General features: G+C 42.8%; 6 protein-coding genes across 21 annotated transcripts; 3 read left to right on the top strand and 3 right to left on the bottom strand.

Annotated features, from left to right (window-relative positions):
- Positions 1–581: 581 nt before the first annotated feature.
- Positions 582–36,621, bottom strand: ldb3a (LIM domain binding 3a). Of its 7 annotated transcripts, none has more exons than XM_058064783.1 (15): positions 36,505–36,621; positions 32,110–32,322; positions 21,855–22,006; positions 14,795–14,864; positions 11,712–11,734; positions 9,792–9,980; positions 7,565–7,728; positions 7,436–7,475; positions 6,517–6,606; positions 4,541–4,716; positions 4,100–4,469; positions 3,846–4,026; positions 1,516–1,636; positions 1,322–1,437; positions 582–1,209 (listed from the first exon to the last, which is right to left on the bottom strand). In XM_058064783.1, exons 2-15 carry the CDS (start codon positions 32,203–32,205, stop codon positions 1,120–1,122), a joined length of 1,878 nt encoding a protein of 625 aa, XP_057920766.1. In that variant the 5' UTR covers positions 32,206–32,322; positions 36,505–36,621; the 3' UTR covers positions 582–1,119. The 7 variants fall into 7 exon arrangements, with proteins under 7 accessions (XP_057920766.1, XP_057920768.1, XP_057920767.1 ...); XM_058064785.1 differs by lacking the exon at positions 6,517–6,606 and adding an exon at positions 4,966–5,022; XM_058064784.1 differs by lacking the exon at positions 36,505–36,621 and adding an exon at positions 36,191–36,339.
- A 182-nt stretch (positions 36,622–36,803) lies between these two features.
- Positions 36,804–54,165, bottom strand: LOC131104598 (melanopsin-A-like). 4 transcript variants are annotated; one of them, XM_058051955.1, is made up of 13 exons: positions 54,015–54,165; positions 53,354–53,411; positions 51,464–51,650; positions 44,621–44,763; positions 43,406–43,539; positions 41,694–41,897; positions 41,442–41,613; positions 40,166–40,342; positions 39,965–40,072; positions 38,150–38,339; positions 37,907–38,071; positions 37,766–37,825; positions 36,804–37,699 (listed from the first exon to the last, which is right to left on the bottom strand). In XM_058051955.1, exons 3-13 carry the CDS (start codon positions 51,608–51,610, stop codon positions 37,535–37,537), a joined length of 1,665 nt encoding a protein of 554 aa, XP_057907938.1. In that variant the 5' UTR covers positions 51,611–51,650; positions 53,354–53,411; positions 54,015–54,165; the 3' UTR covers positions 36,804–37,534. The 4 variants fall into 4 exon arrangements, with proteins under 4 accessions (XP_057907938.1, XP_057907920.1, XP_057907931.1 ...); XM_058051937.1 differs by having other exon boundaries at positions 36,804–37,825; XM_058051948.1 differs by having other exon boundaries at positions 36,804–37,825; positions 54,011–54,159.
- Positions 46,457–64,827, top strand: prorsd1 (prolyl-tRNA synthetase domain containing 1). Its single transcript, XM_058051989.1, has 5 exons — positions 46,457–46,581; positions 57,857–58,073; positions 62,645–62,770; positions 62,862–62,951; positions 64,168–64,827. The coding sequence occupies exons 2-5, from the start codon at positions 57,993–57,995 to the stop codon at positions 64,378–64,380; spliced, it is 510 nt and encodes a 169-aa protein (XP_057907972.1). The 5' UTR covers positions 46,457–46,581; positions 57,857–57,992; the 3' UTR covers positions 64,381–64,827.
- Positions 64,828–65,477: 650 nt separating this feature from the next.
- Positions 65,478–93,188, top strand: LOC131104557 (inactive ubiquitin carboxyl-terminal hydrolase 54-like). 6 transcript variants are annotated; one of them, XM_058051876.1, is made up of 22 exons: positions 65,478–66,226; positions 76,099–76,631; positions 79,636–79,728; positions 79,800–79,934; positions 80,006–80,119; positions 80,197–80,279; positions 81,444–81,546; positions 81,614–81,760; positions 81,840–81,989; positions 85,382–85,550; positions 85,757–85,951; positions 86,062–86,196; positions 86,342–86,969; positions 87,455–87,555; positions 88,155–88,319; positions 88,522–88,641; positions 88,909–89,086; positions 89,244–89,968; positions 90,051–90,151; positions 90,225–90,332; positions 91,294–91,447; positions 91,568–93,186. In XM_058051876.1, exons 2-22 carry the CDS (start codon positions 76,458–76,460, stop codon positions 92,047–92,049), a joined length of 4,260 nt encoding a protein of 1,419 aa, XP_057907859.1. In that variant the 5' UTR covers positions 65,478–66,226; positions 76,099–76,457; the 3' UTR covers positions 92,050–93,186. The 6 variants fall into 6 exon arrangements, with proteins under 6 accessions (XP_057907859.1, XP_057907852.1, XP_057907870.1 ...); XM_058051869.1 differs by lacking the exon at positions 65,478–66,226 and adding an exon at positions 68,569–68,735; XM_058051887.1 differs by lacking the exon at positions 65,478–66,226 and adding an exon at positions 68,569–68,735 and having other exon boundaries at positions 91,557–91,779.
- On the bottom strand, positions 92,636–107,396 carry LOC131104587 (multimerin-2-like). 2 transcript variants are annotated; one of them, XM_058051915.1, is made up of 12 exons: positions 107,176–107,396; positions 106,848–107,081; positions 104,455–104,577; positions 104,220–104,326; positions 101,638–101,724; positions 100,039–100,953; positions 97,596–97,999; positions 95,971–96,171; positions 95,395–95,856; positions 94,961–95,324; positions 94,513–94,896; positions 92,638–94,450 (listed from the first exon to the last, which is right to left on the bottom strand). In XM_058051915.1, the coding sequence occupies exons 2-12, from the start codon at positions 107,033–107,035 to the stop codon at positions 94,062–94,064; spliced, it is 3,624 nt and encodes a 1,207-aa protein (XP_057907898.1). In that variant the 5' UTR covers positions 107,036–107,081; positions 107,176–107,396; the 3' UTR covers positions 92,638–94,061. The 2 variants fall into 2 exon arrangements, with proteins under 2 accessions (XP_057907905.1, XP_057907898.1); XM_058051922.1 differs by lacking the exon at positions 101,638–101,724 and having other exon boundaries at positions 92,636–94,450; positions 106,848–107,396.
- A 2,500-nt stretch (positions 107,397–109,896) lies between these two features.
- cbr1 (carbonyl reductase 1) lies at positions 109,897–114,216 on the top strand. The gene is made up of 7 exons (XM_058051976.1): positions 109,897–110,012; positions 110,384–110,498; positions 110,599–110,768; positions 111,659–111,766; positions 111,847–112,055; positions 113,838–113,891; positions 113,958–114,216. The coding sequence occupies exons 2-7, from the start codon at positions 110,386–110,388 to the stop codon at positions 114,129–114,131; spliced, it is 828 nt and encodes a 275-aa protein (XP_057907959.1). The 5' UTR covers positions 109,897–110,012; positions 110,384–110,385; the 3' UTR covers positions 114,132–114,216.
- The last annotated feature ends 630 nt before the right edge of the window (positions 114,217–114,846 follow it).

The raw sequence follows: 114,846 nt of genomic DNA, 5'->3' as shown, positions 1-114,846 counted from the left end.
GGGGCATTCAAAGCCTATTTTGGAGCGTCTGTGCTTAAGTTCAGGTGTCCCACAAAGGCTGGACACATAAGCAAAAATATGATACAAGAATATAAAAATTAGAGTCATAATATAATATTCATTTAAATAGAATAATATTTTTATTACTATTTATTGTTTTTTAATTAGTTAATTTTTATATTTATTTCAATAATAAAGAGCTTAATGTTTTATATGTATTTTTTATAATTCATTATTAATCATATTAAATTATTTTTTGTATAATGTGTGTATATTATGTTAAAGTCTAGAAACATGGGCAAATAAGCATATATAATGATGCAGTCATTGATGAAAAAATCATCTAAATAATATAAAGTATTATTTCATGGATTCATTAAAATATATTTCTATTTATTGTTTTAAAAATTGAAAATCATTTAATTTTAATAATGATTTAGTATAAAGTATAAAATGTATATTAATTACATTAACAAGTGACAATTATACATATTTTTTTACATTCAATAAACACTCTAAAATCAATAATTTTTTTTATTAATTTAAAGATATATATATATATATATGTATATATACATATATAATATATATATATATTAGATACCGTAATTATTTAGTGTTTTTCATGTTTTTAGTTTTTATTTTAAATAATTGTGTGTTGAATATAAAATTGTTTTAAATGAATTAATTCAATGACACTTTGAAAAATAATAATAATGTTTGTAGAATATAAATAAATTAATTATACATAAATAAATAAATAATAAAAATAATAATAATGTATGTAGATTATAAATAAATTATTTATACATAAATACATTATGATAATAATAATAATAAATATAATAATAATAATGTATGTAGAGCATGTTATCCATCCAGCCTTGAGGGGCAGTCCGTGGTTAGTTCAGGTGTGTGTAAAAAGGTTGGGATATTTTCTCCAGTCACCCGTGAGTTGCTTTTCGCAGCCTGAAGTGTTCCACGTTGTCGGCTTTCAGGTCAGACTGAGCAGAAAAACAAAGTTTGTGGTGTCTCAAAGCAAAACGTTGTGTGTGTGTGTGGTTTTTTTTTTTGCACACGCGTGTAACAGTGAAGAGCAGCAGCGTGCTTGTCGCCAGGTTACACGTTGATGGCGTGAGCGTGCTTCTTGCACAGAGGTTTGTCTTTCTTGGAGTAGAAAGGTTGACCCTCCAAGTTGACGTGACAAACCTGCCGGAGACGCAAACGAGAAGTCATCACTTGACGCTTTTCTCACCGCATGATTGGTCATCAAGCAAAAGGTCGCCCCAATCCCCCCCACCCCCCGCGGGGTCTCACTCACCGCGCACACGAAGCAGGTGTCATGCCAGGTGTGACCCAGAGCCTCGATGAACTTATCTCCAGCTTCCACCGGGAAGTCACAGCCGTGACACTTGGTGCTGAACAGCGCCACGTAATCTGAGAGACCACACCTCCGTTAACAACCTTGGCTTCGCCGTGGCGATGGAGATGGTGATGGCGATGGCGGCAGCCCACCTTTCTCGCAGTACGGCTCTCCGTCCTCCATGTGGAAGAGGCTGTTTCCGAAGGCTTTTCCGCAGGCTGCGCACACGAAGCAGGTTGTGTGCCACGTCTGCCTCAGAGCGTGCATCACTTCCTGGAACACGACAACAAAGCCGGTAGTGCATACTTCATGTACTCTATATAGGGCCGCACGGTGGTCGAGTGGTTAGCGCGCAGAGCTCACAGCTAGGAGACCCCGAGATTAATCCCACCCTCTGCCATCTCTGTGTGTGACTTTTTTCCGGGGACTCCGGTTTCCTCCCACATTCCAAAAACATGCTAGGTTAATTAGAGACTCCAAATTGTCCATAGGTATGAATGTGAGTGTGAATGGTTGTTTGTCTATATGTGCCCTGTGATTGGCTGGCCACCAGTCCGGGGTGTACCCCGCCTCTTGCCCGAAGACAGCTGGGATAGGCTCCAGCACCCCCACGACCCTCATGAGGATAAGCAGTAGAAAATGAATGAATGAATGAATGAGTTCTCCTCCTATTTTGTGTGGAAGTGGTAACTTTTTGGCTTCTTATTTTGTCTTTCCCCACCCTCGGCCATCTCTGTTTGGAGTTTGTTCTCCCCGTGTGTGGCTTTTTTCCAGGTACTCCGGTTTCCATCCACATTCCAAAAACATGCTAGGTTAATTAGCAACTCCAAATTGTCCATAGGTATGAATGTGAGTGTGAATGGTTGTTTGTCTATATGTGCCCTGTGATTGGCTGGCTGGCCACCAGTCCAGGGTGTGCCCCGCCTTTTGCTCGAAGACACCTGGGATAGGCTCCAGCACCCCCGCAACCCTCGTGAGGATAAGCGGTAGAAAATGAATAAATGAATGAGTTCTCCTCCTATTTTGTGTGGAAGTGGTAACTTTTTGGTTTCTTTATTTGTCTTTCCCCACCCTCGGCCATCTCTGTGTGAGGTTGCATGTTCTCCCCGTGCATGCGTGGGTTTTCTCCGGGTACTCCGGTTTCCTCCCACATTCCAAAAACATGCTAGGTTAATTGGCGACTCCAAATTGTCCATAGGTATGAATGTGAGTGTGAATGGTTGTTTGTCTATATGTGCCCTGTGATTGGCTGGCTGGCCACTAGTCCAGGGTGTACCCCACCTCTTGCCCGAAGACAGCTGGGATTGGTTCCAGCGACCCTCGTGAGGATAAGCGGTAGAAAATGAATACATTGATGAGTTCTCCTCCTATTTTGTGTGGAAGTGGTAACTTTTTGGCTTCTTATTTTGTCTTTCCCCACCCTCGGCCATCTCTGTGTGGAGTTTGCATGTTCTCCCCGTGCATGCGTGGGTTTTCTCCAGGTACTCCGGTTTCCTCCCACAAAAACATGCTAGGTTAATTAGCGACTCCAAATTGTCCATAGGTATGAATGTGAGTGTGAATGGTTGTTTGTCTATATGTGCCCTATGATTGGCTGGCCACCAGTCCAGAGTGGACCCCGCCTCTCGTCCAAAGACCGCCCTCATGAGGATAAGCGATAAAAAATGAATGAATGTACTCTTACTCTATATACTTTTACTCTATCCTGTATTTCATATGCAGTATTTCATATATGGCTGGCATAAATACAACCACATGTAAACATGCACACGCTCAGCATCACATGCTCCGATGCGATTGCTCCTCTGCAGTTACATTACAAGAATCATAAAATCATTTTAAATATAATTCATACAATAAATATAATTAATATAATTAATAAAATACTTAATATAATAAAATATATTATTTTAAATAAAAGTTAAAAATTATTTTAAACATTTTAAATATAATTAATAAAATAAGTATAATTAATAAAATAAATAATAAAATAATTTTAAATATATATATTAGATACAGTATTTATTTTGTGTTTTCATTGTTTTTCATTCATTCATTCATTCATTCATTTTCTACCGCTTTTCCTCACGAGGGTCGCGGGGGGTGCTGGAGCCTATCCCAGCTGTCTTCGGGCGTGAGGCGGGGTACACCCTGGACTGGTGGCCAGCCAATCACAGGGCACATATAGACAAACAACCATTCACACTCACATTCATACCTATGGACAATTTGGAGTCGCTAATTAACCTAGCATGTTTTTGGAATGTGGGAGGAAACCGGAGTACCCGGAGAAAACCCACGTATGCACAGGGAGAACATGCAAACTCCACACAGAGATGGCCGAGGGTGGAATTGAACCCTGGTCTCCTAGCTGTGAGGTCTGTGCGCTAACCACTAGACCGCCATGCCGCCCTTTTTATAGTTTTTCATTTATTAAAAGTTGATTTAAAGTATGATTTTTCATGGATTTTCCCGGCCTTACCCCCATGATCTTGGTGCTGCAGCGTGCACAGGTGGGGGCGAAGAACTCCTCGTAGCATTTCTCGCAGTAAACGTTGTTCTGCTCCTCCACGAAGCTGACGTCAGCCAGCGACATGTTGCAGTAGTGACAGTTGAACTCCTCGGGGTGCCACGAGCGGCCCAGCGCCACCAGGAAGGGACCCCTGAAGAAGAGGATTTATAAATAAATAAAACATTTCATTATAACCGATAATTGAGAAGGGGGGCGGGGCTTACCGGATGATGCTGTTGCAGGCGCCGCAGAGTGGCGTGCGGCTGCTGGCAGCAAACCTCTCCGCCCTTTGGGCCACGCCTCTGGCCACAGGCGGGAAGGGAGCGGGGCTGGGATTGAAAGGAGCGGGGCTGGGAGTGACGGGGGCGGGGCTGGGGGCAGCAGGGGAAGGGTTGGGGATGTACGGCGGCGGAGGAGGCGCGGCCTGAGGCAGCGGCGGCGCCTTGACGACGGTGGTGGTGGTGGTGGTCTTGCCGGGGTCAAACTTATCTGCAAAGGAGGTGTCGGTCACCCAGGGGGGTCGGTTGGAGGCGGCGCCGGGACCGGGCTGAGGCGGGGCGGCGGGGTGAGGTCGCGGCTGGGGCGGAACCTGAGCTGGAGGTGGAAGCCACAGTTTGGTGTTGGTCATGTGACGACAGCGAATCACGTGACCGAGCCGAGCTCACCTGGCTGGGAGGGGTAGATGCAGGCGGTGCTGATCACCTTGGGCGGGGCCGAGCCGACGGGTATCTGGATGGAGCTCTGCTGGGTGGGCGGGGCCTGCTGGGCGGGGGGTTGCTGGTACGGCTGAGGGGGCGGGGCCTGCTGAGCAGGAGGCATGGCGGGGGGCTGACCGAACTGGCTGCAGAGGAAATAGGAAAAACGATGCGTTCAAGTACCAACGTACAATAACGGCGATGAAGAGCATGATAGTTCCTGTGCTGGAATGATGATGAAGATGAGATGAGCAAGCATCTAAAGTCACTTTCATCTTCTCCGCTTCTCCAAGAACGGTTAGTGGGAGTTAGCCACAGAAGAGCAAACGGTCAAGAAGCTGAATTAAAGACCAGGCCGGGGGCGTGGCCTCTGGGGGGGGGGGCGTAGGGGGTACCTGGAGATGGCAGCCGTGTGCTGGACGCTCACAGCGGCGGCAGACTGGCGCTTCATGCTGCAGGTGTGGAGACACAAGAGCAAACATCACCGCTCTCATCTCCGTTCGCGTGTGGCCCCTTCAGGAGGGGGGGGACGGGGGGACTCCATCACGACCCTCGACAAGAAGCAAGACCGCTACATGGCGGCGTTTGAATGGAACGCATCAACGCTTGCCCTTCGAAAGGACCCAGAAGGTCATCATCGGAACCACCACTTGGTGACATCCAAACAAACTGAAGAAGCCTGATACAACACAACGATGACCAAACATCCACTTTCAGCTTGTTTTCCCCTCAAACTTTACTCTCCCAGCAGCACTTGAATGCAACACATTCGAGCAACCAGAAATTTGTTTACATTTTTACATACAAATCTTTTTTTTGTTTTATAATACATATGATGCATTAACGACGGCACGGCGGTCGAGTGGTTAGCGCGCAGACCTCACAGCTAGGAGACCAGGGTTCGATTCCACCCTCGGCCATCTCTGTGTGGAGTTTGCATGTACTCCCCGTGCATGCGTGGGTTTTTTCCCGGGTACTCCGGTTTCCTCCCACATTCCAAAAACATGCTAGGTTAATTAGCCACTCCAAATTGTCCATAGGTATGAATGTGAGTGTGAATGGTTGTTTGTCTATATGTGCCCTGTGATTGGCTGGCCACCAGTCCAGGGTGTACCCCGCCTCTTGCCCGAAGACAGCTGGGATAGGCTCCAGCACCCCCCGCGACCCTCGTGAGGATAAGCGGTAGAAAATGAATAAATGAATGAGTTCTCCTCCTATTTTGTGTGGAAGTGGTAACTTTTTGGCTTCTTATTTTGTCTTTCCCCACCCTTGGCCATCTCTGTGTGGAGTTTACATGTTCTCCCCGTGCATGCGTGGGTTTTTTTCCGAGTACTCCGGTTTCCTCCCACATTCCAAAAAACAATCTAGGTTAATTGGCGACTCCAAATTGTCTATAGGTATGAATGTGAGTGTGAATGGTTGTTTGTCTATATGTGCCCTGTGATTGGCTGGCTGGCCACCAGTCCAGGGTGTACCCCGCCTCTTGCCCGAAGACAGCTGGGATAGGCTCCAGCACCCCCGCGACCCTCGTGAGGATAAGCGGTAGAAAATGAATAAATGAATGAGTTCTCCTCCTATTTTGTGTGGAAGTGGTAACTTTTTGGCTTCTTATTTTGTCTTTCCCCACCCTCGGCCATCTCTGTGTGGAGTTTACATGTTCTCCCCGTGCATGCGTGGGTTTTTTTCCGAGTACTCCGGTTTCCTCCCACATTCCAAAAAACAATCTAGGTTAATTAGCGACTCCAAATTGTCCATAGGTATGAATGTGAGTGTGAATGGTTGTTTGTCTATATGTGCCCTGTGATTGGCTGGCTGGCCACCAGTCCAGGGTGTACCCCGCCCTCATCACATGGTTTGTCTGGTATGGGCCTAGTATCACTCCCCGAAATCCGGACCTGATACCAGACAAACCATGTGATAACTTATAAATACAGTGGCAAGGTTACCTGTGAAGGTCATGCGTTAAGTAGGCGTGTTCCAGAGGCCATATGGCAGCAGGGGCGGGGCCAACAGATGTTGGAGCATGCTCAGTAGGGCTACAGTGTAAGAATGTTAGCACAAATATGTTAGTGCACGTGTACACACACACACACACACACACACAAACACACACAAAGATGAGTGTAAGGTCATGAAAAGTATGTTACTGTGTCACGCAACAACCCAAACGCTACTGTTGCTCGGCAACAGAACAACCGCAACCTCTAAAAGCTCGACATCGATTCATGGACCCTGACCATGGTACTGCGCGGCGCATAATGGAGGATGATTAAATAAGTGCTGGGGCACCAGAGAGCTTCATCCATCAGGACCCAGACAGGCGGGAGAGTTAAGAGGCCTCCTCCTCCTCCTCCTACTCCTCCTCCTCCTTGTCCTCCTGATGTATGAAGCGCATGGACGCAGATTCAATTTGGGCTGAAAGCAGAGGAACCTTCTGGAAGGATGACGATAATTAGATGACTTCATCAGTGTGGTCCACTATGAGATTCTTCCTATTGAGGGCGTGGCAGCAGGGTTTCCATGGTTACCATATAATGTATAAAATACTGGCTGCATCATACCTTTACACATACAAACAATATCTTGATTATTATGCGAGTACGAGTCTACTGTATCTGACACCTGTTGTGTCATTAGATTCCAATGAAGAGATCCTCATTGTCTTCATTATCTGTCCTAGCGCGACATCTTGTGGTCAATTGTGGTCACTACAGCAGGATGATGCTGTATAATGCATTGAACAACCATTTAAGTGTTCAGCAGATAATGTTTGAAGCAGGCTGGTGGAGGTGAGGAGGGGCGGGGCTTGCTGTGCAGGTGAAGAGCTGGTGGGGAGGGGGTGGGGAGGGTGTCCACGCATCCTACCTGCTCCTCCTAACCTCCTCCTCCTTCTCCTCCTCTGTGACTGTGGGTACACAAACACAATTAAGGACATGAGGACGTCTTGCTAACGAGTATTTAGTTTTATGTTGAAGTGCTTTTGGTTTGACTTACAGGAGTCGGTTCCCGTCATGTGGGCCAGGACTTGGAAGGACTTGGACTGCACGTTGGCACTGCGGCGACCCCATTCGCCCTCGTCTTGGTCATTCTGTGCACTCTGGACGGCCTGGTAGACCGGGGAGGCGCTGTCTACAAGGCGGTCTTTGGACAGCGGTGGACTGCAACCACACATACGGGGCGCCCCCGCCACCCCACACACCCAAACCCCAAGCAAGTCAACCTGGGGGAGCTTGGCGGGTGCATTGAGGGACAAAACGCTTCATTTTGAACTCTTAACGGACTTATAAATATAAATATTGAGCAAAAATAAGGGATTTTTGAGTGGGATTTTGCATGACGAGGAGAAAAATATGAAATAATAAAACAACACACACACAGAAGCATGACAACTTTCCACGCAGAAGGAGAAAAAGGAGCTCAGAACATTTGTAGGAAGGCAGAGAGTCAGAGGGCGAGCAAGCGTTCACGTGGCGGAAGTCGACGTTCGATGTTTTCATGCCTCACAAACCAACTCGTTAGTCCCGTTGCTCAATATAAAACTCAATGTGCCGTTTGACCTTTCACCTCCGACAGTCATCACAACCACAAGGACCCGATGCTCACAACACAACCGTCAACAAAAGCTTCCTGCTGTCCTGCCAAACAACTTCTTCGCCTGACCGGGCGAAGCGACAACACAAGAGGGTGGAGCAACTACTCCGAAGAGTCAGGAGATAAAAGACGGCTGTGGGTAGCCATGGCAACGAGGCTAAACTGTGTGAAAGGGTATTCTTAATAACGTTTGTACTTTTCCTCTCTGCTTTGTTGGAAGAAGACTAAAACCAATATTAAATGTCAATGCCAGGGGTGTCCAAACTGTGGCCCTGGGCCACCAAATACGGCCCACTGCTTTTTTTTTTTTTTTTTTTTTACCGGCTCTTCAAATAAACTAAAGAAATATAAATAACATATAACATTAAACAAATGATATGATAAAAATGATTTAAAAAAAAAAAAATAATAATAAAAAAAAACAAAATATTTTTTTACCGGTTCTTCAAATAAAATAAAATAAAAAATAACATTAAATAAATATGATAAAAATGATGAAATAAAATAATAATAAGAATAATAATTAAAAAAAAACAAAATATTTTTTTTACCGGCTCTTCAAATAAAAAAAAGTATAACATTAAATAAATGATATGATAAAAATGATAAAATAATAATAATAATTAAAAAACAAAATATTTTTTACCGACTCTTCAAATAAAATAAAACAAAAAATAACATTAAATAAATGATATGATAAAAATGATAAAATAAAATAGTAATAATAATAATTAAAAAGACAAAATATTTTTTACCAGCTCTTCAAATAAAATAAAAAATAACATTAAATAAATGATATGATAAAAATGATAAAATAAAATAATAGTAATAATAATAATTAAAAAGACAAAATATTTTTTACCAGCTCTTCAAATAAAATTAAAAAATATATAACATTAAATAAATGATATGATAAAAATGATAAAATAATAATAACAAAAAATTTATATATATATTTTACTATATTAGGAAAGCAGGAAGTGAACAAATTACAGTTACTGATTGTAAAAGTACCAGATGGAGGGGTAGGATTTAATAAGCTTTGCTTCTTCCGACTCCTTTTGGACATGTGGAACTGTGAACTGATTATGGGATGCATTCAATTGTAATCTGATGCATGTTCAAATGAAATAAAACCATTCTCCTTCGCATGGCGATGGCTTTCTTTTTCTTTGACGCACTGAGCTAACGAAGCTCAAAAAGCGAACTAATAAGTGACGTTGCCTTTGCTACTGGCCTGAAGCATCGTGAGCGAGGATGTGCTAGCTAGTCACTAGCCGGCTAGATGCTTAGAGAGGTCTCGATGATGTCCCATGACTTGCATTCTTAGCTGCCTCTTTTAGCTGTTTTTATATCTTTAGAACACACAAAAAAGAGTGGATGAGATTTAGTGGATTTAGTTGATTCATGGGAGCGTGTTCCTCTCATCACGGACCGCCGTGGACCCCCTGGAACTTGTTAGCATGTTGAGCCAAACGGCTCCTACACCCTTTGATTTGGGAACAGGTTTGGACACCCCTTCTCAAAGTCAAAATGTACTGCTGATGCACCACGACCTCTGTGCTGATGCACAGAAAGAGGAGGAAAAGAGGAGGAAAAAGGAGGAAGGTGGGGGAGGCGGCGCTCTCACCCAGCTTCATGGCCCTTGGTCATGGTCTGTCCCGCGATGGCGTCCATGATGGCGTCCTGCGAGTACATGCTGATGGGCGTGTTGTACTGGGCGTGGATGATGGTGGCCTTGCCTCCCGGGCCCTTCACCTCAATGTGCTTGTGGGTGGAGACGGACGTGTCCTTCATCACGCTGGCGTTGAAGCTGGCGCTGTTGGCGCCGTGATGGGGGGGGGGGGGGGGGGGGAGGTTAGGAGGGATGTGTTAAAAGACAAAATCTTTGAATGGAGTCATGTGGGCGTGGCCAGCTGTGATACAATAATTACATGTGGGCACGTCCCTTTAAGAGATTATTGGGCACCAGCTTGTCATCACCAGTATGCGGGAATCAGCAGCAAAGATCAACACGCCGCCGCTAATCAAACGTCAAAGTGTGACCTTCGCTGTCACTCCACACGTGGGACACGTCAACGTCAAAGAAAGGACGCAAGCAGAGACAATCGACACAAGCAGCCGTCGCAGCCGTCAGTCACGCATCAACACAAACCCACACAACAATCCCAATGCTTTAAAAGATGCAGGTCATCTCTCATGGGAATCGAACCTAAAATCAATTCATCACACCATACATGGAAATGAAAGTGGATAATCATGCAAGCGTGTCTGTGTCTGTCTCCGTACGTCGGTTTCAGCACCTTCTGACGTACGGAGTGAGCCCTCTTGTTGTCCGTTATACAATCTCTTTTCTCGGAGGGAGGGTGGAGGCGGGGCTGCTAGCATACACACGCAGAGTGTAGCCTCAGCAGGAGCGATGCAAGGTGACGTAGTATAACAATATGAATGGATTAAAATATGTATATATTATGTAATATATATATATATATTCATTGTGTTTTTCTTCAAATCAAGTAAATCATTTATTTTTTAAATAAATAAATATATAGAGCAAAAAAACATATTTCTATATAACTCTATTGCATATAATAAAATAAAAAATAATAAAATATTCCTATAAAATAATAATAATATAAAAAATAAAACATTAAACCCTTTTATTAAAATGTTTTTAATTAAAATACTAAATATAGTAATATAGTTATCTTAAATTCAACTTAATATAAAATACAAAATAAATAACTTTAAAATTAATATTATAGTTAATATATTTTTTATTATTTAATATTATTATTATTAATGTGATTAATTATTAATATTATTAATATATTAATATTATATGAATTAATGAATGTTAAAAATGTAATATAAAATACAAAATAAGTTTTATTATACATATTAAATATAACTTTTTGGAATGTGGGAGGAAGCCAAAGTCCCCGGAGAAAACCCATGCATGCACAGGGTGTATAATAATAATAATAATAATAATAATAATAATAATAATAATAATAATAATAATAATAATAATAATAATAATAATAAATGTTTTGTTATTTTTTATTTTTGTTAAACAAAATATATTTAATTAAAAAATAGTTTAATGAAAATAAAAAAAAACAAAATAAGTTACATTATGAAATTCAACATTTGAAATATAATATGAACGTAATATGTATTAATATGAATGAAGTCCATTTTGGATGCATGTGATTGCATATGGGGCCGCAAGTGAGGAAATTGGGAAGATCTGGGTTCGATTCCACCCTCGGCCATCTCTGTGTGGAGTTTGCATGTTCTCCCCGTGCATGCGTGGGTTTTCTCCGGGTACTCCGGTTTCCTCCCACATTCCAAAAACATGCTAGGTTAACTCTGATTGTAGGTTTTACATGAGGGCCACCCAGGATGACCCTGTTGGCCGTGCAACATGCTCCCACCCTCTCACCACCGTGCTTCAAATGGGTGTTACCATGACAACACACACCCAAGAATGTCTTTAAAGGACCAAACACACACTTGAGAACGCACTCAGCAGGGCGATACTAACTTGGGAGGCGCGGGGGTGAAAACCTTGTTTGCGTCACGGAGAGAAGACGAAGGCGGCCGGCGAGAAGGAGGAGGATGATAGAGAAAAAGAAGAACATTAGTGGTTGATGGGTACTTTCAGTTTGCACGAGGAGGAGCGCTCCAGCGTCAGCAGAAAGGAAGGAGAGGTGGTCCGGCTGAGGGGAGGAGGCGTGGCATCACCAGGATGCCGCCATCCCGGTTGTCACATGACTTTCCAACAACAAAGGTGTTGTTGTAAAAGCTGTAAAAGGACCACACGGTGTCGCCCTCTTGTGTCAGCGTGTGCGTAGCGACTCTCTGGGCGGCTAGCCTTCTTATTATTCTGTTAGCACGTTAGCTCTCACAGAACAACAACAGCGGCATCCGACAACATGGAGGAGCGCGTGGGTCACAGGAAGCGTGAAACTTTGGTATATACATGGGTATACACAAGATGATATACTGGGAAGTATTTCAACCCAGCTGAAAAACAGTATTATTCATTTATTTAGTATTTATTCACTTTTGCTGATGTTTTTTTTTTTTAAATGTTCCAAATATTTCAATTTTCTTCAGAAATTTGCTTCTCGTAATATTAGGATTTTATTTCAGAAATTATTATGTAATTATATAATTTATTATATATATATATAAATATTTATATATATTTTATATTTATATTTTTTAATATATTTTTAATATAATTTTAAATATATTTTTAATATTTCAGACTTTATTGCCATAATATAATAATATAATAATATAATAACCTTGTTCCCCCAAGCTAATTTTACAAAAATCACAATAATATTACCACTTTAAAAAAATGTTTACAATTTTTGTAAACAATCAATGCTACTAAAATTTGATTATTATATTACAAGTATATTCTTATAAAAACTGCAACTTTATTCTCAGAAAATTACAGCTGTTTCATATTTCGTATTTATTTTTAATTCCCAACAATATCAACTATCTTCTTGGACATAATAATAATAATAATAATAATAATAATAATAATAATGACCATTAAAATGATGGTATTTTTATTATATTCTCCTATTATTCTTGTCCTTTTTTCTCTTAATATTTTGACTTCATGCCCCTAATAATAATAATAATAATATACTATAATATTACCACTTATGCCGTTAAAATGATGGTATTTTTATTATATTCTCCTATTATTCTTGTAATAATAATAATAATAATAATAATAATAATAATATACTATAATATACTATAATATTACCACTTATGCCGCTAAAATGATGGTAGTTTTATTAATAATAATAATAATAATAATAATAATATACTATAATATTACCACTTATGCCGCTAAAATGATGGTATTTTTATTATATTCTCCTATTATTCTTGTCCTTTTTTCTCTTAATATTTTGACTTCATGCCCCTAATAATAATAATAATAATAATAATAATAATATACTATAATATACTATAATATTACCACTTATGCCGTTAAAATGATGGTATTTTTATTATATTTTCCTATTATTCCTGTAATAATAATAATAATAATAATATACTATAATATACTATAATATTACCACTTATGCCGCTAAAATGATGGTAGTTTTATTAATAATAATAATAATAATAATAATAATATACTATAATATTACCACTTATGCCGCTAAAATGATGGTATTTTTATTATATTCTCCTATTATTCTTGTCCTTTTTTCTCTTAATATTTTGACTTCATGCCCCTAATAATAATAATAATAATAATAATAATAATATACTATAATATACTATAATATTACCACTTATGCCGTTAAAATGATGGTATTTTTATTATATTTTCCTATTATTCCTGTAATAATAATAATAATATACTATAATATACTATAATATTACCACTTATGCCGCTAAAATGATGGTATTTTTATTATTATTAATAATAATAATAATAATAATACTAATAATAATAATATATTATAATATACTATAATATTACCACTTATGCCGCTAAAATGATGGTATTTTTATTATATTCTCCTATTATTCTTGTCCTTTTTTCTCTTGATATTTTGACTTTATGCCCCTAAAATCACAACTGTTTTTTTTTCCATTTAGTTTCCAACAATTTCAACTGTCCCCTTCTATGTGTTTTTCTGGTAATTAGACTTTATTCCCAGAATATTTATTCTCATGACATTAGAACTTTTATGCAACATAATCCACCCCAAATTCCAACTTTATTAATTTTTTATTTTATTTTTTAAAAATATTATGACTTATACTACTAAAACTATTCCGGTTTGTTGTCCTTCTACATTTTTTCCTTGATGACGTAATATTTTGCCTTCATTCTCCTCACATGATAACCTTTCACTTTTTGATTGTCTTGCTGAGGGCTGAGGGCCACATTTTGGACACCCGTGCTGTAAAGGCAAGCCAGGTCATCATACGGGGGTCACGCCGTCTCCCTCGCATCGCTCATGTTTTTCCGCTTGCTCGCCACTAACCATCTATGACATCACCACCACAGACCTCCAAGCTCTTATTGGAGGATGTTCCACAGCGCCCGTTTCTCCTTCTACGGGGGTACGGGGGGGGGTCAAGGACACACGGGTATTGGTTGCGGGGCTGTGACAACGTGGCGGGAGCACGTCAGACGACGCAAAGCGTGCCTCCTGCTTGGCTACGTACCACGGCGGCAGGCCCGCCTGAATGGCCGCCATCTCCCTCAGAGTCTCCTCTGAGTACAGGCCGAGGGGGGAGTTATACTGCTTCCTGCCAGCGGGGCTGACGGCGGCCTCCGCGGGCCCGGAGGAGGAAGCGCCGCAGGCCGGGAGGCGCCCGTTGACCTGCGGCGTCGTGCGGGGGGAGGGGAGGAGACGGGGAGGGGAGGGGGTCAGCATATGTCAATCAGGGATGAATCATGAAGGTGACTACAACTTATTATAAACATTATGTATTATATATTGTGTTTAACTGCTCATGTGACCACTAGATGGCAGCAGCAGGTTGTGTGCATTGAGAAGACAGCCTGCTTCTGGAGGGGGGGGGGAGCAAAAGAATATTTAAGTGTGTCAAGATGATGGGAGAGCTCACCTGCTGGTGAGGGATCATGGGAATGGCGGCGTCGATTCTCGGTGTCGGCATGACAACAGGACGCTTGGACCTGAAAGGACAAAAGAAGACGTGGGTGTCAGCAACAGCAACAGTATGGCTTCCTGAAGTGCAATCAATCCCATATTCCGACACACCGCTGACGTTTTAATAGCTTCCGGTCCGTTCGGCGGCGTCGGCGTAACGCAACCTGAAGTCAGGCTTTCAAAATAAACGGAGCACACTAGTGAAATTCGATGACTATGAGGGCATACGGCGTGAAAACCTAGCCCAGATGATTGACATGATGGAGTCTCTTGGGGCGGAAGGGTTGCTGGTTCAAAAATGATGGTAGGGAGATCACAATTTCCCATATTTTCCCTCATTTTCTGGAAATCTGTCATAATGTTTTCTTATGTTTTTTTTATTTTTCTTTACTTCATTACATCTGTAAAATGATTTTATTAATCCTTGCAGATCAATAAAGTATCTGGCTATCGTCTTTCCCATTATTTTTGAAAATATTTTCTCTTAATTTATCTCTTCATTTAACATTCTTTTTCTGAAAAATGGACCTCATTCTTTAATTATTATTTACCCTTATGTATTCATTATTATTATTATATTTTATTAGAATTTCCTTCAAGATCAGTGAAGTATTTTATTTTGCCTTATGTTTTTATTTTTAGTTATTTAATTACATAACTTAAAAAAAATTATTTGGTTCAGGATCAATAAAGTTACTATCGATCTTGATTCCCTCTTTTTCTCCTATATTGTTAAAAAAATATATTTTTTTAAATTCTAAAAATAATTTTTTTTTTAGGATTATTTTCCATCCATTCATTTTCTACGGCTTTTCCTCACAAGGGTTGCGGGAGGTGCTGGAGCCTATCCCAGCTGTCTTCGGGCGAGAGGCGGCAAGCCAATCACAGGGCACATATAGACAAACAACCATTCACACTCACATTCATACCTATGGACAATTTGGAGTCGCTAATTAACCTAGCATGTTTTTGGAATGTGGGAGGAAACCGGAGTACCCGGAGAAAACCCACACATGCACAGGGAGAACATGCAAACTCCACACAGAGATGGCCGAGGGTGGAATCAAACCCTGGTCTCATAGCTGTGAGGTCTGCGTGCTAACCACTCGACCACCGTGCCTTAAGTATTCGTTATTTATTATTATTATATTTTATTAGAATTTCCTTCAGGATCAGTGAAGTATTGTTATTTTCCCTTAAGTTATTTAATTACATAACTTTTTTTAAAAAAAATATTTGGTTCGGGATCAATAAAGTTACTATCTAGATATTGATCTTGATTCCCTGTTTTTCTCCTATATTTTCTAAAAGCCACCGACATTTTTTTTAGGATTATTTTCCCTCATTAGTTGTTTTCATTGTATTTTTCTCTTTGTTTTTTTATTATATTTTATTTATTTTAATTTAATTTAATTGTAATTAATTAATTTTATTTTATTTTAATTTTATTTAATTGTATTTTATTTATTTTTTATTTATTTTTTATTTATATCTTTCTGGATCTAGTATTTTTTTCTATTTTCACTTTTTTCCATGATTTTGTAATAATTATTTTCTTTTGCTTATTTCCTGATCTGTTTACAATTTGAATTGGAATAAAGTATGTATGTATGTGCCCTGATGTTGCTAGGTAAGTTAGCAATAGTGTCAGGGGAGCGGATGAGCGCCGTGTAGCAGACGACATGGCAACGCTCAATAGAATCAGAAATCAAACCCGCTGACCGTGACGGTTACGCGTGGATGCTGAGCACCAGAAGACAACGGAGGTCAAACATCGGCAACCTTTGCCGCCTCTGACTTCCACATTGAACACGCCACACTTCTCATCGGAGGAGGAGAAAATACATTGTCTTCCTCAGCGCAGCGTCTTATCTTCATCACCTGGAGCGTTTGCGGTTATGAGACGGCGCTCTGAGCTCAGAGCGCCAACATTCATTTCCCTCGCTCAAACTTATCAGATCTCATCTGTCAAACGCCTTCAGGCGAGCGGGCGGCTGCTTCCACGTCAGCGCTGCTGCTGCCATCTTAAATAAATCTTTTAAATAAATGCAATGGAGTGTCTTTTACGTTAGAGCAGGGGGGCATTTTTTTTTATTGACCTTCCGGATATTGAATAAAATGAATAACGTTAGCTTCATTGGTGACTCCAAAGGCCCATGGGTATGAATTTGAGTGTGAATGGTTGTTTGTCAGCATACACCCGTGACCCTAGTGAGCACAAGCGGCAGAGAAAATGGATGGAAAATGAATATCATTAACTAGAAAAGCATTTGCAGATATATGCGCCATATTGTCATTTACACCATAAATGTTACTCTTACATTCATCAGATCCATGTATTTACATTACTTGACCATGGAAAAGGGTTTGAATGACTTAAACAACGCGAACAATGCAAACATTAGCATCGTGTGCTACTATGCTAACACCTAGCATAATAGTGCTTTGCGTTTCTATAAGTGCCTACCTCTGAAAATGTTAGTATAATTATGTTAGTAGCACTTTAACATGCTACCGTTGAGTGTCTGCTTAAGCATTACTTAAGCAAGCGAACATTAGCATGCTAACACCTAGCATAATAGTATCTACCTGTGAGAATGTCTCAAAATGCTACCATTGTCGTTAACAAAGTGTTAGCATGTGTTTACCCATGAAAATGCTAGTATGCTAACATTGCTCACATGCTGATGTTAGCATGCTAACACCTAGGATAATAGTGTCTACCTGTGAAAATGTCTCAAAATGCTACTGTTGTTGTTAACATACTAACACCAAGTGTTAGCATGTGTTTACCCATGAAAATGCTAGTATGCTAACATTGCTCACATGCTGATGTTAGCATGCTAACACCGAACATAATAGTGTCTACCAGTGAGAATGTCTCAAAATGCTACTGTTGTTGTTAACATGCTAACATGTGTTTACCCATGAAAATGCCAGTATGCTAACATTGCTCACATGCTGATGTTAGCATGCTAACACCGAACATAATAGTGTCTACCTGTGAGAATGTCTCAAAATGCTACTGTTGTTGTTAACATGCTAACATGTGTTTACCCATGAAAATGCCAGTATGCTAACATTGCTCACATGCTGATGTTAGCATACTAACACTTATTAGCTTTAGGGACAATCATTTTTTTCTCCTTTCATATTAAAAAGTTTCAAGTAGGAAGTGTTGAGTTGTGTTGTCATGGGCTAATATTTACATTTGTTTGATGATCTGAAACACTGAAGTGTGGAAAAACATGCAAAAAAAAAGAAATCGGGAATGTTTTCCTGTCTACATGACATTATAAAACACAGTGAAAATGGGCACATTTCAGATCGTTGCAAATGGTGATTAATCCTGATTAATGTGAACTGATTATGTGATGCACTCAATTGTAATCTGATGCATGTTCAAATTAAATAAAACCATTACCATATATAACATGTTATTAATGTGGGTTAAGATCATTTGACAGTCCAAATGATGAGATATTACACTGATTTGCTAAGACAGCATAGCATTCATTCATTCATTTTCCTAGCTTATCCTCACGAGGGTCGCGGGGGACAATTTGGAGTGGCTAATTAACCTAGCATGTTTTTGGAATGTGGGAGGAAATCAGAGTACCCGGAGAAAACCCACACATGCACGGGGAGAACATGCAAACTCCACACAGAGATGGCCGAGGGTGGGGAAAGACAAAATAAGAAGCCAAAAAGTTACCACTTCCACACAAAATAGGAGGAGAACTCATTCATTTTCTACCGCTTATCTTCACGAGGGTCGCGGGGGGTACTGGAGCCTATCCCAGCCGTCTTCGGGCGAGAGGCGGGGTACACCCTGGACTGGTGGCCAGCCAATCACAGGGCACATATAGACAAACAACTATTCACACTCACATTCATACCTATGGCCAATTTGGAGTCGCCAATTAACCTAGCATGTTTTTGGAATGTGGGAAGGAACCGGAGTACCCGGAAAAAAACCCACGCATGCACGGGGAGAACATGCAAACTCCACACAGAGATGGCCGAGGGTGGGGAAAGACAAAATAAGAAGCCAAAAAGTTACCACTTCCACACAAAATAGGAGGAGAACTCATTCATTTTCTACCGCTTATCCTCACGAGGGTCGCGGGGGGTACTGGAGCCTATCCCAGCCGTCTTCGGGCGAGAGGCGGGGTACACCCTGGACTGGTGGCCAGCCAATCACAGGGCACATATAGACAAACAACTATTCACACTCACATTCATACCTATGGCCAATTTGGAGTCGCCAATTAACCTAGCATGTTTTTGGAATGTGGGAAGGAACTGGAGTACCCGGAAAAAAACCCACGCATGCACGGGGAGAACATGCAAACTCCACACAGAGATGGCCGAGGGTGGGGAAAGACAAAATAAGAAGCCAAAAAGTTACCACTTCCACACAAAATAGGAGGAGAACTCATTCATTTATTAATTTTCACACACAGAGATGGCTGAGGTTGGGATTGAACCTGGGTCTCCTAGCTGTGAAGTCTGCGCGCTAACCACGTCGACCGCCGTGCAGCCGACAGCATAGCATAAATTGTATTTTGCATACATTGACCTACATTGAATGGCTTCATTGTACAAAAGGTATCTTCAACGTAACTGTATGCAGTGGAGAAAAGGTTTGGACATCCCTGCTTCAGAGGATGTTACATGATTAAAAATGACTGTGTCAGTCCTCCAAGCCCCCCCCCCCCCACACACACACACACCATGGCAGCTTCAAGAACGTGGTGACCTGACTGTCACTCCTTTCCTCCCCTGAGTCGTCAGGAGAACATCAGGGACAGAAACAGCCAGCTAACCTTCACTTGTACCTCCGCAGCTTCAATATCTGCAGGTCATGTGACACATCTTTTCCCCCTGGGCGGCTCGGCTTGGGGAGCGCATGGGGACGTCCGGACGCGAGTCAACAATATCTTCATATCTGCTGAGAATCTTTGAGGAACATTATTATTATTATTATTATTGATATTATCCCATGCGTTATTACTTTTGTCTGCCTCTACGACCCTGAAAGCCTACGTTCCCGAAGAGGAAGACAAAGACAATAAAGGAACGGAATTAGAGCGTCTTGTTCACAGAGAAAGAAGACACTTGTGAGAACATGACAAGAGCATAAATAAATGTCCTCATGGGATGAGAAGAAAAAAAATGACTGATTGTGTTTTGATTGGCTGGCCAGGCGTTCATTCATCCATCATGTACTGACTATGTAAAAGTGAAAATCCGGCAACATGCTTTCGTTCAGTGGTGGACAAACTATGGCACGCGGGCCATATGCGGCCCGCTAAGCGTTTGAATCCGGCCCGCCAGTTGCTTCTAAAGTATTTCAACCTTGAACATACAAGCTGGCAACATGACTTTCAAGTATTCAGGGATGTTCACATAGTCAGTTGAGATGGCTCGGGCATCCCTGGTGAGGTGTTCCGGGCATGCCCAGTCGGGAAAAGGCAGACCTTGGACATGCTGGAGGGATTATGTCTCACAGCTGGCCTGGTAACGCCTTGGTGTCCTCCCGGTGGAGCTGGAGGAGGTGGCCGGGGACCGGGAAGTCTGGGCTTCCCTACTGAGACAGCTGCCCCCGTGACCCGGACCCGGATAAGCGGAGGAAAATGGATGGATGGATATTTTGTTATTTAATGGGGTCTGATGTTTAAAGTGCTCCTGAAAAAACAACTTTGTTAACTGAATGCGACCCGGCTGCAGTTTTTCCGGGTACTCCGGTTTCCTCCCACATTCCAAAAACATGCTAGGTTAATTAGCGACTCCAAATTGTCCATAGGTATGAATGTGAGTGTGAATGGTTGTTTGTCTATATGTGCCCTGTGATTGGCTGTGATTGAGAAAGAAGGAAGGATGGAAGGAAGGAAGGAAGGAAGAAGAAAGAAAGAATGAAAGAAAGAAAGAATGAAAGGATGAAAGGAAAGAAGGAAGGAAGAATGAAAGGATGAAAGGGAAAGAAGGATGAAAGGAAAGAAGGAAGGAAGGAAGAAAGAAAGAAAGAAAGAAAGAAAGAAAGAAAGAAAGAAAGAAAGAAAAGAAAGAAAGAAAGAAAGAAAGGAAGGAAGGAAGGAAGGAAGGAAGGGAAGAAAGGAAGGAAGGAAGGAAGGAAGGAAGGAAGGGACAAAGGGAGGGGGGGGTTTTGCAGGAAGGAAGGTTGAAGGAAGGTAGGAAGGAAGGAAGGAAGGTTTGAAGGAAGGAAGGAAGGAAGGTTTGAAGGAAGGAAGGAAGGAAGGAAGGAAGGAAGGAAGGAAGGAAGGAATGAAGGACGGAAGGAAGGAAGGGAGGAAGGGACAAAGAAGGGAGGAAGGGACAAAGGGAGGGAGGGAGGTTTGAAGGAAGGTTTGAAGGAAGATTTGAAGGAAGGAAGGAAGGAAGGAAGGGACAAAGGAGGAAGGAAGGTTTGAAGGAAGGTAGGAAGGTAGGAAGGAAGGTAGGAAGGAAGGTAGGAAGGAAGGTAGGAAGGGTAGGAAGGTAGGAAGGAAGGTAGGAAGGTAGGAAGGAAGGAAGGAAGAAGAAAGAAAGAAAGAAAGAAAGAAAGAAAGAAAGAAAGAAAGAAAGAAAGAAAGAAAGAAAGAAGAAAGAAAGAAAGAAAGAAAGAAAGAAAGAAAGAAAGAAAGAAAGAAAGAAGGAAGGAAGGAAGGAAGGAAGGAAGGAAGGAAGGAAGGAAGGAAGGAAGGAAGGAAGGAAGGAAGGAAGGAAGGAAGGAAGGAAGGAAGGAAGGAAGGAAGGAAGGAAGGAAGGAAGGAAGGAAGGAAGGAAGGAAGGAAGGAAGGAAGGAAGGAAGGAAGGAAGGAAGGAAGGAAGGAAGGAAGGAATGAATGAGGCCCATACCGATGTTGCCCACTACTAAGGCTGCTTTGTAAGTGCACATCACTGCACACTCAACATTCTCAGTGTATCTGAGTACTGACAGTGTACTGCACTCAAAAGACCAAGTGTAAAGTACACAAGTGCACCAACCGTGTCAGCCATCTTTGAGCACTTACTTAGACATGGTGAGCGCCAGGTTGTAGTTGGCCATCTTGATCTTGTTCTGGGCTTCCAAGTGCGTCATACCCTCTGTGCTGACGCCGTCGATGGCCACGATGACGTCGCCCTGGACCAGGTTGGCATGCGCCGCCTTGCTGCCCGGCGTGATCTGAACAAAGCAGCACACGTAACAACTTTAACACAAAAGCGGAAGTCATTGTCCACCGGTTCGTCTGGACCTCCCCATAGTGGTGGGACGGGACTCAAAAGTGGGTGGGTCGCAGGACAGGAAGTCCAAAATTCCATTCAGATATACTTATAATAATATTGACAGTTACTATGGTACCCATTATGTCATTGTATGGTCATATCACCTTGTACTTCGGTATGTGTAAAAAAAAAAAACTTAAACTATATTAGGAAAGCAGGAAGTGAACAAATGTAACAGTTACTGATTGTAAAAGTACCAGATGGAGGGGTAGGATTTAATAAGAGACTTTTTCCTGATCTTACAGGACAGTGAGCACATACAGTATTTCTCTTTATTTTTTTGTATTTTTATTTATTTATTTATGTATTTTGTGCTATATATATATCAGTATATTGACAGTTACTTTGGTACCCATTATGTCATTGTATGGTCATATCACCTTGTACTGCGATAAAACAAAAAATAAAAAAATCTAAATCTAATAAATAAAATAATAATAAAAAACAAACCAAAAAAACGTATTATTCGTATATTAGGAAAGCAGGAAGTGAACAAATGTAACAGTTACTGATTGTAAAAGTACCAGATGGAGGGGTAGGATTTAATAAGCTTTGCTTCTTCCTACTCCGTTTGGACATGTGGAACTGTGAACTGATTATGGGATGCATTCAATCGTAATCTGATGCATGTTCAAATGAAATAAAACCATTACCATTACCATAATACTTATATTATAATTCTCATGTCTGACTTCCAATAAAATACCTGAATTTGTGATATTTAATTTCAATATATGCATTATTTGTATGCATGCAGTTATCATGTTCTTCCTCATTTTCCTTGTCAAAATTCCTGAAAGTTTTTCCACTTCTCTGACCTATAAATGTAGTTAGAATGTTGTATTATTGTGTTAGGACAGTTTTTTTTCTAACACTGTGACATCACAGTGAGCCTGACTTCTTTATACGGGCGTGACCGGGTACAAGCTGTACAAGCCGAGTGCTACCAATCATTAGCAGAGTGGGCGTGCCCGGAGGCGGGCCATGTGTGGAAATGAAAACTGACTGTTGTGGAAATCCAAAGAAATACGACTCGAATAGACGCAGATTCTGGAAGATCTGGAAAGTTGGTTGTGTAAAAATGGTTGTGTGTTAATATTGATGGGTGTCAGAGGTGGAAAATGGGACTTATGGGACAAATTGAGTTGGTTTCGTATGATTTGGTTGATGATGGACCCTATGGACCATATTAATACACCACATGATCTCAATTACATGTTTATTAGCATGCTAATGTAGTCACGGGTATATCATTTTGAGCGTATTTCTATTATGAATTGTGTTTGGTTTTCATGAATAGGAGCCATCACCTTACTTATTCTATGACAGGACCACAGGGGAGGTTTCCCGCATTTGCGCGCCTAGCCATCGTCCTGGTGTGAGTACGCACTCAACAGTAGAATAAAAACTAGTGAAGTCATGTGATGGTGGGCTCATCAGGGGGAGTCACTGTGGCGCCGCCCTCAGAAGCCCACACAGCTGTCGACACACACACACACACACACACCCCGCTAACCCCTGCTGCTCTTTTTACCCCCCAAAAATCCCTTTGTCATCACTCCTGCATCACGCTTCTATTTGCGGCCGTTGCTCTGACCCCCGACCTTTCCACCTGGAGGAGTGTGGACGAGGGGGAACGACACGCTTTTTAAAACTGGAAAATCACTTTAACCAGTCAAGACAGTGACAACGCTTGTATGTGAGGATGTGGAAACACTGCAGGGAAACACAAGACGTGTGCAGTATGCACGTGTGTACACACACACACACACACGGTGGTATCGGTTAAACTGCGCTCTGACACCCGGCAACAGTTCTGATCTGGCTCTTGACTGGCTGACATTTGTAGTGAGTTTAATGTGAGTGAAATGATGCCGCAGACAGGCTGGTCTCTGCTGATCTAACTGATCCGGATCCGGTTGGACTGAGCTAAAACTGGTTTCCACTCAACCAGGGATCTTTCAGGTTGTCAAAAATTTGTGGAGGTTCCAAAAAAAAACAAAAACAGATGGGTACAGTAACCCCTCCCTTGGGGTAGCAAGCACAGCGGTACACTTACAATGACTGGAGTTCCACAAGGTTCTGTGCTAAAACCACTAAGAGTTTTCCATACAGTGCATAAAAAGACACATTGCAGCAATCCCTCGCCACCGCTTCATATTTCGAGGCTTCACTTCCGCTTCAAAAATATATCTGTTAATAAACGCTTGTTGTTTTGTCAATGAATAAGGCCTGTTATCAGTCAAAAATATGCATATTAAAGTGAATTTGTATATATCTTTTGCCTCGATTAAGCATTTTTGAGTATAAAAATGACTGCATGAACAAAAATACATACGTATATAAGGCATTTAGAAGATGCATTCAAAGACATCTTGATAATTTAGCATTGTACACTAGTCACTAGGTGCCAGTAATTTGATCGAAAAAACAAAAACAAAACATGCTAGGTTAATTTATTCATTAATTTTCTACTGCTTTTTCCTCACGAGGGTCGCGGGGGGTGCTGGAGCCTATCCCAGCTGTCTTCGGGCGAGAGGCGGGGTACACCCTGGGCTGGTGGCCAGCCAATCACAGGGCACATATAGACAAACAACCATTCACACTCACATTCACAATTTGGAGTTGCTAATTAACCTAGCATGTTTTTGGAATGTGGGACGAAACCGGAGTACCGGGAGAAAACCCACACATGCACGGGGAGAACATGCAAACCCCACACAGAGATGGCCGAGAGTGGGGAAAGACAAAATAAGAAGCCAAAAAGTTACCACTTCCACACAAAATAGGAGGAAAACTCATTCATTTTTTACCGCGGTCGCGGGGGGTGCTGCAGCCTATCCCAGCTGTCTTCGGGCGAAAGGCGGGGTACACCCTGGACTGGTGGACAATTTGGAGTGGCTAATTAACCTAGCATGTTTGTGGAATGTGGGAGGAAACCGGAGTACCCGGAGAAAACCCACGCATGCACGGGGAGAACATGCAAACCCCACACAGAGATGGCCGAGAGTGGGGAAAGACAAAATAAGAAGCCAAAAAGTTACCACTTCCACACAAAATAGGAGGAAAACAAAAACAAAACATGCTAGGTTAATTTATTCATTAATTTTCTACTGCTTTTTCCTCACGAGGGTCGCGGGGGGTGCTGCAGCCTATCCCAGCTGTCTTCGGGCGAAAGGCGGGGTACACCCTGGACTGGTGGCCAGCCAATCACAGGGCACATATAGACAAACAACCATTCACACTCACATTCATACCTATGGACAATTTGGAGTGGCTAATTAATCTAGCATGTTTTTGGAATGTGGGAGGAAACCGGAGTACCCGGAGAAAACCCACACATGCACGGGGAGAACATGCAAACTTCACACAGAGATAGCCAAGGGTGGAATTGAACCCTGGTCTCCTAGCTGTGAGGTCTGCACACTAACCACTCGACCACCGTGCCGCCCTGCTAGGTTAATTGTCCACAGGTATGAATGTGAGTGTGAATGGTTGTTTGTCTATATGTGCTCTGTGATTGGCTGACTCCCCCAAAAAGTACCCCTTTCCTTTAAACCCAACTCGAGTGAAAGCTTTTGATGGTTTAGCAAAAGCTCAGACAATCCTGAGTTGTTTCATGGTCAGGTCCTGTCGACTTAAAAATATCAAGGTAGAGGTTAGCGCAGCCATCTTAAAGTAACTCCAGTGACCCTGCAGGCTCGTAACAGTAGACGCTAAGAGAAGGAGGCTACCGATAAGACGTGTGTGTGTGTGTTGGCTGACCTTCAGCAGCTAAAAACAGCCGTGCGCCTGTCAACAGTTGCAGTGTGAGAGAGGTTTTGCGCAGAGGAGGACTTACACTCCCATAACTTCAGGTTATGCCTTGAAGGATTCAAGCAGCGGGCGATGTAATGTCCTGTAGCACATCCTACATGTGCTGCTTTCACTGCTTTTTTAACGTCCGTTTAAAGCAGGGGTCTCAAACACGCGGCCCACGGGCCAAATGTGGCCCGCAGGACACTAGTTTGAGGCCCCCGCCTTGATATGAAAGTTTAATGTTAGTGCGGCCCGCGCAAGTTTGATATGGATGCTGTATGGTATCATGTACCTAGAAAAAATTATTATGTTTGATTAATGTTCATGTTAAAGGTTAAATAACTGTTAATAGTTATCCTCCCTATCCGTGTGGAAGTGGTAAGTTTGTGGCTATTTAAGTTTAAAGGAAATAACTTGAAGGCTACCGTTTAGGTCGCTAGCTCTCTAGTTTGCGAGTTAGCATGTGTCTCAAGACCCTGCGGTTGCGCAATATGTTGTAAATAAAAAGAGTATAAATGTGACTATAGTCGTGTTTTGTCATGTCTACAGGGCTCTAATAATGCTTTGTTCATTTTAATTTGAAAAAATAATTTGTCTACCCACCAACTATATGTGGTTTCTTAAGTTTTTATTATTTGCCGTCTTATTATTAGTAGTATATTTATTTATTATTGATTGATTGATTTTCTTTATTCTTGATTTGTTTATTTATTTTTCATCTTATTTTGTGTAGAAAAATAAAAATTAAGATATTTGAGAACAGTGGAATGTTTTATCAGCGCTTTTATTGTAGAAAATCGGAACCAAAGCACTGAAAAAGTTTGTACATTTTTCTGTTTTTAATAAATGCATTTTGGGTTTTTTTTTTTGGGAAAACCTGATGCGGCCCAGCCTTGCCCAGACCCTAGCTCCAGTGCCCCCCAGGTAAATTGAGTTTGAGACCCCTGGTTTTAAAGTCATATTGCCATTTTTGGCTTCCAAAAACACAAGTGAACTCATCGGAACGGGACGCGATGAAATATAAATATGGTAAAAAAAAAAAGAGTTGCTCAGCTTTTGTTTCACGCAGAGCTCATGAAAAGATGACTGAGATGTCAGGACCAGGGTGCAGCTCCCCGCATTCTAAGGGCGGGGGGTAGGCGGGGGTGGCTTTCTGAGCCAATGAGAGTCTGGCTTTTGGAGCAAAGCAGCTGAGAGATTTGGACTGGGGAGTCAGTTGGAGCCATTTATCCCAGTGATACTAACATGGATTTAAATACCACATTACTCTTACATAAAGATAAAAATACTTTACATACATACAGAGGAACCTTGGTTTTCGGCATTAATTCATGTCTAAAATATCACACACAATACATATTTATGGACAAAAATGCCAGCATGTACTGCATTGGATGCTTTCTTTGGGCACTCCGTTCGATATGGTTATAATTTAGCAAAAATATTTGACAAATCATACAAAACCTGTGGTGTAAAAAAAAAAAAAAGAGATTGAACTGTGCATTCGTCCCTCGTTTATCACGGTTAATTAGCTCCAGACTCCAGGCGATACAGGATTCATGGCTAATAAATGGAATATTTTCATACTCAGAGCACAGAAAACCTGTTTTCTGCAATTTTTTTACTTTTTTAAAAATAAAAAAAAAACTTTAAAAAATATTTTTTTATTTTAATAATAATAATAATATTTTTTGTATTTTTTTTAATTTTCAAAATTTTTTAAAGACATAATTAGAGCTCTGTAGACATAAATAACACCCCTATAGTCACCTTTACACTCCTGTTTTTAATTGTTTACAACACATTGCTCTCGGCTCTTACGCTGCAGGGGCTCAAGACGGACACAAGCTTGCAAGCTACCGAGTTAACCAGTTAGCTTCAAATTCATTTCTTAAACTTACCACTTCCACACACGAAGTGGTAAGTTTTCCACTCTATTCATGACTTCATGCAATGTCATAATGATTTGTGTCATTACTGCTGCCTGGTAACCACAGTACTACATATCATTTGTATTTCCATATGTTTGGACTAATAATAGACATACGTCTACCACAAAACCGCCATCTTTTATTCATGAATCACTGAAAAAACATGATATAGAGAGGGAGTAATAATCAAACCGTGATATTGTGAGGGACGACTGTACTGACGATAAAGTGACTCTAAAAAAAAGACCAGATGACGAGAGGCTGGAAATATTAGGAACACGTCTGGGAATGACGGGGTCCCCGATGCTGAAACTGGATCCAGATGACTGAGTCACCCTCATCAAGTTGTGTTACAGAACTTCAGCAGACATCAAACACCCCCGCCCCCGAACCCACCCCCGCCCCACCAGACATGCTTTCAAGGTGAAGACAACTTCTGCTCTTCAGTGATAAAATATTTTAAACATTATTTAGTTTATATTTCTGATCTGGTTCAGACAGACCAAACAAGAAACTTTGTCCACAACTTTGTCGTACAGTCCGTTCTAAATATAGTTTTTCCAAAAAGCAAGAAATCTATAGACTTTTTCTGGTCTTACAGGATAGTTTTGGAGACTAAGATGTGAGCACATACAGTATTGCTCTTTATTTTTTGTATTTTTTATGCATTTTGTGCTATATATATATCAGTATATTGACAGTTAATATGGTACCCATTATGTCATTGGATGGTCATATCATCTTGGACTTTGGTACGTGACAAAAAAAAAAAAAACTATATTAGGAAAGCAGGAAGTGAACAAATGTAACAGTTACTGATTGTAAAAGTACCAGATGGAGGGGTAGAATTTAATAAGCTTTGCTTCTTCCTACTCCTTTTGGACATACGGAACTATGAACTGATTATGTGATGCATTCAATTGTAATCTGATGCATGTTCAAATGAAATAAAACCATTACCATTACCATTAGCATTACCAAATAAGAGCTTCTTATGATAATTTTCCCTTCCATGGCGATGGCTTTCCTTTTCTTTGGCGCACTGACCTAACAAAGCTCAAAAAGCGAACTAATAAGTGATGTTGCCTTTGCTACTGGCCTCCCCAACACAGCCACAAATAGATGGCAGTCCTGCATCCAGATGTTATTTATTGAAAACAATCAAATGACAACTGCTGAGCTGCTGTACTTCTACGTAACACAACCACATGCCACCACAAGCACCAACAATAGCGATGGTAATAATAATAGCGGTAATAATAATAGCGGTAATAATAATAGCGCCCTCCAGTGTAGCTTATTACATGTTGAGTAGAACTTGTTAGAGGCTAATCTTCATCCATGTCAAATCATTCCGTCTGCTCTGCAGGATAATCCTGCTGTGTGCCAAAGCTGAGGAAACAATACACCACTGGCCCCCGGGGGGGGGGGGGGGGGGGGGGGATGATTGGAAGTTGGCATCCCTCACTCATCACCTGTATTGTGGCCTCATGGCACAGTCGGAAGGACCAGGCCAACAAAGCTGGGCTATGAACTGAGCATTAATACTTGCAGTACACAGTACAGTACAAAGTGGTGTCCATATGATGAATGTGTAACGTGGTGACATGCGAAGACCCATGCAAGCAGCTGGGACTTCCAAGATGGCGGTGTGAGTGATGATGTCACGCTTGCTACAGCTAAAGCTGGGATCCACGCTTTCATTGGCAGCTGTCGCCCCTCGTCATCTTCAAAATCCTACTCTGACACACTTTCAGCTCGTCAACTTGATTCTCATCTTCCCATCATGCAGCTTTTCGCTGCTGTGTCATGACGGGTCAAAGGTCACATATGACAGGCCTCCCAAAAAAAAACCCCAAAGCACTCTTCTCCTCATCTGTCTCCTCCACCTCAAACATCACTACACCTGTATAGACAACACTTTTACTCCACCTGTAGATACCCATCCATCCATCCATCCGCTTATCCAAGACCTGTGGCTACAACACCTGTATATACAACACCTTTACTCCACCCTTAGATACAACACCTTTACTCCACCTGTAGATACAACACCTGTATATACAACACCTTTACTCCACCTGTAGATACAACACCTGTATATACAACACCTTTACTCCACCCTTAGATACAACACCTGTATATACAACACCTTTACTCCACCTGTAGATACAACACCTGTATATACAACACCTTTACTCCACGTGTAGATGCAACACCTGTATATACAACACCTTTACTCCACCTGTAGATACAACACCTGTATATACAACACCTTTACTCCACCTGTAGATACAACACCTGTATATACAACACCTTTACTCCACGTGTAGATACAACACCTGTATATACAACACCTTTACTCCACCTGTAGATACAACACCTGTATATACAACACCTTTACTCCACCTGTAGATACACCTGTATATACATGACACCGTTACTCCACCTGTACATACAACACCTGTATATACAACACCTTTACTCCACCTGTAGATACAACACCTGTAGATACAACATCTGTATATACAACACCTTTACTCCACCTGTACATACAACACCTGTATATACAACACATTTACTCCACCTGTAGATACATCTTTACTCCACCGGTAGATACAACACCTGTATATACAACATCTTTACTCCACCTGTAGATACAACACCTTTACTCCACCTGTAGACACATCATCTTTACTCCACCTGTATATACAACACCTTTACTCCACCTGTAGATACAACATCTTTACTCCACCTCTAGATAGAACACCTTTACTCCACCTGTCGATAAAACACCTGTATATACAACACCTTTACTCCACCTGTAGATACATCTTTACTCCACCTCTAGATAGAACACCTTTACTCCACCTGTAGATAAAACACCTGTATATACAACACCTTTACTCCACCTGTAGATACAACATCTTTACTCCACCTCTAGATAGAACACCTTTACTCCACCTGTAGATAAAACACCTGTATATACAACACCTTTACTCCACCTGTAGATACAACATGTTTACTCCACCTATAGATAGAACACCTTTACTCCACCTGTAGATAAAACACCTGTATTTACAACACCTTTACTCCACTTATAGATACAACACTTGTATATACAACACATTTACTCCACCTGTAGATACAGCAGCTTTACTCCACCTGTAGATACAACACCTTTACTCCACCTGTAGATACAACACCTTTACTCCACCTGTAGATACAACACCTGCATATACAACACCTTTACTCCACCTGCATGTACTACACCTTCATGTGCTAGACCCGTACAACACTAGAAACAGTACAGTTGTATGTACTACACCTGTCCAACTGTATATACTCCAACTGCATGTATTCCACATATATGTAGTCCACCTGCACGTATTTCACATGTATGTATATACTCCAACTGCATGTATTTAACTTGTATGTACTCCACTTGTATGCACTCCACTTGTATGTACTCCAATTGCATGTACTCCAATTGAATGTACTCCAATTGCATGTACTCCACCTGCATGTACTCCAATTGCATGTACTCCACCTGCATGTACTCCACCTGCATGTACTCCACCTGCATGTACTCCACCTGTATGCACTCCAATTACATGTATTCCACCTGTAGCTACTCCAAATGCATGTATTCCACCTGTTTGTACTCCGCCTGCATGTATTCTGCCTGTACGTACTCCATTTGTATGTATTCCACCTGTATGTACTCCACCTGCATGTATTCCACTTGTATGTACTCCACCTGAGCAGACAGCGTGACCCCAGTGAGGACAAGCAGCAGATAGAAGGTTTGTCAGATGGACGGAGCATCCTGACACACAGCAGTAGTCTATTCGGAGACGACGTGAAACCGACACCGTTTCCACTTTTAGGTCCCGCGGCTCCACTTTCGCCCCGCCCATAAAAACACTGACAGCTGCCACGCCCCCAGCAGGACCGACTGGGCCCGATTGAGTTGCCCACCCCCCCCCGACCCCCTGCCCCAAATAGACTTCACATGCACTTTAGGCCTGAGGACAATGTCCAGTCAAAGAAAGTGAATGAAAGAGGAAGCTCATGCGCTTCCATGTTGGATTGAACATGAAACCCACTTCTCGCTTCGAGATGAGGAAGAACTTATGAGAAGATCCCAAGTGAAGGGTGGACATCAACGTTAGTAACTCATTGCTACACGCTCCTTTCATTGGGACACCACACATGAAGACGCCACCGAGCTCCTCCAAACAGCACAAGAAGAACCTGTTGATCATCTTACCCTGGAGATGGTCAGCGGCATGTTGAAGTCCTTCCCGCCCTGCAGCCGGAACCCCCAAGGTCCGGGTCCGGGAAGTGACACCGTGTACGTGCTCATCCTTGAAGATGCCCAAGATGTTTTCCTCTGAAGGTGGACCACGGCGTTTGGCTCAGTGATCGACTACAGAACGGCCGCGGTGGCGGGATGCTAGGGAGGGCCGGCGACCGGGAGCCTCTGAGAAGAAGATAAAGACACATAAAAGGTCAGAACCCATCCCAAAAGACAGACCTGCAGAACCTGAAGTGATGCCAGAAAACAGATGAAGACAAAAAGGCGAGAGGAACACGAGGAGGACTTGCCTGCTCGGACGAGCTAAGAGTGAAAGGCTAAGAATAGCCGCAGATAGCGGGGTGGCATTGTGGGGGGGTCGGGGAGAAGGGGGGGGGGTGACAAAAAAAAGAGGGGGGGTGGACTTATATGGCATGAAAGGAGACACCCGGTATGGCGCTCGCTCGCCGTGATTCACCAACGCTAATATAGACCCACATGAATCCCCCCCCCCAATCAGGGTGTCCCTCTGACCCAGTGAGGGGCGTGGCACGGATACGTCTCATTATCCCAGAGGTGATCAAATACAGAAAGCAGAAAGGTCACATGGCCCATTGGAGAGAGGTCAACAGTTTGATTCCCTCGCTGAATCACGCCGCTGTCAGGGCGGCTCCAATAAATACAGAGTTGATTGCAAACGCCGCAATCTCGCGCGACATATTTCCGAGCGCAACTTTGGCGGAATGTCATCACTAAACACTAATCCGCCCCCTCCCCAACTAAACATGTCAAACAGCGGCCTAAAACACCAAGGAGTTAGCCTAAAAACCTAAATCTCCTCTCTTACAGAGCGTGAATGGGCGCTAGCTGTGCTAGCTTACTCCAGCAGAGCATACTAGCGTGTGTTTACATCGTGTTGTGTTTTACCGCTTGTTAATGTAAGCGAGCGTTTTACGATGCTCGCTGATGTTGCACAGGTACTTTTATTCTTGCGCCCAGTTCGTCTGTAACGTTCAAAACAAGAGCGCTGTTTGCCACATCCTGTCTAAATGTGTAAACCAGGGGTGTCCAAAGTGCGGCCCGTGCCACATTTTAAAAATATAACAAGAAATCTATTTAAAAAAAAACACTGTGATGGCAAAAATGGAAAACTCTGCTGCAATATAAGGAGAACAAGTGGACATTTCATGAGAGTACATATAGACAAACAACCATTCACACTCACATTCATACCTATGGACAATTTGGAGTCGCTAATTAACCTAGCATGTTTTTGGAATGTGGGAGGAAATCGGAGTACCCGGAGAAAACCCACGCATGCACGGGGAGAACATGCAAACTCCACACAGAGTTTGGCCAAGGGTGGAATTGAACCCTGGTCTCCTAGCTGTGAGGTCTGCGTGCTAACCACTCGACCGACGTGCCGCTGAGTAACATCATATTATGAGGAAAAATAATTTTGAAAATTCATTTTAAAATTAGTGGCTCTACACTGGCAGACCCGCAAAACACATCACATTTTACCCATGCTGTAGAAAACATGCTAAAATGCTAAAGCTACTTACGATTGAGAAACGTACTAAAGTAACCTCTTTTCTACTATTCTACTATTCTCTACTTCCGGATCAGATTGGGGATCCGACACATATGGCTGTATTTTAAAAAGATACATTACCGTTTATTATCCTTTATCAACTCCTATAAAGTTAGCTTTGCAGCTAGCGCCACAACACCAGAAGTCCTTTTAACCACTGGGGTGTGTGACCAATCACAGCGAAGTGGGTGTGCCCGGAAGAGCGTCATGGGTAGATAAATTAAAACAGACTGTTTTCACAAGAAGCACAAAATCGAAAAAAAAAAAAAAAATCTAGAATAGGTGCAGATTCCGGAAGATCTAAATAGCTTTGTGTGCTGGTTATTGTGTATAACTGCTCTATAGGAGTCCACAGCTCAATACAAAAGGCCCAAAAAGGAGCATAGTAGGTCACCTGATATAGTTGTTGCTTTTGTGACGTATACACACGTTGTTGGGATCGGGCATTCTGGCTTAAGATTTGCCGCGTTCAACATGCCGCCACAGATACATTTCAGTAGAAACCCCAACATGGAAGTTAATGCCAAAAATGTGAGCAAACTCTGTCGTGCCGTTGTCACGTGATCTGTTAACGAGGGTAAAAGTCCCTTCTGGAAAACACTTTGGCAGGCGCGACAACGAGCATTTTAATGGGCTTTTATTTTGGCAGGCGATAACAACAGGTGGTCACGCACACACACACACACATACAAAAAAAAAGCTGAGTTGTCAACATGCCTCACAAATCAAAACATGTTCGCTTACGATATTTATTTGCCTTTCTTTTTAATTGTGACATTTATATTCTCCGTGCTGGATATTTAAGTCGGCGTCCATGTGTGTGACATGTCACTATCAGCGTCTAAGTTTAGAGACAGGAATGCTCCCACTGTGGTCTGGATGAGCGATATCCCTGGGATGTGAAGGGCCTGCTGGAAGTGAGATATTTCCTAAAAAGATCACATTGCTGCGGATGATTTTCCACGCTGATAGTACGATGTACGATGCGGCATCTTCGCTCTTAAAAAGGTCACGCCAGTAAATGACACAGTGGAAGAGAATAAATATAACTAGAAAATTCCCGCGGAAATTTTGATGGGCTTGCCACCTCTGCTGTGAACCTCGGGCCCGGTGCGCCAGCGGCTACCGTGCTAGCACCTAGCAAGACATCCTCAAGTACCGAAAATGTTGATGCAGTCCCATAGTGTCCCCACATCATGCCATGTGTCTATTTGCCTTTAGAAATGAGTAAATTAGCTAAAATGCTAACATGCTAACAGTCATCATGCTAGCACCTAGCAAGAGGGCCTCAAGTTTAGAAAGTGCCAAGGTTGTCCTATAACCTTCCTACATCATGCTATGTGTCTATTTGCCTTTAGAAATGAGTAAATTAGCTAAAATGCTAACATGCTAACAGTCGTCATGCTAGCACCTAGCAAAACAGCCTCATGTCCTGAAAAGTTTGTGGCAGTCCTACAGTGTCCCCACATCCCCAAATATAACTAGAAAATTCCCGCGGAAATTTTGATGGGCTTGCCACCTCTGCTGTGAACCTCGGGCCCGGTGCGCCAGCGGCTACCGTGCTAGCACCTAGCAAGACAGCCTCATGTCCTGAAAAGTTTGTGGCAGTCCTACAGTGTCCCCACATCATGCCATGTGTGTATTTTCCTTTAGACATGAGTAAATTAGCTTAAATGCTAACATGCTAGCAATTAGCATTTAGCCACAGGGAGAGTTAAGAAGTTTATCTCAAAAATTAGAGGTTAATCACGTTTCTACGTGGCCGTATGGCTGAGCTACAAGGCTGTGAAAAGTCTGTAAATTCTCCTTTTCCCTGGAATGCGGCTGTTCTAAAAATAGAAGAGGTGTATCTAATCTAGTGGCCCATTTTTGAACGTTTTGGTGAATAGCGTCGCCATGGTTACACAAAATGGTTCCAAAAAATAAATACCGCTGTAGTCCTGAGCGTCAGGATTCCGGCGGTGTAACATGTGTGGGGGTCCTTCTTGCGGTTTTGGCCGCATAACGCAAGCAAAAATGGGAAGATTAAGATATAATAATAGCTAAACATCACAAGGAATAACAATATGGGCTTGCTCAGTAATGCAAGCCCCATAGACAGGAGCTGTCTATGGGGCTTGCATTAATGAGCAAGCCCATAAACATAGCTACAAGATTCCATGACACCAATACAATTAAGTCTTTTGCCGCTTCATATGAGTCACATCACATTTGAAAAGTTCAAACTAAGCACTCAAACTAAGCTCTCCGAACAACAAAGTTATAGTAATGTTATATAGTCGCACTTAACATTCACCAGTGACGTGTGTGTTTGCTCACAGCAAGTTTAATGTCCCAGGAAATAAAAGACAAATCTCTTCTAAGGCTTAGTTAGGCCTTGGGGGAGGTCTGCTCCCCACTGTGAGAGGCTGATATGGTAATGATGCCTAGCTGCAGTTTAGTCATGTGTGTTCGTTTTACCCTCAGCGCCAGCTGCCATCCCCGCCCACACAGCTCCGCCCACCGAGGTCGCTTCGCGTATAGAATCCATCACGCATGTCGTAAACAAAACAAACAGCTAAACGTAAGTCAATTCAAAAGTTAATTACTTCACAACAATAACAAGTAACTTGCGCCGGAAATACGTCACTAACACACGCCGAGTTTGTGTGTGTGCGTGTGTGTGTGCTGAGTCCATGTAAATTGCAGCCGGCCGGTGAAGATAATAATGGTGAAGCTAAGGGGATTAGGCACCAGAAGGGCAAAAAACAGAACGTTTAAAAGTCTCAAAGTACCTGGAAGTCATCAGCTGCCATTAGTGCAGACGCCAACACCTGTGGGGTACAGGTTGTAGTGGTCGAACTTCCGGGGTTCCTGCTCGGGTGGTCGCCGGTTTGGCGGGGAAAGGGGCGTGGCCCGATTAGCTGCGGCTCGTGATTAGGGAGCGGTTTTTTTTTTAAAGAGACAGTGACATACACGTCACACTTCATCCCCAGAGAGCATTAATACACAAAATAATCTTGTTAAATTATACCTCAATATAAGAGTTGCCTATATTATAAGCTGAGAACAAATGACAATGTTTGTGATGGTAAATAGCACAGATTTATTTATAAAAAAAATAATAAATAAAAGCAACAACAAAGACACAACATAGAAATATTTAGGATAATGAATATACCGTCCATAATGTGTCACAATGTATAAGGTTGTGAAAGTTAAGAAACAACACAATGAGCACGCAAAAGAAAACATCTACAGGAAAAAAAAAATAAAATGTAATACCGTGACGCAGGGAGGACACTGAACAAAGTGCATTTGCAGGCTTTGGGACATGAGAAAAAAAGTGGAAATGATTATCTGAGCACAAAGACAGGAAGTAGGACATGTTTGGGTTCATTTGTGTGTATATTCATCATATAGCATTTTCTTTTTTTGGTAGAGAAAGACTTGTGAGCGTGAGCTAGTCATTACCTCCAAAGGTAATTAAGTAGTGAATGGACGTCCTCTCAGGACCGTGATGATGGATATTTATATACGTTATGTCACATAATTAACTAATAAGTGGCTACAGTGTGTTACATTTAACACCAAACACACTTCATTACAATCAAGTCACGACATCATGTCTCGAATCGAAGAAAAACACTGTCAAAATTCGCACACTCAGGAACTAAGTGTACACAGTGCACTTATTGAAGTGTACTGACACAAGTATTCCATTTGAGACACCGGCCTTTATGTTTCAAGCGTCAAGCTGCAAAGTCTATACATTCTGAGTGGACATGATTAGGTCACATGCTAATAAGGAAAGGGGGTGGGACTCTAACCAGACCCCGCCCCCGTGCTGCTGTAGGTGGCCTTGGCACGGATGGACCGCGAACCGCTTCGGCCAACAGGAAGGAAGGGGCTAGATTCGGAGGTGATGACGATGCTCGGGATGCGAGCGAGCGCGCTTCTGGCGGCGTGACCTTCTGCCGAGTCAGTGTTCTGCAAGAGAGGAGATGTTTGAAGGTTTAGAAGATAAACCACGTCCATCTGAATCTCGGTACTCACATTGGGAACGATGCCGCGTTCGCTGACTCCGATGGTGGAGATGTCCGTGTCAAAGGACGTCTGGAGGAGGACAAAAACAACGATGTTGATGATGAGTGTTTGAATGTTTGTTGCCAAACTAATGAAGATCTTCTCAAAGACCTTCTCAAAGATTCCCGAGTCGTGACTCTTCATCTTGCTCTTGAAGCTGGAGGAAGGTTTGAATTCGGGGAAGTCCGCCGTGTCTCTGCTGATCTCACAGGACACTTGGCGGCTGGCGGGCCGGGAGCCCAAACTGGACAGGTCAGCCTCGGTGTCCGTCAGCCCCTGTCAGCCCAAAACACAAGGAGGATTTCAGAATAAAAGCCTAAACAAATTTTAGTTAGAAGATCACACCCAGCTCACCGATTCACTGTCAGAGGCGGACGAGAGGCGACCTTTGCTGTGACGGCGGAACTGCGCACTGATGTCGGACGTCTGGCTGGTGACGGTGGAGCGCCGCGTGGACATGAAGCTGCTGCTGGCCGAGCGCAAGTCGCGAGGACGCACACACAGCAGGACGCCGAGACACGGGATGTACTTAGCCAACGCCACCCTGAGGAAGGACAGCTGTGATTGGCAGGTTTAATCATCACGATGATGCGTTCCAGCACTTTCATCCCGTAACAATCTAGGTGACCTGCACTTAGCATGAGTGCGTATTAGCGTGTTTGATCCGCTAGAGCAGGGGTCTCAAACATGCGGCCCGCGGCCCAAATGTGGCCCGCAGGACACTAGTTTGAGGTCCTCGCCTTGATATGAAAGGTTAATGTTAAAGTTTGATATGGATGCTGTATGGTATCATGTACCCAGAAAAAAATTATTACCTTTGATTAATGTTCATGTTGTAGGTTAAATAACTGTTAATAGTTATCCTCCCTATCCGTGTGGAAGTGGTAAGTTTTTGGGAACACTAATGTTCGCCTACTGGTGCTAACAGACAGCCTTCGGATACTAATGACTAGCTAGCAACGCTAAGTGTCAGCTTGCTGATGTTAACAACAACCTCAATGTTGCTAGTGACTAGCTGGAAACACTAATGTTTGTCTTTGGATGCTAACACATAGCCTATGGATGCTAGTAACTAGCTGGGAATGCTAATATTCAGCCTGTTGATGCTAACAGTGCTAACAGATGCTAACAAAGTGGCTATCTGGTATCATGTACCCAGAAAAAATGATTACGTTTGATTAATGTTCATGTTAAAGGTTAAATAACTGTTAATAGTTATCCTCCCTATCTGTGTGGAAGTGGTACGTTTTTGGCTATTTAAGTTTAAAGGAAATAACTTGAAGGCTACCGTTTAGGTCGCTAGCTCTCTAGTTTACGAGTTAGCATGTGTCTCAAGACCCTGCAGTTGCGCAATATGTTGTAAATAAAAAGAGTATAAATGTGACTATAGTCATGTTTTGTCATGTCTACAGGGCTCTAATAATGCTTTGTTCATTTTAATCTGAAAAAAATAATTTGTCTACCCACCAACTATATGTGGTTTCTTAAGTTTTTATTATTTGCCGTTTTATTATTATTATTATATTTATTAATTACTGATTGATTGATTTTCTTTATTCTTGATTTGTTTATTTATTTTTCATCTTATTTTGTGCAGAAAAATAAAAATTAAGATATTTGAGAACAGTGGAATGTTTTATCAGAGCTTTTCTTGTAGAAAATTGGAACCAAAGCGAAGTTTTTTAAATTTTTTTGTTTTTAATAAATGCGTTTTTTGGGGTTTTTTTTTGGAAAACCTGATGCGGCCCAGCCTCGCCCAGACCCTAGCTCCAGTGGCCCCCAGGTAAATTGAGTTTGAGACCCCTGCGCTAGAGTGTAGTTAGCATTCAGGTCAGCCGAGCTTAACATGCAGCTGGCCTGAGTACGTGAAGGTATTTGCTCAATTTTGCTAGCTAAACATAAAAGCAAACACCATGAAAGCGGTTCAAGCTAGGGCAGTGGCGAAAGCTGATTGGTCCAGGACTCCAGCCTCAGGACTCCAGCCCCGAGTGTATAAAAGACCGGGCAGGGAAAGGAAGGGTGCTTTTTTGCAGCTGCGCTGTAATGAGACCCGCTTACTTGTAGGCATACAGGCACACATTCTTTAAGATTCCCTTATGCTCTATTCGAAACCCACTTAGAGTCCTCAGGGGGAGGATTTCTACATACGTTAGCACGGATGAGCGCTACCTGTACTTGGGATGCGTGATGGCGTAGATGATGGGGTTGTGGATGGCGGAGGCCTTGGCGATGACGGCGGGCACAGAGTTCATGTAGGGTGTCAACATATCAGCGTACCTGCACACCAGCGACGACACAGAGATTCACCACAATGTACCCCACACGTTTATTCCGGTACGCCATCCCCCCACATGCCCGCCCACGCTTTACCCGGCGAAGGCAGTAAGTGCGACGGTCGAGTACGGTGACCACGAGACCACGTAGAGCAGAATGACAATCAGTGCGATTTTCGCCATCTTCCACTCGTTCTGCAGGCGGTGGAAAGTCTTTGCAGAGTCTCGCGTGGCCGTGTGAGAGTGCACGCTGCCGTTCACTTTTCCCACAGCCCTGAAACACACACACGTGCATGTGTGAAAGCGTTGTACACACCCTCAGCATCACGACCCCCATCCTTTAGCATTTATGTATCTTTAATGTACAAAATGTATCAGGTGCACCCGTCTTTTAATTTTATGTATCTTTAATGCCCCCATCCTTTAATATCTGCATCTTTCATCTTTAATGTACCACGTGTATCCAAATGGTCCTCATCTTTTAATGTGTATCTTTATGCCCTCATCCTTGAATATTTATGTATCGCTCATGTACAAAATGTATCAAAGTGGCCCCCATCCTTTAGCATTTATGTATCTTTAATGTACAAAATGTATTGTGGTGCAGCCGTCTTTTAATTTTATTTATCTTTAGTGCCCCCATCCTTTAATATCTGCATCTTTCATCTTTAATGTACCATGTGTATCCAAATGGTCCCCATCTTTTAATGTGTATCTTTATGCCTTCATCCTTGAATATTTATGTGTCTCTGGTGTACAAAATGTATCAAAGTGGCCCCCATCCTTTAATTTTTCATCTTTCATCTTTAATGTACCATGTGTATCCAAATGGTCCCCATCTTTTAATGTGTATCTTTATGCCGTCATCCTTGAATATTTATGTATCTTTAAAGTACAAAATGTATCATGGTGCACCCGTCTTTTAATTTTATGTATCTTTAATGCCGCAATCCTTAATTATTTATGGTCAGGTATCTTTAATACTATCATCCTTTAATATTTATGTATCTTTAATGTACAAAATGTATCAAAGTGGCCCCCATCCTTTAGTATTTATGTGTCTTTATGTTCATGTAATGTTTAATGTTCATGTAATGTTCATGTAATGTATCATGTATCACATCCTTTAATTTTATGTATCTCCATCCTTTATTATTTATCCTTTAATATTATCCTTTATTATTTCCGTATATGTGACGTACAAAATGTATTCAATATCAAAGTGATCACTGATAATGTCTATGTATCTTTATGCCCCTGCCATCCTTTAATTTTGATGTCTATTAATATGAATATTAATGAGGCTATCTATCTGTACAAAATGTATCACTGGAAAAGCACACACACACACACACACACACACACAGACTGACTTGTTGGTGGTGCGGATGGCGCGGAAGATGAAGATGTAGCAGCAGATGATGATGAGGAGCGGCAGGAAGAAGACAAAGATGAAGAGCAGCATGGTGTAGGCTCGCACTGACGGCGTGAAGGTCATGTAGTCCCACGTACAGGAAGTCAGCAAACCCTCTGGAACGTATGCGCCTGGCGACCACAAACACACTCCTTCAACAAACTCAAAGATGCATGTGTGTGTGTGTGTGTGTGTGTGTGTGTGTCCTCACTCCAGCCGAAGAACGGCGGCAGGCTCCACCCCAGCGAGTACATCCACGCCGCCGCCAGGATGACCAACGCCCGCTTCCGTGACAACACCCCGATGGAGGAGAGAGGGCGCGTGATGACGAAATAGCGATCGATGGCGATCACGGTGAGCGTGATCATGGAGCAGATCCCAAATAGAGCGCCGCAGAAGGCGTACAGCTCGCACGCTAATACACACACACACACAAGGAAAAGTTGGGAAAACTTTGTTATTATGTATTGCTGTGGCTCAGGTAGTAATGGTAATGGTAATGGTAATGGTAATGGTAATGGTAATGGTAATGGTAATGGTTTTATTTCATTTGAACATGCATCAGATTACAATTGAATGCATCCCATAATCAGTTCCCAGTTCCACATGTCCAAAAGGAGTAGGAAGAAGCAAAGCTTATTAAATCCTACCCCTCCATCTGGTACTTTTACAATCAGTAACTGTTTCATTTGTTCACTTCCTGCTTTCCATAATACAGTTTAAGTTTTTTTTTTTAAGTGCACTCAAGTACTGAAAAGCTGAAGTATAAGTACACTAACTGAGACGGATCCTCAGCAATAAACGAAAGCATGCAGTTGACGCTGACAGTGGAGACTAAACGTAAAGTCAAGTCCATAAAAGGAAAACCCACCAACGTCGTCACTCTGATCGATGAAGACGACGACCTTTGACAGGTGTACCTAATAAAGTGGCCAGTGTCAATCAACACAAGGTGCTGCCTGTGGTCTTAAACGTTGCTAAAATAAAGCACATTATGTGGATTATTACTACTTTTAAAGACAATTATTATTACTAGGGCTGTCAAATGATGGCTGTCGAATTTTAATCAGATTAATCATAAATTTGTAGCTTATTAATCATGATTAATCACCACCAGCAACTATGTCTGAAATATGGCCGTTTTTACTGTATTTAATGAATAGAAAAGCAAATGATGATATATATTTGGATGTCAAATCAACCATTGCAGTGTTTCGCCCCCCGTACCCCCCCCATCACCCCCGCCACCCAGAACACGGTGCAACACATTACTACTACTATTAAAGCAAATTATTAGTATTATTATTAGTAGTAGTATTATTACTACTTTCAAATGGCACTTGAGTGCCATTTTCATAAATCGAACTTTGTGCTCTCATACTAAATATTAGCATGCTCACATTGCTAGCATGCTAACATTAGCATATCCATTTATAGCCAATTTCATTCGTGCAAATGTCAGCAGAAACCTAGCGATATCATGCTTGGTTTATCATGCTAATTGTTAAGATGCTAACATTAGCATAGTAGCATTGTAGCTGTTTTCATTAGTAGAAACCTATACTTAATGACACTTAATGCTATCATGTCAGGTGGTAGCAAGTTAGCACTAGCATGCTAAGATTAGTATAGTGGCATTTTTGTTTTTTTTATTGTTTTTTTTTTTTGAATTGAACCTTGGTCTCCTAGCTGTGAGGTCTGCGCGCTAACCACTCGACCGCCATGCCGCCCAAGTATATTATTATTATTATTATTATAACTATAGCCTATTACTACTACTACTACTACTATGAAAGCATGTTAGAGTTGTGGTTTTTTTTTTGCTTAATATTTTGCCTTTTTTTCTTGATGAATAGTACTGTAGAAGAAGCTGCAGCCCAGGAAAAGCCAAAAGGCCCCCAGGGTCAGTCAGCGTGTGTGTACCTTTCTCCCCAAAGATCCACCTCTTGTGCATGCTGCTGGTGAAGAAGATGGGCGACTGTGTGACACACATGAGCAGGTCCGTGATGGCCAAGTTGATGATAAACATGTTAGCTGGCGTTCGCAGGCTGCGGCTCCTACACACACACACACACACAGACACACACACACAGGCGCAATCAGGAGATTGCTTCTCCCAAGTGCTGCAATCAATAAGATATCTTCAGAGGATTCTGGGAAAATGTCAGCTGAGCTGGATGACACAGGAAGGCGGAGCTCAGGTGCATCCAAACCAGGAAGTCACATGATCAGCAGCGGGGAGGAGGAGCTTCACGCTTTTTTCCGTTACCCATCATGCCCCGCTGCTGCCAGCTTGCTGATTGGCTCTCTTCCTTTCAGCTTTGACTCTTTGACTATCCCTCCGGTGGTGTCAGTACACTTCGATAAGTGTGCACTGACTTCCTGTGTTTTTTTTCCGCTACCTAGCCAAGATGGCGACTAATGATGGCGGCGAGTGTGCACTCATGCACTTGAGTGCCATTTTTATAAAATCGAACTTTGTGCTCTCATACTAAATATTAGCATGCTATCAATTAGCATGTTTGCATTGCTAGCATGCTAACATTAGCATATCTATTTTTAACCATTTTCGTTTGTGCTAACATTGGCGGAAACCTAGCTATATCATGCTCGGTTTATCATGCTAATTGTTAACATGCTAACATTAGCATATCTATTTTTAACCATTTTCGTTCATGCTAACATTGGCAGAAATCTAGCTATATCATGCTTGGTTCATCATGCTCAACATTAGCATAGTAGCATTGTAGCTGTTCATTAGTAGAAACCTATACTTAATGACACTTAATGCTATCATGTCAGGTGGTAGCAAGTTAGCACTAGCATGCTAAGATTAGCATAGTAGCATTTTTGGACATTTTGGTGAATATTATATACACAATTAGCTCTAACGTGCTGGGTATTGCATGCTAACTGTAGCATGTTAGCATTGTTAACATGCTAAAATTAGCATATGAGCATTTTAGCCGTGTACTTACACTTTGGATTTTGTGTGCGTACACACCGAGTAGTAATAGTACCTGGATGTTGCGTGTGGATGGAACTAAGTACACAGTGTGCACAGTATTGAGTGTACTGAGAGTCCAGCAATACCAAAATCCCAGCACATTCCTTGACCATATTTGGTGGTGCACTCACCTGCTGAAGGCGTAGATGACCAGGAAGTTGCCCACCGTTCCTGTGACACCGATGGCGAGGATGACCGAGCCGATGGTGTAGTGGGCGTGGTCAGGGACGTCCACCGTGGGGAATGGGTGGTGGGCTACAGGCGCCATCACCGCCTGGAGGATAAATGGAGAATTGTGCTTAAGTCCTAAATGTGGAGGCCAAAGGACGCTATGGGGGTGTGTCTAATAGCGGCGAATGCAAAGGCGTGATTGGTGGAAACTTGCTGTGACTTTGTGCCGTCTTGAATGGAAATGAAGCTTCATATAATCACATTAATATTCCAGACTAATCACCCACGAGCAGCCTTAATTCCTTCTGAGAGACCATATCTCTGCAGCGTTTCATTCGTGACACGTTTTAATTAACCTGTATCGGTTCCCGCGTGTGCTGTCGCCATGTGGACGCCATCTCAAACTGAAGAGGGAGGTCAGACGGGCCGGCTGCTTTTTAATTCCGTTGAGCCCTCCTGTGGGAATGTCGTACAGTTTCATGACGTGATATCAACCGTTTTTCTTAAATAAGAAAACAAACATGCTAGCGTTCTGCTAAGGTGCTGCCAGCTCCTTCAAGTTGATACTGGATGGCTGCCTCTTGTTAATGTTATTCCTATTAAGGATCCTAGCTACTATCCATGGGCCTGGACATGCTAGTGCTAATGCTAGCTACACTATAGTGAATTACTTACTGGATTACATCAATTTAAAGCTGTGTGTGCATGGTGAAGCGTGTTCGTGTCTGCATCAGGGGGTCTCAAACAGGCGGCCCGCGGGCCAAATGTGGCACGCAGGACACTAGTTTGAGGCCCCCGCCTTGATATGAAAGTTTAATGTTAGTGCGACCCGCGCAAGTTTGATATGGATGCTGTATGGTATTAACACATAGCCTAACACATAGCCTATGGATGCTAGTGACTAGCTGGGAATGTAAATTGCTAGCCTCTAGGTGCTAATTGTTAGCCTAAAGATGCCAGTCACTAGCTGGGAACACTAATGTTAGCCTACTGGTGCTAACAGACAGCCTTCGGATACTAATGACTAGCTAGCAACGCTAAGTGTCAGCTTGCTGATGTTAACAACAACCTCAATGTTGCTAGTGACTAGCTGGAAACACTAATGTTTGTCTTTGGATGCTAACACATAGCCTATGGATGCTAGTGACTAGCTGGGAATGCTAATATTCAGCCTGTTGATGCTAACAGTGCTAACAGATGCTAACAAAGTGGCTATCTGGTATCATGTACCCAGAAAAAATGATTACGTTTGATTAATCTTCACGTTAAAGGTTAAATAACTGTTAATAGTTATCCTCCCTATCTGTGTGGAAGTGGTACGTTTTTGGCTATTTAAGTATAAAGGAAATAACTTGAAGGCTACCGTTTAGATCGCTAGCTCTCTAGTTTGCGAGTTAGCATGTGTCTCAAGACCCTGCAGTTGCGCAATATGTTGTAAATAAAAAGAGTATAAATGTGACTATAGTCGTGTTTTGTCATGTCTACAGGGCTCTAATAATGCTTTGTTCATTTTAATCTGAAAAAAATAATTTGTCTACCCACCAACTATATGTGGTTTCTTAAGTTTTTATTATTTGCCGTTTTATTATTATTATTATATTTATTTATTTATTACTGATTGATTGATTTTCTATATTCTTGATTCGTTTATTTATTTTTCATCTTATTTTGTGAAGAAAAATTGAGTAAATTGAGTTTGAGACCCCTGGTCTACATCCTCCTTCTCGCATCACATGACCAGCGTGCATGTTTGATGTGCACGCTCCCTCTTACATAACAGAACCGATTCGGGTCAGCGTTTGATGCCGGCACCATTCAATAAACCTCGACCCCCGCGACTGGAATGGAACGAGTGACGTCGTCTATGAGTCGCTCAATCAACGCGGCGAGATAACACGACCTTCAGTGAGGCTCGCTGAAGGTTAAATTTGATGCTAATTTATGCTATCTCTTACCGTTCTTAATGTTTTGAATCCACTGATGACCATGATAACATTTCCTTCCTTGTCAACCTGAAGATGTGACTTGCTGGGAATGCTGATGTTTGTCTACTGATGCTAACAGCTAGCATACAGATGCTAGTGACTTGCTGGGAAGACTAATGTTAGCCTTTGGATGCTAACATATAGCCTGTGAATGCTAGTGACTAGCTGGGAATGCTAATATTCAGCCTGCTGATGCTAACAATGCTAACAGATGCTAACAGAGTGGCTATCTGGTAACACCCCACTTTTGGATGCTAGTCACTAAGTAGGAACACTAACAGCTAGCCTGTGGATGCAAATGACAAGCTGGGAGCTAATTGTTAGCCTAAAGATGCCAGCTAGGAATGCTAAGTATCAGCCTGCTGATGTCAACAACGACCTCAATGTTGCTAGTGACTAGCTGGAAACACTAATGTTAGTCTTTGGATGCTAACATATAGCCTATGGATGCTAGTGACTAGCTGGGAATGCAAATTGTTAGCCTCTAGGTGCTAATTGTTAGCCTAAAGATGCCAGTCACTAGCTGAGAACACTAATGTTAGCCTACTGGTGCTAACACACAGCCTTTGGATACTAGTAACTAGCTAGGAACGCTAAGTGTCAGCCTGCTGATGTTAACAACGACCTCAATGTTGCTAGTGACTAGCTGGAAACACAAATGTTAGCCTTTGAATGCTAAAATATAGCCTATGGATGCTAGTGACTAGCTGGGAATGCTAATATTCAGCCTGTTGATGCTAACAGATGCTAACAGAGTAGTTATCTGGTAACGCCCCACTTTTGGATGCTAGTGGCTAAGTAGGAACACTAAGAGCTAGCCTGTGGATGCTAGTAACTTGCTGGGTACAGTAATTGTCAGCCAATGATGTTGAGAGCTAGCCTTTGGATGCAAATGACAAGCTGGGAATGCAAAGTGTCGCTAATTGTTAGCCTTAAGATGCCAGTCACTAGCTGGGAACACTAATGTTAGCCTACTGGTGCTAACACACAGCCTTTGGATACTAGTAACTAGCTAGGAACGCTAAGTGTCAGCCTGCTGATGTTAACAACGACCTCAGTGTTGCTAGTGACTAGCTGGAAACACAAATGTTAGCCTTTGGATGCTAAAATATAGCCTATGGATGCTAGTGACTAGCTGGGAATGCTAATATTTAGCCTGTTGATGCTAACAGTGCTAACAGATGCTAACCGAGTAGTTATCTGGTAACGCCCCACTTTTGGATGCTAGTGGCTAAGTAGGAACACTAAGAGCTAGCCTGTGGATGCTAGTAACTTGCTGGGTACAGTAATTGTCAGCCAATGATGTTGAGAGCTAGCCTTTGGATGCAAATGACAAGCTGGGAATGCAAAGTGTCGCTAATTGTTAGCCTTAAGATGCCAGTCACTAGCTGGGAACACTAATGTTAGCCTACTGGTGCTAACACACAGCCTTTGGATACTAGTAACTAGCTAGGAACGCTAAGTGTCAGCCTGCTGATGTTAATAACGACCTCAATGTTGCTAGTGACTAGCTGGAAACACTAATGTTAGCCTTTGGATGCTAACATATAGCCTATGGATGCTAGTGACTAGCTGGGAATGCTAATATTCAGCCTGTTGATGCTAACAGTGCTAACAGATGCTAACAGAGTAGTTATCTGGTAACGCCCCACTTTTGGATGCTAGTGGCTAAGTAGGAACACTAAGAGCTAGCCAGTGGATGCTAGTAACTTGCTGGGTACAGTAATTGTCAGCCAATGATGTTGAGAGCTAGCCTTTGGATGCAAATGACAAGCTGGGAATGCAAAGTGTCGCTAATTGTTAGCCTTAAGATGCCAGTCACTAGCTGGGAACACTAATGTTAGCCTACTGGTGCTAACACACAGCCTTTGGATACTAGTAACTAGCTAGGAACGCTAAGTGTCAGCCTGCTGATGTTAATAACGACCTCAATGTTGCTAGTGACTAGCTGGAAACACTAATGTTAGCCTTTGGATGCTAACATATAGCCTATGGATGCTAGTGACTAGCTGGGAATGCTAATATTCAGCCTGCTGATGCTAACAATGGTAACAGATGCTAACAGAGTGGCTATTTGGTAACACCCCACTTTTGGATGCTAGTGGCTAAGTAGGAACACTAAGAGCTGGCCTGTGGATGCTAGTAACTTGCTGGGAACAGCCAATGATGTTAACAGCTAGCCTTTGGATGCCAATAACAAGCTGGGAATGCAAATTGATAGCCTCTAGGTGCTAACACATAGAGTTTATGAGATTGTCAATTGTAGCCATAAAATGTACCTGTGTTCTTCATCCATCATGGTGGAGAAATGAACATCCAATGCACAAGCTACAGATCTGGTTGACATTCCTGCTGTCAGCATGCCGATTACACGCTCCCTCAATGTTTGTGACATCTGTGGCATTTTGCTGTGAGACTAAACCGCACATTTCAGAGTGGCCTTTTATTGTGGCCAGTATAAAGTAAACCTGTGCACTAATCATGATGTCAGATCAGCATCTTGATGTGGCACACCAGTGAGGTGGGATGGATTATCTCAGCAAAGCAGAAGTGCTCACTATCACATATTTAGACAGAAAGAAATGGTAATATTGTGTATCTGGGATTAATATTATGAAAAATCTCATGAAAAATGGGAGCAAAAACAAAAGTTATGCTTCAGATTTTACTTTTCTAGCTTTTTTGTTGAGAAGTGATTTTTGGCTGAAACTTACCGATGTCCTATTGCTGATGATGGATGCTAATAGCAAGTCTATGGATGCTAGTGACTAGCTGGTAACATTACTGTTAGCCTTTGGATGCTAATAGCTAGTCTGTGGATGCTAGTGACTAGCTGGTAACGTTACTATTAGCTTTTGGTTGCTAATATCTAGCCTATGGATGCTAGTGACTAGCTGGGAATGCTAATGTTCGCCTATGATTGCTAATATCTAGTCTATGAATGCTAGTGACTAACTGGTAAAATTACTGTTAGCCTACGGATGCTTATAAGCTAGCGTATGGATGCTTGTGACTAGCTGGGAATGCTAATGTTCGCCTATGGTTGCTAATATCAAGCCTATAGATGCTAGTGACTAGTTGGGAATGCTAATTTAGCCTTTGGATGCTAATAGCCAGCCTATGGATGCTAGTGACTAGCTGGGAACGCTAATTTAGCCTTTGGAAACTAATAGCTAGTCTATGGATGCTAGTGACTAGCTGGTAACGTTACTGTTAGCCTTTGGATGCTTATAAGCTAGCCTATGGATGCTTGTGACTAGCTGGGAATGGTAATGTTCGCCTATGGTTGCTAATATCAAGCCTATAGATGCTAGTGACTAGTTGGGAATGCTAATTTAGCCTTTGGATGCTAATAGCCAGCCTATGGATGCTAGTGACTAGTTTGGAACGCTAATTTAACCTTTGGATGCTAATAGCTAGTCTACAAATACTAGTGACTAGCTTGTAATATTACTGTTAGCCTTTGGATGCTAATAGCTAGCCTATGGATGCTTGTGACTAGCTGGGAATGCTAATGTTCGCCTATGGTTGCTAATATCAAGCCTATAGATGCTTGTGACTAGTTGGGAATGCTAATTTAGCCTTTGGATGCTAATAGCCAGCCTATGGATGCTAGTGACTAGTTTGGAATGCTAATTTAACCTTTGGATGCTAATAGCTAGTCTACAAATACTAGTGACTAGCTTGTAATATTACTGTTAGCCTTTGGATGCTAATAGCTAGCCTATGGATGCTTGTGACTAGCTGGGAATGCTAATGTTCGCCTATGGTTGCTAATATCTAGCCTATAGATGCTAGTGACTAGTTGGGAATGCTAATTTAGCCTTTGGATGCTAATAGCCAGCCTATGGATGCTAGTGACTAGTTTGGAACGCTAATTTAACCTTTGGATGCTAATAGCTAGTCTACAAATACTAGTGACTAGCTTGTAATATTACTGTTAGCCTTTGGATGCTAATAGCTAGCCTATGGATGCTTGTGACTAGCTGGGAATGCTAATGTTCGCCTATGGTTGCTAATATCAAGCCTATAGATGCTTGTGACTAGTTGGGAATGCTAATTTAGCCTTTGGATGCTAATAGCCAGCCTATGGATGCTAGTGACTAGTTTGGAATGCTAATTTAACCTTTGGATGCTAATAGCTAGTCTACAAATACTAGTGACTAGCTTGTAATATTACTGTTAGCCTTTGGATGCTAATAGCTAGCCTATGGATGCTTGTGACTGCATACAGGAATACAGGTGTACTTTGTTGTGGCTGAATAAAACCTATTTCGCATATTTCCGTGTGCCATTTTGACAAAATTAATTGTAAGTCTTTATATTTGTTCATTCAACACCGAAATACACGCAGCACGAAAAGCTCAACCATTTATTGCAACTTTCACTTTCCCCTATCGCAACAAACACCAAAGAAAAACCGCAAATATCAAATATGTAACATGTTCTTTCAAATAATATCATATTTATTAGAACACATTCCACATTAATGAAGGAAGTCGGTCATTGAAGTTGAATGTGATCAATATTTCACGTGCCAATAACAATATCGGCGCGTCTTTCCTGACAATAAAGAATCATGACATAGTGTTAGAAAAAACATTTTAATGTCATGTTTTGGGAGTTATTTATAAGCCGATTGAAAGACTGGCGTGTGCTCGTCATTTCCATGCGCTTTCTCCTCTGCTTCTGGCTAAATGAAAGCGTCAGAAGGGAGGCGAATGTTAAAGAGCCTAAATTCTCTATGGAGTTCCGCAGCATAGACGCACGCACGCATGAGGGCAGGCCACAGAAACGTAACCGAAAAGTTGGACTCACCGTCGGGGTCGCCGAGGCGGGAGCGTGTAGCTCCTCGGGACGGTACACGTCCGGTGCCGAACGGGTGGAGGTCCACGCGTGGGGCTGCGTGCAGTTCTGATGGTGGTCTCCGCACGAGCTGAAGGTGTGGCGCGCGCCGCTCGTCATCCTCCTCTTCCTCACTCTCTGCTTGGCGCGCACAATGTCCCTGTTTATCATCAATACAGTATATGGAAAATGGAAAATCAATTATTTTACAAGAATAAAATCTAAATATTAAGATAAAAAGTTTTAATCTAACAACAGCCGTAATATGTAATATGAAAAAAACAACAACAAAAAAATCAAATTTTTGAAAAATTTGGTAGCAGAAAAAGTTAGTGGAAAAAGTTGGCTATGTTACAAGTATAAAGTCAAAATATTATGGAAATAAGGTCATAATAAGGAGAAAAAATACAAAAATAAAAGTTGAAATAATTGGAAAATTTAAAAAAAAACAACAAAAAAATCATTTAAAAATGATAAAGTCAAAATATAAAAAAAAAAGTTGTAACCCAAGGAGAAATATTTTCGAGAATAACATTTTAATATTATGAAGAAAAAAATCATATAATGTCAAAAGCATGGAGTTAAAATATTCAAGAAAAAATAAGTTATGTAGCCGAAGAAATTATAAAAACCGGAATAAAGTCAAAATATCACGGAAATGAAGTCAAGTTTCATTTTTCAGGATGTGGCCCTTCCCACGTTCATCATCAATACAGTACATGATATGCGATATCACATGGAAAATCTATTATTTTACATGAATAAAATCTAAATATTAAGAGAAAAAAGTTTTAATCTCACAATAACCGTAATATGTAACATGAAACAAAACTAAAAAAATTCCAATTTTTGAAAAATTAGGTAGCAGAAAAGGTTAGTGGAAAAGGTTGGTTATGTTAGAAGTATAAAGTCAAAATATTATGGAAATAAGGTCATAATAAGGAGAAAAAATACAAAAATAAAAGTTGAAATAATTGGAAAATTAAAAAAAAACAACAACAAAAAAATCATTTAAAAATGATAAAGTCAAAATATTAAAAAAAAAAGTTGTAACCCAAGGAGAAATATTTTGGAGAATAACACTTTAATATTATGAAGGAAAAAATCATATAATGTCAAAAGCATGGAGTTAAAATATTCAAGAAAAAATAAGTTATGTAGCCGAAGAAATTATAAAAACCGGAATAAAGTCAAAATATCACGGAAATGAAGTCAAGTTTCATTTTTCAGGATGTGGCCCTTCCCACGTTCATCATCAATACAGTACATGATATGCGATATCACATGGAAAATCTATTATTTTACATGAATAAAATCTAAATATTAAGAGAAAAAAGTTTTAATCTCACAATAACCGTAATATGTAACATGAAAAAAAACCTAAAAAATTTCTAATTTTTGAAAAATTAGGTAGCAGAAAAAGTTAGCGGGAAAAGTTGGTTATGTTAGAAGTATAAAGTCAAAATATTATGGAAATAAGGTCATAATAAGGAGAAAAAAATACAAAAATAAAAGTTGAAATAATTGGAAAATTAAAAAACAACAGCAAAAAAAATCATTTTAAAATGATAAAGTCAAAATACAAAAAAAAAGTTGTAATCCAAGGAGAAATATTTTCGACAATAACATTGTAATATTATGAAATCATGTCATTTCAGAAGCATGGAGTTAAAATATTCAAGAAAAAATAAGTTATGTTGCCTAAGAAATTATAAAACCGGAATAAAGTCAAAATATTATGGAAAATAAGTCAAGTTTCATTTTTCAGGATGTGGCCCTCCCCACGTTTGGCCACCCCTGACGTAATATATGTATTTTTTTAAAGAAATATACAGTCCATCTTCAGTCTTTGGCTTGCAGTACCTGCTCGTTCCTCCAAGGGGGCGACAGTGAGTCACAGCGGTGATATCGAAGGAGATGCCTGGAACATGAATAAAAGCATAAATTGCTGTTTTTGTAGCTGCTGGAGCCTATCCCAGCTGTCTTCGGGCGAGAGGCGGTTAAGAAAATCCGTTTATTACTTTCAAAATACAGCTTTTAACATGATTAGAGCCCTGTAGACATGGAATAACACCCCTATAGTTACCATTACACACCTATCATTCTTTGTCAACATCACACTGTGCAGGCAAGGAAGCTGACTAGATAGCTAGCCTGTATAGTCGACTTATTCTCAAGTTAACAACACTTTTCAGATGTATAGAAGAGGACAAAGAAGCCAAAAATGTACCACTTCCACACTTCACACTCCATCTCAGCCATGGAGTGTCTTTTGATATTTTTTTTTTGCCTCAGCGCTAAAGATGTTGGCAGACATCATTTTCATCCGCTATAGGAGATAAGCCATCACCGCGTATCACTGAGGTCATGTCATAATGCAACACACCATGCACACTCACACAAAGCGTAATTACACGGATGATTTCTTTTCCTTCCTCTGCCCGTCGACGTGCGTGGACTTTTAATCAGAAATACCTTCAGCATCTCCACCACAATGGCGGCAATGAAATGAGAGGGTACCTACGGAAGATGGAAGGGGAGAAGAAAGAAGTCCGACAGTCCAAAAATGAAGTTCCTCCTTGTCAGATCTTCAGCGTCCTCAGAAGGCAACGCGTGGAAGACCTTAAAGACCAGCAACAAGTCATATCTCCGTCACTGACATGTCTGCAACAAGTGTGCCTTTGCTCAGGTACGTGTTATATAAAGAGAGGGAGGACCCGCACACACACACACACACACACGCACACACACACATGCACACACACGGCCTATATGGGTCTGTAGGTCAAAGCAGCAGACAACATTAGGAGATGAGGACTGATCACATCACATCAAACTAAAACTCCCTGGACACATCATTAGGGACACCATGTGATCATAATTCATATCAACGTATTAATCCATCTATGCAGCCTGGACATAAAAATGTATACACAGGATGATGCCGTTTTATGGAAATATACAATACAATACAATGTTATCACATTCTTTGGAAAAAGGTTTAATTTTAATTCATATTTGAATTGATTATTTCATGTTTTATTAATTGTTATATAATAATTCATTGCTCATTAATGAAATGTAGGAATAGAAATATATATTTATAGAAATTATGTATTTTTTTATTTATTCATTGAGAATTTTGACACATTTTAACATAAAGAACCACACAATACAATCTTTTTACATTCTTTTGAAAAAGATTTCATTTTAATTCATATTTGAATTGATTATTTCATGTTTTAATAATTCATTATTCACGCATGAAATGTAGGAATAGAAATATATATTTAAAGAAATTATGTATTTTTTTATTTATTCATTGAGAATTTTGACATTTTCATGAAAAAGCGCACACACAAAGACTTGACAGAAGAAAGTGATCTTTTTTTATTATTATTTTTAATTTTAATAAAAATATATATAAAGCAATGTAATATTTTGGATTTTTCATAATTCAATGAGAATTAATTTTGAATTAATTATTTCATTTTTATTTACTTTTATGTATTAATGAATTGATCGTGTAATTTCATTTTTATCAAATGTATGAATATTATAACTACATTTATGAATTTGAATATTTATATTTATGCATATTTTTTATTTATTATTTTAGAATTTTGACATTTTTATTATTGTTTGTAACATAAAGAACCACACAAAGATTTTTTAATGTAATATATATACTACAATGTAAATATGAATTTTATTAGATGTTTTTGTTGAATTTTAAACAATGATTATATTTTGATATATATATTTTGATTAATTATTTAAATTGTATGTATTAATGTACATATTTGTTATGCTTTCATATTTTGTGAAAAACAATCGTTTTTTATTACATAAAAAATAATTTTATGTAATATATATACTACAATATAAATATGAATTTTATGTGATGTTTTTGATTAATTTTAAACAATTATTATATTTTGATAATTTTTTAAAATAATTAATTATTTCAATTGTATGTATCAATGTACATATTTGTCATGCTTTCATGTTTTTGTGGAAAATTGCCTGCACAAACTCTACAACTCAAGACTGTGGCACGGCCAACTGCCACAGATAGATAGCAGTCCTGCGTGACGACGCGTCCATTGAACAGAATGGTGTCCCTTGTTGTTGAAAAACACACTCACGTGTCACATCTTCACCGCTAACTTCCATTGTCTTCTTATGTCAACGAACCTGGAGAAGCCGGAACGGATCCAAGCATAATGGCCGTTGTGTGTGTGTGTGTGTGTGTGAACGAGTGGACGCTCGTTAGCAGCCGTTCAACGTCGGTGAGAGGAATGTAGGACGTTGAATGATCGGCAGGCAGGAACGCTCGTATACACACACACACACACACACACACATATACACACACTTGAAGGTCATGATGAGGAGGAATCCATTGTGGCTGCAGCAAAGTAATTACTGCTAAACACTAGCTGGATTATCACACACATAACACGGCCTTCATCGCAAAACTGCGCATGAACTCTTCACATCTGCTTTGTGCTCATGGTCATGTGACATGTCACCATCTTGGGGACTGCCCCATAAAGCTGTGAAAGGACAGGGAGAGACACACTAACACTTATTAAGAGGAGAATGATTAAAACGCTCCAAACAGTCCATTGCTGTGTACTTATTATTTTGTGTACTTATTCTCCACTTTGTCTAGTGCATAAGGGCATACTTGTGCACTTGCTGTACTCCTTTGTCTGCATAAAGAACCACTTGTGTACTTACACTTAACTAGTTTGAGTGTGCCGTTGCTGTACTTACTAGTATACACTTGGTGGTTCCAGTGCATAAGTGCACACTTCTTGTACTACCTGTATACACAGTCTTTTGAGTGCATAAGGGCACACTTGCTGTACTTCCTGCACACTAAGTGCATAAGGGCACACTTGCTGTAGTTACTGTATAGTGCACATTTGTGCACCTATACTTTGTGTTTTGAGTGCACAAGAGCACACTTGCTGTGCACTTACCGTACACACAGTGTTTTGAGTGCATAAGGGCACACTTGCTGTGCTTACAGTACACTTAGTCTTTTAAGTGCATAAGGTCACACTTGTTGTATTCACTGTACACTAATTCTTTTGAGTGCACATGGGCACACTTGTGTACTTACACTCAAATCTTTTGAGAGCATAAGATCAGTAGTTACAGTATAGCGCACATTTGTGTACTTATACTAAGTGTTTTGAGTGTCAACATGCACACTCAATGTACTGAATGTACACTTAGTGTTTTGAGTATATAAGTGCATACTTATTGTGCTTTCTGTACACAAAGTATTTTGAGTGCATAAGGCCACAGCTGTTGTACTTTCTGTACACTTAGTCATTTAAGTGCATAAGGGCACACTTGCTGTACTTACTTTACAGTGCACATTTGTGTACTTAAACTCAATGTTTTGAGTGCCTACACGCACACTTGCTGTACTTACTGTACACTTAGCACTTTAAGTGCGCAAATGCACACTTGCTGTACTTACAGTACACATATTCTTTTGAGTGCATATGGACACACTTGCTGTATTCACTGTACACTAATTCTTTTGAGTGCACATGGGCACACTTGTGTACTTACACTCAAATCTTTTGAGAGCATAAGGGCACACTTGCTGTACTCTCTGCACACTTTGTCTTTTGAGCGCTCTAGTCTTTTGTGTCCGAAGGGCACAGTTGTGCACTTACAGTATGTAGTATTTTAAGTGCATAAGTGCACAGTTGTGTACTTACACTTTGTCGTTTGAGTGTGTAAGGGCACACTTGCTGGACACTTTTGAGTGCTTAAGTACACTTACATAAGGGGACACTTGCTGTACTTATTGTGCACTTAATATTTAGAGTGCATAAGAGGACACTTGCTGTACTTATTGTGCACTTAATCTTTAGAGTGCATAAAGGGACACTTGCTGTACAGTTACGCTTAGTATTTTGACTTCCGCTGTCCAGCAGCATACGATGACAAAGCGAGCGACACAGGCGTCAGTTTTCATCCTCTGCGTGTTCCACCTCGACCTAAATCTCCCGACTCCGCTGAGCGTTCATTTGCTGATGGGTTGACCTTGTCAAAGTGGCTCAGCATTTTCATTCAGGCGGAAGTAGAACGCGGCCTTCAGCTGGGTGACAGACACCATCAGGAAGAGAGAGCATTTTGCTGAGAAGTCAAGAGGAGTGAAGAAAAGATTAACACAATTAAAGCGACAACAACCAAACACAATAAAAACCGCACAACTGGGTAGACAGACGTCGTGACGTCATAAATAGTGACAATAAAGTCATTCAATATTCACTTTAAAGATGAAATTGCATTAGGAAGTCACACTCTGTTTGCTGGTGTTGTTTCTGTGTGCAGTTGCAGCAAGTGTCCAGCAGATGGCGGTGCACGAGGACGACCTCCACAGCAAACGACGAAGAAGAACTGCCGCATGCGTGTGTGTGTGTGTTGACAGTTTTCCATTTGTTTCAAACATCACTTTTATTTATTGAAGATGTCCGGGAAGCTGCGGGAAGAACTGGAGAAACGTTTGGAGGCTTTAAACATCCATACGAGTTGCGTGGATCATCCACCGGTAACACCAAAAATACATTTATTAAGTATTTACATTTACACCTCACGAGCTGTTAGCAAAAATGGTACTGCTAAAGTCATTTAAAATGGACGAGTTGCATGCATGCAGGCAAAGGAACGCTACTAAAATTGACACGTGTTTTGTATTTTACTGGCTAACTGTCAATTTGTTCAAATCCTTAAAAGAAGTTTGAGCACATGGTCCATTAAGCGGCCTGTCACGGCGTGAATACATGTTTTTTTCTTGGGTGGTCACGTTTGCTGTACAGCAGGGGGCGCCAAAACATCGGTTGGAATTTCAGTGGCCGGAGGAAAAAAATTCACTATCTACTTCAGATAATTATTTATCAACTTTACGTCGTGTGGACTGTTTTTTTTTCTTTTTTTTCTCGGTGCACACTTAATGTACACACACTCTGTTGAGTGTGGGCACTGACACTTAGTATTTTGAGTTGCTTTAATGCACTGTTGTACACCTGTGTACTTACACTTAGAATTTGGAGTGCATAAGGGCACACTTGTGTACACTTAGTGTTGTGAGTCAAACTCATGTACTTACATATAGTATTTTGAGTGCAGGTACTTTTGAGTATAAGTGCACACACACATACTTAATGTATGTTTAGTGTTGTGAGTGCATAATGGCACACCTGTATACTTACTTTGTGGTGAGTGCACAAGGGCACACTTGCTGTCCATTTATTGTTTTGAGTGCAGGTGTGAGGAAATACACGTGTATTTAGCATACACTTAGTATTTTGAGTGCAGGTGGAGGGAAATACAAGTGTACTTGGTGTACATTTACTGTTGTGAGTGCAGGTGAGGGGAAACAAGTGTACTTAGTGTACGCTTGGTGTTGTGAGTGCAGGTGAGGGGAAGCATGACTGTACTTAGCGTACATTTACTGTTGTGAGTGCAGGCCAGAGGAAATGGAAGTGTACTTAGCATACATTTACTGTTGTGAGTGCAGGTGAGGGGGAAATACAAGTGTACTTAGCATACACTTAGTATTTTGAGTGCAGGTGGAGGGAAATACAAGTGTACTTAGCGTACATTTACTGTTGTGAGTGCAGGTCAGAGGAAACACAAGTGTACTTAGCGTACATTTACTGTTGTGAGTGCAAGTGAGGGGAAATACAAGTGTACTTAGCGTACGCTTGGTGTCGTGAGTGCAAGTGAGGGGAAATACAAGTGTACTTAGCGTATGCTTGGTGTCGTGAGTGCAAGTGAGGGGAAATACAAGTGTATGTACTTAGCGTACGCTTGGTGTTGTGAGTGCAGGTGAGGGGGAAATACAAGTGTACTTAGCATACACTTAGTATTTTGAGTGCAGGTGGAGGGAAATACAAGTGTACTTAGCATACATTTACTGTTGTGAGTGCAGGTCAGAGGAAACACAAGTGTACTTAGCGTACATTTACTGTTGTGAGTGCAAGTGAGGGGAAATGCAAGTGTACTTAGCGTACGCTTGGTGTCGTGAGTGCAAGTGAGGGGAAACACAAGTGTACTTAGCATACGCTTGGTGTTGTGAGTGCAGGTGAGGGGGAAATACAAGTGTACTTAGCATACACTTAGTATTTTGAGTGCAGGTGGAGGGAAATACAAGTGTACTTAGCATACATTGACTGTTGTGAGTGCAGGTCAGAGGAAACACAAGTGTACTTAGCGTACATTTACTGTTGTGAGTGCAGGTGAGGGGGAAATACAAGTGTACTTAGCATACGCTTGGTGTCGTGAGTGCAAGTGAGGGGAAATACAAGTGTACTTAGCGTACGCTTGGTGTCGTGAGTGCAAGTGAGGGGAAATACAAGTGTACTTAGCGTACGCTTGGTGTCGTGAGTGCAAGTGAGGGGGAAATACAAGTGTACTTAGCATATGCTTGGTGTTGTGAGTGCAGGTGAGGGGGAAATACAAGTGTACTTAACGTACATTTAATGTTGTGAGTGCAGGTGAGGGGAAATACAAGTGTACTTAGCATACGCTTGGTGTTGTGAGTGCAGGTGAGGGGGAAATACAAGTGTACTTAGCGTACATTAACTGTTGTGAGTGCAGGTGAGAGGAAATACACGTGTACTTAGCATACACTTAGTATTTTGAGTGCAGGTGGGGGGAAATACAAGTGTACTTAGCGTACATTTACTGTTGTGAGTGCAGGTCAGAGGAAACACAAGTGTACTTAGCGTACATTTACTGTTGTGAGTGCAAGTGAGGGGAAATACAAGTGTACTTAGCGTACGCTTGGTGTCGTGAGTGCAAGTGAGGGGAAATACAAGTGTACTTAGCGTATGCTTGGTGTCGTGAGTGCAAGTGAGGGGAAATACAAGTGTATGTACTTAGCGTACGCTTGGTGTTGTGAGTGCAGGTGAGGGGGAAATACAAGTGTACTTAGCATACACTTAGTATTTTGAGTGCAGGTGGAGGGAAATACAAGTGTACTTAGCATACATTTACTGTTGTGAGTGCAGGTCAGAGGAAACACAAGTGTACTTAGCGTACATTTACTGTTGTGAGTGCAAGTGAGGGGAAATGCAAGTGTACTTAGCGTACGCTTGGTGTCGTGAGTGCAAGTGAGGGGAAACACAAGTGTACTTAGCATACGCTTGGTGTTGTGAGTGCAGGTGAGGGGGAAATACAAGTGTACTTAGCATACACTTAGTATTTTGAGTGCAGGTGGAGGGAAATACAAGTGTACTTAGCGTACATTTACTGTTGTGAGTGCAGGTCAGAGGAAACACAAGTGTACTTAGCATACATTGACTGTTGTGAGTGCAGGTCAGAGGAAACACAAGTGTACTTAGCGTACATTTACTGTTGTGAGTGCAGGTGAGGGGGAAATACAAGTGTACTTAGCATACGCTTGGTGTCGTGAGTGCAAGTGAGGGGAAATACAAGTGTACTTAGCGTACGCTTGGTGTCGTGAGTGCAAGTGAGGGGAAATACAAGTGTACTTAGCGTACGCTTGGTGTCGTGAGTGCAAGTGAGGGGGAAATACAAGTGTACTTAGCATATGCTTGGTGTTGTGAGTGCAGGTGAGGGGGAAATACAAGTGTACTTAACGTACATTTAATGTTGTGAGTGCAGGTGAGGGGAAATACAAGTGTACTTAGCATACGCTTGGTGTTGTGAGTGCAGGTGAGGGGGAAATACAAGTGTACTTAGCGTACATTAACTGTTGTGAGTGCAGGTGAGAGGAAATACACGTGTACTTAGCATACACTTAGTATTTTGAGTGCAGGTGGGGGGAAATACAAGTGTACTTAGCGTACATTTACTGTTGTGAGTGCAGGTCAGAGGAAACACAAGTGTACTTAGCGTACATTTACTGTTGTGAGTGCAGGTGAGGGGGAAATACAAGTGTACTTAGCATACGCTTGGTGTTGTGAGTGCAGGTGAGGGGGAAATACAAGTGTACTTAGCATACATTTAATGTTGTGAGTGCAGGTCACAGGAAACGCAAGTGTACTTAGCGTACATTTACTGTTGTGAGTGCAGGTGGAGGGAAATACAAGTGTACTTAGCATACATTTATTGTTGTGAGTGCAGGTCAGAGGAAACACAAGTGTACTTAGCGTACATTTACTGTTGTGAGTGCAGGTCAGAGGAAACACAAGTGTACTTAGCGTACATTTACTGTTGTGAGTGCAGGTGAGGGGGAAATACAAGTGTACTTAGCATACGCTTGGTGTTGTGAGTGCAGGTGAGGGGGAAATACAAGTGTACTTAGCGTACATTTACTGTTGTGAGTGCAGGTCAGAGGAAACACAAGTGTACTTAGCGTACATTTACTGTTGTGAGTGCAAGTGAGGGGAAATACAAGTGTACTTAGCGTACGCTTGGTGTCGTGAGTGCAAGTGAGGGGAAATACAAGTGTACTTAGCGTACGCTTGGTGTCGTGAGTGCAAGTGAGGGGAAATACAAGTGTACTTAGCGTACGCTTGGTGTCGTGAGTGCAAGTGAGGGGAAATACAAGTGTACTTAGCATACGCTTGGTGCTGTGAGTGCAGGTGAGGGGGAAATACAAGTGTACTTAGCATACATTTACTGTTGTGAGTGCAGGTCAGAGGAAACACAAGTGTACTTAGCGTACATTTACTGTTGTGAGTGCAAGTGAGGGGAAATGCAAGTGTACTTAGCGTACGCTTGGTGTCGTGAGTGCAAGTGAGGGGAAATACAAGTGTACTTAGCGTACGCTTGGTGTCGTGAGTGCAAGTGAGGGGAAATACAAGTGTACTTAGCATACGCTTGGTGTTGTGAGTGCAGGTGAGGGGGAAATACAAGTGTACTTAGCGTACATTAACTGTTGTGAGTGCAGGTGAGAGGAAATACACGTGTACTTAGCATACACTTAGTATTTTGAGTGCAGGTGGGGGGAAATACAAGTGTACTTAGCGTACATTTACTGTTGCGAGTGCAGGTCAGAGGAAACACAAGTGTACTTAGCGTACATTTACTGTTGTGAGTGCAGGTGAGGGGGAAATACAAGTGTACTTAGCGTACGCATGGTGTCGTGAGTGCAGGTGAGGGGGAAATAAGTGTAACGTGGAGTGTTTGAGTGTTTTGTGTGTGCTTGAGGTGTTCACAGTGGAGCAGATGATGCCTCACCTTGAGGGCGTGGACGGCGTGGTGACAAAGAACCTTTTCCTCAAAGACAAGAAGAAGAAAAGTTTATGGTTGGTGTCTGCACGCCACGACCGCCAGGTGACGACCTGCCGCCCCCACCCACACACACCACACCACAACATGGCCGACTGATGCCGCCCCTGCCACCATGCTCTCTGTTCTCCCGCAGGTCAACCTCAATGACCTTGCCAAGAAGCTGGGCGTGGGCAGCGGAAACCTGCGCTTTGCAGACGAGGCCGTCATGTTGGAGAAGCTGAAGGTTGGTTTTTATTTCTCTTTTCTGGTTTAATTTATCTTATTCATTATGATTTCATATTCTATTAATTATTGTTCTATATTGTTGAAACTGTATTCAAAATGTTATTTATATAGTATATATATTGTCAATATATTTAATCAATTATTTCATTTCCATCTATATTTTCTTGATGTAATTATTTCTTTATGAGCATTTTCTACTTTTATTTTTATTTGTTTATTTAAATAGTCTAGATATTTGCCATTTAATAATTTAATTATAAATGTAGCATTGTGCAACAGGTTGTATTTTATTTATTTTATTATTACTAAATAATCATTAACATAAGCTATATTTGCTATTAGTTATCCAATTAATTTATTATTTATTTTTATTTATTATTATTATAGTCATATTTCTATATTTGATATATTTTATTCTCTGTATATCACACATTTTACTGACAATATTTATTTATTTAGTATTTAATAATTTACTTTTGTTGATATTATACTGTATATTTTTTCAACTTTTTATTGATTGTGTTATTATATTGTTATCTTGATTTATGCTTATTTAATCAATTATTTTCTAATAATTAACATATCATTTTTTTATTCAAAATTTTATTAATATGGTGTATATTTTATTGATATATTATTTACAAAATTTCTATATTTTATTCTCTATATATTACACATTTTACTGACAATATTTATTTATTTAATATTTAAGAATTTACCTTTGTTGATGTTATACTGTATATTTTTTAAACTTTATATTGATGGTGTTATTATATTGTTATATTGATTTATGCTTATTTAATCAATTATTTTCTAATACTTAATATATACATTTTTTATTCAAAATTTTATTAATATGGCGTATATTTTATTCATATATTATTTACAAAATTTCTATATTTTATTTTCTATATATTACACATTTTACTGGCAATATTTATTTATTTAATATTTAAGAATTTACTTTTGTTGATGTTATACTGTATATTTTTTAAACTTTATATTGATAGTGTTATTATATTGTTATATTGATGTATGCTTATTTAATCAATTATTTTCTAATAATTAATATATACAGTTTTTTATTCAAAATTGTATTAATATGTTGTATATTTTATTGATATATTTATTTACAAAATAGTTTTATTTACACATACTATTTAATTAATTAATTGTGTGTGTGTGTGTGTGTGTGTGTGTGTGTGTGTGTTCAGGTGGGTCAGGGCTGTGCCACGGCTCTGGCTGTGCTCTTCGACAAGGACCAGAGCGTCAAGTTGGTTCTGGACCGGGACCTGCTAGAAGGAGGACACCACATGGTCTACTTCCACCCCATGACCAACGGCGCCACCATGGGGCTGCGGCCGGACGACCTGCTGCGCTTCCTCAAGGAGACCGGCCACGAGCCCGTCCTGGAAAACTTTGAGTAGCGGAAAGAGGCAGGCCCAGGACCCATTCCGGTTCGGGTTCTGGATGCAAGACGAGAGCAGTATAAGGAAGACATCTAGTCTTCAGTGAGACGTTCAAGGAAGCTGTGTAAAAATGAGAAACATTTTGGACCTTCCATGCAATTCAAAATCAAACTTTGACCTCCTAAAACATGTCATCATTGCCACCATGTTTTCTTTCACGCACGTTTTAGCTAACATCTGTCATGATTTTATGAATGAATACAGGATAAATGTCTCGGAATAGTCGTGCAATAAAATGTACCACTGTTTACTTGATGGAAGAACAAAAACCAGTCAGTCTTTTTCCAGCCTGGGAACCTTCCTGCACTGCACCCCCACCATGCAGAATCCCTAATGACTGGCTATTGTTGTATTGTTGATCAAATTAGCAAATGAATAACGACGCTCCTTTTCCCAGGCATTCTTCCACTGTGTGTGTGTGTGTGTGTGTGTGTGTGTGTGTGTCTCAGATGCACCACAGGAATCTTTGCAAGTGTTTTATATGATTTACAAAAAAAATCAAGTTTTAATAGAATCCCTTCGGTTAGATGACGCCGCTTTCAGAATAAAAGCAAGTCATACTGGATTTATGCTAGCTCGAGCAAAGTAATAACACTTAAAGGATTTTGGTAGTATTTAATGTGTACTATATAACAAATCACATTCGAATACTGCGATGAAGTGCCTGAGCAGCTCAGCTTTGCGGAGACAAAAGCAGTACGAGTGCTTTTATTGTGTGAAGCTAAAGGAAATGTACAAAAGATCCACGAGGCACTAAGACACGCCCACGGAGTCGCCATAGTAATGCAAAGCCACTAGCGTGACGTCACAGCCAGCAACCGGAATAAGACTCTCTTCGATGACATTTCGGTTAACTAAAAGCATGACTCATGAAAACTAATAAATGCTAATGCTAACACAGTCAGCTACATATTTCGTTTATTGAAGACGATAAACGTGAACTCAAAGCAACATAAATCGCTTCGTTGACTCTGCCAAATGACCCCTGACCCCGAGTGACCTTTGACATGTCAGCAGTTGATTTTTTCGCGCCCTGCCCCCAGTCTGCCTGCTTTTTTTAACACGCCGCAGAACTATCGCCGTGGCGGCAGAGCTCAGCCTCGTCGCTATGGGAGACGGTCCAGAAATAAGCTGTCATTAGGCCCCTATGTGTTGGAGTCAGGTAGATAATGACAATGATACAGAATCAAAGCGTAGCTTTTACACTCTTGAAAGAATGCATGTGTGCGCGCGCATAGGGCTGTCAAGACTGTCATGGCTGAATAACAAAAACTACAATTCAATTCAAACACTTTATTCATCCCCGAAGGGCAATTTAAATGACACAAAGAGCAGTATAGAGAATAAAAATAGACCAACGAACACCACTTTAGTTAACAAACGCTGCAGACCAATAACCACAAGTGAGATGTCACGAAGACTAATGGAAGCTAGCAAACGTGCTAAGATAAAAGGCGCTGGAAAGGGTCTCTACGAGTACTGTTGTTACCTGTTAGTTTTGGATTATTTCCTGAAAATTCCAGTTTAAAAATACAAATCGAAACACAAGCTAATTGCTCATTTATTGCTTATTTACACAAACAATCAAAAGACAATATAGCGTGTCAGTCATACCGCTGTGGGACGCTGCTCCTTTAAGAGATCTGAGCCCGGAAGTGGCCGCAACGACCCATGTGACCACAGGTGTAGGCACAAATAAGGATGATGTCATTGTACGCACGCGTCACCTGGGAGACGGGAGCAAGTCCTCTTCTTGACTTCATCCTGAGGAGGACGACAAGGAGGAAGAGGAGTCTTTGCCAAAGTAAGTAACATGGCGACCATAGTGACTCAACTATCGTCTTAACGGCAAAATCTTTACTCTTCACGAGCTAAACTCCTGCATTCAATGTTTAGCTAACACTATAGCACTTGTTCACGAATTAGCATGGAAGTCATTGACCTGACAATGTTAGCTCTTCCTAAACTACTCATAGCTGTGCATTATGTACTGTATGCCCTGTGTGTGTCATGTATGTACATAAATATATATATATATATATATACTGTATGTATGATGTACTGTACATACAGAATGTGCTGTATGCATGATGTATAAATATGCTCATGTGTATGATATACATACATGTGTGTATATACTACTATATGTGTATGAATGATGCATTATAGTTTAGACTTACTGATCAGCTGCAACCTGCACACACACACACACACACACACACACACACATATGTAATTGTTGGGCGGCCCTCATTTGAGTGGTGTACTTCCTGGATGACATCATTCCCACACCTGAATGTTTGCTCTTGCAGTCATATGAGACCTGGTTGCACACGTCACTGCGTCACTGTACCATATGAGCGGTGTCATGTGTGACAGCATCAGAGTATACACACTGTACACCGATGGATATTTAGATTTTTTTATATGTATAATTTCTGCATATACTTAACACAACAGTCATCAACCAAAAATACAGCAGCACCTCCCATTATGGCCTTTTGTCTTTTAGGTGAATGTTCTCACTTGGCTGAACGGTTTGATATAACACAGCTGACCAGTCCAACAGGGACAGGAAATCACAAATGTGAGAAAAGTTACAGTACCTCATAAGGCGCCTTGTGGAACTCCGTTATATTTGATGAAACTCCCGATTTGTATTTTTTTTAGTGGGGGACAGGGGGCAAATACACATACTATATTCCACATGACAGCAGTGACTGTTTATGAGCAGACTGACAAATCACATCATGGACAATAACCTGGTATTTCTTCATTTGGCATGTTCCTCTTTTCAAGCGGCGTCCATGTTCACGCTTCAGTGGCCCTCTAATCACTCTTGTCCTCGTTCTGTGACCTCTGAACCCTCACGGCTTTTGCTGGTGCCGCACTCATGGCTCACACTTAGAAAACTACTTTTACTATGGCGGCCTCATGGCGCCATGAACCGTGAATCTAATTTTTACAATTTACCGGTCGCTTTCGTAAATCTCACAATGTAGAACATAATAACAAAAAATATATGATAGGTCCCTGACATGAGTCATCAACTTTGCTTAAATAGTATCACTCGGATACTATGAACATCCAGCAGCAACACCGCATTTTATCATGACTATTATTTTGACGACAAATATACCGAACCAAGTCCACCGTCTTACTCTCAAAGCATTTCTTTACTCTTTAGCTGCGAGGTGTCCCATCCCAATACATCACTTTCAGAAATTAGCTGCGAGCTAGTTCGCTAGTTTGGGTGGCGCCATCAACCATAAATGTCACTTTTGCAAATTTACCGTTTGTGTTCCAAAATTTTATATTGTATAACATAATTCCAAATAGGGGTGGCACGGCGGTCGAGTGATTAGCGCGCAGACCTCACAGTTAGGAGGACCAGGGTTCAATTCCACCCTCGGAGAGTTTGCATGTTCTCCCCGTGCATGCGTGGGTTTTCTCCGGGTCCTCCGGTTTCCTCCCACATTCCAAAAACATGCTAGGTTAATTGCCGACCAAATTGTCCATAGATATGAATGTGAGTGTGAATGGTTGTTTGTCTATATGTGCCCTGTGATTGGCTGGCCACCAGTCCAGGGTGTACCCCGCCTCTCGCCGCCGCGACCCTCGTGAGGGTATATAACAGTATATAACATATTTACGCAAAGTTGATGAATCATATCCCTTTACAGGATAAAATGTATGAGTGACTGTAGCCACATAAATTGGAGTTTTTTGTGTCTCAGGACACAACTATGGTGCATTCAATGACTGGATGCACCATGGGACAAAGAGCGGAACGTCTTAGCTTGAGCAAAAAACATCTGTGGAGTATAAAGACATAAATAAGCATGTCAAAATTGTGTTTTTTTTTCAACAATGGCACATACACATAGATAGTATTGTCACAAATTTATAAATTAATGCGACACATTTTTCCTCTTTTCGGAGGAAAAAAATGAATAATTCATTAATGAATACCTGCGTCATAAGTACGTTCTTGTAAAAGAAAGACAATATAATGTAATATTCAGTTTCAGGGTGTTCATGTGGCTATTATTTGACGAATCGGTGAGTTATAGTGTTAGCATGTTTGCTAAGCTCCAAATGTAAACACACACACATGCTGGCATGTGTATGCGCGCGCTGGTGCTGTCGTGCTCGCGCCCCAGGTAGTAGCCCCTCCCCCTCGTGGTCCAGCTCTTCCCAACACAATGAATGCAATGAATGCTATCAGTGCTTACTGGCTGTTTTGTTTGCCTTCTCCTCTCCGGTGCTGCCGGGACGAGTTTCCCGGCTCTCCCTCCGGACTGCTGCCTCAGGTGAGCCGCTTCTACCGACCGGAAGAACCCGACCGAGAAGCCGAGCCGTGGCCGCTGCGTGTAGGACGTTTGAACGAAGCGACCGTTATAACTCCTTCATGACGTTAGCTTGCTGGACTGCCCAGTCGGCGTTCACCTCCGCACTAAATCAGTCCATCCGAGAGATGATTTTTGGCTCAAAGTGTGCAACAACAAAAAAATCGCCGTCGTTTGTTGTGGGTGAAGTTTGCTGGAAGTGATGTAATGCTGCTCCGACGTAACCACACACACACACGCACCACACGGGTCGGTGCCGAACTCCGTTGAAAAAAAGAGCCGTTTTAATGCCGACGGATCACATGGACTCCAATAGTAACATAGACTGGCGTGCACTTACTATTACATTCCGCATATTAAATGAATGTATTTTCATCGCTGGTGTGCTATTGTGTAGCAGCAGTAAGGCAATGAATGTGTGGTGGTGGTGATGATGGTGGTGGTGGTGGTGGGGGGGCAATCAATGTTCACAAGTGTGACGCATTTGTAAAAAAGAATCGCTGCGCAATTTTGGTGCAAGTTTGGCTCATTTAAAGAATGGAAACATGGTGCAGCTCCTAGGTGATCATTGTTATTACCATCACAATGACAATAATGTATGTGCATGTCAATGTATGAATGAAGTCAAGGAGTGGACAGAAACAACTTGGTTGCAGTGACGTCACATTACACTAGTCATGGTGGACAACCTGTTGGACGTTGTGAGGTGCTGATTATGAACTTAGTGATGCGTGACTAATGTGTACAAGGAGGTCTGACTGTACTGTTTGTTCGCTGGAGCGGTGCATTCTGCAGGTGGGGGAGAACAATGCGTGCTCGACAGTCGACACAATGCATGCACACAATGCAAACATCTCTTTTCCAGTCGGTCACCATGTTCTGGAGTCCATATTGAAAAGAAACTGCTGTCTGTCCTATAAGTCTCTCCGTTGCCTATGCTGTTCTTTATGAATGGCGTGGTACAACCCGGAATGTCATTTGCTCCTAAATGCTCCCAACTGTATAAATGTTCAATGGACACCGCAAATAAGATGGAATATTATAATATTTGTTCTGGCAGAGCCTTACATGTTAATCTGGCCTCTGGGAAGCAATTTAACATGCTAGTTTTCATGTTAATACGAATATGTATATGTATTGTATATGTACCGGTTTGACAAGTGAGAAATGAGGCTACATGGGTAGCGGGTAGCGGCCTCCTGAATGGATAAGAATTAGCCATCAATCCTTAGACCAGGGGGCTCAAACTCAATTTACTTGGGGGCCACTGGAGCTAGGGTCTGGGTGAGACTGGGTCGCATCAGGTTTTCCAACAAAAAAAACAAAAAAATGCATTTATTAAAAACAGAAAAATAAATAAACTTTGCTTTTGTACTGATTTTCTACAAAAAAAGCTCTGATAAAACATTCCACTGTTCTCAAATATCTTAATTTTTTATTTTCTACACAAAATAAGATGAAAAATAAATAAACAAATCAAGAATAAAGAAAATTAATCAATCAGTAATAAATAAATATAATAATAATAATAATAATAATAAAACACCAAATAATAAAAACTTAAGAAACCACATATAGTTGGTGGGTAGACAAATTATTTTTTTCAGATAAAAATTAACAAAGCATTATTAGAGCCCTGTAGACATGACAAAACACGACTATAGTCACATTTATACTCTTTTTATTTACAACATATTGCGCAACTGCGGGGTCTTGAGACACATGCTAACTTGCAAACTAGAGAGCTAGCGACCTAAACGGCAGCCTCCAAGTTATTTCCTTTGAACTTAAAAAGCCAAAAACTTACCACTTCCACACGGATAGGGAGGATAACTGTTAACAGTTATTTAACCTTTAACATGAACATTAATCAAACGTAATAATTTTTTTCTGGGTACATGATACCATACAGCATCCATATCAAACTTGTGCGGGCCGCACTAACATTAAACTTTCATATCAAGGCGGGGGCCTAAACTAGTGTCCTGCGGGCCACGTGTTTGAGACCCCTGCCTTAGACGAATTGAATTGTAGATACGTACATGGACGGTCCGTTTCTTGAAGAACGTGAGAGCCTAGGTCGCCAGCAAAGGCATTGTCACACATGCTCCGTAGCTTAGCATGACTGAAGACGAGAATGGATATAAATAGCATTAGCAGCACGCTAGCTGCTAACACATCTACAGAACATACTTATATCGCAGCGATCTTGATTGATCTTTTTTTAATTATGTATTGTGTAAAATAAAGACAGGAACATCACATGAAAAGCACGAAATGAATACAGAACACCATCCACCAGTACCGGCCTGGAAGCTAATCAAATCTTACCTTAATGCCTTCCCACATAATATCATCATTTGAGTCCAAATATGACGCCAAAAAAAGGGTAAAAATTCAGTATAGTAGTTAGCGGTAAAACAAGCTAGCTGCTGCTCATTATCGAAAATCACCGAAATCATCATTGAAACTACTGTTGCGGTTCTCATTAGTAACCATCCACTCAGTTGTGAATCAAACGTTTAGAGAAATGATGCCACTGAAAAGCATATCAAGCTAAGCGCTAATTTCTGAGAGCTACAAACAAGAATGGCGCGACTCATTCAATGGCCCAATTTTTCAAAACGGTTTATATTACATATATATTATTACAGCCGAACATGTCGCTAAAAGACATAGAGTTAAGATAACCTTTTGTTTTGTTAGTTTTACCTATTTGATGGTGTTTTTTGGTTACTTTCTTGATATCTGCCAAAGTGGCAATGGAGTTTTGAATTGGGTTTGTAACCCCATTGAGTTGAATGAAATATGATTCTCCCTCAGTGTTTATTGAATGATATTGATACTGAAAGTGCACTGAAAGGTGCTTTTTTTTGTCTTATATGGTGCCAAGTGTGTGCGGCCGAACTGTACTTTTAAGGTGAGAAATATAACTTAAGAACTTTATTTATTCATTAGGTACTTCATTTGTGCAGAGCATCAAAGCGTGTGCAGTTCATGTACCAAACAATACAACATAAAAACATAAAAGATGTTGGCAATTTCAATCAAATTCAAATAAAAAACGGTCATTTATTTTTTGTATCCAACCATAACACATCGAATCGAACCGCACCAAACCTTTGTAACCTTTGTGTATGGTTGTATCGCTAACAGTAGTCTATCTGTGCAGCATGGGGCAAAGACGGTGCATTCAAAGACCGTCAAACAAAATGGGACAAGTTGACGAGTTACTTAAACATGCAAAAACTGTTGAATTTATGACTGTATATTATTTTTTTTAAATAAAGTAATGGCGGCTGCACAGCGGAAGAGTGGTTAGCACGCAGGCCTCACAGCTAGGAGACCCGAGTTCAATTCCACTCTCGGCCATCTCTGCGTGGAGTTTGCATGTTCTCCCCATGCGACTCCGGTTTCCTCCCACATTCCAAAAACATGGTTAATACTGAAGGCTGGGTTTAAGTCATTGAAGTCCTTCACATTCCCAACTTGTGCCGGCGTGCCGCTCCGGACGTTTGCTCACGTCGCGGCACCTAGCATGAAGCGCTAGAGGTGACCTCTCTCGTCACGCTAGCCGCCGTGCTGCCCCCCCACGTCGCAGCCTGGTGACAAAGAGAAAAAGTCAAAGTAGTCAGACTGACTGCTGTCTGCCTGTCCCAACGTTTATCTCGGCCGCTCCGGCCATGTTGGCTCCATCCCAGTGTTCCCAGTAGATGCCAGACTCCTGGCAGCCCTGCAGAGAGGCAGCGTGAGGCTGGCGCTTGGCCTGCACGCCAAATCACAGGCGATTATAGTGTGTGTGTGTGTGTGTGTGTGTGTGTGTGTGTGTGTGAGAGAGAGAGAGAGACACACACTGGTGGGTTCTTACATAACTAGTTTGATGCCGACAGAGAGAGAGAGAGGAATTGACCTCTCAGCAGCTGATGCATTCCTCGCTCTCTGATTGGTCAGTACTCAATGCAGGTGTGCAGACGGGGGTGGGCGGCGTGTTTTTGAAAGGCACCATCCTTTCGGTGTCCTCCTCGGATGTCATTCCCACTTTAGCAGGTGTGACAGAATGAACGCCTCAGTCTTTTTCTCTCGTATTCACTCACTCACTCACTCACTCACTCTCTCTCTCTCTCTCTCCCTCTCTCTCTCTCTCTCTCTCATGTCTACAGGGCTCTAATAATATCAAAGTGCATTTAGAAGGTGGTAAAAAGTTTTTTTATGTTGTATTTTGTCTTATTTTGTGTACTATGTTCGGTAATAGGAGTGTAAAGGTGACTGTAGGGGTGCTATGTCATGCCTACAGGGCTCTAATCGTAAAAAAAGCATATTTAGAAGGTTATAAACAGGTTTTTTATGTCTTATTTTCTCTTATTATGTGTAGTCTGTTGGGTAATAGGAGCATAAAGGTGACTATAGGGGTGTTATTCCATGACTAGAGGGCTCTAATAATTTCAAAGTGCATTTAGAAGGTGGTAAAAAGTTTTTTTATGTTGTATTTTGTCTTATTTTGTGTACTATGTTCAGTAATAGGAGTGTAAAGGTGACTGTAGGGGTGCTATGTCATGCCTACAGGGCTCTAATCGTAAAAAAAAAAGCATATTTAGAAGGTTATAAACAGGTTTTCTGTGTCTTATTTTCTCTTATTTTGTGTAGTCTGTTAGGTAATAGGAGCATAAAGGTGACTATAGGGGTGTTATTCCATGACTAGAGGGCTCTAATAATTTCAAAGTGCATTTAGATGGTGGTAAAAAGTTTTTTAATGTCTTATTTTGTGTAGTCTGTTAGGTAATAGAGCATAAAGGTATACTATAGGGGTGCTATTTCATGCCTAGAGGGCTCTAATGTCAAAAAAGCACATTTAGAAGGTTATAAACAGGTTTTCTATGTCTTATTTTCTCTTATGTGTAGTCTGTTAGGTAATAGGAGCATAAAGGTATACTATAGGGGTGCTATTTCATGCCTTGAGGGCTCTATTGTTTAAAAAAAGCATATTTAGAAGGTTATAAACAGGTTTTCTATGTCTTATTTTCTCTTATTATGTGTAGTCTGTTAGGTAATAGGAGCATAAAGGTGACTATAGGGGTGTTATTCCATGTCTAGAGGGCTCTAAAAATGTTCATTTCATTTTCTACTGCTTTTCCTCACAAGGGTCGCGAGGAGGCTGGAGCCTATGTCAGCTGTGTTCGGGCAAGAGGCGGGGTACACCCTGGACTGGTGGCCAGCCAATCACAGGGCACATATAGACAAACAACCATTCACACTCACATTCATACCTATGGACAATTTGGAGTGGCCAATTAACCTAGCATGTTTTTGGAATGTGGGAGGAAACCGGAGTCCCTGTGGAAAACCCACGCATGCACGGGGAGAACATGCAAACTCCACACAGAGATGGCCGAGGGGGGAATTGAACCCTGGTCTCCTCGCTGTGAGGTCATCAAAAAAAAAAAAAAAGGTTTGTCAACAAATCACCGTCATCGTTTAGACCCGAAAAGGGCCTGCAGGGGGAGACTGCTTTTTTTTTTGGAGCCCGTTTCTTCATACTTCACACGAATAAACAAAGACTCAATTTGATCTTCACAAAGCTTCTTCATGAGCTCCTCCATCCTGCTTTGTCGTCACGTCGGCTCGCTTCACATTTTGTTTTGAAGCGGTTTAGTTGGGCGCGCAGACTCGTCATGTGGGCCTCTTTAATCCCTCCCGCCTCCCTCGTTAGCCGATGCTAGCCCACTGCAGCTAATTATAGGGACCTGGTTAGCTGAGTCGTTACACACAGACGGCCTAATCCCATGCAGACAGATCTGGCTAATCCCTTGTCACCTCCGTCTCTTCTGACCCGTGCTTTACCTCTACAACAAACACCTCAATATTTGTCCTTTTCAACAACATTCGCAATTAGCCACTTCAAACTCAAAAGGTTTTTTTTTTGCGACTTTGAGACACTTTTGTTTGTTCAATGGAAGCCTTTGAACTTTTCAAATCGGGCAATCATCCTCATCATCATAATCAACATTTGGTGGTTTGTCTGAAGCAAACACGGGTGGATGTGTTCCATATTTACACAACAAACATGCCACACGTTAATGCAGAGCAAGTAAAGAATAGTTTCATATCTGCTCCTGCTGTTTCTGTTTCAAACGGTGTTACAGTGGCACCTCGTCCCCCCGTCCCCCGTTGTGTATTAACACCCTCATTGTTGTGGTGTTATAACACTGCTTGAATATTTTTGGCACAAAACTTCCTTGTTAGCATCCGATTAGCTTGCTAATACATGAAAACAGGAAGCAGGAGTCAGCTTTGTTGCCAGTCGTACAAATCCTCCCCCTGAGGACTCTAAGTGGGTGTCAAATAGAGGATAAGATTGTTTATTCCTGACAACAATACAGATGTCCGGGCTCATCTGCAGTCCCTGTATGCCTACAAGTAAGCGGGTCTTATTGCAGCACAGCTGCAAAAAAGCACCCTTCCTTTCCCTGCCCGGCCTTTTATACACTCGAGGCTAGAGTCCTGGACCAATCAGCTTTCGCCACTGCCCTTGCTTGAACCGCTTTCATGGTGTTTCTCCTTTCGTTAGCTCGCTGTGGCATCAAGGCATCTTTCCTTCGCAGGGGCATCAAGGCGTCTGGAACATTGTTTTTCCTTTTGTTGCAAAGCAACAGATGTCACGTTAGTCCTCTTTGTTTGTGTGGTTGCGTGTAAAAGTATCTTTTGTATTTGTGAGACTATGTGTTTGGCTAGCAAAATTGAGCAAATACCTTCACCGTCTATGATTTCATCTGTAGTTCCTTGCTTACTAACACTCATCCCTCGTTTATCGTGGTAAATTGGGTCCAGACCTGACCACCATCAATGAATGAATTTCGGTGATATAGGATTCCATCTTCAAGAGGGGGGGGGGGCTCAGAGAGTTTGTATCCAGCCGTTCCCGGGTACAAGCTATCGGCTTGTCCTCCCCAAATCCTGCTGTTTGTTGAGGATTTCACCGTGTTAGCACGGCGCTAATGCTAATGTCTTCCAGGAAATATTTGTTCAGGTTTGAGGGGAAAGCTAACTTGCATATAGAGGCAAACATCAGGCAGTAGTGGTTGGAGTTGATGACTCTGAGCCAGTAAGAGAAACATTACCACTCTTTAAGTTTGTACACAATAAGTTTTTCAGTAGCTCCTAACGACAAATACTTTATTCATTTATTATCAATTCCTATAATCACAAAATTAGAAAGTGGGTTTCGGCAGTAGTCTGGAAGTTCTCGGGAGTGCTTGGGAGTGGGACCAATCACTGCGGAATAAATGAAAAAATCCAAGGAAATACAGCTTCTTTTTTTTGTCTCCCACAGGTGTCTACAGTGACCTCTGACCCCCCTGTCTACAGCTGCTGACTTTTGAAAGGAGGTGAAAGTAGAACAGGGAGGATGATGGGAATGTTTACCAGGCAGCATTTCCGTCCTTCATAGCCCGGAACCACTTCCTGGATTTTTGTGTATACATATATATATATATATATATAGAGAGAGAGAGAGAGAGAATATACTTTTCACCTTTTGGCCAAGACTGGGCATTTCGGAAAAACGAAAATTCCTTACACTTGGAACAGATTGATTCAGAGGCACGGCCGCTGACGGTCACAATGGCCGCTTTGACGCATCGGACGACTCGGAGCTGATCCCCGCAGAGAGTGAGGCAGCCGGCATCTGTCATGTCCTGGAAGAGGAACTATTTTGCGGCAGGCGGTGTGGCGGGGGCGGGGGGCATGGCAGGTGGCGGGATGCAGGCGATGCTAACGCCTCGGACCGTGACCTCCATCGCTCCCAGTAAAGGACTGAGCAACGAGCCGGGACAGAACAGCTGCTTCCTCAACAGCGCCCTGCAGGTACGCGCGCACACACACGCACACACACGCACACACACACCTTACAGTGACACACAAATATAAGCACTGTAGTAAGAAAGCGGTGTTTGTAGTTGATTAATAAGATGCTGCTGGCATCCACTGCACTGACATGACCCCATTCATGGGACTCATCCACTTTTCCAGGTAGGTGTGGGCGGGGCGGTGAGGGCGTGTCGGGCGTCACCTGTGAAATGCCTGCGGACTCATTAGCAGCTTTTTAAAAATGTTGTTCATTTTTCTCTTTAATATTTCAACTCTTCCCTCATGAAATGACTATTTTCATTCAGTTGAATATATATATATATATATATATATATATATATATATATATATATATATATATATATATATGTTTTTATTTATTTATTTATTTATTTATTTATTTTTTTGGCCTGCAGCACATTCAACTGAATGAAAATAAAGCCATTTCATGAGGGAAGAAATTTAATTTTAGAAGTTGAAATATTAAAGAGAAAAATGAACAACATTTTAAAAAATGGGGAAATATATCTATCTATATATATATATGTGTATATATATATATCCCAATTTTCCCCATTAAAAAAAGTATATATATATATATATATTCTATTTTTTATTATATATATATATTATATATATAAATATATATATTTCCCCCATTTTTTTAAATGTTGTTCATTTTTCTCTTTAATTTTTCAACTGATAAAATTAAATTTCTTCCCTCATGAATTTTTTTTTATGAATATATATATGATGAATATATATGATGAATATATATATGATGAATATATATGATGAATATATATGATGAATATATATATATATATATATATATATATATATATATATATATATATATATATATATATATATATATATATTTTTTTTTTTTTTTTTTAATTTCTATGGGTTAGTTATGTTTGGGGATGCTGGTGCTACGATGGCACCCTGGCTGGTGCAGGGCTGTGCTAAGAAACAGCGTTGCGGTGCCATCTACTGTACAGACTTTGAACCACATGCTACATGGACCGGCCCATTATACTCTCTTTGACAGCCATGGCTACAGAACAAGAGATTGGACTATCTATCTGTGGCGGAGCCAGGTACTTTTGTTTCTTAGACAGACAGCCAAAGTAGTATGTAGTATGTACGTATGTAGGGCTTCACGTCAGCTGACATATTGAGCACCCCTGCTGTACAATCAGGAACCATCATAACATTAATGCATATACGGCGGTTATTATTATGTAGTAAAGCGCAGTTGTTGTTGCATGAAAGCGAGCAGAGTCGGCCCGTGACCACAGGTCACATGACGCACTGCCCCGCTGCAGGGACTAAGGCAAACATATGTGAGCCTGTGGGGGACAGGAAGGACAAAACAAAACACACCCAACGTGATGACACAGCTTCACCGCTAACGGCTCACTTTTCAACCTCTTGGAAAAAATGCAACGCACATGCAACGGGAAAATGCTGATGGAAATGAATGACTAACACTCCCGAATTTTATATTTGTTACAAGTGACCCATTCCTGGGTCTTTGTCTTTCTGGTTTTTCTCATCGTCTCGGCCCAGATGGAGTCCTTAAGCAGATGGCGGCACGAGAAGAACACGCTTTAACACGCACATGTCCGTCTCACACACACACACACACACACACACACACACACACATCACCTGTGTTCTTAGCTCCTGTGCATGACATCGGGTCGCTCGCTGATTGGTCCAAGCTTCCGAGCAATTCTGGCCTCTGATTGGCTGTTGGACACACAGGCGTTAATTGTTAAGTGTTAATTTGGAATTAAAAAAAACATTTTTGGACCATCATCCCCACCCTCGGCCATCTCTGTGTGGAGTTTGCATGTTCTCCCCGTGCATGCGTGGGTTTTCTCCGGGTACTCCGGTTTCCGCCCACATTCCAAAAACATGCTAGGTTAATTGGCCACTCCAAATTGTCCATAGGTATAATTGTCTATATGTGCCTTGTGATTGGCTGGCCACCAGTCCAGGATGTACCCCACCTCTCGCCCGAAGACAGCTGGGATAGGCTCCAGGGCCCCCGCAACCCTCGTGAGGATAAGCGGCACAGAAAATAAATGAATGAATGGCTCATCATCCACAATTCTTACGTCAGACATGAACACAAGTCTTTCTCTTTTCCGTGCATCGTAGAGATATAGGCTGCACGGTGGTGGAGTGGTTAGCGTGCAGACCTCGAAGCTAGGAGACCCGGGTTCAATTACACCCTCGGCCATCTCTGTGTGGAGTTTGCATGTTCTCCCCGTTTGATTGGCTGGTGACCAGTCCAGGGTGTACCCCGCCTCTCGCCCAAAGACAGCTGGGATAGGCTCCAGCACCCCCGCGACCCTCATGAGGTTGAAAATGAATGAATATAAAGATATACAAACAGATAAAAAAAGGCAGCTGAGAAAGCACGCAATGGGACACACCTATTCCATCTGAAAAAATCTTCAAAAAGTCCCAACAAGGCCTATGTTAACAAAGCTACAGCAGCATTGTTGCTATTATTATTATTATTATTAAAGGGAACCTATTATGCTCACTGAAATGTGGACTCCTGTAGAGCAGCTACACACAATAGTCGGCACAGAAAGCATTCCCAAGGAAGTCCAGACTACTGCCGAACCCCGCTTTCTAATTTATCAGAGCTACCTGAAAAGTGGTTAGGAGCTACTAGAAGCTCATGAGCTACTGGTTGGAGACCCCTGACTTAGCGTGGATGTACTCAAAGAGCGCTAACGAAGGTCTGCTTTATTGAGTTCAGGCAATTTTGACACAACATCTGTAGAGGAAATGTGATCATTAAACGTTTTGCTTAATTACACGAAATAAACACGGTTAGACGTTGCTAGCTTGCCCTTCTGACTCTTCAACATGGCCAAGTAACGTTGGAAAGGCATCAGGCTTCAGCAACATTACCTGCTGAGTTGGCAAAATGGACTTTTTCAGTATAAAGAGGACTCCCTTGTGTCTGTTGCAGGTTCTGTGGCACTTGGACATCTTTCGTCGTAGTTTCAGACAGCTGACATCTCACAAGTGCATGGAGGACGCGTGCATCTTCTGCGCTCTTAAGGTGACTGCCGTCCGACACACGCCGGACCCGGCTTCCTGTTCCCAAGCTGACTTTTATCTTTGTCTTGTCAGAGCATCTTTGCTCAATTCCAGTACAGCAGCGACACCGTCCTGCCCTCCGACGCCCTTCGAAGTGCCCTTGCCAAAACCTTTCAGGACGAGCAGAAGTTTCAACTCGGCATCATGGACGACGCCGCCGAGTGCTTCGTAAGACGTGCCGGGCCGTGTGTCCATCCTCATGCGCGGCGTCTTTGACGGCGTTTTTTTTTTTTCATCAGGAAAACATCCTGATGAGGATCCACTTCCACATCGCAGACGAGTCCAAAGAAGACATCTGCACTGCCAGACACTGCATCCCTCATCAGAAGTTTGCCATGACGCTCTTTGAACAGGTGACACAAGCACACAGCTCGTGTGTGTGTGTGTGTGTGTGTGGTCCCATGCTGATTGCCTGTTTGTGTGTTTACAGTGTGTTTGCAGCAGCTGTGGAGCATCTTCAGACCCGCTACCCTTCATTCAAATGGTCCATTACATCTCCACCACCTCCCTGTGGTAAGTCCTTTGCAGGCGTCCCTTACTATATTCCTTTTTTTTCAAACATAGAAAATGTAATGTAAATGAAATATTTCCAAGAATAAAAATGACTAAATGAACAAAAATACACATTCAAGGTAGATGAATGTTAAAAAAAACATATTTAGAAGGTTATAAACAGGTTTTCTATGTCTTATTTTCTCTTATGTTACGTAATAGAAGCATAAAGGTGACTATGGGGGTGCTATTTCATGACTACAGGGCTCTAATAGTAAAAAAGCCTCTTTGGAAGGTTATAAACAGGTTTTCTATGTCATATTTTCTCTTATTATTTGTAGTATGTTAGGTAATAGGAGCATAAAGGTGGCTATAGGGGTGTTATTCCATGGCTAGAGGGCTCTAATAATGTCAAAGTGCATTTAGAAAGTGGTAAAAAGTTTTTTTTATGTCTTATTTTGTGTACTATATTAGGCAATAGGGGCATAGAGGTGACTTTAGGGGTGCTGTTTCATGACTAGAGGGCTCTAATGTAAAAAAAGCATATTTAGAAGGTTATAAACAGGTTTTCTGTGTTTTATTTTCTCTTATGTGTAGTATGTTAGGTAATAGGAGCATAAAGGTGACTATAGGGGTGTTATTTCATGCCTAGAGTGCTCTAATAATATTAAAAAAGCATATTTAGAAGGTTATAAACAGGTTTTCTATGTCTTATTGTCTCTTATTATGTGTAGTATGTTCGGTAATAGGAGCATAAAGGTGACTATAGGGGTGTTATTCCATGTCTAGAGGGCTCTATTAATGTCAACGTGCATTTAGAAGGTGGTAAAACAAAGTTATGTTGTATTTTGTCTTATTTTTGTACTATGTTAGGTAATAGGAGCATAAAGGTGACTATAGGGGTGCTATTTCATGCCTAGAGGGCTCTAATGTTAAAAAAGCATATTTAGACGATTATAAACAGGTTTGCTATGTCTTATGTTCTCTTATTATGTGTAGTCTGTTAGGTAATAGGAGCCTAAAGACTATGGGGTGTGACTATAGGGGTGTTATGCCATGTCTAGAGGGCTCTAATAATGTTTATAAAGCATATTTAGAAGGTTATAAACAGGTTGTCTTCCAAATTGCTGTCGTCTCAAAACAATTTCCTTTGTCCAATCATCTTGTTCTCCTCATGCTCCTCAGCAACCAGGCGGTGAAGATGCTGGAGTCCCGCCAGAACGCCACCCCTGGAATGTTCGGGGAGTTGCTGCGGAACGCCAGCATGGGCGACCTGCGCAGCTGTCCTGTAAGTCTCCTTTTACCGCCTCGACTGGTCTTACAGCAGCAAAAGCAAAATGTCCTCTCTCTCTCAGAGTCAGTGCGGTCAGCAGCTGAGGATGGCTCGCGTCCTCCTCAACAGTCCAGAGATCATCACCATAGGCCTGGTGTGGGACTCGGACCACTCCGACCTGGCCGAGGACGTCATCCACACCCTGGGAACCTGCCTGCGACTGGGAGACGTAAGCCTTAAACATCACATGCAGGATTGTTTGTGTAGCGTCAGCAGAGCAGCAACAACTGCTGCTTCTTCTCTTCCAGCTGTTTTACAGGGTGACCGAGGAGAAGGCTCGCCAGGCGGAGCTCTACCTAGTGGGCATGGTGTGTTACTACGGCAGGCACTACTCTACCTTCTTCTTCCAAACTAAAATACGACGCTGGATGTACTTTGACGACGCGCATGTCAAGGAGGTATGTTGTCCGTATCATGAGTGTCTACATCCTGGGGGTGTCTGAATGTCTTCCATGGCGGCCCATGGCTCCATGCCGGTTTCCTTTATGCCGTGGGCCCACCCTTTCTTATTATAGAAATATTACAACTTCTCCCACAAGCTAAGCTTTTTTTCTTTACTATTTCAGCTACATGCTGCAAAAATGAAAATTTCCAGAGAATATTACGACTTTATTCTTGTAATACTTTGACCATTTTTTTCTCGTGATATTTTTCCAAATATTTGAATTTTCTTCTTGTACATTTTTTACTTTTTAAAAACATTTTTTAAATAATATAACTTTATTCGCATCATAGTTTAACTTCATTCTGCATTTTGCTGTTGCTTTAAAAATATTTCAATTATTTTATTGGAAATAAGCATTTGTTTATTTATTATTTTACAATTTTTAATATTTTAAAAACATAATCTTATATTATTATATTTTTCTCATATTACTTTATTCTTTTGAAATTTCTTTTTTTCTGCTGCTGCTGCTTCTTTTATTATAATCTTGTAACTATTTCTGTTCTTCTTTTATTCATATATAAATATATATTTATTATTCATTTATTTATATTATATATATATATTTATTTTATTTATATTATTATATGTGGATTGTATTGTTTTTTTGCACATTTTATACATTTTTTAAAAAAACAAATGTATTTATTCCCATTTCTGCTGTTGACTTTTTTATACATTTAATCTTACAAATATTACAACTTTCTTTTTATAATTACAATATAATTTACACTTTTTTTTTTTACAATTTTGTAATATTAGGAATTTATTCCCATAATATATTTTTGTCAATTTTCTCTCTCTCTCTCTCATATTTTTTCACCACTGCTCTTCATTTTTTAAAAATATATATAATTTTCCAAATATTTCAACTTTCCTCTTTTTCACATACTTCTCTGCACTTTTATATTTTTAAATATTATGACATTATTCTTAGATTTTGGATTTGCTGTGGTTTTTTGATGACACGTGACAAAGGGGAATAAGACATAATGAGATCAATACATGCAGTGCAGAGGTGCATGCTGGGTAAGGTGCATACTGCCAATTCTTGTCACGCCTCCTTTCCCCTCTTCCTTCCTCTCTCCAGTACTTGTCATCGTTTTTCAAACTCTTCTCATCCTTTCTTCGTCCAATGACACATTCCCTTGCTCTCTATGGCCGCTTCGCTCATGGCCGCTTGTGAAAACACGGATTTCCCTCCATTGTTTATCAGTCCAGCTGGACACGACCGAGGGTGTGGTCCGACACACACACACACACACACACACACACTTTTGCCCACACTGCAGTCCCTTTCTTTCTTTCACGCGCGCTCGCAAAGAGTTATCAGAACATCCTGTTGGATCTACGCAGAGCTGGAGGTGGATTTTGTTCTTCTTTGTCGAGGTGGGCAGAGGGGGGGGGGGGGGGGGTGTTTGACACAGAAAGTTTGAAGATCTCTGCAGACAGGAAGGACCACACTTTCTCCACGAATCTAGCTCGTATGTATTGGTCTTCGAGGCGGGCGCCGCGTCTTTGCTGAGGTGGGGGCTACGTGACTTAACCTCTATTCCCTGTCACTTTGACACAACATGTTTACATTTTGTCCAGAAAAACAATGCGTTAAAGTGTGGGAAAAGAAGGCAATACAAATGTATTGTGTACATGTAAATGTGAAAAAATAAGATGGTGTGGTCGATTGTTGTTGAGATTGTTGATTGTCTTCGAGCGGTTGTCACTGTCTTTGAGCGGTTGTCACGGTCATGGAGCGGTTTTTGATTGTTCTGGAACGGTTGTTGATTGTTATGGTGCGGTTATTGGTTATGAAGCCGTTGTTGATTGTCATGGAGCGGTTGTTGATCGTCTTGGAGCGGTTGAGACGGTCATGGAGCGGTTGTCACGGTCATGGAGCAGTTTTTGATTGTTATGGAACGGTTGTTGATTGTCATGGTGCGGTTGTTGATTGTCATGGAGCGGTTGTTGATTGTCATGGAGCGGTTGTCACTGTCATGGAGCGGTTGTCACGGTCATGGAGCAGTTTTTGATTGTTATGGAGCGGTTGTTGATTGTCTTTGAGCTGTTATTGATTGTCTTGGAGCGGTTGTCACGGTCATGGAGCGGTTGTCACGGTCATGGAGCGGTGGTCACGGTCAAGGAGTGGTTTTTGATTGTGATGGAACGGTTGTTGATTGTTATGGTGCGGTTGTTGGTTGTTATGAAGCGGTTGTTGATTGTCATGGAGCGGTTTTTGATTGCTATGGTGCGGTTGTTGGTTGTTATGAAGCGGTTGTTGATTGTCATGGAGCGGTTGTTGATTGTCTTTGAGCTGTTATTGATTGTCTTGGAGTGGTTGTCACGATGATGAAGTGGTTGTCACGGTCATGGAGCGGTTGTTGATCGTCATGGAGCGGTTGTCACGGTCATGGAGCAGTTTTTGATTGTTATGGAGCGGTTGTTGATTGTCTTTGAGCTGTTGTCACGGTCATGGAGCGGTTGTCACGGTCATGGAGCGGTGGTCACGGTCAAGGAGTGGTTTTTGATTGTGATGGAACGGTTGTTGATTGTTATGGTGCGGTTGTTGATTGTCATGGAGCGGTTGTTGATTGTCATGGAGCGGTTTTTGATTGCTATGGTGCGGTTGTTGGTTGTTATGAAGCGGTTGTTGATTGTCATGGAGCGGTTGTTGATTGTCTTTGAGCTGTTATTGATTGTCTTGGAGTGGTTGTCACGGTGATGAAGTGGTTGTCACGGTCATGGAGCGGTTGTTGATCGTCATGGAGCGGTTGTCACGGTCATGGAGCAGTTTTTGATTGTTATGGAGCGGTTGTTGATTGTCCTTGAGCTGTTGTCACGGTCATGGAGCGGTTGTTGATTGTCTTGGAGCGGTTGTCACGGTGATGGAGCGGTTGTCACGGTGATGGAGCGGTTGTCACGGTCATGGAGCAGTTGTCATGATCATGGAGCGGTTGTTGATTGTCATGGAGCGGTTGTTGATTGTCTTGGAGCGGGTGTCATGGTCATGGAGCGGTTTTTGATAGTCTTGGAGCGTTGTTGATTGTCATGGAGTGGTTGTCATGGTCATGGAGTGTTTTTTGATTGTTATGGAGTGGTTGTTGATTGTCATGGAGCGGTTGTTGATTGTCTTGGAGCGGTTGTCATGGTCATGGAGCGGTTGTTGATTGTCATGGAGCAATCGTCCACCACTGCACCAAATTAAAGCGGGTTCATTCCTGGTGTTCTGATGTTAATTAGCGTTTAAAAACACGAAACGGTGTCATCGGTCATCGACGGCGTCGGCCTGAATATTCACAAAAGCCCCCAAATAGGGTGGTAAAATATACAGCCTCCTTTCCCGTCCCACAGATCGGCCCCAAGTGGAAGGACGTGGTTTCGCGTTGCATCAAGGGCCACTACCAGCCCCTCCTGCTGCTGTACGCCGACCCACGGGGGACGCCGGTGGCGGCCCAGGACGCGCCCCCGCGCCTGGACCTGCAGCCCGTCACCAAGGCGTGCTACGACAGCGAAGACTCGGGTAACTACAACACAGCTAGGAGTCGTAGTAGTAGCACAGCAGCAGACCATCAGGTAACTCAACTGGGAGTACTGCACTCTTGTTGTGATTGTAGTAGCAGTAGTACTCGTAGTGTAGTATTAGTAAAAGATGTCTTGTCTGCATGTGAGCTTGTGTGTACGCTCCCCGCTTGTTTGCTAACACGCCGCCACGCCCCCCCCTCTCAGGCCGCGAGCCGTCCATCTCAAGTGACACTCGCACCGACTCTTCCACGGAGAGCTACTCGTCCCGACAGCCCCCCCCCTCGCACCATGAGTCCCTGGCCAGTCCCTGGCACTCCTCTGACTCCCAGGCAACCGTCGTCTGCAGCCAGCGCCCCGAAGGGCCACACCACGCCTCGCTCTGCAGCCTGGATGCCATAGGTGGGTGTCGGCTAAAGCCCCGCCCCCATGTGCCCCCCGTCGAATCATCGTCACTGCTCATCACCTCATTGTTTGTGTGATATTATTTCAAACAACTTGTTGTCGCCAAGGCCACGTGACGGACGCTGAGCAGCGGCAATCTCTGAGAAGGGGAGGCGGGGCCAGGGATAGGAGGCGGAGCTCAAGCCGCCTCCGCCGATCTAAACCAGACCACGAAGCCTCGTCAGCCGGTTACCACAGCGAGGGTAGGCGGAGCTAAGCGACAAGGGGGGAGGCTTTGCAGGCATTGATAGTCGTATTTCATCATCAGCCATGTTGACATCTCATTGGATCTTACGTCTCCTCCTCAAATCAGTCATCATCAGTCACCTCCTCTTTCCCTCCGCCCAGGAGAGACGCTCAAGGAGAAGCAGGCTCCTCGGCAAGCCCCTAAATCATCGTCCTCCTCATCTTCAACCAGCCGCCTCCGCGATTTCAAGGAGACCATGAGCAACATCCTCCACAGCCGCCCCCTCTCCTCCTCCTCCACCTCCTCTACCTCCTCTTTGCCGGCCGCGGGCATCGCCTCCTCCGCCAAACCTCAACACTGGGAGGCCGACAGTACCGGAAGCGAATCCAAATCCAGCTCATCCGGAGGCACGGCGGGGAGGTACCGACCGGCGTGGAGGCCCAGGAGGGAGGTGCTCAACATTGACAGCATCTTCACGAGGGAGAGGAGGAGCAGACAGTCCGGCTACAGCCCGCTAGAAACCCCCCTGACGGACCTCACAGAGAGAACTCTCCCCTCGGAGGGAGAAAGCGACGCCTTGACGGCCCAGTCGGAGGTGGCATCAATTAGACCGGGCTCCTCCTGGACTCTCCCCGCCGCCTCATCCAGCCACCTTAGAGCAGTCCCAGCAGGAAGGGGCGCAGGGCAGGCTCCTCCACCGAGACTGATCCAGAGAATGGAGAGCGGCTACGAGAGCAGCGAGAGGAACAGCAACAGTCCAGTCAGCCTGGATCTCAGCCTGGGAGAACGGTGAGCCATTGATTTTTTTTTTGTAAAATAAGGGGAAAAGTTGTTCTATGGGAAAGGTGTTAAAATGGGAGGGGCGGGCAGAACAGAGGGAAAAACTGGGATGGTGCAGAGTGACGATGTCACAAGATCTCGCAAGATTAAAACGTGGCGGAGTGAGCCCTTTTGTCAGTCATACAGTCGCTTTGTCTCAGTGGGTGGAGGCGTGGTCGCTAGCATACACACACAAAGTGCAGAAGAGTGTAGCCTGGTGAGGAGCAATACAAGGTCATGTAGTATTTGTATTAGTTTTTGTACGAGTACAAAGTAGAAGGTCGGTGTGAAGCAAAACAGGGAGCAGCACCAAATGACACGAAGGTTAGACAAGTCTCACACTGACTGTAAGTTTCAAAAGTAGCATCAAATAATGAGAGGCAGCGGATTTGAAAGCTCACGTGGCTGGTGATGGTTTTCCGATTGCTTGTTCACGTTCACGTCTGCTCCTCCAGGAAGCCGCCATCCTCTACGGGACCTCCGTGGAAGAACACACGATCCAAGAGCAGCGGCGCTCTGCTGCAGGACATCAGCTCGGCCTCTCGGGGGAGCCTCGGTACGACTCTTGACATTGAATGACATTGACTTTATTCATTCATTTTCTATCGCTGGAGCCTATCCCAGCTGTCTTTGTGGGGGCGAGAGGCGGGGTACACTCTGGACTGGTGGCCAGCCAATCACAGGGCACATATAGACAAACAACCATTCACACTCACATTCATACCTATGGACAATTTGGAGTCGCCTCCAAATTATTAGCATTAGCATTATTAGCATTAAATTATTAGCATTTTCTCCGGAGTCCCCGGAGAAAACCCACGCATGCACGGGGAGAACATGCAAACTCCACACAGAGATGGCAGAGGGTGGAATCGAACTCAGGTCTTCTAGCTGTGAGGTCTGCGTGCTAACTACTAGACCCACCATGCAGCCGGACATTGACTTTACCTGCGGCTAATTAGTCAGAGTCATTAATTCCTTCCAGAAGGTCCGACTCAAACCAAAATGGACTCTAACCAAGGCATGTTTGTAAATCCATTTCATCTGTTCCAGACAGCCCCATGGATGTTAACCGAAAAAAGTGCTAACCGGGGGGCAGACGTTAACCGAGGTACCGCGGCGTTTAAAAACATTTTCTTTGCGTGTTTTGAACAGCGCCCCCTGCAGGTCGCAGTGAGCTGGACGAGCTGCAGGAGGAGGTGCTGAGGAGAGCCAAGGAGGAGGAGCGGCAGCGCCAGCAGGAGAAGGAGAGGGAGGCCGCGCTCGGCTTCAACCCCCGCCCCAGCAAGTACCTGGACCTGGACCAGCTGCAGATCCAGGGTACACGCAGACGCACACTCAGCAAAATGCATTGACAAACCGGAATGTTCCTCATTGATTGGCTGAAAGGAAGGACTCAGCCTGACACAATAGAGAAAAATCTCTGTGGCCCCGCCCCTTCATATATGTGTCCAATCCTGTGCTGGCATTTTTTAACATGTTATTGACCACATGTTGTCGTGGGTGTGTGTGTGTTTTAAAGGTAAAGGTGACAACCTGGAGCAGTGCCTGTCGGAGGCGGAGCTTCTGCTGGACCAATCGGTGCACCTGGAGCAGGCGGGTGAGGTCGCCGCTGCCCTCTCTGCCGTCAACGAAGCCGTGTGTAAGCTCCTCCCCTCTCATCACCATGTAAAAATAGAGCTCCGCCCACAGGCGGGTGACTTGTGGTGACGTCGGCTGCATTTCATCATATGTCATATAAAATTTTCACACATCATACTTTTTTTTTGAGACTCTTATTTTGAAGTTTTTTGCATGACATCATGTTCTTTTCTGCATCCTTCTTTTCTTTTTGTCCCTTATGAGTTCTTTGCTTGTTTTCTTTTTCCTTTGCTCAATTCCTATGTTGCCCCGCCTCCCCCGCCTGTAGCCAAATTACGTCCTGCGAGCGAGGGCGGAGCTAGTTTTCACAGCCGGCTGCAGCGTTGCATGAGGAGAGGCCGCAGCATGCAGCAACGTCTGCAACTGCAGCGGCATCACAATCACCATCATCTTCATCAAGCTGAGCAGCAGCAGCAGGAGGGGCGACAGCTCCTGGAACAGCCCAGGTACCACCTCTCGTCTGCTCAGCCAATCAGGACTCGGAGTGGGGGTGCATACGTGAACGCTGACCGAGCTCATATGGGAACAACATCAGAACGCACAAGTGGACCACGCCCACATGTGGACGCCCTCACGTGTTTTTCCGTCTCTCTATCTCCACAGTGAAGCGCCTCTCTCGCAGCAAGTACTTCTGACGCACAGACCGGACGGCCAATCAGCTTCCGGCCAGCACCAGCAGACTCCGCCTCATCCTCCTCGCAACCATGTCATGCCACCGGCTCCCCCGACACCCTCATCGTTCGGCTCCGCCCCCTCAGGATTACCCCTTGATGATATCAGGGTCCACGCCCCCACGCTGGTTAGCCACAGGTCACTTCCTGATTTGGACACTGTGGATCAGAACCCCCCGGGCGAGGTGGCCTCACCTAGTCTACCCGAGAAGTGGGTCGGTGCCCCAACACAAGCCCCGCCCCCCCTCCAGACGCCGTCGCCTGATGTCGCTGGCCTGATTGCACCAATGGAGCAGTTTCACCTTGGACACACACGGTCCCCTCCCCCCACCAGGAACTGGTCTTGCTTACCGCCAGACCCACCTGAAGATCGTGCCGTCAAGGCACCAGTCAACTTGTCGCCTCGGCCCCGGTCCCCGCAACCCCTGATTCGCCAAGTCGGGGTGTGGACTCCCTGTCCCGACGGCAGCAGCAGCAGCAGCAGCGTCCTGCCGGTGGAGCGCTGGGCACAGAACGTCAGTAGATACTACAGCTCCCACAATGCACCAGCACTAGCAGGAGGACTGTCTGAGCTGGACTGTCTGTACCAGGCCAGCCTGATGGCTCCCAGCGTGCAGCGACCCGGCCCGGCTGCCAGTCCGCTGCCCGGCAGAGCAGGTAAGTGCATCTTTGCTAGCTTACGAAGTATTGAAGATGTTTCTGAAACACTTTGAATTTTTGTTGGAATGGCTTGGAATAGCACCGAGGAGGATCCCATCGGGACCGGCTCGCTCCAAAACACCCACGGCCGAGATGGAGAGGAACGCCTACAGAACACCTGTCACTCTCACGACGGCCAAGGTGGATCCATCGTTCTCTCTCTCTCACACTCGTCACAACATGACTGACCTTGTCAATGACCTTGTGTCCTCAGTGGTCCGACACGGAAGATGAGAGCTACAGCGCAGAAAACCTGCGTCGGGTCACTCGCAGCCTGAGCGGCTCAGTCCCAGCCACGCTTGGCCCCGCCCCCCACAGCCGTGTAAGTGACTTCCTGGTTGCAGTGCTTCCACGCTATCATTACATCACATACGTATATATACTAAGGGTGTGGAAAAAAAAATTAATCGATACATCGATGGGCTCATTCACTGGGTATGGATGCAATTGACGGTTGAAATCGCGATCATCATCGCGATGCATTTATGGGTATCTGTAAAATATGATTCAAGCGCTGTTTTATTAATGTTCACTCCATATGCTGTTCCCCGTTATTATTTCGCGTTTTGTATTGAATACAGACGGAAGCCGTGAGGCACGTACAACTACTATTAAAAGAACATGGACGTTATATATTCTATATTTAACCCCCCCCCAACGTGTAAATGGTATGTTTGGAAACACTACGGATTCTCAAAGAACGGCAGAAAGCTCGACAAAATGTCCGCCATTTGCAAAGAATGCTGCAAGAAGCATGCCATCCATAGGTATGAATGTGAGTGTGAATGGTTGTTTGTCTATATGCGCCCTGCTTCTCGCCCGAAGACAGCTGGGATAGGCTCCAGCGCCACGACCCTGGTGAGGATAAGCGGTAGAAAATGAATGAATGAATGAATGAATGAATGAATGATTATTATTACGATCAGGAGAACCAGACTACAGAGGGGTTGGAGCTACTTGTTGTGGCCCAGAAAGGTGCACTGCATTCGGGTACACACTCCATAACGCCACGGAGGTCTCTGACCAACATTTTGCACTTCTCAAACACCACGACGCTGGCGTTTCAGGTGGCTGATGACAGGCCGTTAACATCATAGGCAGGATAGGATAGGGGCGTGCTTGATTTGCTCGCCATTTGATGTGACGCCACTTCAAACAGCGCACCATCGACCAAACAATTTTCTACCTTTTTAATGTTTTTATTTGATTTCTTTCACCTTTATGTTTCTCTTTGTCTTCCTCCATCACCGCCTGCTCCTCTTCCTCACGCCCACCTCCCCCAGCACTCGTCTCTGTCCACACACTCTTCCACCCTCCTCCGTCACCCTTCCTCTTCCAGCACCGATACCTCCCACCACCTCCTCCGTCACTACGGCCCTCCACCGCAGCACACACTCCCGCTGATGTCACGCCCCACCGCCACTCGGGGACACTCAGGTAAAGGTCTGCCATCACCCCCTCACCCTCACATTAGCTCAACACCCCCCACCTCACACTAGTGAAACTAGATGATGATTATTCTGGTTTCTATGGTGATTGAAAGAAGTTCTTCCTCAGGTTGGACACCCCAGCAGGAGGCCATTGTTGTTGCTGACAGGCTTGAAGGAGTCAGCATGAGTTACGGGACTCTTCCCCGCGCTCCTCGTCGAGCTCAGGACGTCTCTTCCACCTCATCGTTCCCCAGCGAGGTCAGAGGTCAGGCTCCTCCAGCAGTAATTCCACAGAGTCTTTACGCCACCATGTCCCGCCGCCCCTGTCGCCCCGCCCTCACTAACGGCCACCACCGGCAAGCATCGCTGCCGCCGTCTCTCTCTGCCGCGCCGCGCCCAAGACCGGGAGGGCCGAGCCCCGCCCAGCCACTGCGCCTGGACATGCCACCAGAGGGCGACTGGCGGCGCCAGGCGGATCCCACCGCCGCTCGCCACCGCCAGATGCCCCCGCAGCTCTGCTCGCTGTGCCGTCTGCTTCCCGCCGAGCCGCCCCGCCACTTCTGCTCCTCCTGTGCCTCCTATGTGGCTCGTTGCCGCCCCGCCCGATGAGCACGTCTCGCCGCAACGGCACTGGACCAAGAGTCAATTTGGGAATGTCGCACATCCTGCGCCGCCTGCTAGCGTTTGTAGCGTTCTTTCTATTTCAAATGTGCCTACGTCCGCCTCCTCATCCTCACGGATGAAGAAGACAAGAATATTCCACGTGAAAGTATTTATTTGCTTTATTTAGGCTTGTGCGTAGAACTATCAAAGCTATCTGCCTGAACTGAAATAGTTGATCAAGTTAGAGCGTGAAGAGTTGCAGCTAATATTTAGCATGTTTTTCCTTATATAGCCTTTAACTTGACCTACGTAGAAACAGAAACATAGATGCACACACTGTCTTTAACGCTAACGCAGCGTTATGCGTTGAAAGCAGCTTTGCGGTACCGTGACGCTTGCTGACGTCGTCCATGCAGCACACTTGGGTGAGCAGAAACAATTGGCAACAATGAACAGGAAGATTGTTTCTTTTAGTCCAGTGAAGAGATGTCAAGTACTTGTTCTATTTTTGATGCTTATTTTTCTACTTATAGAATTAACATTAAATGTTTCAAGGAAAAAAAAATGTCTGATCGTGTTCCCTGTTAGCGAAATGTCATAGCATCCCTTGTTGTGAACAAACAAGATAACTGTTTTATTTAAATATGTAAAATTTGTACATAAATATATAAGCATACATTTCAGGTATACAGCAAATGTCTGTTGACGTTTACAGAGGCTGCTCAGCAGATTAAACTCTTCTACTGTCAACATGAGTTAAAATCGATAAAAATGATGAATTTATCACTTTACAGTTAATTATTATATAACCAATAGCGAGGAATGATTGAAGGCTGTGTCTTTAAACGGCGTATTTTTTCTACCCAAACTTTATTTTGCGAACACAAGTTGCAGTGGACTGTAAATACCCGGATGTGGTGCTAACGATCGCCATATTGGCGACAGAAGTGATGGAAAGTAGTTGAACAAAAGACTGTAAATAGGCGATGGTCATTTCCGGTAAGTGTACAGTGAGAGTAACGGAACGTAGTACTCACAGTACACACAGTATACTTATTGAAGTGTACTCACAGAAGAACAGTAAACCCTCGTTTATGGCGGTTCATTACTTCCGCGATATGAATTAATGTTAACTAATACTTACTCGTAGTTAGCGCATACAAAATCCATGTAACTTACTAAATATGTTTATTAAATGGGTTTATACTTTATAAAAGTCATGTTGACGTAAAATAACACATAAAATAGTCCCATTTACACTGCTTTTCTTTGTTAGACTACGGCATCCCTGCAGGGAAATACAACACAAGGGCTAGCTAGCATCGCAACCTAAGTAGTTCACCTCTCCAATTTATGTAGTCTAAAGTTTAGAAAGTATATCAAACGGAGTGGGGAGGAAGGACAAAGAAACCACAACCATTTCCGCACGGATTGAGTGGAGAACCTTTTTTTTAATACTCGATATAAACCATGGCATGCCGGCTGGGCTAGGCTAGGCTATGCTAGCTTTGTCGCCCTCACAATGCAGTAGTGGTGTATCGCTAATGAACGAACGGACTGACTCGACACGGCTGACCGGGTCTATGCACAGCAATCTTAACGACCGAAGTGAACGAAATGAACGGATCTTTTTACTGAAGCAACTGGAATGATACGGTTCACTGAAATGAACGGTTTTGCCCACCACTACCATGCAGTGTGAAAGGTAATGTAATCCGATATCATGTCTCATAACATTACTGAACACTAATATTGCAATCTTTTTAAACTTATAATAGGCCAGCCAACCACGAAAGTTTTTTCTTATTAAAAAAACAGCCGATATAGCGAGAGATTACTCTGTTCTTTTTTAGACACAGCCAAGGAAAATAGGTTGATGTATTTGATGAGTTTTATATTTAAAGTTGTGTTATGTTCATGTTTGTGACAGAACAACGAAATTGTAAAGTTCATTCGCTCCGCAAGTGACGTCATCTTCTGTTCTCAGTGTCTTTGCCTCTGATTGGCTCACAGCACCCTCAAGTGTCCCGGCGTAACAGCAGCACAGTAAAGGCGTTGTCTGTAGACTCCTCCCACTCCCCGCCTCTGAACACCAGTCTCAGCTCCTCCCCCTTCCTGAGCCTCAGGCTGGCGGTGTGAGTGGCGGGCCGTGACGCCGCCCCCTTCTGGAGGAGCATCCCCCTCAGCGCTCCCGAGGGGCTCCTCAGCTCCAGTCGGGCGCTTCGCGGCCTCACGTCCGACGTGAGCGCGAAGGCGTAGATGCCGTCCTCAGGGGCAGTGAAGGTGCCGCTGCGGGGGTCAAAGTGTCCTCTGTTGAGAGACGCGTTGAACGTGAGGATGCCGTGTGACGATTTGTGAGGGGAGCCGGCCAGCAGCAGTACGGTGGTCTGTGATTGGCTGAGAACGTCTGCGGAGAGAGAGGATTTGGTCATGTCACGTTTGGACATAATCGACAGCTCCAGTCCTCACCTGCGGATTGCCTCCTGCTGCGATGACGTCCGCCTCGCTGCTTCTTCTTGCTGAGCAGCTCCCAAACTTTGTCCAGCTCCAGCGTGGCGTCGCTCCTCTCCAGCACGTCGCCGTTGCTGAAGATGCTCTTGAACGTCCTCAGATGTTCCTCCAGGCCTCTCTTCAGCCGCGACACCTCCGTCTGAAGGGCCGCCTCCTCGGTACGGAGGCAGCAAGGTTCCTCCTGCAGGCTCAGCATCTTCAGCTTCAGCTCGTCCACGCTCCTCTCCAGCTTCCATAGGTCGCTGCCGTCTCCGTGCTGCAGATGATGCTCCCGAGGACCTGCCATGCCCACGCCCGACCAGGAAGACGGCTGGTCTGCTGAGGGAACTTCATCCCGACTTCCTGCAACATGGAGAACAAAGTGAAGTTATTCCAGTTACCCGGATGGTGAGCATTGCGTGTGTACCTGGCTTGTTGCCTAGCAACAAGCTGAGGCTAAGGTTGTGTCCTTGGAGCTGCTCCTGCAGGAGCCTCAGCTGCTCCTTCAGGGCGGGGATCGAGTGGGCCTCCTGGTCCTGGAGGGGCCACTCCAGGAACTCCAGCACCTCCTCCCCAAGCAGGAGCTCCAGCACGTCGCTGTGGCGAATGGCGTCCTTCAGTAACGAGTTGAAGGATCCAGACAGACGTTTCATCTCCTCCGTCCGCTTCCTGTCTGCCTCCTTCAGGCGCGACATCTCCGCAGTTGCCTCCTCCAGAGCGCTGCTCACTCGGGTCAGGACCTGGTCCAGAGTCCTGGTCCTGGCCTGGTCTGATGCTAGAGACTCCTTTACCTGCCGGAAGAGTAAGAAGATGTTCAAGGTTGCGTTGAAGACTTAGTGGAGGTCCTCTTGTTCTCATCACCTGCTGAAGGCCTCGCTGGACCGCCTCCACCGCCGGCTCCCAGTCACCGGCCCCGCCCCACTGCCCCACCCCTCCCTGCTTGTCTTCATCCAGAGCTAGCCGGTTCTCATTGGCCAGCTCTGTCACGTTGGCCACACCCCTCTCCAGTGCGGCCACGGCGTCCTTGAGGCGGAGACAGTCGCATTGTGTGGCGTTGTGTTTGTAGAGGACGGTGTAAAGATAGTCCACGTCCACGTCCATCTCCTGCAGACGCTGGCCCTGCTGGCTCAGGTTGCCCGCCAGCTCGTCCACCCGGCTCAGCACCACCACCTTGGCCGCTTCCACCTCCAGGCCCGTCTCCATGAACTGGACCTGGCTGGTCCTGGCCGTCTGGTTGATCCGCTCCCCCAGCGCCTTCAAGTCCCGCTTCAGCTGCTGGACGCTGCCCGACGTCACCTCGGTGTACTCCATCAGCTCGCCCACCTGACCACACAAGACATGTCTGCACTAGCCCCGCCCTCAGGAAGACAGCCAATCAAGCGTATTTTCTGGCTGCGATGACACCAGAAGCCTGAGGAGGGCGCCAGAGCAACAAACCTTGACTGTGTTGTTCACCACCATGTTGTCCAGACGCTCAATGGCCTCCCACACTGCAGGGGACGTCTGGGCTACCTGGGGGGGCCACTCTTGCTGGCCCTCCAGGGGCTTGTCCTGGTCCTGGTCCTGGTCCTGGTCCTGGTCTTGGTCCTGGTCCTGCTTCAGCCCAGCCAATGTGGTGTTCATGGCCTGCAGGCTGACCTGAGATCAGCCAAATCATGCCGAGACATGTATTATTTGAAAAGAAATACTACTTACAAAAAATACAAACATAAAATAGTAATTGTTTAAAGTAGTTTCAAAAGTGCTTGTTTATGAAGTAATTGTGTCAAACTACTATACTACTATATTACTAAGTAATTTAAAAGTAGTAGTACTTTAAAAAGTAGCATTTTAAAACAGTAAACTAGTTTAAAAATCATAAAATATTGGTAAATGTGCTAGTGATAAAAGTACTAGTATAAAAAGTGGAAAAGTAACTAGAACCTTTTCATTTGTATGTTTTTCATTAGTGTTTTTACAAGTACTACAAAAATAGTGTATTCGTGAAAATAGGAACTAGGAACTAGGAAAAAGGAACAAGTACATGTGCAAAAGTAATAGTTTAAAAATTGTTTTAAAAGTACTGGTTTTAAAAGTCGTAGTTCAAAAGTACGATTAAGTAATTATAAGTATTTGTGAAAAAAAGTACTTGTTTAAAATTGTTTTAAAAGTACTAGCAAAAATGTAGTAATTTAAAAAGCAGTAGTTTAAAAAGTACTTGTTTAAAAGTACGAGTGAGTTTACTAAAGTAAAATATATTTTAAAATGTGCGAGTGAAAAAAGTGTTTATTTTAAATAGTTTTTAAAGTTGTAGTGAAGACAGCAGAGGTGGTAAAGTACCAATTAAAATTGTTTAAAAAGTACCAGTGAAAAAGTGCTAGCTTAAAATGGTTTTAAAAGTACTGGTTTAATAACAGTAGTCTAAAAGTAGTAATGAAAAAAGATCATTTAAAAAGTCAAAAACAGTTTCTAAAGTACTAATGAAACAAGTACTTGTTCAAAATAGTTTTAAAAGTACTAGTGGACAAGGTAGTACTTCAAAAATAGCTTAAAAAGTAAAGTAAAAGTACTTTAAAAATGTTATTAGTAAAAACAACACCAGTACAAAAAGCAGAAGTACTTGTTTGCAGTAGTTGTGAACGTACTACTCCACACATACTCCAGAAAAAAGTAACTGTAAAACAGTTAAAAAAGTACAAGTGAATAAGGTAAAAAGTTGAGGTGAAAAAGTAGTTAAAATGGTTGAAAAAAAAGTACAAATGAAAAAGTACTGATTCAAAATAGTTTAAAACGTACTGTTGGATCATGTACTAGTTTAGAAATAGAATTAGTACTAGTTTAATAATAGTAGTTTACAGTGTACATGTGTAAAAGTACTTTTTTTACAATAGTTGTACAAAAGTACTACTTTGACACAACTGAAAAAAGTAATTGTTCAAAACCGTTGACAAAGTACTAGTTTAGGATGATTGACAAAGTACTAGTTTAAAATGGTTTAAAAAGTAGTGTTGATAGTTGAAGATGTTTGAAGGAGTCGTGTATAAAGTGCATGAGGTAGTAGTATTTGAAGTAGTGGTGTTGACCTGCATGATCTTGTGTTGTCGTTTGAGTTTGAGGTCGATGTCGGTCTTGAATGCGGTGATGTTGTAGTGCAGCATTGCATGCTGGGAGTGCAGCCTTCCTTCCAAGTCGGCACGCTGGCTGTCCATCTGTCGCTGCAGCGCCCCCATTTGGTGGAACACCCGGTCCACTTTGTCTTCCAGCCGCCCTTCCTCCTGGTCCTCCTCCTCGAGTGCCTCCTGCTGGCCGCTCTTCAGCCGGTCCAGGTCCCGGGCCAGGGCGCCCACTTGCCGACTCAGCTGCTCCAGCGAGCGGTTGAATCCGTCCAGGGTCGGCTGCAGCTGAGACACCAGTAGCGCCATCATGTGAGGAAGAGGCAAAGCACCTGGAACGTCGGGAAAGGTGAGCACCTCCGCCTCGTCTGCACCTGGAATCACATACCGTATACGTAATAAACGCTCACAAAGTACTAGTATTAACATTGTGTACTTACACTTAAGAGTGCATAAGTGTACTGAGAAGTACAGCAAAATGCAGTGTACCCCCTTCATCTCCCCACCCGACCCACCACTGCCACAGATAGATTACAGTCCTGTGGAAACACTGCCAACATGCTGCACATCGACACACAGAGACAGGACAGGAAGTTGGGGCTCACCTATCTAGTAAGCGTCATGGTGATTTATGGCCACTTCCTGTCCACGGAAGAAGCCTTTTTGTGTGTAAACATCAGCATGGCCTTATAAAGTCAGAGTTCCAGAATACGTAGTAGGCGTCTTTTAAGAACGCCAGTGGGGTGATTTGTTCTGGGAAAGATTGTTCGCGTTTAAAATAAGATGTTGGGGTTTTTTGTTGGGCGCGGCGAAGGGTCCTTGAACACTTTTGTACGCTTCACAGGAAGTCAGAGTTCAAACAGGATTTGATGGATAAAAAGCAGGAAATGTGAAATAAAAATGAGATAAGAGCGCCACAGAAAAAGTCCCTGGGAGGATGATGTCACGCCGGCCTGTCACTGGGGTCCAAAGTCAGAGGCGAGTGTGGGAAACAAACACAGGAAGTGATGTCATTTACCATCTCACACACACACATAGACACACTGGCATTGTGCTAACTCATTTTAGTCAGGCACTGTAAAATACATGTTAGCATCATGCTAATGCCATGTCAACATTATGTTAATGTGCTGACATCATGCTAACATCGTATTAATGTCATGCTAAAAAGGTGTTTGTCATACTAACATTGTGCTAACATTGTGTTGATGTCATGCTACCATTGTGCTAATGTCATGCTAACATGCTGTTGTCATGCTAACTTGTGCTAATGCCATGTTATAATCGTGCTAACTTCAGGCTAATGTCATGCTAATGTTATGCCAACATTATGTTGACAGAATGCTAACATTGTGCTAACACCATGCTAACATCATTCTCACATTGCGCTAAGGCCAGGCTACCATCGTGCTAACATTGTGCTAATGCCATGTTACCATCGTGCTAACTTCAGGCTAATGTCATGCTAATGCTATGCTAACATCATGCTGACCGAATGCTAACATTGTGCTAACACCATACTAACATCATTCGCACATCGTGCTAAGGCCATGCTACCATCGTGCTAACATTGTGCTAATGTGAGGCTAACATCATGTTAACATTGTGCCAACGCCCTGCTAACATCATTCTAACATTGTGCTGGCGTCATGCTACGGTCACACTGACAGAATGCTAACAAAGTGCTAAGGCCATGCTACCATCGTGCTAACATTGTGCTAATGTGAGGCTAACATCATGCTAACATTGTGCCAACGCCCTGCTAACATCATTCTAACATTGTGCTGGCGTCATGCTACGGTCACACTGACAGAATGCTGACATTGTGCCAAGGTCATGCTACCATCGTGCTAACATTGTGCTAATGTGAGGCTAACATCATGCTAACATTGTGCCAACGCCATGCTAACATCATTCTAACATTGTGCTGGCGTCATGCCACGGTCACACTGACACAATGCTAACATCGTGCTAACATTGTGCTAATGTGACGCTAACATCATGCTAACATTGTGCCAACGCCATGCTAACATAATTCTAATTGTGCTGGCGTCATGCTACGGTCACACTGACAGAATGCTAACATCGTGCTAAGGCCATGCTACCACCGTGCTAATAATGTGCAAACATCATGCTAACTTCATGTTAGAGTCACAGCTAGCTCAAAGCAGCTATTAAGCCTTTAACAGCCTTCCCAGAAACGCACTCCTGTCATACCTACTGTACCTTAGTCATGTAGGAAAATACAAACAAACACACTTCCTGCAGAGGAAATCCTCTCTTTCTTCTCTCTCTCTCGCTCTCTCTTGTGTGTGTGTGTGTGTCTGCCCAATGACTTGGCAGATTGTTCAGTCTTCATGTATCGTTACAGTAATAACGTACTTCAAATGCTTCAAAATCAAACTACACTCACCGGGAAAGGGATGCTTTTGCTGCTCATGTGTGACGGCATCATGATGGACATGGTCCCCATTCTGGACACGTATGGGATGCTGGACATTAATAGGATGCTGACCACGAAGGGGATTCTGGGCATGGTCCTGATGCTGGACATTAATAGGATGCTGAACACGAAGGGGATTCTGGGCATGGTCCTGATGCTGGACATAGTCTTGATGCTGGACATTAATAGGATGCTGAACACGAAGGGGATTCTGGGCATGGTCCTGATGCTGGACATGGTCCTGATGCTGGACATTAATGGGATGCTGAACACGAAGGGGATTCTGGGCATGGTCCTGATGCTGGACATGGTCTTGATGCTGGACATTAATAGGATGCTGAACACGAAGGGGATTCTGGGCATGGTCCTGATGCTGGGCATTAATAGGATGCTGAACATTAATGGGATGCTGGACATGGTCCTGATGCTGGACATGGATGGGATGCTGGGCATGGAAGGGATGCTGGACATGGTCCTGATGTTGGACATGGTCCTGATGCTGGACATTAATAGGATGCTGGACATGGTCTTGAGGCTGGACATGGACGGGATGCTGAACATGGTCTTGAGGCTGGACATGGACAGGATGCTGGACATTAATCGGATGTTGGACATGGTCTTGAGGCTGGACATGGACGGGATGCTGGACATGGTCCTGATGCTGGACATTAATAGGATACTGGACATGGTCTTGAGGCTGGGCATGGAAGGGATGCTGAGCGTGGTCCTTATGGGGGACGTGACCGGGATGCTGGATGTGGTAGCGATTGGGGGCGTGGGCCTGCTGTGTGCTGTGGGCGGGGCGTGTGGCGTTTTGTGGCGTGTTGACTGACCCCTGGTGGTCGTTCTGCTCACTGTTGGGGTCTCCTTGCTGTTGCTGCACGCCTGAAAGACAAGACATGTGATCAAAGATAAGACTATTGCATCACTGCACACTCACCATTTTGAGTGTGAACACAACCACACTTGTGCACTCCAATGACTAAGTATGCAAGTGCACCCTTGAGCAAGGCACCCTGTCCATAATATTAGGGTTACCTGCAGGACGTACATGAGATGTTGTGACAGCTTCCAGCCAAACATTTCACGCTTGACTCAACCCGACTAGTTCTTCCACAACCTTCCTGGAGGTTGGCACGTGGCTCCTCCATGAACTCTACTTGCTTTCGGCAGAATAGAATGTTTGGAGGAAGAAATGGCGCCCTTTGCACCTTTCCGTCTGCCGGGCGGACTCTCAAGTCCACGTTTGGCCGGGTCGCTACAACATGAACTTCCTGTATTAGCAATGGCTGCAACCTTCCACCTGCAGTCTGACTGCATCAACCTCCCCCAGGGTGGGGCTGTGTTTACAGGACGGAAGCAGGGTGGGTGGGGGGGTTTAGACCAACTTTCCTCCCAGGGGGAAAGTCAGAGGTGTTGGCTTGGACCTTGTTCTGAACTGACCTCACTCAGGAGCTCACAGCGTCCTCACTTTGTGAGTGTGTGTGTGTGTGTCACAGCTGATGTTTGCTAATCAGAACCAGTCTCAGGTCCAACCAACCAGGTTAAAGAATGAAGTTAGGCTGATACCGGCATTGTGGAGACCTCCAGGAGCACCGTCAGCTTTGAGTTCTCCAATCAGAGTCGAGCTTCCTGAGTGTGACTGCGCCTCAGCGACTATAAAAAGAACAAACAAAAAAACAAACAACACGTTGGCATTGCCGTGCAGCCCACCTTCTAAATACAGATTTTTTTAATTATTAGAGCCCTCCAGACATGAAATAACATCCCTATAGTCACCTTTATGCTCCTGTTACGCAATATAGTAGACATAATTCCAGAAAATAAGACATAAAACACATAGACAACTTCATTACGACTATCTAAACATGGATTATAACATTAATCTATTCATCCGTTTTCTATGCCGCTTATCCTCATTAGGGTCGTGGTTATGCCTATCACAGCTGTCTTCAGGCGAGAGGCGAGGTACATCCTGGACTGGTCACCAGCCAATCACAGGGCACATATAGACAAACAACCATTCACACTCACATTCATACCTATGGACAATTTGAAGTCGCTAATTAACCTAGCATGTTTTTGGAATGTGGGAGGAAACCGGAGTACCCGGAGAAAACCCACGTATGCACGGGGACAACATGCAAACTCCACACAGAGATGGCCGAGGGTGGAATTGAACCCTGGTCCTCCTAGCTGTGAGGTCTGCGTGCTAACCACTCCACACCGCCGTGCAGCCCACCTTCTAAATACAGATTTTTTTAAATTATTAGAGCCCTCCAGACATAAAATAACACCCCTATGGTCACCTTTATGCTCCTGTTACGCAATATAGTAGACATAATTCCATAATATAGGACATAAAACACATAGACAACTTGATTACAACTATCTAAACATGGATTTTAACATTTATCCTTCCATTGGTTTTCTATGCCGCTTATCCTCACTAGGGTCGTGGTTGTGCCTATCACAGCTGTCTTCGAGCAAGAGGCGCCTGTTGGCCAATATAGTAGATTTAATAGTTGAAAATAAGACATAAACGACATGTTTACGACTTCTTACAGGCTAAACGTCCAAAATCAGCACCATGACGGACTGGTGGGCCACTTTTTTATTTTTGTCTCACTGTCCAAAATCAGCACCATGACGGACTGGTGGGCCACTTTTTTATTTTTGTCTCACTGGCTTGAAAATGGACGTCCTCCTTCTGGGGTCCACCAAACAACATTTTTCCCACAAGGCAAGTGTGGACTAAATAAACGTCCTGCTTGTCCCACATAGACTCCAGCGGGGGCGCAGGAGAATAATATAAGTTAAAAATAGAAGCAGATTCAAAACAAAAGTTCTGTTGGCCTTTTTTAGCTTCTTGGACCAGGGGCAATACTAGGCTCTGAGGACACGGGGGGGCTTAGCCCACTGGAGATGCACAGGGTATGAATGAATGAAGTAGACATTCAAAAAAATCCAAAAAACAAATAAGGAACAAGAACCGGGATATAACTTTCCCACTTTTGGACAGATTTAGTAGAGATACTCAATTGTTTTAGGCCACCATCAATGATATCAATGATATAATAATCATTATTATATTATTAATTAGCCTATTATTATTACTATCATTATTAGTCTTCTTCTGATTATTACTACTACTACTACTACTACTACTACTAGTAGTAGTATTAGTATTAGTATTAGTATTAGCTAGTATTAGCCTGCTTATTGGCTTGCTTATTGGCTTGCTTATTAGCCTGCTTTTGCCCTATTATATGAAATTTGTCAGAAATTTGTAAAAAAAATAATTTAATTTAATTTAATTTAATTTAATTTAATTTAATTTAATTTAATTTAATTTAATTTAATTTAATTTAATTTAATTTAATTTAATGTCCCACATAGACTCCAGCGGGGGCGCAAAAAATAATTAAATTAAATTAAATGTAATTTAATTAAATTTAATTTAATTTAATTTAATAAAAATTTATTAATTTAATTAAATTTAATTAAATTTAAATTTAACTAAATTTTTAATTATTTTTTTTTACAAATTTCTGACAAATTTCTGACAAATTTAATTTAATTTAATTTAATTTAATTTAATTTAATTTAATTTAATTTAATTTAATTTAATTTAATTTAACTTAATTTAATTTAATTTAATTTAATTTAATTTAATTTAATTTAATTTAATTTAATTTAATTTAATTTAATTTAATTTAATTTAATTTAATTTAATTTAATTTAATCATCTAATGACGCCACTGTCTTGGACCACGCAAGTCAAAACGAAAATGACATCCCTCCTTTAAATGAATAATTCAGAAATAAATTATGGATTTATTTGAATTAATAATGGATTTAATTAATACATGAATGAAAAGTCTTGTGTCTTTGTGCTATGATATGAAATACACTACGTTTATTAATTAATTAATTTAATTTACCAGACACACTACACAAAGTATCGAACACAAAGTATCGACATATACACTTACTGTACTGTATACTAACGGGCTCAATACAGAACCTTGAGGAGCCCCGCAGTTGACATTGCTGTCCAATGTCAGCAAATTCAAGTTCATTGGACAAATAATTTTCACAGTAAAGAGATGAAGCATCAGCTTCATCTTGTTGCCATGGTGATGACTCACCAGTGTCGTCACAGTTGTCCCCTCCGTGTCCTGGACAGCATCTCCACAAGAGAGCTGTGAACGTCTTCTGCTTCTGTCTGTAGAGCGGCCGAGTGGACAGCTTGTACCTACACACACACACACACACACACACATTGCAAATGTACAACTTAAATCTTGCAAAAAATGTGTGTAGTAGTACTACCTACTAGAGTACTAGAAGCACAGTATTGACATTGTCATGTTGATGACTCACATGATCAAATGGCAGTCGGGTGTTCCGCTAGGACAGGGACTTTGGGATTTGATGGTGTACTTCTCCGTCCCACACGCCACCGCCATGCTGACCACACGCTTCTGCACAAACGCACACCAGTTTCTGCAAACACGCACACACACCCGATGGCCTTTTTAGATGTGATTATTTGTTACAAATGTCAATAAAAGTACCGTTTATATGTTTGCACAGCTTGGTGAGTGATGAGAGTTTTCCCTCAGCTCGTGTTTTGGAAAAGAACACACCATACCGTCACACCATTGTTCCTTTCCCTTCCTGTAGGGGGCGTGGCAGGGCAGTCCCACACTTGAACCAGACTAATACATGAGCAGGAGGGAAAGGAATTTCAAAATAAAGTAAGGATGTAAATCAGTGCGTTGAGGCAGTGACATTACACTTATGGACCTGTGTAAGTGTGCAAGTGCGCCAGTAACGTCACACGTATGGACTTATGTAAGTGTGCCAGTGTGCCAGTGACATTACACTTATGGACCTGTGTAAGTGTGCAAGTGCGCCAGTAACGTCACACGTATGGACTTGTGTAAGTGTGCCAGTGTGCCAGTGACATTACACTTATGGACCTGTGTAAGTGTGCAAGTGCGCCAGTAACGTCACACGTATGGACTTGTGTAAGTGTGCCAGTGTGCCAGTGACATTACACTTATGGACCTGTGTAAGTGTGCAAGTGCGCCAGTAACGTCACACGTATGGACTTGTGTAAGTGTGCCAGTGTGCCAGTGACATTACACTTATGGACCTGTGTAAGTGTGCAAGTGCGCCAGTAACGTCACACGTATGGACTTGTGTAAGTGTGCCAGTGCTCCAGTGACATTACACTTATGGACCTGTGTAAGTGTCCAAGTGCGCCAGTGACGTCACACATATGGACTTGTGTAAGTGTGCAAGTGCTGCAGTGACATTACACTTATGAACTTGTGTAAGTGTGCAAGTGCACCAGTGACGTCACACGTATGGACTTGTGTAAGTGTGCCAGTGCGGCAGTGATGTCACACGTATGGAATTGTGTAAGTGTGCAAGTGCTGCAGTGACATTACACTTATGAACTTGTGTAAGTGTGCAAGTGCGCCAGTGACGTCACACGTGTGGAATTGTGTAAGTGTGCAAGTGCTGCAGTGACGTCACACGTATGGACTTGTGTAAGTGTGCCAGTGCGCCAGTGACGTCACACGTATGGACTTGTATAAGTGTGCAAGTGTAGCAGTGGAATTACACTTATGGACCTGTGTAAGTGTGCAAGTGCGCCAGTGACGTCACACGTATGGACCTGTGTAAGTGTGCACGTGCGCCACTGACGTCACACTTATGTACCTATGTAAGTGTGCAAGTGCACCAGTGACGTCACACGTATGGACTTGTGTAAGTGTGCAAGTGCGCCAGGGACATTACACTTATGGACCTGTGTAAGTGCGCTAATGCGGCAGTGACATTACACTTATGGACCTGTGTAAGTCCTGTGTAAGTGTGCAAGTGCGTCAGTGACATTACACTTATGGACCTGTGTAAGTGTGCAAGTGTGCCAGTGACATTACACTTATGGACCTATGTAAGTGTGCAAGTGCACCAGTGACGTCACACGTATGGACTTGTGTAAGTGTGCAAGTGCGCCAGTGACATTACACTTATGGACCTCTGTAAGTGCGCTAATGCGGCAGTGACATTACACTTATGGACCTGTGTAAGTCCTGTGTAAGTGTGCAAGTGCGTCAGTGACATTACACTTATGGACCTGTGTAAGTGTGCAAGTGTGCCAGTGACATTACACTTATGGACCTTTGTAAGTGTGCAAATGCGGCAGTGACATTACACTTATGGACCTGTGTAAGTGTGCAAGTGCGCCACTGACATTACACTTATGGACCTGTGTAAGTGTGCAAGTGCGCCAGTGACATTACACTTATGGACCTGTGTAAGTGTGCAAGTGCGCCAGTGACATTACACTTATGGGCCTGTGTAAGTGTGCAAGTGCACCACTGACACTACACTTATGGACCTGTGTAAGTGTGCAAGTGCGTCAGTGACATTACACTTCTGGACCCGTGTAAGTGTGCAAGTGCGGCTGTGACGTTCCATGTATGAACCTGTGTAAGTGTGCAAGTGCATGACTTGTGTGAGCGTGTCAGGTAGCGTGGCGTGATGGGGTGGTGTGGGTGGTTGACGGGGACATGCCGGCAGTCAAAACACTTCCCGCTGGCGGTGCAGGCGCCACAGATTTGGAATGTGGGACACATCAAGTTCCTGTTTGGCTCCATGTGTCCCAAAACATTTTTTTTAGACTTGTACTGTAGGGGGCGCCCCAAAGTAACATCTATAGGTCAACATGGAAATGATAGCACGGAAAGCTGAAAACTCACCCGCTTCGGGCCGGGTAGTTGCCGCCATCTCCCAGCAGAGGGGTCTCTGTGGCGCTGACGACACCCGCTTGTCCCTCCCAGGCCTCCCCGTCTTCCTCCTGCTCCACTTCAGGGTCTCTGGCCCTCACCTCGCTGCGAGCGCCCGCCAGGAAGGCCAGAACCAGCACCAGAACCCCCACCGCCTTCATGACTGCTGAGTGGGGGCTTGCACGCCTGCCGGCTGCCTATAAAGCGCTGGAGGGAAGAGAGAGAGAGGGAGGGGGGTTGGGGAAGGCCCCGCCCCCACACTTCCTCTGCAGGATGAAGCATGTTTGGAAAAGAAATACACCTCATTGACTATAAGTCATTTTATAGGATGCACGCTTCCATTCTCCAAGCTTCTGATTGGCCACCGTTCCTCGTTTATCACCGCCACCTCCAGGGGGCGCCGGAAGCGACTGACCGAGGATTTCATTTCTTTCAACATCAGTTTCTCCTCATCAGCTGATATCCGGGAGGTCTCTTCTCCTCAGCTTAGTTCTGTGTTCCTTCCTCCTACTCCTCCTCCTCCTTCCTGTGCGGCGATAAGGACAAGAGGAAATCCACACAGGCACTTCCTGTCACACTCTGCATGCTGAAAATGCTTGGAAGAAAGAGCATTAACGACATAAGCTCGTCTTGGTGGCACAAGTCCGACATGGAGGATGAAGAAAACAGGAAATAGTACTGCAATCCTGTCCTGCTGACTCCGCTTTCTGTACTTCACACTTTTTCTGGGACACCATTTCATAATATTAAATAATAATAATATTAAATAATCCCTTTTTGGGGAGGGGAGGGCAGTTCCTGTCCCAAAAATAAAGTAATACAATTAAGGTAAAGTTGTCTGAGAGGTGCGGGAAACCTCCCATTCATGATGCGGTGTCCCAAGATGACTAAATAATGCCAGAAAACACTGCCTTTACAAATTATACATTTTTGATAATTTTCTTTTTTTTTGAGGGGGGGGGGGGGGGCTGTTCCGGTTCCCAAAAATAAAGAAATACAATTAAGGTAAAGTTTCTGTGGTATTTTTTTTGTCTGAGAGGTGGAGGGAACCTCCCGTTCATGATGTGGTGTCCCAAGATAACAAAATAATGCCATAAATTTTGGGGTTTTTTTTTGTGTGTGGGGGGGGGGTGCCTGTTCCGGTCCCAAAAATAAACAAATACAATTAAGGTAAAATTTCTGGTATTTTTTTTGTCTGAGAGGTGGGGGAAACCTCCCATTCATGATGTGGTGTCCCAAGATGACAAAACAATGCCATAATTTTTTTTTTGGGGGGGGGGGGGGGGGGGGGTGCCTGTTCCGGTCCCAAAAATAAAGAAATACAATTAAGGTAAAGTTTTTGTGGCATTTTTTTTTGTCTGAGAGGTGGGGGGAACCTCCCATTCATAATGTGGTGTCCCAAGATGACTAAATAATGCCAGAAAACATCGCCTTTACACATTATACATTTTTGATTTTTTTTTTTTTGGGGGGGGGTGCCTGTTGCGGTCCCAAAAATAAAGAAATACAATTAAGGTAAAGTTTTTGTGGTATTTTTTTTGTCTGAGAGGTGGGGGGAACCTCCCATTCATAATGTGGTGTCCCAAGATGACTAAATAATGCCAGAAAACATCGCCTTTACAAATTATACATTTTTGATTTTTTTTTTTGGGGGGGGGGGTGCCTGTTGCGGTCCCAAAAATAAAGAAATACAATTAAGGTAAAGTTTTTGTGGTATTTTTTTTGTCTGAGAGGTGGGGGAAACCTCCCATTCATGATGTGGTGTCCCAAGATGACTAAATAATGCCAGAAAACATCGCCTTTACAAATTATACATTTTTGATAATTTTCTTTTTTTTTGAGGGGGGGGGGGCTGTTCCGGTTCCCAAAAATAAAGAAATACAATTAAGGTAAAGTTTCTGTGGTATTTTTTTTGTCTGAGAGGTGGAGGGAACCTCCCGTTCATGATGTGGTGTCCCAAGATAACAAAATAATGCCATAAATTTGGGTTTTTTTTTTGGGGGGGGGGGGGGGCTGTTCCGGTCCCAAAAATAAACAAATACAATTAAGGTAAAATTTCTGGTATTTGTTTTTGTCTGAGAGGTGGGGGAAACCTCCCATTCATGATGTGGTGTCCCAAGATGACAAAACAATGCCATAATTTTTTTTTTTTTGGGGGGGGGGGGGGGGGGGGTGCCTGTTCCGGTCCCAAAAATAAAGAAATACAATTAAGGTAAAGTTTTTGTGGCATTTTTTTTTGTCTGAGAGGTGGGGGGAACCTCCCATTCATAATGTGGTGTCCCAAGATGACTAAATAATGCCAGAAAACATCGCCTTTACAAATTATACATTTTTGATTTTTTTTTGGGGGGGGGGGTGCCTGTTGCGGTCCCAAAAATAAAGAAATACAATTTGAAAACACCGCCTTTCCAAACTATAAATTTTTGGTAATTTTTTGGGTGGATGGGTGGTGCCTGTTCCAGTCCCAAAAATTAAAAAAATACAATTACGGTAAAGTTTCTGTGGTATTTTTTTGTCTGACAGGTGGGGGAAACCTCCCATTCATGATGTGGTGTCCCAAGATGACTAAATAATGGCAGAAAATACCGCCTTTACAAACTAACTAACATGCTGGCCGCTGGTGATGTTCTTCTACTTGATACTACTTATTAACCTTGCCCCTTTAACTGTTGTGCCTAATGTTTGCATATAAATCTTTAATTATTGTACATATTATGTCAATAAATGCCACTGTATGTGTGAATGTTCTTTGGAATAAAGTTTTGACGTGAAGGTTTTGTTTAAGAGATGAAACGAGACAAAGACGTTCAAAACTTGTCCAGGAGAGGGCAGCATTCTGCCAAACATTGATCATCACTAGATGGTTTTAAAGACGTCACGGCGACAATCAAGTAAAGAATAAAAAACAACATTAGCAAATCACTGAGGACTAAGGAGCACAAGTGGTGTTCATAACGAATTGTTTCATTTTTAATTTCATTTTATTGCACTTTAAGGACTTTCGTGTTGGACAGCTGTGAGCGGGGAGATGTTTTTCCGGGTATGCGCGCCGACGCTGCGCGCAGTTATTCAGCCTTCACTTCCTGGTTGTTGCTGTCCACCGTTTGTTCTCCTACGTCTGCAAAACTACAATTTAAGGTAAGAAAGCTAATTTAATTCGCCATTTATGAAATGATTAATGGTTAATTAATTTGCATTTTTCAAATGTCTGCTTAAAAAGTGAAAGCGTGCTCGTCTGGTGGTTACGTAATGTTAAGCTAAGGTAAAGGTTCCAGATGTGAAAATGACTTAAACGTAAAGTCATCAAATGTTTAATTGTAGGTTTAACATTTTTAAATGAATGTTGTCTCTTAGAACTTAGCTGTTTTTTTGCTAAACCAGTGTGTTAATGCCGAGTTTGCGTTGGGGTTAAAGGTCATTCTCATTGAACATGTTTGCTTAGGCTCAGACTCAAAATCTCTGTTCAAAGTTGAATGTACACTATTCTTTCCCTGGGGGGGGGGCGGCAGCAATGGTGACCAGGGTTGCCGTGGTAACGGGTGGTAACAAGGGCATCGGCAAGGCCATCGTGCAGGCGCTCTGTAAGGAGTTCCAGGGTGACGTTTACCTCACGGCCAGAGACGAGTAGGTCCCACACACACACACACACATACACACACACACACACACACATACACACGTGCATGTGATCTCCAAACTTTGGAATTCTTTCCTTCATCTGCAGGGGGCGGGGTCAGGACGCAGCGGCGTTGTTGTCCTCCGAGGGACTGAAGGTCAACTTCCATCAGCTAGACATCAACGATGTTGGCAGCATCGCCAAGGCGGCCGCTTTCTTCAAAGACAAGTACGGCGGCGTGGACGTGCTGGTCAACAACGCCGGCATCGCTTTTAAAGGTACGCCCCTTCTGGACTCCAGTCTAGTGGTGACAATCCTCTTACTCTCACGACCCAAAAATGTAATGACATATCATATCATATTATATCATTGACATATTATATCAAGAAGTTGCAATATTATGGGGGAAAAAAGTCACGGGGGGTGCTGGAGCCTATCCCAGCTGTCTTTGGGCGAGAGGCGGGGTACACCCTGGACTGGTGGCCAGCCAATCACAGGGCACATATAGACAAACAACCATTCACACTCACATTCATACCTATGGACAATTTGGAGATGCTAATTAACCTAGCATGTTTTTGGAATGTGGGAGGAAACCGGAGTACCCGGAGAAAACCCACGCATGCACGGGGAGAACATGCAAACTCCACAGAGATGGCCAAGGGTGGGAAAAGACAAAATAAGAAGCCAAAAAGTTACCACTTCCACACAAAATAGGAGGAGAACTCATTAATGTATTCATTTTCTACCGCAATTTGGAGTCGCTAATTAACCTAGCATGTTTTTGGAATGTGGGAGGAAACCGGAGTACCCGGAGAAAACCCACGCATGCACGGGGAGAACATGCAAACTCCACAGAGATGGCCAAGGGTGGGAAAAGACAAAATAAGAAGCCAAAAAGTTACCACTTCCACACAAAATAGGAGGAGAACTCATTAATGTATTCATTTTCTACCGCAATTTGGAGTCGCTAATTAACCTAGCATGTTTTTGGAATGTGGGAGAAAACATGCAAACTCCACACAGAGATGGTCGAGGGTGGAATTGAACCCTAGATGTCTACTAGCTGTGAGCTCTGCGCGCTAACCACTCGACCTCTGTGCAACAATGTTACTCCAGAAAAATGGATTGTGGATGATGGCGTGTCCTTCCTGTCCTCCATGTCTAGTGGCGGACACGGCTCCGTTCAGCACCCAAGCGGAGGTCACACTGAGGACCAACTTCTTCGCCACTCAGGACATGCTGACCCACTTCCTGCCTCTGGTCAAGACCGGAGGTCCAAACATTCAAGTCTCAGCTTTAGCGTGTCTTTCCTGGAGCCTGAAAGTGCTCTTCCTTGTCCTCGGTGCGTTTCAGGCCGCGTGGTCAACGTGTCCAGCTTCGTCAGCGTACGCAGCTTGAACCAGTGCAGCCCGCAGCTGCAGGAGCGCTTCCGTAGCGAGGACATCACAGAGGACGAGCTGGAGGGACTCATGCGGCGTTTTGTGGACCGCGCCAAGAAAGGAGAACACAAGCAGGACGGCTGGCCCGAGACGGCGTATGGCGTGTCCAAGATCGGGGTCACGGTAAGACGCAGTGGACAACGCTTAGACAAGCTTATCATGCCTCTTAAAGCAAGTATCATCCCCTCCTAAAGCATGTATCGTAATCTTAAAGCACATATCGTCCCCTCTTAAAGCACGTATCGTCCCCTCCTAAAGCACGTATCGTCCCCTCCTAAAGCATGTATCGTAATCTTAAAGCATGTATTGTCCCCTCTTAAAGCACATATCGTCCCCTCTTAAAGCATGTATCGTAATCTTAAAGCACATATCGTCCCCTCTTAAAGCACGTATCGTCCCCTCCTAAATCATGTATCGTAATCTTAAAGCACATATCGTCCCCTCTTAAAGCACTTATCGCCCCCTCCTAAAGCACATATCGTCCCCTCCTAAAGCACATATCGTCCCCTCTTAAAGCACTTATCGCCCCCTCTTAAAGCACGTATCGTCCCCTCCTAAAGCATGTATCGTAATCTTAAAGCACATATCGTCCCCTCTTAAAGCACGTATTGTCCCCTCTTAAAGCACATATCGTCCCCTCCTAAAGCATGTATCGTAATCTTAAAGCACATATCGTCCCCTCTTAAAGCACGTATCGTCCCCTCCTAAATCATGTATCGTAATCTTAAAGCACATATCGTCCCCTCTTAAAGCACTTATCGCCCCCTCTTAAAGCACGTATCGTCCCCTCCTAAAGCATGTATCGTAATCTTAAAGCACATATCGTCCCCTCTTAAAGCGCATATTGTCCCCTCCTAAAGGGGACAATATCCTAAATTATGTATCGTAATCTTAAAGCATAGTTCGTCCCCTCTTAAAGCACTTATTGTCCCCTCCTAAAGCACGTATCGTCCCCTCCTAAAGCATGTATCGTAATCTTAAAGCATGTATTGTCCCCTCTTAAAGCACATATCGTCCCCTCCTAAAGCATGTATCGTAATCTTAAAGCACATATCGTCCCCTCTTAAAGCATGTATCGTAATCTTAAAGCACATATCGTCCCCTCTTAAAGCACGTATCGTCCCCTCCTAAATCATGTATCGTAATCTTAAAGCACATATCGTCCCCTCTTAAAGCACTTATCGCCCCCACTTAAAGCACGTATCGTCCCCTCCTAAAGCATGTATCGTAATCTTAAAGCACATATCGTCCCCTCTTAAAGCACATATTGTCCCCTCCTAAAGGGGACAATATCCTAAAGCATGTATCGTAATCTTAAAGCATAGTTCGTCCCCTCTTAAAGCACTTATTGTCCCCTCCTAAAGCACGTATCGTCCTCTCCTAAAGCATGTATCGTAATCTTAAAGCACATATCGTCCCCTCCTAAAGCATGTATCGTAATCTTAAAGCACGTATTGTCCCCTCCTAAAGCACGTATTGTCCCCTCCTAAAGCATGTATTGTCCCCTCCTAAAGCATGTATTGTAATCTCCTAAAACATGTATCATCCCCCTCCTAATCTATTGTAATCTCTTAAAGCACATATCGTCCCCTCTTAAAGCACATATCATCCCCTCTTAAAGCACATATCGTCCCCTCTTAAAGCACGTATCGTCCCCTCTTAAAGCACGTATCGTCCCCTCTTAAAGCACGTATCGTCCCCTCTTAAAGCACGTATCGTCCCCTCTTAAAGCACGTATCGTCCCCTCTTAAAGCACATATCGTCCCCTCTTAAAGCACATATCGTCCCCTCTTAAAGCACATATCGTCCCCTCTTAAAGCACATATCGTCCCCTCTTAAAGCACGTATCGTCCGCACGCTTAGACAAGCTTATCATGCCTACTTAATTTTTTTTTTTTAATTCAGGTTCTGTCCCTGATCCACGCCAGGCGGGTGTCCAAAGAGAGACCAAATGATCAGGTAGAGACCACATGACCTCTGTAGGAGACTCTTCACGGCACTCGAACATGAAACCTTGTTTTTCAGATCCTAATCAACGCTTGCTGTCCCGGCTGGGTACGCACAGACATGGCCGGACCCAAAGCCCCCAAGTCTCCAGAGGAGGGCGCTGTGACGCCCGTCTACCTGGCCTTGCTTCCTGCCGGTGAGACGGCGCCCCACGGAAAGTTTGTGTCGGAAAAAACGGTCCAAGCCTGGTGAACGCCGCTTAAATCCTCACACTCAGCTTCGGGATCCCAATTTTTATACAAGCTTTGAAATACAAATAAAACATCAAAATAAAACGTGTGTCACATGATTCAACGCATTTTTGTATAATTATTTTATTATGTATACTATAATTTATTTTATTATTATTTTCATTAAAATATATTTTTCAATTTTATTAACTACTTTTATTTATTATCAGTACCACAGTTTAACCAAGCGACTTCAGGAAACGTGAAGTCATGTGATAGTCATGTGACTACTCCACTTCCTTAAAATGGCAGCATGTCAGGTAGCTAGCTAGCACATTTCCAAAAAGCTTGTTTTTTTATTGTCATATTTTGACTGTATTTTTCATAAAAGTACAGCTGTTTTTTGTGTGTGTAATTTTTCAAATATTTTGACTTTCTTCATAAATAATCTAAAAATATATAATAAATATATAATAATAAATATAATACATAATTTATAATGATATATTTTTTTAGTTAAATATTTGTCAACTGATGCCATGGGCCATGGACTGGGCTTAATTAGGTGCTAAACGGTCACTAAATTACAACAACAACAACAACAACAACAACAACAACTGCAACCCTCAGAGCCAAGCTGCTGCACTGACCTCTAGCGTCGCATATCAGGAACTGCATACAAAGAACAAATGAACTTCAATGGAGCAAGAAAAAAAGGCCACTACTGAGACAGGTGT

The sequence above is a fragment of the Doryrhamphus excisus genome, chromosome 2, assembly GCF_030265055.1.
Source record: "Doryrhamphus excisus isolate RoL2022-K1 chromosome 2, RoL_Dexc_1.0, whole genome shotgun sequence".
NCBI lineage: Eukaryota > Metazoa > Chordata > Actinopteri > Syngnathiformes > Syngnathidae > Doryrhamphus > Doryrhamphus excisus.
Note: the sequence above shows the minus strand (reverse complement) of the source record. Positions and strands in the feature narration are given on the sequence as shown.

Bases quoted from the DNA above. Each gene is read 5' to 3' on its own strand.
- LOC131104557 (XM_058051876.1), top strand. From the start codon at position 76,458: ATGTCCTGGAAGAGGAACTATTTTGCGGCAGGCGGTGTGGCGGGGGCG. The intron at 86,197-86,341 runs GTAGGCGGAGCT...CCCTCCGCCCAG, and splicing joins AGCCGGTTACCACAGCGAGG to GAGAGACGCTCAAGGAGAAG. The intron at 90,333-91,293 runs GTAAGTGACTTC...CACCTCCCCCAG, and splicing joins GCCCCGCCCCCCACAGCCGT to CACTCGTCTCTGTCCACACA.
- ldb3a (XM_058064783.1), bottom strand. From the start codon at position 32,205: ATGAGCACGTACACGGTGTCACTTCCCGGACCCGGACCTTGGGGGTTC. The intron at 7,476-7,564 runs GTAAGTCAAACC...GTGTACCCACAG, and splicing joins CATGACGGGAACCGACTCCT to TCACAGAGGAGGAGAAGGAG. The intron at 4,717-6,516 runs GTAACCTTGCCA...TTTCCTCTGCAG, and splicing joins TTAACGCATGACCTTCACAG to CCAGTTCGGTCAGCCCCCCG.
- LOC131104587 (XM_058051915.1), bottom strand. From the start codon at position 107,035: ATGAAGGCGGTGGGGGTTCTGGTGCTGGTTCTGGCCTTCCTGGCGGGC. The intron at 104,327-104,454 runs GTGAGTCATCAA...GTGTGTGTGTAG, and splicing joins CCCGACTGCCATTTGATCAT to GTACAAGCTGTCCACTCGGC. The intron at 101,725-104,219 runs GTGAGTCATCAC...TTCTTTTTATAG, and splicing joins GGACAACTGTGACGACACTG to TCGCTGAGGCGCAGTCACAC.
- LOC131104598 (XM_058051937.1), bottom strand. From the start codon at position 51,610: ATGACGAGCGGCGCGCGCCACACCTTCAGCTCGTGCGGAGACCACCAT. The intron at 44,764-51,463 runs GTGAGTCCAACT...TTTATCCTCCAG, and splicing joins CCGCCTCGGCGACCCCGACG to GCGGTGATGGCGCCTGTAGC. The intron at 38,072-38,149 runs GTGAGCTGGGTG...TTGGGCTGACAG, and splicing joins CCGCCTCTGACAGTGAATCG to GGGCTGACGGACACCGAGGC.
- prorsd1 (XM_058051989.1), top strand. From the start codon at position 57,993: ATGTCCGGGAAGCTGCGGGAAGAACTGGAGAAACGTTTGGAGGCTTTA. The intron at 62,771-62,861 runs GTGACGACCTGC...GTTCTCCCGCAG, and splicing joins CTGCACGCCACGACCGCCAG to GTCAACCTCAATGACCTTGC. The intron at 62,952-64,167 runs GTTGGTTTTTAT...GTGTGTGTTCAG, and splicing joins TCATGTTGGAGAAGCTGAAG to GTGGGTCAGGGCTGTGCCAC.
- cbr1 (XM_058051976.1), top strand. From the start codon at position 110,386: ATGGTGACCAGGGTTGCCGTGGTAACGGGTGGTAACAAGGGCATCGGC. The intron at 110,499-110,598 runs GTAGGTCCCACA...CTTCATCTGCAG, and splicing joins TACCTCACGGCCAGAGACGA to GGGGCGGGGTCAGGACGCAG. The intron at 113,892-113,957 runs GTAGAGACCACA...CTTGTTTTTCAG, and splicing joins AAGAGAGACCAAATGATCAG to ATCCTAATCAACGCTTGCTG.